The 144,179-nt window shown below is 39.8% G+C and overlaps 2 protein-coding genes and 2 non-coding genes across 17 annotated transcripts in view; 1 reads left to right on the top strand and 3 right to left on the bottom strand.

Annotated features, from left to right (window-relative positions):
* Positions 1-5,642, bottom strand: part of LOC148873143 (leucine-rich repeat receptor protein kinase MSP1-like) — a 17,091-nt gene extending 11,449 nt beyond the window's left edge. For 2 of the 14 annotated variants that reach the window (XM_088981050.1, XM_088981031.1), the window contains exons 1-3: positions 5,159-5,411; positions 3,996-4,088; positions 2,516-2,574 (exon numbers count right to left, since the gene is read on the bottom strand). In XM_088981050.1, coding sequence (XP_088837176.1) covers positions 2,516-2,574; positions 3,996-4,000 — 64 coding nt within the window. In that variant the 5' untranslated portion in view covers positions 4,001-4,088; positions 5,159-5,411. The other 12 variants (XM_088981005.1, XM_088981019.1, XM_088981014.1 and 9 more) reach the window with 12 other exon arrangements.
* A 52,128-nt stretch (positions 5,643-57,770) lies between these two features.
* Positions 57,771-99,424, top strand: LOC148873142 (aspartic proteinase 36-like). Its single transcript, XM_088963522.1, has 10 exons — positions 57,771-58,641; positions 59,062-59,191; positions 59,304-59,554; positions 65,710-65,934; positions 71,238-71,397; positions 71,472-71,545; positions 80,379-80,469; positions 85,501-85,576; positions 98,967-99,038; positions 99,171-99,424. The coding sequence occupies exons 1-10, from the start codon at positions 58,427-58,429 to the stop codon at positions 99,317-99,319; spliced, it is 1,443 nt and encodes a 480-aa protein (XP_088819648.1). The 5' UTR covers positions 57,771-58,426; the 3' UTR covers positions 99,320-99,424.
* A 17,054-nt stretch (positions 99,425-116,478) lies between these two features.
* LOC148873141 (small nucleolar RNA R71) lies at positions 116,479-116,585 on the bottom strand. Its single transcript, XR_016106207.1, has one exon. It is a non-coding gene; the product is annotated as a small nucleolar RNA R71 (small nucleolar RNA).
* Positions 116,586-134,355: 17,770 nt separating this feature from the next.
* Positions 134,356-134,462, bottom strand: LOC148873140 (small nucleolar RNA R71). The gene has a single exon (XR_016106286.1). It is a non-coding gene; the product is annotated as a small nucleolar RNA R71 (small nucleolar RNA).
* Between the last annotated feature and the right edge of the window lie 9,717 nt (positions 134,463-144,179).

Genomic DNA, 144,179 nt, shown 5'->3' with positions numbered 1-144,179 from the left:
GGGAGTTTATTGGGTCACATGTGTTGGTTTTGGATTCTAGCAGCAAGGTTCTCTGTTTAAGATCTGGGAAGGACTGAAGGAGAAGTTTGAGTTCTAAGGGTTATAAGAGGGTATTAGTGAGTGGGTTTTGAGTTTTCTTTCTTTCAAGTTTGTAATTTCTTTTTATTTCATAATAAAATTTTCTTTTTTCAGTATTACCAAAAAATGTCTTAGATTTGCAAAAACAGTGAAAGTCCATCAATAATTAACAAACATCTTTTGATTGCTGAGTTCACAAGCTGTTTTCTCTATCCATAAGTCTTTGAGGAAAAAGTAAGAGATGATAGATCCCCTCCAATTCAAAGTAACAAGGTATATGTAAAACCATAATATGTAAGAACTAAGAAGCTAATTTCCTCTCCCTACAATGGGCAGGATCTCCTCAACCTACTAGAAACCAAATCGAGATGTTTACATGGAACTCATAAGGTAATTTCAGTTTTCTTGAAACTGAAAAAATAAATCTTCACTCTAAGGCACATTGACAATTCTGTAGCAAAATAGAAATGCAAAACAAACAGGGAAATCATGCCAAAATGTTAGTCTACATAGCTTGACTTTTGATAGTATATTCCCTAATCGAAAAATCTAAAAGGTATATAGCCAAATTTCATATTAATAATGCAAAGATATCTAGTCCCTGATGGCATTCAGTAAATAAACAATAAGTGGGGAATATCATTTATTTAACATGATAAACAACCTAGTAATTCATTGTAGAAGACAAAAAATCACTTACTTAAAACAACAAATTTTCATATAACAATTAATTCCTGAAGAAGAACCCCGAGACATACCCAAGAAACCGAAAGGCTCCAACAAATGATAAATTAGGTGACACCACTTCACATGTTTGCCAGATTATCCTCCCGTTGAAATTTTCACCCTAATAGCCCCCACTATCTGGCAAAAGAGTTTTCCATTCTGGGTTTTCTTAATTTAAGTTGACCTTAAAAGTAGGTGGTACTTAGAAAGGACCAGTGCATGGTTTCTTTGTGGACCATCAATCAAATATCTAAACATGCTTTGATAGAGAGCCACCAGCATGACAGATGGTATGGATCGACCATATCATCCATTACAAATATTGAAAGAGTAAAAATGTAGTGAAGACATTAAATTGGCAGAGAAGCTTTCCATAATTATGATTATGATGGGAAATAGAAAAGGGAAAGAAATTTTAGGACAAAACTAAACAAAATTATATGGCCCAAATATCATTACAGATGTGAACCTACTGGTTTCAGACTTCATAGACCACTCAACTAAGAATTGAGATTCAATTAGAATTTGTAATTTAGCCCCCACAGATCTGTAGAATTTGTAATCAAGATTATTGCTCTCCCAGTCAGAAATCAAGAAGACATAATTTGGAGATTAAACCCAAAAGGAATTAGTACCATAAAATCGGCTTACCTGTTAGCTACAGGGGTCCAACAAGAGGCTATTAATACAGTAAGGGGTATAAAAGTATATGGAAGCTGGTGTGCCCACCTAAAATTAAAATGTCCTTGAGACTATTATTAAATAATAGACTCCCAACTAATGATTTCCTAAATAGGGTAATGATTCAAATGGATATAAATGGAGATTGTGCCTTGTGCGGTGAAGTAGAAGATGTAAATCATGTTTTCAAGAGCTGTGAAGTAGCAAAAGTTGTTTGGTCGATGGTGGACCCAGCTAATAGACAAGATTCAAACATGGGTATAAAGCATTGGTGGGGTGGGGGGGGGGGGGGGGGGGTTATTTGAGAGTAACAATCTTCATAGAAATTGCTTTGTTCTGGAGAACATTGCTGCAATCCTTTGGCAGTGGTGGAAGAGCAATAACAACAAGCTTTTTAAGGCTATGTTTGGTGATTAAGTGGTTGTTAAAATAAGTAATTGTTGCACAAGTACTTTTTAGAAGTGCTTATTTTAGCAACCACTTAAGGCTGTTTGGTGACCCACTTGCCAAATCACTTATTATGTTTTTTAAGCACTTATTGGGGTGGGGGTGTTTGGTGAGCTACTTTCCCCACAAGTGCTTATATTGACACAAATGACAATTTTAGCCCTCACTTCACTCATACATATAAACAATGTTTTTCACATATTATACTATCTATTTCAATGAAAAATCACCACACCATGACACCTAAGAGCCCATGTGGGCCCACACGTGGAGCGCCATGTGGACCCAATTAATAATAATAATAAGTAATAAATATTATAGATAAATAATAATAATAACAAATAATAAATAATGTTGATAAATAACGAATCCAGACAAATAATAAATAATATTGATAAATAACGCAAAAAAAAAAAATTCTATTCATGCATAGGAACCATCACATAGACAATGCAAAAAAAAAAAGAAATATTTTGAATTTCTCACTTGAAATTTTTGAAAAAATGAATCCAGACAAATATTCACCCAAAAAAAACAAGAAAATGACATCAAACATGGAGGGGAGGAGTTTGGGTGAACTCACCTTCATTCACCGGCAGATGGACGGTCGGGTGTCGCTGGTAAACTTGCCCAATTGCAGATCTGCGAGCAAAGAGAAGAACGCCTTTTCAGGCGTTAAAAAACTCTAAGAAAAATGCTTCAAATCGAATAAAATAAGCAAAAAAAATAGTCACAAAGGGTAAAACAGCAGGTCTGCCGGCCGTATTTTCGCACTGTCGATCGTCACCGGTGGACCTGCAACTGGAGTCGCTGCCCTCTGCTTGTTGTGTTCGAATACGAGGAGAGGGAAGAAAACCCTCACGCGGGGGCAAAACTGGAATTAAATAAATTATTTAGGGATTAAATCATCCCATTCATTTTGAAAAAGCACTTCATCAAGAAGTGCCGAAAAAAAGCCACTCTCAGGTCACTTTTTCTATAAATACTTTTCAAAAAAAAAAGTACTTGGTGACTTTTTTACCAAACACACAAGTACTTTTTTACCACTTAATGTGTGGTCCCAGCACTTAAAATAAGTTCTTGTTAAAAGAAGTACTTTTTAAAGAACTGTTCTGATTAACACTCTCGAATTATTGAAAAAGGCCAGGTCCTATTGTTTTGAATATTTTGTCCATAAAAGAGACATACAGTAAGGAATCAAATTGGACTTTGGTAGAGTGGAAGGCGCCTAAATTAATTTTGATGCTTCCAGGAACTTAGAAGGAAACTGTGCCATTGGGAGTTGCTAGTGATTCTATTGGGATGGTTCTTGCTGCTTTCTCAAAGTCTATTGGTCACACCAGAATCAATGTTGCTGAGGCGTGGGCTGCACTGGAGGCTGTTCAGTTGTCAAAGAATTTTGAGGGTCAAAGTGTCTATAGAGGGTGATTCTAAGCTGGTTGTGGATTGCTTAAATGGTCACACGGTTATCCCATGGAATTTGAAGTTTATTATTGATAGGTGTCTGGAGGTCCGTCCAAGTGAGGAGAGGAGAGTTCTGTTTAATCATGTGTTTATGGAAGCTAATGCTGCCACGGATTGGTTAGCCAATAGAGATCATGGTAATCCGGTGGTAGGAGGCCCTTCTTACTGGTCTTTTTCTTTTATCTGCTTTGCTGATTTTTGGGGACGGGCTACCCCAGTCTTGGGCTATCCTCTTTCTTTTCTACCAAAAATATAAAACTAAACAAAATTAGAAACAATATTCTAGAAAGTTTAAAGGTTCATTTGACCCGCACTTTAATTCATCAAAATATATTCTATATCTCACCCAAGTTAAAATCCCTACAAGAAAAGCCAAAAGAAACAAAAATGTAAATGAATGATAATCGACGAAGACGACAAAACAGAAGCTAAAACCACTAAAATCCAGGACAGCTATGGAAGCATATAAAAAGAAACAAAGGCGAAAAGATGTGAAGGTCCAGAACAAGCAAAAAAGAATGCGCGCACGCAAAAAAACAAAAGGAAAAGAAATAAATAAATGAATTATATATATAGGATAGAGAAAGACAGTGACTCACCTCATAACTCTCGAAGCAACTAGGGATACGCAATAAATGAGCTATTAATGGGGACCATCCTTGTTCATCTTCAGAGACCCAAAAGTCCAAAACCTGGTGAAGTCAAACACCAGAACATGTATAAGGATACAGCCATTAAACTGAAAAGAACTCGATAACGAAAATAGAAACAAAGTATTAAAAGCACGCGACCTCCACGCCTTACACAACACAGAAAAAAGCTAAAAACAGTAAACACGTTCAACAGCTGTGAAGCCTTAAGAACTCACAGAGAAGGTACTAAACTAGTAAACTGACGTTCTTGAATATGGAAAATGGAGAAACCCAATAGCTGAAACTCACAGTCTCAGCAACAAAAACATTGCAGAAAACATGGTGGTGGGTGGTGGACGAGTGACATGAAAACCGGGAAAGTAGAGATTAATGAAAGGCATTGGGCTCGAAAAAGATGAATAGACAAAGCAAGATAACTTGTGAAGATGGAATACTTTTTCCAGTTCGAATCAGCGCACTGAGTTGTGAGAAAGGAAGAAAAAATAATTTTTTAAAAGGCAGAGAATGTTAGATCTCCTGCAACATCAACCTTTTTACGTCTGCAGAGTAGCCTACTAGGATATCGGTAGATTGGTAGGGAAGTGATCCGAGAATCTCTCCACTTACGCCATTAAAATAAGGAACCGAAACGATTTCAGATAGATTAACAGAATAAAAATAAAGGAAGAAATTAAAACTAAAAATAAAATCAAATCAAATATATAAAAGAATAAAAGAATAAGAATGATAGTCTTACAGGAAGAAGGATAATATGAACAATTAGAAAAAGATGAATAAAAAATAAAATGAAACCCTAGAATTACTAAATATAGAAAAAAAATATTAAAATCTCTCCCCCTCTCTCACTCGCTCGCTGGATTCAAGTTTAGGAGCGACTGAAAAAGCTTCAAAACCCTAGAAATATCAAACGATACAGAGAAGAGCAGTCAGTAAAACTGGTTTCTTTTGTTTCCTTTTAATGGAGATCAATCCAAGCAGACAAAAATGCAAAACCATTCCGAAAGAAATTTCTTGTTATCGATTACTGTGAAGGAAATGCAGGATAAGAAATGCCGAATCGATAAAAATAGTGAAAGAAAATTAGCTCTAGAAACCTCTCTCCTACATACATTTTACATTCTCAGAAGCAAAGCAGTAATGGAGCCTGTTGGAGTCGCAGAAAGCGCAGAAAAGAACATTGTTCAAACTTCAAAGATAAACGAGAAGTAGAGGCACAGAGAAGATTCACTCACGCATCCCAACTGCAACCGACGTATCTTAACCAGGCTCAATAAACTTAAGCGACAAAAGAGAAATTTTTTAAGAAAGATCGAATAGAGTGAAGACGAAGAGGCCAAGAAGAAGATAACAAAGGCGGAGACCAGAGAGCATCTTACTTGCAGAGCTTTTGCAAAGCTTCAGTCTAGTTCCGTACGTTTAGGCCATGCTGTCTCTCTCTCTCTAAGCATGGGATTGTCGTCCTTTTCTAACTGGCCTTAAGGCATGAGCCCTCACATGCAGCAAAGGCAGAGACAGTTACATGCAGCTCTCCGCCTCTGTCTCTCTCTCTCTCCTCTGAAAAGACAAGCTAAGAGTTCTGCATGACCGTTGGATTGCCCGACCAACAGTCAGACAAGAATATGCGGGAAATTTGTCTCGGGTGATTGTTCGGTACGCGAATCAAATAAACCTTGCAGTACCTGATTTTCGGTTCTTCGCTCTGCCGCCTCTGCGAATTTCATGGGCCCCACCTTGTAAACGGAGTGAAGAAAATCCGTTTGTTTCTTTTCAACCTCACAACGCCTCCCAGCCGCTGGGATTAAGGCTGCAACTTGGGCCGGGTTACCCCGAACCCAATCCTTGGGTCGGGTCGATACTGGATTTAGGCTTGCGATTGAAATTTATGAACTCAAAGTTACTTTGGATTGGGTTAGGGTTAACCTCTCAGTCAACCCAAACTTGACTCTATAATATATATCATATATAAATATATGTTATATATATATGATATCATACATTGATTTATTTATATGCATGATAGTTGTATAGTCTTATTATATACAATAATTTATTTTTTTTAAGATAATAACTTCACTTAATCCTAATTAGAAATATAAAAACCTTAATAACATTTTTTATGTTTTTTAAATATTTTGTTCTTTATCTCCTCTTTGTTGTTTACCACCCATAGCTTACTGCCATAAAAGATCTATTATAAGCTATAACTCATAATGAACTATAATCATTTCATTTTTTTTTTCAATTTTGTACTTACAAGAACCAATAAAAACATCAATAAACAAATACTAATAAAATTAATATATGTAGTGAAAGTTGAGTTAAGATCTGAGATTAAGAAGTTCTACAAGATTTTAAGGGATGGGGAGAAGGTTAGGTTGGGCCCAACCTAAAGTTGACTTCGGGTTGGGTTGGGTTAGGGTTGAAGGAATTTAGTTATATTAGTGTTAGGGTTGGGTAGGTCATGTTGAAGGCCGGGTTGGGTTAGGTTTGGCCTCAACCCAACCTAACTCAGCCCAACTTATAGCCGTAGGTGGCATATGGAAGTGAGGTCAGGTGAGGTACGATCTGTGAGAGGAAGTCCTGATTATGTTTTTCCATCTAAAGATGAGTCTCGATCTATTCCTTATAGAGCACTCCTCACACCAACCTCATAGCATAAAGTTCCCAATACATGGTGGGATGTGGTTGTGAGGTTAGTGCGAGGAGCGCTCTTTGAGTAACATATCCCTAGAGGTGTAAATCGAGCCATGCTAGGCTAGCACGATGCAACCCATGCAAAGTGTAGATCGTGCCGTGCCAAACCACGAGTCAAGTCAAGTTGTGATTCCCTCCCCTGGGATACTTTGGGGGGTCGGCCAGACACGACCCACAGGCCGAGCCCATGAGGCCCATGTCATGTCATGCCATGCCACGGGCCAGGTTGGTCCATGGGCCAAGCTGTGCCACAAACCAAGCCAAGCCATGTTTTTTAAAAAAACTGAAAAAAAAATTAACATAAATTAAAAAATAGACAAAAATTTTAAAAATACCTTAAATTTTATTTTATATGAATTTTGATGTATACAATTGTTTATATATACAATAATAAAATGAAATAATATAATATAATTAAAAATAAAACTTTATATATATATTAATATATAATATAATATACATATTATATTATATATAATATATAAATATATGTGGGTTATGCCGACACATGGGCCACAGGTGGCACAACCCGCTCAGTTGTGTTGTTGTGAGGTTAGTACGAGGAGAGCTCTGTGAGTAATAGATCCCTAGAGGTGTAAATCGGGCCATGTTGGACTAACACGGTGCAACCCATGCAAAGTGTAGACCGTGTCGTGCCGACCCACGAGCTGAGTCGAGTTGTGCTTCCCTCCCTTGGGATACTTTGGGGGGTCAGCCCGACATGGCCCATAGCCCGAGCCCGTGCGGGCCCATGTCATGTCGTGCCATGCCGCGAGCTAGGTTGCTCCATGGGCCAAGCCGAGCCACGAACCAGGCCAAGCCATGTTTTTTTAACTTTTTGAAAAAAATAATGAAAAAATTAACATAAATTAAAAAATAGACAAAATTTTAAAAAGATCTTAAATTTTATTTTATATGAATTTTGATGTATACAATTGTTTATATATACAATAATAAAATAATATAATATAATATAATTGAAAATAGCTTTATATATATTAATATATTATATAATTATTATATATAATATAATATAATATATAATATACACATATTATATTATATATATAATATACATATTATATTAATATATATATATAATATAAATATATATGGGTTGTGCCAACACACGGGTCGTAGGTGGCACGGCCCACTCAATCATGTTGTGTTGTGTCGACCCATGGACCTTAAACCCCAGGCCCAACACAACCCATATGATTGTGCCATGGCCGACATTGCCTGTAGTCCATCATGCTAGGCCAGCCTAAAATCATGCTAGGTCGTGTCAAGCCGTGGATGGCACAACCTGACTTACACCTCTACAAATCCCAATTCTCTAAGAATCTCTCTTCTATTTCAAACTCTTAAATTTATGGTAAACTTGGCACGTGCTCCACTATTAGATGATTTAATAATATAATGAATCCATACTTGGGAGTTCACATTGGCACCCCACATGCACATCTCAGCATGCATAGGAACATCTCTCGAAGTTGTCATTGGAAAATGCTCCCAATACACGATTAGGATGTGTTATGGAGCACATTCCCATACTTGTCGTTGCAACACATTTCAATACATGTTGGTTTGCAAGTAGGGCCCATTTAATAGTGATTTTGACAATGGATGGGATCCCTTGTGTAGTGTAGCCCCATTTATTAATTACTTAAATTTATCCCAAGTTTTCTCTAAACTATTTAAATATACCCCTTCTCATATATATTTATACTATATTATATATAAAAGTGTAGATAGAGTGTGGAACTTTTTTTAGACTAAAACTATCCTCTATTTATTTGTTTGAGAAAGGGTATATATAAAAGTGTGGCTACTAAAATAGCCATATTTGTGTATTTAATACATCTCTAATAGTAAAGATTGAAAATGTAACTATAGCTGTTACTTTCCACCTCATATAATCATTTCTCGTTAAGTCTTATACTTGATGTATTAAATCCCATTTTCTCTTATTAAATCCTATATTTTTAAGTTATTTTTCACTAATAAATGCTACTAATTAGATCTATGTCAATATTTTTGACAATATAAACCCATATATTTTAAAGTTGACTAAAAAACAAAACCATTTTTTATCCAAGTGGTGACGAAACAATTCAACCATCCGAATCAAATTGATCAACCTATGAAGTCATGGTTAGGTAATAAAAATTTTAAAATAAAAATAAATATAAAAAACTACAAAAAATATAGTAAAAGTTAGACACATTTATGATATTTTTTATAATCAAATTAAAAAATAAGTGTAATAAAATGAATTATTTTCATTGATAATGAATATGAAATACATAATTTAGAATTGACCAAAAATAAAATATAAAAATTAATAATAAATAGTTCAACTTTTGGGTTAAATGTGTTAACCTTTAATGTCATATATAAATAATAAAATATAAAAATTACAAAAATGAAAAAAACACATAAGTTTTACAAAAAAAGAAAACATTTAGGCACATGTTTAATATCATATATTTATCATATTAAACAAAAAGTAAGTGTAACATATCAAAATTATTTTTACACACAAAAATACAAAATTGAACATATCTATAACTCTATATTTACACTACTATTAAAAATATAAATAAGATTTTGGAACTTTCTTTTAACTAAAATAAGGTTTTAAAAACCAACACGGAAACGGAACAGCTTTAATTTCCGGTTTTCAAGTCAGCGGTTCAACCATCTAGTTTGAGTGGGTCAACCCGGTAAGAAGAAAATATAATGTAACTTTTTATTTTGACTATTAGATTAGGATTAGGTTAAAGTCTACCATGTGTGTATACACACTCATTATTATGAGAGGGGAGTGTAAGACTTTGAAAAAGAGGCAGCTGGTTAAAGCGAAGAAATGAGAAAAAAGAAAAGAGAAGAAGAAGAAGAAGAAGCATTGTCGGATGTAGTCATAACCATGTTCATTGTTTGTTGTTGCAGCTCTAACTTGCTTTGCAAGCTTCTATTACAGCCCTAGCTTGTTCTACAAGCTTCTATTTAGGTGAACATCCAAATCCTTCTTCCCTCTCTTTCCATTTTCTTATTCTTCCCCATTCTTCATTTCTTCTCCTTCGGTTGATCCTTCGGTTGATTGAGTGTGGTGGAGGGGGTTAAAGGATGTTAGGATGGTGTGGCTAGTTCTACGTCTAATATGTGGTCGTTTGTGATCTAATTTGGTTGGGTTTTAGCATATGCTTTGGTGCTGTTAGGTAGGGGTGTCAATTGGACTGGATTTGGTCCAATCCGATCCAGTCCAATGTGAGTCCGTTATAAATGGACCAGGTCCAATCCAATCCAATAAATGTTTTGGACCAATTTGGACTGGTCCAATTCAATGCCTAGCTAATCTATTCAAATTTATTTTGATTTAAATTGGTTTCAACCCAAACCCAATCCATTGACACATATATTCTTATCTTATATCAATGGACTAGATATTGGCTTAATCCAACCCAAATCCAATATAAATTTGTTACGGAAAGACCAGTTTCAATTCAATCTAATTAATATTTTGGACCGGATTGATCCAATCCAATATGTCTTGTTGGCCTGTCCAATCCATCCAAATTGATTTTGGACTGGACAGTGTCCAATTCAAAATCGGTCCATTGACACCCTTACTGTTAGGTGAGAATTTACATTATTTATTTATTCTTTTATTTTTTTTGCTTGTTGTGGTTGGATTGAGGTAGTAAAACCTTCTTCTAAGCTTTCGTATCCTTTTTTTTTTCCAGGTAGCTATGGTCTTCATTATGTGGTGAACTTTCCCTTAGCTTCTTGTTCTCATGTTTGAGCAGTTCATCTTCGTCTTGTGCATTGTATTGGTCTTGGTTTCTTGGGCTTATTTATTTTTCCTTTCAAAACTCTCTCTCTCTCAAAATCTCTCTCCTTTATTTTTTATTTTTTAATTTTAAAATACTGTTATAGCCCTCATACCTTACAAGACAGAGTTGGGTCATTCCATTCTCACTACTCATACCTTACATCTATTTTTTTTTTTTTTTTTTAAAATACTGTAATAGCCCTCATATGTCCTTATATGTGATATGCGAAACAACAATATGATCAAAATTTCCACGTTGTTGCTTATTTTGTCCATGACAGAGTTGGGTTCTTGAATTTTTGGGGCCTTTTTTGTCTCCTCAAATTATAGGTTGTGTTATGTGAGCGGTATTTGTTGTTGATAGTTGGGTAAAGTTTTTAGAAGCATTATTCATATTTATAATGAATTATCCATTAAATGTATATAAGATATTTGTGAAATTTCTTTATAGAGTAGGTATTTTCATTCTTATAGTGCAAGATTATTTTTACATCATTTGGTTAAATTAGTTATCTATCCATGGTTCATTGGGCACTTGCTTCTTTTATTGGCCCTACCTATAGATGAGGCAAGAAGTGTATGCTTATTTTAATATAGCTCATATTTGACAATGGACATCTTAGATATTTGACTTCTTAATCTTCACTGTTGATGATATAAATTGTTACTTGTCTCCACTAGAAACAAAGTGGCACCTTAACAATGGCATTTAATCAAAGGTTGAAAGGAAGATGGGTCAACGGTTAGGTTAATAGATGAAACCTACTCGATAAAATCAAAGCAGCTGCTCCCATTAAAAAAGGTGAAGGTGATAAGTGATCATTTATGAGGTTTTTTTTTGGCAAAATCTGTATTTTTTAATTTTTATAAAATAAAAAATAAAAATAAGTTTCTTTCAAAAGCCAAGACCAACTAACATCTCAGAGGAGCCCTTTAAAGATTACCACTACATGTTCTACTTGCCAACTACCTCTTTATTCTCATTTTCCTATTTAAATTCCAACTCATGATTATTTATATGTTCCTACAAATATAATATATAGGGAAAATTCCTTATAGGTACCCTGTACTTTAGGTTGAGTGCCAATTTAGTACCCAAATTTTAAAATGCAACAATCTAGTACCAGAACTTTCATTTTACGATGATTTAGTACCTGGCGTTAATTCACCATTAAGTGTCATGGGAAAAGACACAAATGCCCTTTAAATGTCATCTAATTTTCTTTATCAACCTTGTGTTAATAAAGCACAACGATCCCAACTTCCCACTATCCAAACCAAACACAAAGCATAAGAAATCAAATATATGAAAGCAGAAGAACAAGATGAAGCAGAAGCGTTGTCGCTCTCTGATCTACCGATTATGGAAATCAAGAGAGAGAAGCAATAAGTGAGGAAATTAAAGTTCTTGAAGCCGAAGAGGACTTCGAGTTTAGTTCATGAGGTGCCTCTCTTTTGACAGAATTAGAAATGTGTGTAGTCGACGACGTGTTCTTTCAGGGCCAGATCCAACCTTTACAACTATGGGTTAGTTCTGATAGTGGGTTGGTCGGATTCCATTAAGATAGTTAGAATTTTAGTCGTTGTGGTTTGAGGTTAGAGTCCTTGGAGCATAGTTCTTGTGGTTCCACCAGCATAAGTAGCAGAAGCAGCAGTTGCAGAAGCCACAACTCGTCGAGTAGCAACTCCGTCAATGCCACCAGATACAAGCCAAGAGTGAAGAACTATTTTCATACCCACCCTAGTCCAAAACCCCAGTTGTGGAATTGAGTTGGACGACCTAAAGCGTCATAATAGAAACAAGAGTTATAACGACAGTAGCAGTCATAATACCAGGAATGGTACCTGTGGTGGAAGAAACAGTCTTGATGAGGCCAAAATAGAGAAGAAAAGCCTGCCCCTTGTAAATTCAAGGAATGGTACCTGTCACTCTACAATTTTTCCCTTTGATTTATAGAGGAAACTGTAGAATTTGGATTTATATACATTCTGCTGCTAGGAAACTTTGGCTTGTTGGCCTTGTTTGTAGTTCTTTTCGTGCTATAGTCAAGGATTTTTAATGGAGAAAGGATCATTCATTTTTTGTTATTGTTTGCTAAAATTCATCTCTGAACTCAAAGAGTAAAGATGGTTATACTTGAATTTTGGAATGGAAATTTGTTGTTGCGAGTTTGATAGACTATTTGGTCTCCTATTACCGTTTTAATCATATAACTAGAACTATCAAATTTCTGAAGATATTGATGAAAATGGAGGTCTCTAGTGAGCATTCTTGTAAAAGTTCGGGTAATTTTAGCATTTTCAAAAGTCTTAAATCGCACATGAGGTCACATGATTTACATAACTAACAATCCATTAACGGTAGATACTAGATTGTCGCATTTCAAAAGTTCGGGTACTATATTGTCACGTTTTAAAGTTCGGATACTAAATTGGCACTCAATCTAAAGTACAGGGTACCTATTGGGAATTTTCCCTAAAATATATGCCTAAAGCTATGTTTGGTTACTATGCCATGCGGTTCTCTTCTACTATTAATTTCTATGTTACTACAATCTATTCATTTATATTTTTTGACAATTACTATTGGAAAATTCATCTTTAGAGGCAGACAAAACTGTCTCTAAAAGTATAAGAAGTGTCTCTAAGGCTAATTGGAAGTGGCTATATGAATGCCTCTAAAAGCCCTGTTGTTAAATGTTTTAGAGGTGCTTGGTTGCGAATTAGAGGTGGATTATATGATTGCCTTTAAATTACACTTTTAGAGGCACATATGACTACCTCTATTGCATTGACGCTAAAAGTCCTATATAGAGGCAGTTAAAAGTGCTTTTGAAAGTTCAATTTAGAGTCACATTTAAATGCCTTTAAATGATTTTGCAGTGTTTTTATGTGGCTCTAAAAGAAATCTAAGAAGAGGAAAAATCTCAACTAAAATGTTTTAATGATGTTTTCAATGGCCTCTAAATATATATGATTTAATATTTAGAGGCACTTTTGGCTGCTTCTAAAGATGTTCCATTTTTTTTTAAAAAGTCTAATAAATCATGAATATTGCTCCATAAAAATTACAATTGATACACCTATATGAAAATATATTCTTCAACCAAAACATAAAACCTGTATCAAAATATATACTTCATCCAACAAGATACACCTTATCCATAAATTGTGAACATTGTTTTGTAAAAATTCTAATTAACTCCCATTATCATTTTAAGAACAAAAAGAAACAAAAAAACACAACATTCAGCCCTCATTATTTTCCTTCTTCCTTTTCAGTAGATGACTTCTTTTCTGACAACCTACAAATCAAATATAAAGTCTAAAAGAAATTCCTTTTAACATATAAAGAAAAAAAAGTGTTATTTGTAGTCTTCATCCAATTCTCTCTTCCTCTACAGTCTGTAAAGAAAAGCAACAAAAAGAAAACAAAAAAAAAAACTAAGTAAATAGGTATATTTTTGTTAATTAATAGTTTTTGACTATCTAATCACATATGGTAACAAATATCACATAAAAATAATTATGTGTAAGTTTGTAATATTACCAAAAACGAAGGAAAGGCTCTTCATGCATTATCAGTGCCTCAACATATACCTCCCAAAAATCTTGACCCAATTCAATATCTCCTACTTTTTTACATGGGTCTTTGCTTACGACAACTGCTTTAGCAACAATTTATTGCTTCCTTTAACTCTTCACAAAAGCCTTAATCATATTTTATAGTTAATTTTTTTTATCAAATCCAAGCCATCAAAATAACATAAGAAAATAAATATATTTCTCTCCAACTCAATTACTAGATAAGAAAACCTACTTAATTGTATAAATGCATAATAAAAGATAATGGTGTGTCTACTGAATCCAATCTCGCCCTAGCTTCTTTACTTAGGTGGCATTTGATAAATCTAAAATCTGAAATTTGAAAAGTTAAGAAGATATTAAATGTTTGAAATTTGAAAAGAGCTATGATGTTTTTATACTTTTTAGATGCTCTAAATATATAAGGTTATTGTTTGTGTTGGATCAACCTTTAAGCATCTAAAGTTCCTTGATTTTACTATTTTACCCCTAATTTTGAGTTCAATTTGCACTATTTCATATCAAATAATTTATGAAATTCAATATAATATTGAAATAATACAAATAAAAATAATAAATTAATAATTAAAAATATAGCATAATTAAAATTTAAAAATAATTAATGACAAAAATATTTACATAATTAATATATAAAAAAAGTTAAAATAATTATTAATTAATAAAATAATTAATAATTAAGCTTGTTTGAAAGCACAAAAACCTGAAGCCAAAACATTTTTGAGCCCCAGAACACAGCATAAAATTTGGACTTTGAAAGCACAAAACATGAAGCTTATCCAAATTCAACCTAATTTAAGCTAGTTTATGTAATTGATAACAATGTTTTAGCTTTCAGCATTACAATAAAGATCCAATTAGGAAGAAAAAATTATAATGAACTTGTAATTTGAAAAGAAAAAAAAAAAAGAAAAGAACTGTATGATCTACCATTCTACCTATCAGGTGGGGGCATGTTTTATGGGTACTTGTGTAACCCCATGGAGACTTAACAATGCAATGGAGTTGGTCCATAACCACACTACTGGATAGGGACAAGGGAAACAAGAAGAGGAGTCGAGAACTCTAGATTCAATAAACAAAGCATGGATATTTTCAGATTCAATAAACAAACAGGGCATCATACAAAACAGTGAAGAGATTCAATAGTTAAATGTAAACAAACCAAACAAATCAAACAACCGTAAAGGAAAGAAGAAGAAGAAGAAGAAGAAGAAGAAGAAGATGGTGATGATGATGATGATGAAGGAAGGAAGGAAGGTACCTTCAAAGAAGAAGATACCTTCACTAGGTGCCGAGCACAACTATAACCCCTAAAAAAATGAAGATTTTACGGTTAGAAATCTGATGTTTGACAAAGAAGAAGAAGCAAACATGAGAGAAAAGAAGGTCTTGTGGCCATATCTTCTGCAATCATCACGGGTGGAGAGTTCTTTCGCATTTGAAACAAAATGGTCTAGGTTTTTTTTGTTTGGGGGTAATCAGGGCATCTGCATGTCATTTTCAAAATATTGGGGGTGTAGTTTCAACTTTTTACTAGCTCTAAAACACGTTTGAGCGCGTTAAGAACTGGATTGTGCACTTTAAGTTTCAGATCTGAATTTTTAGTGCCTTAGAGGATATTGTTTTAGGATGGATGGATGACCTTTTTTTTCAGCATAAGAGTACCCTGAATCTTAGTTTTTTATCAAGCTCGAAGGCCCAAGTATACTCATTGTGGGCCTTCTAAGTAAATGTCACAAACTAATCATCCCATTATCAAAAGAGTTATGCAAGACTAATATTTATATGGTTTTAGGCAATTTATTGATAAATGAAGAAGAATAAATATATGTAACTCTCAAATTTATCTAAAATAAAACATATGTTACTCCTATAAGACTAATAATTCTGCTTTCTATAAGGGATGACAATTGACACCAGTTATTGAGGAAATTTGTAATGCTTGATTTTGTAGTAAAAGTTGTCTATCTATCACAAAGTTCATGGAACATCTCCCCTCCCAATTTAATGCATTGGTTTCTGTGCTCAATCTTTGAATCAACCATTGTCTAGAGTATTAGCTTCTGGTGCAAGCCTCCATTGCTAGGTGTTGAATAAATCAATGTTCTTAGAACCATATCTAGCAGCAACAAGATACAAAATCAGCCAAACTAATCCACACCCTAATCATTAAAGTAAACTCACACATTTTCTCCAATTAATCACTACTTAGCAGTCTCCTGCCTCTAATTTTTTTAACCATATAATGATGCTAATTCTAAGCCTTGTAATAAGGCTAATATACATGGCTCTGCTCTAGTTGAATAACCCACCTCAACAGGTTAAAAGAAACTGAGAAGATTCCCCCTATTTTTAGTTTTTTCTCAACTTATTGTTGACCCGGCCATAATTATGGTTGGTCAACCTTTAATCCACCATACTACAAAAATTGATAAATTGGCTAGTGATCCATGGCTACCTAATTGACTTTTAAATGACTTAGGAATCTTCAATTGGAAAATTAGATTGGAGCTTATAAGGAGTTTCCTTATTCCTCTTTTCACTTTCAAGGTGCCAACTAGCTGGTTGGTAAGATTTCTTGCTGGTTGTAATAGAGGCTTAGGATCAAATCCCACCTACACCAGGGTTGGAGGGATGGGCTACCACTACTGTGTAGCCCAACGAAGCAAAAAATTGAAAAAAAAATCCTCTTTTAACTTTTTCTAAAGTTGTCACTGGGTCAAGTCCAATCTGGGATAGAATGGACTAATCCCCACACAATTATTAATTCATTCAATAAGATAAACCCAGAAATGAACCAATTATTAATTAGGATAATTGGGTCTGACCTGGTTAGACCTAATTATACTTTGATATCTATCATTATAACAACTTAGAACTTCATTTTTTTTATAACATAACCTTAATAAAAAATGATAGTTAAACTGTGAACTGTGTTTATACGTTGATAGAGCAAGTGTTTTTAACCAAAATTATCTTTGTACTGTTTATGAAATTTTCCCTTTTAGACATAAAAATAACAAAAATTACAAGAAACCAGGAACCTCTATGTATTAACCATATAATTGGTTTGGGTTTTATTCGGTTTGGAACAACAAGAACCAGTCCCAATTCCCAATTATTAATAGGGAACACACACCCCAGAACCAGAACCAACATAATCGGTTTAGTCAGTTTAGTTCTCTTGGACAGAGCCGATCCATTGACATATTTTGGCACAAAAGACCTTGCTAACATGTGCAATATATATATGTCTTCCTTCATATGCAAGTTTTAACAAAAACCTTGAACAACTAACTAATATTAGTTGTAAAAACCACCATTACAATCAGCCATGTTTGCTTGAGATATTTCAAAGAAACTAGATGGGAAGAGGATTAATTTAATAATGTAGAAATTATACAACATAGCAAATTTATTGGCAATGCTGGTATTATTACTCCCTAACATTGGGAAAGGGCTACACAAAAATATCAGGTTTGAAGCTCAACAATCTTGACAACTAAGGAGTCCCCTATTTTCTGAAAGACAACAACCCGGTCATTAGGCTTTAGCAATCCCACCTATTTTCCATGATCAAATACAAGTTTCAACCCAGACTCTTCACTAGATATGCCAGAAGTAACCTGGAATGTGAGAACATTAACAATGGAACATTAAGTAATAGATAGCAAAATGAAAAGAAAGAGAACGATGAAAATTAAACAAAAGAGAAAAGATTAATAGTGATACAAGGAAAATCACTTCCCTTGCCCAGAAAAGAAAAGGGAGCCAAATTGAATAAGCTGAAATTGAAAGTTTTTAACATCTATTAATAAACTTCTCCCTTCATTGATGGATGAATCTTAGCATTTCTTGGGCCTGATCCAATGGAACTTCATTAGATACAAGCTTCAAAGACATTTGGAACATATCCCAGACTGACCCTCGCCCCCTGCCAATATCAACTATACTGTTGGTTCTGGACCATGAGATCATCTTTGGTTTGGTTCATCCCTTCAAGATCTGCTATGGGTTTGACTCTTTTAAGCCATCTATTACCTAGGGACGGTGCAAGCCAGGTTGCCTTAATTTAGAACTTCAACTACACCAGGCTTGAGTTAGCGTTCAGCCCATTCAGATTTAATAAATGCTCAATCTAACCCAAGCTGCACCCCTACTATTATCATAGGTAGGGATTTCCCAGCCCAACAAATATCCTATTAGTTTTAGTAGTCATAGATACAGCTTCGAGTTTTTTTTAAGAGGCTTCTTTCAGTTTCTCACTGTCCAAGCCCAGGGCAGGCATTTCTATGTTTTAATGTGAAGTTGATTGAAAAACTGAGAAGTATGGACTATGGGATTGGACACGTGGCTAATTCAGTAGGTCCCCGATTTGAGGCTTGGGTGGACAACAGGATTGCTCCACTTGCCAGAAATAGGTATGTTTGTGTAGGTATATAATTAATATTCCTACTTCAACTGATTAATAAGCCTCTTCCTCTCTCTTTCTCTCTCAAGAGTCCAGACTTACATACAAATAACACATAGACAACAGTTATGCTTTACTCTAACAATCCATTATAATTCATGATTTTCATTTCTAGTCAACACTGAAACAATCTCTAACAATTAAGGGAACAATGGGAAAACGAATTACATCATCACCATAAGCTAAGTGCCAAACACATCAGAAATACTCACCCATCTAAGGAAAGAAAAAAAGTAATTAATGAAAAAATAAGCCAGGTGATTTATTTATAACTCTGAATAAGTTGGACCATGTGTTTTATTTACTGTTTTATTTTTGCACATTTATCTGACAATCAGCTAAAGCTCGACTGGTGCACTGTAAGTATCATTAGAATCAACCTTACTTGAGCAATAAGAACATTCAACTGACCATAATTAAGCTTTCGGGTTCTACTAATTTAGAACAGAAAAGTTAATTTTTTATCACTCTTCAAGATTCCTTTTTCTTTTAATACACAAAAATCTGTCAACTAACAACTATCAAAGATGTTGTCATTCTAGGGGTCATTGCTTGTCACAATGATAAAATCTAAAATCTATGGTTGACAAGTGTGAGAGCATGTATTTGAGTCTAAGAGTAGCCAGTTTGTGCAAAAAAAAAATGCCAATGTTATTTAAGCCACTATATCTCCAAATTTGATGCAAAAAAAAAAAAAAAATCAGCACCCATGAACTAAATCCCTGTTTGTGCTAGAGGAAAATGATTTATATTCCCTCACAACAAGATCTTTGTTTATGTATTGTATTGTAATGTTTGTTCTATATCAGGAGCTAAACTTGACTCTGAAAATACTACTTTTTTGAAGTCTCACTTGATCCATATGAAAAGAAAAGAAAAATACTTCCAGCCCAAACTAGAGAAAAGCTATAAAAAATGCAGTTATGCACATGTTATATTATGTTGGTATCTACATTTTGTGTAGGTCTAATGGTTTATTTGTTTTTCTTTCATGTTTTATATATCCATAAATGTATAAACATACGCTGGAATAATGATTTCTCTAGTTGAATAGTTTAACATGTGCAACAAAAAGGAAATTCTGACTGACTCAATGATACCAACCATCTTAGTAGACCAAACTATTGCAAGCAGGGAGATTAGGGCAGTTATCAGACCATAATAGCTGGTGTAGAACCTGTCAAATGGTGGATAGGCGGGTTCCATATCTTGGCTCTACGGCCTAATACCCTCCAGACATTTAACAACTTAGTTTGGTCTTTGAATAAATATGGGCCCTATTTAGCTCTTCCTTATCCTTGTACAATGAACTAAATTGTGGATTTTCTTGGCTAACTTTATTTTCCCTATTTTTATTTTTTAGATTTTCTATATTGAATCATTTCCAGAGATGTAGATCTAACAAAGAAGCTAGACTACTTGGTCCTACTCACAAGCCTTATCCCATGTTTTAGCCATGATTTCTTATGTCCGTGACTAAAATACAATGGCTATAGTTGGGAAGGAGGGAAAGACTTGATAGCGAGAATTGGAGAAGAGGAATCGTGACAACGTTGGGAATTGTTGGAATCATCATCTCTCTCTCACGGGGAATGGGGATTGTAAGGTAACATTGAAAATATTCAGCCTTATAATGGGCCCAAGTGACTTGCTATCATCCTCTTCTTTTTGATGGCCTTGTCGCCATTGTTGAAGGGGGCTACGAAACTCTCTGAGAACCTTTTTGGATCATCAAAAGGAAACCAAATTCATTAAGATATGAAAAAAGTAAGAAATATATTGCGGTAAGAACTATTTCAAAGAATATGAGCAGTCTGATTCCTCCACATTCGATATTGCCACCACTAGGAACACCAGGAGAGTCCACGGGAATTGAATGTCGTATGTTAGAACAAAGGAGGACTACCATCCTGTTAGTTATTCTTGTTTTTATTATTAATAAATTTTTAGTTAATTAATGCAGTCTGTAAGAGATTTTGCTTTTGAATTTCTAGGTGTCTTCCAAGAATTAATAAATTTTTGTTCATTTGTTCCACTTTACTGGCAGAAATATGTAGAGGATCTCTAGCTCTCTAAAGGGGCAGAACTATAATAAATAGTACAAGAATGAATTCGGAAAAATTACAGATTTGAAGAAACCCCATTGCGGCTTATTATTATTTTTATTTTAAGAAATTACAGATTTGAAGAAACCCCATTATAGAATTTACGGATTTGAAAAATTACAGAATTTATTAATAGAGTAAATTACAAAGACCCCATGTACCATGCGGTTAGTGACAAAGACTCCCCCTGCACCTTGTTTTGCGATAAAGGCCCCTCTAAACTTTCGCCATTAGACAAATACCCCCTTAACCATTAAGTCAATATAACGGAATGTATTAAATCATCAAAATATCCATCAAAACTATTTGTATTTTCTTTTTATTACCCTCTTTCTCTTAAAAAAAAAGCCTCTCTTAAATTATCAACCCATTCAGTAACTCTTAAACTATTCACCGGTGGTCGTCTGGTTGCATTCAATCGATTATTTCTTCTCTGTCGTTTTTTTTTTCCTGACCTTTGGTTTTATAACCGTTAAGAAACTTCGTTGCACAAAATACAGTTGCTAAAGCACAAAGCGAAATTCTTAATTAATTGACAAATGCATTGAAGTAGTGGGTCCCTGGACTTTTCTACCTTGGTGGGCTTTGGGAGGAAGATTGATGGTACTTTTCTAATACTGGTAGCTGGACAGGTAAAGAGATTAACTTCAAATCTGTAGAGATTTGACATATGCAATGCAAGCGTCTTCTTCATAGGAAAAGCGCTCATTGTATAACTGTCTTCTTCTTTGAGGTAGATGCACTTGGGTTGCTGATCACAGAGTTAAATGAGGTTGTCACAAGTTGAATGCACTGGCCAAGTGCCAATGTGTTGAGCGAAAGCTGAGTCAAAGGTAAGCAAGATGAGAGACGACAGAAGTGCAAAACCATAGAAAGAGAATCCATGGTCTCTCTCTCTCTCTCTCTCTCTCTCTCTCTCTCTCTCTCTCTCATTACTGACTCCACTAAGCCTCTTGTTTCAATTCCATTTGTAGCATTCTTCTTTTAATGCAGACATATCACATAACTAGAAGTTTAAGATCCTCTCAAATATGTGAGGCGTGGCTGGTTGGTCACCCACTTGGGAAGGAGCCTTTCCTTCACTCCAGGAAGTAGGTAGAGTTCATTAACATAATTGAATTGTACGTCCTAGGAATGGAGAAAAGGTTTGAACTCCTCTGATATGGCACTGATCTTTTGGTTTTCTTATTAAACAGATAAATATCGGAAGAGAGGACTAAGTGATCGATCTGACTCTGTTTCTTTCTTTTATATTGAACTCCTCTGTTATGGCTTTATGGGCCCCGGTCTGCTAGTTGGTCCATTTTCTCTCCTGAAAGTTCAATTATCCACTTGATTATTAAAACAGGTTAAAGAAAGAATCATTCTATTCATTGGAACACCAGAAACATGCCACTGTGTGTTCAAATGCGACCTTAATTGTTGAAAACTACGGCTAAAAACATCAATGTTATGAAGCTAGTTAAAGAGGACAAGATTCCTTGACGCCGAAATCTAATCATCTGATGGGACTTGACCCTTTTAGCAATAGCGACTGTGCTAACAATGTGCAATGGATTTCTCAATTTATGATGCCTTTATCCAAATTGGCCTTGTACAATAGACTTGACCCCATAGTACATTGTGCTTCTTTTCCCACCATCGGGAGAAGGTCGGGGAGCTCTCTCTGTTTGCTGTCTCGATGTCCATGACGGTTAGACCAGTCTTAGTCGATCCCTGCAATCTTCATGCTCCTGTTTAAGTTGTATGTTGCCTTACTTCGAAAAGGGAATTCTTAAAATATCACTGGTAGTAGTAGCAAAACAAGCACCACAATTGACTGAATCTGAGTACAAAGCCTGACTTTTATGACCCTCAAAGCGAACAGATTGGAACGTTAAGAACATGAGTAACCCTGACGTTTGTAGAGTAGGATCTCTCTATTCCTCTGTGTTTGATTCTGGGTCCCCATTGAAGTTGCTTGGACAGCTTGAGTTGTGCTCCAAGCTTTGGAAAACGATTTTGCCTGAATCATTCATTCGTGGACTACCAACAGAGACCCCTCTAGTTGGGGTTGTAGTAGAATCTGGTGCTCGGCCGATTGGACTCCATCCAACCGGGGGACATTTCTCATCCTCTCTTTCTCTCTCCTTCGTTTCTTCTCCTCCTTCTAATGTGTCCCAATCCATTGTTCAAGATTTAGCCATCAACAGTGTTACCGGATTTTTACAGGTATGTTGGTGATTTCTTCTCACCGTTCATATAAATAAAGAAAAGGGTAATTTAGGAATTTAAAAAATTTAAACAGTTAATAGGAATCTTTTTTGGTTCAACTGACATAACATTAATGGAGGGGGCCTTCGTCTAACAGCCAAAGTTCAAGGGGCCTTTGTCACAAAAAAAAAGTGTGGGTGTCTGTAATTGACGGCATAGTATAAGAAGGTCTTTAGAATTTACTCTTATCTATACTATATATAAAAGTGTGAATGTAGTGTGGAAATTATTTTGGACTAAAATTATCCTCTATTTCTTTGTTTGAGAAAGTGTATAAAAGTCACTTTATTACATTTTTAATGTCAGCTTTAATAGCTACTACAATGCCCATATTTGTGTATTTAATCCATCTCTAATTGTAAGGGTTGAAAATGTAACTTCAATTATTACTTTCCACCTCACTCACTTAATTTCCTCTAATTATCTATCTATACTATATATAAAAGTGTGAATGCAATGTGAAACTTTTTTGGACTAAAATTATCATCTATTTCTTTGTTTGGGAAAGACTATAAAAGTCATTTTATTATAGTTGTAATGATAGCTTTAATGGCTACTATAATGACTATATTTGTATATTATATCCATCTCTAATTATTGCAAGGTTGAAAGTGTAACTTCAATTATTACAATCCATATCATTTAATCCCCTCTCATTAAGTCTTATAATTAAGGTATTAAATCTCATCTTCTCTTATTAAATCCTATATTTTAAGTTATTTTTCACTAACAAATGTTACTAATTATATCTATGTCAATATTTTTAACAATATAAACCCATATATTTTAAAATTGACTCAAAAATAAAATCATCATTTATCCAAGTGGTGGCTAAGCAATTCAACCATTTGAATCAAATTAATTAACCTATGAAATCATAGTTAGGTAGTAAAATTTTTTAAATAGAAATAAATATAGAAGTTTACAAAAATATGTAGAAAAAAATTAGTCACATTTATGATATTTTTATTAATCAAATTAAAAAATAAGTGTAATAAACAAGAATTATTTTTATAAAATAAAATAAAATGCATAATTTAGAACTAATAAAAAATGAAATAAAAAAAATAAATAGTTCAACTTTTGGCTTAAATGTGTTAACCCTTAATGTCATAAGTAAATAATAAAATTTAATAAAATATAAAAATACAAAAACAAAAAAAACACATAAATTTTGCAAAAGAAAAGCATTCAGGCACGTATATAATATCATGTATTTATCATGTTAAACAAAAAGTAAGTGTGACATATCAAAATTATTTTTACACACAAAAATACAAAAAAGAATTATAAAAAAATTGAACACATGTTTACGCTACTATAAAAAATATGCATAATATTGTGAAACTTTCTTTTGACTAAAATCAAGGTTTTAACGTCTGATCCAAAAATGGAACCCCTTTTGCTTCTTGTTTCCTAGTCAATGGTTCAACTGTCCAATTTGAGCAAGTCAAACAAATAAGATGTAAAATATAATGTAACTTTTTTTTTTATCGTTAGATTAAGATTAGGTTAAAAGTCAATTGTATATATACATTATTATGAGAGGGGAGTGTGAGACTTTGAGAAAGAAGTTTCTAGTTAAAGTTGAGAAGTGAAAGAAGAAGAAGAAGAAGAAGAATAAGAAGAATAAGAAGAAGAAAGAAAGAAAGAAAGAAAGAACTACCACCGACGGCTATCTCCATTGATCATCATCACCACCGTTACAATACCATTCGCCCTCTTCTTACATCTCTCTCATCTTTCTAAATCTCTCTCAAATCCTAGATCGTTTGCTTCTTTGGTTTATCTTAGATTTTCCTATAAGATCGGTGTTTAATCTCGCATCTCTTGCATCGATTTTTTGACTTATTTTATTGGAGTTGCATTTTTTTTTTTTGCTATTACAACTTAAAAGGAATCACATAAATGATAAAACTCAAAATCAAAATGGAAAAAACTAAAAACCCTAACTAATTTTGGCCATTGGGAATAATCGAATAAGTTTATGAGATATGAAAGTTTTTTTTTTCAGTTTTTTATTTTCTAATTTTTATTTTTAAATAAATAAAAAATTGGAAATAGTATGGAAGAAACCCAAGAGCGTTAATAGGGCCGAAAATTTTAACGGTTAAATCGTTTGAGTCAGCAGTTCTTTGATCATTTCAACGGGTTTTTTTAATAGCAGTTTAGGGCCAAACTGGAATTGGTGACCTAGCTAGTTCCTAGTCCAAACGGTTTAATCGTCCGGCCTGGTCCAGTATATAAATGGTGACTAAAATACTCATTTTTTAATTTATACCCTATTTAATTATAAGGTTTAAATTGTAAATTAAGCTACTAATTTCACCTCATTCAATTCCCTCTATTTAAATCTTACATTTTTTATAAATAAACAACAGAAAAAAGATACAAAAAGAAGAGTTTAGCCAAGTAGGTAGGCCTCTCAATGATACTTGAAACTTTACAATTTGATCCAATTATCACATATTTGGATGAGGTGTTTATGTAATCAGATTTGAATTTTGCAATTTGCATCTGATTACTAATAAAAAACAAAAAGTAACAACAAAAAATAAAAATACATAAAACTTATAAACAATTTTGGATATATTATTACTGAGGATGCACGATCCGGTCGGTCCTGGTTGCCGGTAACCTTGCCTCTGACGGAGCGGAGATGCCTGAAACAGGGAGGAAACAAGAGATTCCCGGGGGAGGAACATGATGGGAATGCTCTGACGCTCAAGTTAGCACTCTTGAGAAAGCAAGGAAGATGAGAGATTCTCTTAGACCAGAATGCGCAAAGTGTCACTTACCTTTACTATGGGGGAAGAGGGCCTTTTATAACCACCCTGGTGCACTCACTCCCAAGCCTCTGCCAGATCAGGTGTAACCGCCTCTGTGGGGGGCAGACATAACCGCCTCTGTTGGGTCCGTCTTTGCAACGACTGAGATGGCGGTAGCAGGTGGCCGTTGGAGTGCGGTTGTCATGTGTCAGATCCCTAATCAGTCGGGCACGCCGCCTCAGAGTACGGACTTCTTTGGTGTCAGGTACGGTTGTTCAGTCATGCGACCTGGAGCCGAGGTGCCGGAGTGGTGCGCGAGGTGAAGTCTTGAGTTCGGATAGGAGTGTAGCCCAGACTGACCCGAGCTCGGGCCTCTCCTTGGGATATGGCTATGTCGCTGTGCCGAGTTGACGCTCCTACCAGGTCATACCCGGTTGCTTCCACATGTCGCGAGGCCAAATGCTGATGTAGAACTCCCCTAGTCCAGCAATCCAAAACTCCCCTAGTCCAGAGCTGGAATTACAAAGCCCTGCACGAAAAAAAGGGTGAAATACTGATGTAGATTAAGACAACCGAGTACGTCAAGTGGCCACCGAGAATGAGAGGCAACCCGAACAAGTATTGTCACTTCCACTGTGACATAGGCTATGACACCAAAAGTTGCAGCTACCTAAAGCAATTCATTAAGCGTAGTGCCTGAAGCCGACTTGTTGACCAACCAAGAGAAGTGCCAGAGTCGAACAGGAACCAAGGTCGAGATCAACCACCTTGGGATCCACCACCACCACCAGAGAGGCCTATTCATGGGGTGATCAACATGATCACCAGAGGTTCCATAGTGGCAGGTTATACCACAGCAGCAGGGAGAAACTCAGTCTAGGAGCTCGAGCACGAAAACAAGAACCTGTCGAAGCACCCTGATGTGGAGGAAGTCATCTACTTCACAGAGAATGATGCTCGTGGGATCCAGTATCTGCATGAATGACTTCAAGGTAAAGCGGATTCTTGTGAACTCTGGGAGCTCGGACAACATAATTTTCCTAGAGGCCTTCGAGAAGATGCAGTTGGAGCGGAAGGATTTGTAGCCAGTAGATGTGCCCCTCGTCCACTTCAACGAGGATATGGTGAGGCCCTTACACCAGATCAAGGTGCTAGTTGAAGCAAGATCAGAGCCCAACACAGTCCCCCCTATAATGCAATTTTAGGTTGGCCCACCCAGCATGCACTCCACACGCTGGTGCCAACCTACTACCTCTCAATGAAATTTTTGAAGATGTACGGAGTAGGGGTCTTATGGGGTGAACTAGTTGGATTCGCAAAAGTGCTACATTGCGGCATTAAAGGGCAAAAGAATATTGGTGTATGATGTCAAGTTGGAACCACCCCCGGATAACATAGATAAGCGAGTTCAACCAGTGGAGGACACCGCTCTAGTCCTAGTCTCTGATACCGATCCCGAAAAGTAGAAATGCTCAGCATAGACCCATCAATAATCACTCACAAACTTAATGTCGACCCTTTAGTCAAGCCAATTAAGCAAAAAATAAATAAAAAACTCGCCCCAGAAAGGTGAAGGGTAGTAGACGAAGAGATCGGGAAGCTCCTTGTGACAAACTTTGTTAGAGAGGTCCAATACCCAAGCTGGGTAGCCAACCTAGTGCTCATGAAAAAATCCAATGGTAAGTGGCGCATGTGTGTCAACTACACAAACCTGAATAGAGCCTGCCCAAAGGACAATTTCCCGCTCCCCATAATAAACCGCCTCGTAGACGCAACCTTAGGGCATGAGTTGTTGAGCTTCATGGATGCCTACTCTAGCTACAACTAGTGTTAGACAGTGTACGCCCTTAGCTCCAATCAGAATGATGTACTTTATGACATTTAATGTAAATGAATAAAGTACATATTTGATTCATTTATTATGGCGTGTCTCTGTGTAATATCCTTAAACTGGACACATATGAGACTCGTGTTAGTTTAGAATCTTCAGTCATTGGATAGATCTTAGAGATTTATCTTACCAAGGCTGACACTAATGTGCCGCCAAGTTGGTTGGGGTAGCTTGTCTCAGCTGCCAGGGTGAGACCTGAGGTACATGCAGTGTGGGTTTTCTTGAAACCCTAAACTGGACCAGAATTCTAGTATTGCCCTAGACCTTGGAGATAAATGGGCAAAACTGGAATGTTACACCTGACCCCTAGACTCGATTATGATACTGCACTAAGTGTCGGACTGGGCTATCTTTGATATGCCAATCAGTGAGATCCTTAGAGGGGGTCAAAACCTGGGTATGTTGGGACAGTCCAAGAATTCATCTAAGTGGGTGATCATAGTGACATGATCGGCCCCTTTGTCGGAAAAAGTGAATGATCGGGGATGCACTCTCTTTGATGGAAACCAAAGTTGCTAGTATCCGATTTCAACAGTTGAAATTTGTTTTTACAAAATATATTTATATAGAGATATACATATATATTATGGTTTCAAAATGTTTGCTAAAAGGTTTTAATTCTCGAGATCCATGTGAGTAGAAAGTGCAGCACTGTACCTTGCAATCGAGGGAGAGGTCCTTCTTGTCGAGCAATGTTTGGTCATTATGGGCTGAGAGGTTAAGTGTAAGACCATTGAAGGTAATGCCTGATGGGCTAATGTAATAAATTGATATCCATTGGAAGGGTTAAATGGACCAATAGTCCTAACGCTTCCAATTAGATCGTTGCAAGTTTTGTCATTGATTGCCCCTTATTTTTACTTATTCTTTCTCTTCTATTCTTAATTTTCAGTAGTTGTTATTGTTAGATCTGAAATTCGGTTGTCCAAAAAATTAAGGAAGGCTATAGTTCTAATACTTATTTTGTTAAATTCTTGTGGGAACGATATTTTTATACTACTTGACAATGAGTGCACTTGCTAGGGTTATATAATTATAGCTATCAATCTTAGTGAAGATATCTACATTAAGCAACCGCAATGTTTCATAATTGCAGGTCAGGAACACATGGTATGTAAATTAAAAAAATCCATATATAGACTTAAGCAAGCTTCTAGGAGTTGAAACATCCGGTTTAACTCTACCATCAAAAGGTTTGACTTTGAGCAAAACCTGAATGTATTTATAGGAAATCCAGTGGGGATAAGGTTAAGTTCTTGGTTTTGTATGTAGATGACATTCTACTCATTGGGATTGATGTAGGAATGTTAACTACAGTAAAAGTGTGGCTTTCACAGCAATTCTCCATGAAAGATCTTGGAAAAGCCTCCTATATATTAGGTCTTCGGCTCTATAGAATAGATCGAAAAGGATAATAGGATTATCTCAATCTGCTTACATTGACAAGATAGTCAAGAGATGCAGCATGGAAACTCCAAGAAAGGAAACGTTCCTTTCAGGCATGGAGTCACTCTCTCCAAGGGTATGCCTCCCAAGACTCCTGAAGATATTGAGGGCATTAAGGATGTCCCCTATGCCTCAGCCGTAGGGAGTATCATGTATGCCATGCTGTGCACTCGTCCTAACATCGCTCAATCAGTGAGTGTGGTAAGCAGATTCCCATCAAACCCAGGGCAAGAGCATTGGACTGCTGTGAAAAACATACTCAACTAACTTGGAAGGACAAAAGAATTTTGTCTGGTTTCGATGGTAGTTCACTATAGATCCAGGGGTCCTGAGTAGTAAGAATATCTTCATGATAGGATTGTGTGTTGTTTGCAAGAAAAGCAACAAACAGGGGTCCTGAGTAATAAGAATAACAATCCACAACCCAAGCCGAACACATTGCCGTAAGTGAGGCTGCCTAATGAATGAAGGTGTTCATTCTTGAATTTGGAATTCAGCACATCATCCATTCCACTATTATGTAACAACACTGAATCTATGGGAGATTGATGTTAAGAGGTAGCATCAACGGAGAATGTGGGAGACCCGATGACTAAGCCACTGACACAGAAAGTGTTTGAGAAACACGTGGAAAGTCTGGGACTCCGGCTTGTACCAGATTAGACTTGAGTGCAAGTGGGAGCTGTTAGACAGTATATGCCCTTAGCTCCAATCAGAATGATGTACCTTATGACTTTTAATGTAAATGAATAAAGTACATATTTGATTTGTGTTATTATGGTGTGTTTCTGTGTAATACCCTTAAGCTAGACACATATAAGACTGGTGTTATTTTAGAATCCTCACAGCCGTTGGATAGATCTGCAGAGATTTATCCTGTCAAGGCTGACACTGATGTGCCGCCAAGTCGGTTGGGGTAGCTTGTCTCAGTTGCTAGGGCGAGACCTGAGGTACATGCAGTGTGAATTTTCTTGAAACCTTGAACCAGACCAGAATTCCAGTATTGCCCTGTACCTTGGAGATAGATTGGCAAAGATGAAATGTTACACATGACCCCCTAGACTCGATTATGATACTGCACTAGGTGTCGAATTGGGTTGTTTTTGATATGCCAATCAGTGAGATCCTTAAAGGGGGTCAAAACCTGGGTATGTTGGGACAGTCCGAGAATTCATCTAAGTGGGTGATCATAGTGATAAGATTGGCCCCTTTGTCGGACAAAGTGAATGATCAAGGATGCACTCTCTTTGATGGAAACCAAAGTTGCCGGCAACTGATTTCAACCGTTGAAATTTGTTATTACAAAATATATTTATATAGAGATATACATATATTTTATAGTTTCAAAATATTTGCAAAAATGTTTTAATTCCCGGGATCCATGTGAGTAGAGGGTGCAGCACTGTACCTTGCAGCTGAGGGAGAGGTCCTCTCTTGTCGGGCAATGTTTGATCATTATGGGTTGAGAGGTTAAGTGTAAGACCATCGAGGGTAATGCCTGATGGGCTAATGTTGCATCTGCCCACAGTCCTTGGGTTTTTATAAGGTGGCTTGACCCATGGACCATTTAGTGTAAATGTTGGGCCCATTAAGAGCCCATGGTGATGGACTCAGGGGTTCACTGTCTCCTACAGTGAATTCGGCCAAGCCTTGTAACAGAGGCCATGCTGAACCCATGTGGCTGATGTGTAGATCAATGTTTGGGGGCCAGGCCCGGTAACAGGGGTTCACTCTCACGGTACCTTGGCGTTCACGAATATGATGGGTGAACACTCACTGGACAGAAAGGTTGAACCTAAAATGACAATGAACTTTGTCTAGTCATAGCTTCCGTGTAAGTCACGAGATCCTCCTTACTGGTCATAACTTCCACCAGGTAACTATACTGGTCATAGCCAAAACGGACTGAAGGCCTGGATACCCGGGTAGATCTTCTAGGTTGGTCACTACCTGGAACTTGTGGGACATCTCCCACTGACCCTGAGCTCTCCTCATCAAGAACAACTTCCTGACGATGATTGTTCAGGATGTAATCATCCTCCAAGAAATGGACATCTCGGCTATAGAACACCTTCTGCTCTCCCGGATCATAGAATAGGTAACCCACAGAGCCCTTGGGGTAGCCTACGAATAGGCAACGACTGGCCTTGGACCGAATCTATGGATCAATGGGGGCTGTTCTTAGCCCAAAAATTTCCTTCATGGGCTAAGGGATTGATGGTTAATTGTAAGATGCAATTCGGCCCACATCTGTAAAACCCAATTTTAATCTATTAAAACTGCTTTAGCCCAATTCAATGTAAATGTTATATGGGTCGAACTGTCTTTTGCAGTCCAACCCATATACCTAGATAATATTAATTGTTAATATTATGGAATTAAATGGGCTTTATTTATGGGTTTTACAGTTATTTAATTGATTGGATCAATTATGGATTTCATGCATGTGATGTATGGATGAGTGATGTGCTACGTTCATGGGCCATAAGCACTTGGCCCATGCTGATTTGATAGTGACTCTTTCATACACCATGGCTGAATGCACATCATTGCCATGGTGTCCTTAAGATCATTAGATGATCTCCCTGCATGGTGGGCCCCACATCAGCTTTCTCCCTAAGAGGAACCGTGCGGTACCCTAGCCATTTAGGGCCCATCTAAATCTGTCTTTATGAAAGCCAATGATAACCACTTTGGTTTGACCTAAATAAATCTAGGGCGTAATTATTCGTTCCATCCTCAAAATATAAGTGCATATGATAGAGAAAGTCATATGATGAACTCTCTTTAGGCCTTCCATCATTAGCATGAAGATGGGTCCTTCAGTAATGAGGAGATGCACCATAAAATTGGCCTATCCATTTGCTATTGGATCTGTTGGGTTGTTTCATAAGATGATAGGGGCGTCATAGACCGATGTGGGAGGGGCCTATCCTAAAATGGAAGACTCTCTCATGGTTTCTTGGCATTCACAAATATGTTGGTTGAGCATGTACTACACAAAAAGGTTTAACATAAAATGGCAATAAAATTTGTCTGACAAAGGCCAAAGGGAAAGTTCATTAGATGAGTGGATATGATCCTTCACAAAAGGTGGTGCAGTTATGCAGCTGAAACAGTTGGCTCCATGCCTCATAAATGAATAAATGAAAATGGAACATAGATTAAAAGTCATATCTATGAGGTACACATGAATCAATTTAGGTCATGTACTAATAACTTGCCTTGCCTTTACCAGAAATGGCAAATGGAAACTTCACCAAATTGTTGGATGATAACAAACTCAAGGGCCTTAATTATGTTGACTGGTTTCAAAACCTTATGCTGCTTCTGACATCCGAGAAATTAGACAAAATTGCTAAGAACCCCGCTCCGGATTGTCCGGGTGATAGGGCTTTTAAGGCCCATGGAAGAGTGTATCAAGAATGGGAAGAGAAAAACTCTCTTGCCCGGTGTTATATTATAACTTCTTTAGACAATCCGATACAACGACAATTCAATAAGATCGAAGTGTCCAAATATATATTGGATAGTCTGAACACTATGTATGAAAAGTAGAACCGTTCTACTCGACAAAAGGTCTTACAATTGTTTATGACCGCACAAATGGCCGAGAACCAACAGGTTCATGACCATTGTCTAAAGATGATGAGTTATATCAATGAACTGGAGGCTCTCGGATCAGGGCTTGATCATGACACCAAAATTGATGCTGCCCTCAATTCCATAACTCCATCATTCAATCAGTCTATCATGAATTACAACATGAATAAGCTAAACATTAGCCTGTCACTTCTGCAAGCAAACCGACCACTGGAAGAGGAATTGTCATTAATATCTGGAGACTAAGAAGCAATGTAATTTCGAATATTTTATCATAGAGACCAATTTGTTGGTCATTTCTGCTTCTTAGTGTATTGACTTCGGGGCTTCAAATCATTTGTGTAACACATTGCAGGGGTTCAAGATAAGTAGAAGACTGAGTGAAAAAGAAGTTGCGCTCTACTTGGGGACTTTTGTAATAGTTGCAGCTACAGCCATAGGAACTGTAGAATTAGTTTTTAGAGAATGAACAATTGTACATAAAGATTGTCTTTTCGTACCTAATTTAAGAAGAAATTTGATCTTGCTGAAGAGCCATTTTGCTTATCCTGATTTACCTTACACTGTGTCATCTTCAGTGGAAGCGGGTTTTGGTTTTCTCCTTGGGCGTGAACACCTTCATTAGGAATTACTACTACTTCGTATCAGGTATATCCCTCCCTTTTGGTTTTAGATCTGGTTTGGTTTGGTTCAAAATTGATCCTTGAAAATGTAGCTTTCAAAAATAGGGAATGTGATTCCCAGATGGGAGAGAGAGAGAAATTTTTGAAATTTCGCCCAACCTTCCTGTAGGGTTTGACCATCCATATGACGGATCTCTCATCCCTTCATTTTGTGAAGGACAGACACCGAGGGGGAAGGGTGCTCACCCAAAAGGTGTTAAGGCAAGGCTACTACCGGCCTACGATGAAGGTGGACGCATTTGTGCTTGTCAACTGCCAGAGGCACGCCAACATACCCCACCAGCCCGTCGTCGACGTCAAGTACTTGACCAATCCATATTCTTTCACCTATTGGGGAATAAACATCCTTGGTCCATTCTGACCGACGACCGGGTAGAGAAGGTTTTTGGTCATGGCAGTTGAGTATTTTACAAAGTGGGTGGAGGCTGGACCATTGGTGACAATCATAGCCCAAAATGTACTGAATTTATTTTGGAGGAACATAATATGTAGATTTGGACTCCCGAAGGTGCTCATATCCAACAACGGGAAGCAGTTCGAGGACATAAACTTCCAAAATTGGTGTGTCAAAATGGGGATCCAGCAGAACTTCACTTCAGTAGCTCATCCATAAGCAAAGGGACAAGCCGGGAAGACAAACAGGGCAATCCTTCACAAACTCAAAGCTCAACATTCTCGAGCTAAGGGTTTGTAGGTAGACGAGCTACCTAGTGTCCTTTGGGCCTACCGGACTAATATAAGAATGGTGATTGGAAATATCCCATTCAAACTAACATACAGAATGGAGGTCATCATCCCTACCGAGATCGAAGTACCAACCTTGCGGTTAGAGGCGTACGATGAGGAGGCCAACGACGAGGAGTTGTGAACCAACCTCGACTTAGGGGAAGAAGTTCATGACTTGGCCTATATTCGGATTGCGGCCTACTAGCAACGAGAAGCTCAGTACTATAATACCCGAGTCAAGAGACTCCACTTTCGAGTTGGCGACCTTCTACTTTGGAAAGTTATGGAATCTAAGCTTGATGTAGGTAGCTAGGCATGAACTAGGAAGGTCCCTACGAAGTACTACGGGTGATCGGTGAAGGAACGTATGAGATCCAGGCATTGAAAGGGAGGCAGGTACCCCATGCATGGAATGTGGACAATCTAAGGAGGAACTAACTTTGAGCTCAGGAGTCCAACGTCTTTGACTTCAATTAAGTGCCAAAAATTTCAATAAGTATAAATGACCATCCGCCTCAGCAACCTGGTCAAGCCGCCCTGCGTAAAGTGCACGTTGGTTAAATTACACTTCAAAGGGGATGCCAAGTGGCTTTAAGCCTAAGGCCCCCTATGTAGACCTATCAATGACCTCAGTAGTTCGACATAGCCTAGTATCTTTGGCATATAGGCAGCCCGAGTTAATCTCACATTATGCCCAGTTGGCACATAGGCAATTTGGGTCATATCCAATACTATGCCTAGTTACTTCGGCATATAAACACTTCGGTTTAATCCCATACTATGCCTAGTCACTTCAAGAGCTAGGCACCTCGGGGTAATCCTACACTTAGAATATTTTTCAGGTTCAAGATAAGTGCTAAAAGAAAATGAACAAAAGGTGCGCAAAAAAAAAAAGATTTTCATTCATTGAAGTTGAAGATTGCTTACATCATCATCAAAAAAGAGGAAGAAAAGTTCTTTAGACCAGGCTTGGAGGCTCGACACTTTACATATATACAGGGGGTCCAAGAAAAGAGGCAAAGTTTCAAACATTTTAGGACTCCTCTTCCCCATCTCCAGTAACGGCGACAACATCCTACTCGGTGGCTTCCTCCTCAGCACCCTTGTCAACCCTGTCTTCCTCCTCCTCCTCAGAATCTGGTTCCATGTTGACCTATTCGAACATCTCCTTGGTGGAAGCCAAGGACTTGATGGGCATAAGGTCAAGCTCAGGGTACATCGACCTCACCAGTAGCCAATAGAGTTTGAAGCCCTGATGTAAGGCCATAGTGTCGAATTCTTGCTTCTCCTACAACTAGCTCGATGAGACCTTGAACTCCTCAATGGCATGAGCCTTGGCAGCCTGGACCTTGTCAAGAAATTAGATCTCACGTTCAGCGAAGTAAGCCTCCTTCTCTTAAAGATCCTTCTTGAGCTTCATGTTGTGAAGCTCTGGTTCCTCGACGTGGTTCCTCTTGTTCATCAGCTCATTTTTCAACTTGTCAATGATGCCAATAGCTCATTCCACTTGGGGCTAATATTCGTTTGTTGCCGACTCGGCATTGTCAACCCTTGCCAAATGACGCTTAGACTACTTTACAAGAGAATGGACTATGGAGTTTGATGATGCACAATTCACTCACTCCCTCGTGTCTAGTGAGGTGGCTCAAACTGAGTCCAGACCTATCAATGGTGAGCTGTGATGCCAAGCTGGGAGTCCATGTTGAGGGATTTTGTAAAGAGAGATAAGTTAGAGTGTCTGGTTATGTTTTACTGGTGTGTCCAGAAGCATGTCGTTAAACACCCCAGAACACCAATTTAAACATTTATAATTTTTACTGTTTCTCAAACAACTACTAATGTAGTAAATGGGTGAGAACGGGTCGTATCCACAGGGAAGCAAGTGAAAATTTAATATATACTTAGATCCAGACAAGAGAATGTAATCGGGAATGGCAGAAAATATGAAAATAAAATCTATTCTTGCCGAAATTAAATTATTCAAAATTAAACAAAACAATAACTAAAATTCAGAATTTAACAAAGGGCGGAAATCAACAAAAGAAATAAATGAAATGAACAAAGTTGATCCAGAATTCGGATCCATTGGCGGTAGCTGCAGATCGGCCGAACAACTTGCAGGAACCTCTCCTGACAAGAACTGGGCATCCTTCCTTTCTACAACCCTCGAATCCCTCGAGACACCTTAGCCTTGAAACAGACAAAATCAGATCTACAAAACAGAGAAACGAACAAGAATTAACTCTAATAAAATGTAGAAATAAAAATAACTGACAAGAGAATGAAGAAAATAAAAGAGTGGTTGATCAAATCCAATAGTGGTAGTTGCAGATTGGTTGAACAACTTACAAAAACCCCTCCTAACAAGAACTGGGCATCCTCCCCTTCTACAACCCTTAAACTCCTCAAAAACCTTAGCCTTGTAACTGGGTGATTTGACCAACCCTTTCTACAGGACCCTTGGGACCCTTTTTATAGAGAAGGGTGGACACAATTGGGAATAGGGAGAAAAATGGGGGCGGTAGTTGGGTTTTAGAAAAGTTAGGGATGCCCTAGGGTTTCTAATAGATGGTTATGATGGTTTTGAGGTGATCCTATGGGTGAAAATAAAAGGAGAAGGCGCCCAATATTATGTAGGGCTGAGATTTGGGCGCCCAGAAATGGAGGGTGTAGATTAGAACATCTAGGGTTGAAGGGTTAAGATTAAAAGAATAGGTGGCACCCTAGATTGAATGGTTGGGATATAGGATGGAGGGAGTGGCTGAGATTTAGAGGTGAGGGGCTGAATGGGGAAGATTAGTAGTTAGGTGGTGCCCTAGGGTTTAAAAACTACAAAAAGAATGCCCTAGAATGGATGGTGGAGATTAGAAGAAGTGAATGGTGGAGATTGCACAGCTGGGGGTGGCTAGGGTTTGCTAAGGAGGAAAATAATGGGTTGAAAAGGCTCCCTAGGGTTTGTTAATGAGAGGGGAGCATGACAATATAGTAGGATGGGCGCCAACTGGGTTTAGCAGATAGGAGGCGCCCTCCTGTTCTCAGTTCTTTACAAAATCACCCCCTCTCTCAGTTGGTCTAAACACCAGCTTCCCAAAAGCTGCACTTCAGCCTTGAAAACTTCCTATTTTTCTACATAATTTGCATCGAGATCCTCAGAGGTCACATAATTGATTTTAACTGGCAAAAGGGTATAATTCAACTACTCTAAGGCCAAAGTTACCCCTGAATCGATGCCCTTAAGGCATCAAAATGCAAGGTTATCACACCCCCAACTTAACCATTGCTAGTCCCTTAGCAATACAGCCTTAAAAATACGCTAACTATATAGATCTTTCCCATTACAAGGTCATCCCTATCAGAATTGATCAAACATCCTGATTCCAGCATTCTCAAACTCTGTATAGATCGGTATTGGGCTTTAGGGGTAAACATGGCTTAAAAATCTTATTACCCTTCCATTTACAGACTGTCTTGATAAAATGAGATTGATTTTAAAATCAGACAGGTATTCTTCTTATTATTTTTTACAGCGGATTTCTACCCCTGAACTTATTTTTGTTGTTACCTTTCACTGTTTTACGCGAATCCCGACACTTGCCTTAGGCGAAGAGACCGGTTACTAAGTGTTAGGTAAATGTCTTTGGCATTCCCTTTTCTGTTTGACGCGAATCTCAACACTTGACTTAGGTGAAGAGACTCGGTTACCAAGTCTAGGGTGTCCATTGACTTGTTATTCTCTTTTCTTTTCTTTTTGTTTTTTTTTTTTTGCTACACTATTCAGGGTAGTCCATTGTCTCTTAACAATTTGAAAATATTTCTTTAATTTCTCGATCTTTCTCTTACCATTTTGACAGGGGCAAACTTGGGAGTATTTTTCAACTTATAAATAGTTTCGACAATATTCAAACAAAACTAATCTTGACTCCTATCACTTGCTACCAATTTCTACAGAATTCAATATTCTTTTATTACTTTCCTTAACTTTTTCTGTTTGGGAATATCTTTTAAAAGCTTAGCTTCACAATTTTTTTTCAAATTTTCTCTCTCTTTCCTCACCCCCAACTTAAATGCCATTATCCCGAATGGCATGACTAGAATGATGCAAAGAAGATTTGGTCTTCTAAGAGGGTATGAACAACATAATAGATCAGCATAGGACGTTTAACCACCCTTTATCCCAAAACAGCTCCGTTGGCATAATCGAAGGCATCACACAATATTTCAAAGGGCAAGGACCAGTTAGGAGGTTGCAGATTGGAGCCTTGGTCAGTGCCCCTTTTAGGAACTCGAAGACTTTAAGACATGCTTCATCAAAACTGAATGGGACATCTTTTGCTAGAAAGTTGCACAATGGTCTAGAAATCTGGGAGAAGTCCTTAATAAATCGTCGGTAGAAGCCAGCATGTCCAAGAAAAGAAAGAATTTGCTTGACAGAAGTTGGGGGTGGAAGTTTAGAGATTAGGTTAATTTTTGCTTTATCCACCTCAATACCCCGTTTAGAAACTCTGTGACCTAAAACAATGCCTTCTTTGACCCTAAAATGGCTCTTCTCCCAACTAAGAACTAAGATTGTCTCGATACATCGTTGAAGAACTTTTCATAAGTGTTCGAGACATGTTTCGGAGGAATCCCCAAAGACAGAGAAATCTGATGCGTTTAGAAGACACTAGCAAGTGCACTAGCCGATCAAGTAATATAATGATGAGTAGAGTATCGTTCCCACGGGGATTGATCCAACAACTACTAGTACTGAATCAGCCTTTTGTTATCTGATAAATCGAAATATTAAACAAAAAAAAACCCTAACTCCTAATTAGCAAACTACCCTAAGCAGTTTTGGATCAGACCACCTTTAATGATAAGAAGAATTACTGCATACAAGAAACTAGCAGAACCGATTCAGTAATTAGATCTTTAAGCAGCCCAACCCAAGTGAATTCAGTCTTGGGTTGGCGAAACCCTAATTGTATGATCAGCCTCTCTCAAGCATAGCCCACTCTATCTATGGGCAATAATTCCTATATCTCTTTCAGAAATTTAATCGCCATAAATGCATTAAGAACAAGGAGTTCGACAGAAATTAATTATAGTTGAAAGAATGCCAAACGAATCATGCAAATTATCTCTAAGATGCATTCAATCCGTTTTCTTGATTAATTGATCTGATTACCTAAACTTTCTCAAGCAATTCAAACAATCCAAGAAACAAGAATAATTCGGCCAAGATTATTCTATTAATCGAAAACCCTAATCAAGAAATCCCAAAAATAAATCACAATCAATTGGATCTGTTAAAATATTAATTACATATCAGATTTGAAGTCCATCATGGTTCGCATAAAAGAAAAAAAAAGAAAGATTCAATAAAGAAAAATCATGAAACCCTAATCGAATCTAGATTACCAAATTGTAGAATCAAAGAAGAAGATAACCTAAGATTTCTGCATCAATCTTCGATCTCCTCTTCAATTCGCATTCAACAGCCCTCTCTCTTCCCTAGCAGTTCTTCTTCTTCTTCTTTGGTTTTGTCTTCAGGTGTCCGAACCGTAATTTCCCTTTTTTCTTTTCTTTTTATACTCTTCCTTTCAGCCTTTCTTCATTCTCTAAAGTTAGCCGCCTTTTTGGAGCCTCCCTTAGGGCTGCGGTTGGGCTGCTGTTGGGTTGTTCTCATTGATGGGCTGAACTACTATTCTCCCATAAGATTTCGGTTGGGCTACATTTGGGCCTCTCTCCTTGGTGGCTTTAGTGCTTCCCATGGGGTTTCAGCTGGGCTTTTCTTCTTGATGGGCCGGAGTGCTTCTCTTTTCGCCAAATCAGCATGTCTTCATGCTCTCTTCACCCTAGATTGTCCCAAACTCCTAGTTTCCTAAAACTCTGCTCAATTAGGGTAAAAATCATTGCAAACCATGTATACAGCAATAAAAAGGATGTGTAGCATGCGCACACATCAAAATCATCCATAAATATTTCTAGGAAATTACCCACCATTCATCTCTAAAAGGTTTCTGGTGCATTACATAATCAAAATGGCATTTGTCGGAAGGCGAATGTTCCATAAGGGCAGGTAAAAGTTGTTTTCTCTTGGTCTTTGGGGTAAATGGCCACTTGGTTATACCCAAAATACCCATCTAAGAAGAAAAAATATTTTTGCCCAACAAGTTTTCCAGAATTTGGTCAAAGAAGGGCAAAGGAAAGTTGTCTTTTTTTGTTACTACGTTGAGTTTCCTAAAGTCGATGCACACTCGCCATCCCAAGGTAAGTCGGGTAGGGATTACTTCACCTTGATCATTAGTGACCACAGTCAGTCCAGCTTTCTTAGGCACCACTTGCATAGGACTTACCCAATTGCTATCTGAGACCAGGTAAATAATACCTGCATCTAACCACTTAACTACTTCTTGCTTGACCACCTCTCTCGTATTTGGGTTCAACATTCTTTAAATCTCCCTACTAGGTTTGGAAACCTCCTCTGTGTAAATATGGTGCATACAAATGGATGGACTAATCCCCTTCAGATCAACTACTGACCAACCAATGGCACCCCTATACTCCTTTAATATCTCGATCAATTTCTCTTCCTGTCTAGGGGTTAGGTCCGCAACTGTGATCACCAGCAATGTTTGGTCGGGTCCTAAAAGCACATACTTAAGGAGTCCTGTAAGGGCTTTAGTTCCAGTTGCGGGGGAGATTCAAGAGAAGGCACAGGTGGTTCACTCTTTAGTTGTGGTAGAGGTTCAACAGTAGGCCAGGATTGAAATGGGTGAGGAGACTTTATTAAGGCACTAGCTTCTTTCGTCATGTCATCTACTGTGACCAGATTGGTTTCTCCCGAGTTTCTCTCTACATCTATCATACAACAATTCCTATTCTGTTCTGGGTAGGCAGAAGGACTTCCAGACTCATACAAGTCTTCACACTATCCCTCCCTTTGAAGATCTAAGATTTCTTCAGCATTTTCTAAGTATGGGACATTAAAGATTGTAAGATCTTGGTATTGGGGAAGACGTAAGGATTCATCTCTAGGGTCTACAACCAGTTGACTAAGCCTTGGATCATTTTCCCACTGCAGGTTAGCTTTCATTAGCTGAATTGCTTGGCTCTCTAATCTATTGATGGATTGTTATTGAGCTAAGATCAGCTGTTGGAGCTGCAGAAACCTATCATCAAGTGAAATGGTTTGATAAGGTTGAGGGGAGGTTTGACATGGCTGAGTCAGTTGAGTCCCAGGGTAATTATTGTCACAGTGAGTCTGTACTTTAGACCATTGAGAGTGCACATCTGGCAAGGTGGGTTCTTGGGCTTGGGCCCAATAAGCAAAATCGGGTTGATTTTCCCACCCAGGGTTATATGGACTAAAGGATGGGTTGATTTCACAGATGGAACATGTTGGTAAGATGACAAGGTTGGGAATGGGCTAAATTGTTGACGACATGCAAGGACTTGTTCAAGTCTTTGGGCCATCCCATTAATCTTGTCCAGTTGTCGAAACACATGGTTCCAATTTATCTGTGGCTTAGGTTGGAAGTAGTTTCTCACTATACAAACTTTGGCCATTAATTATTTTTTATTATTTTTATGAAATTTTAATTTTAATTTCAAATTTATGTTTTAAAATTTAAACTCAAATTTGATTTTTTTTTTTATTTTTTTAAATTTTTCTTCTTTTTTTTTTGAAATTTGAAATTTAAATTCAAATTCAAATTCAAATTTTGAAATTTAAATTCCTGAAATTTAAATTCAAATTTGAAATTTTAAGATTAAAAAGCAATGTAAGCGAACCAACCACATGACCTAGGGCTGACATAGGGTTTCCTAAACTAGTGGTTCAACCATTGTGAATCATCTTAGGTTCACTTGGAATTACACCACTTCCTTTGGTTAGCCATGTAAGATGTGGGGATGTGAGAGGCTCCCCTTGTTCTTGCAAAGACTTAATTAAGTAACCACAAAACCAACTTAGGCTTAGCCATTTAACCTCTTTCCTTAGACACCAACCACCGGTTATGGAAAATAATTTCAATCTCTCCCAAAATTCAACACACCTTTGATCCAAATGTGAGGCTTCCCTAAAGGATTTTTCTATCCAAATTTTAAATTAGGGTTAGGGTGAACCACATGTGAATGGTGACGATTTTTGGGCCAAGGAAGGGTGATAAACTCCCCACCTTATCTTATTTAGGTTGGATGCACTTAAATGGATTAACGGAAAGACAAAATAAACACAACAAAATGCAACTAGCTACAATGCAAGAACAATTATTTCTAAGATCCAATTCAGCAATTAAACCTAAAAGAATAAAGCAAACAACTAAGCAAAAGGAACAATTAAAATAATAAAAAGAGCACCTAACACATACACAACTAACAATAATAATTTCAGCAAATAAATAAACCTATATGATGCATGCTCTAGAATATCAAACTCTAAATAAGGGAATGAAAATGCAAGAGAAATATTCAAAACTTTTTTTTGAATTTTTTATATTTTTTAATTCAAATTTTAAAATTTTGGGAGTTCAAATTCAAATTCAGATTTTGAGATTTAAATTCCTAAAATTTAAATTTGAATTTCTTTTTAATATTAATTTTCTTTTCATTTCAATTTTCTTAAATTCGAAATTTTAAAATTTAAATTTCAAAATTTGAAATTCAAATTTAAATTTCAAAATTTGAAATTCAAATTCAAATTCAGATTCGAATTAAAATTTAAATTTAAATTCTTATTTGAAATTTAAACTCAAATTCAAAAAGTTCAACAAATTCCTATTTAGCAATTAACTAATCCATTAAACAACTAAAAGAAAAGAAATTAAATAAAGCAACAAATAATAATTGCAAATTGAAAACAAAACAACAATTAATTGTGCTAAACATAATTAACAACTACCAAAAATAAATTCTAACAAACTAATTGTTAATCTAAAATTAAATGATCAAAAAGAAAATTAGGCAAGAAATAGATAAAATAAAAGAAAAAATAAACCAAAAATAAAATAAACAAAAGAAAAAATATGCTGAGTTTTTTTATTATATTTTATCGTTTTTTAATAAAAGAAAAACACAAATCTAAAAATTAATACAAAAATAAAATTAACGAAAGAAAAATAGGCTGCAAAAATAAATAAAATAAAATAAATGAAAATTTTTTATTTCTTTTCATTTTTTTGTTTTTTATTGTTTTTTATCTGAAATAAAAGAATTAACAAATCTAAAATTTAAACCAAAAATAAAATAAAATAAAAAAAATAAAATTATGTGGCAAGATATAAAATAAAATTAAATAAAAGAAAAAAATATTTTAATTCTGAAATAAAAGAAAAACACAAACCTAATGAAGCAAAAAAATTGAACAGGAAATTAAAATAAAGAAAGAATAATAGATCTAGAAACAAAATGGAGCAAAATAATACTAAAAAAATAAATCGGATCTAAAAAAATTAAGTAAAAATTCGAAAATCACTATTCAACCAAAAAAGAGTTCAAAAATAAAAATTAAAAAATTAAAACAAAATGGAATGACTACACCTGAAACACAATCCAATTTCTCTTCTCTTCTCTTTAGTCCCGTAGTCCCGCAATGCTCTGATACCGCACCTTTCGCTATTTCATCCTGCAAAATCAAAGAAAAATAGGAATTAAACTGAGATAATAGATCAATTAATAAAATGAAAAAGAAAAAATAATGAAACAGATACAGATAAAGCAAATAAAAAATTTTCTCTGTTGCTTCCCCGGCAACAGTGCCAAAAACTTGTTGTGTCCGGAAGCGCGTCGTTAAACACCTCGGAACACCAGTTTAAACATTTAGAATTTTTACCATTTTTCAAACAACTATTAATGTAATAAATGGGTGACTACGGGTCGTATCCAAAGGGAAGCAAGTAAAAAATTAATATACTTAGATCCAAACAAGATAATGCAATCGGGAATGGCAGAAAATACAAAAATAAAATCTAATATTGTTGAAATTAAATGATTCGGAATTAAACAAAACAATAACTAAAATTCATAATTTGACAAAGGGTGGAAATCGACAAAACAAATAAAAGAAATAAACAAAGTTGATCCAGAATTTGGATCCAATGGTGGTAGCTGCAAATCGGCCGAACAACTTGCAAAAACCCCTCTTGACAAAAACTGGGCGTCCTTCCTTTCTACAACCCTCGAACCCCTCGAGACACCTTAGCCTTGAATCGGACAAAATTAGATATGCAAAACAAAGAAACAAACAAGAATTAAATCTAATAGAATGCAGAAATAAAAATAACAGATAGGAAAATGAAGAAAATAAAAGAGTGTTTGATTAGATCCAGTGGTGGAGTTGCAGATTGGTTGAACAATTTGCAGGAACCCCTCCTAACAAGAACTGGGCATCCTCCCTTTCTACAATCCTTGAACTCCTCAAGAAACCTTAGCCTTGTAACTGGGTGAATTGACCAACCCTTCTACAGGGCCCTTGGGACCCTTTTTCTGGAGAATGGTGGACACAATTGGGAATTGAGAGAGAGATGGGGCGACAATTGAGTTTTAGCAAAGTTAGGGATGCCCTAGGGTTTCTAATAGATGGTTAGGATGGTTTTGAGGTGATCCTATGGCTGAAAATAAAAGGAGAGGGCGCCCAATATTATGTAGGGCTGAGATTTTGGGGGTGTAGATTAGAACATCTAGGGTTGAAGGGTTAAGATTAAAAGAATAGGTGGCACCCTAGATTGAATGATTGGGATATAGGATGGAGGGAGTGGCTGAGTGGTGTGTCCGGAAACGCATCGTTAAACACTTCGGATCACCAATTTAATATAGTAAATGGGTGAGAATGGGTCATATCCACAGGGAAGCAGGAGAAAAATAATTACATACTTAGATCCGGGAGAAGAGAATGCAAGTGGGAGTTGCAAAAATAAAAAATTAATAAATTAAAAAAATGGAATTCATTAAAACCAAATCTGAACAGTATTGAGAATAACAAGTGCATAAAAATAAATAAATAACATAAACAACTAAATAAAAGAAACAAAATAAAAATGTCTGAGAATCCGGTTAGAGGTAGCAATTTCTGGATCTCTCCTTCCACCCTCGAACTCGAGATAGGCCTTCCGTCTTACCTGGCTGAATTTCAGATATGCAAAAAAAGAAATAAAACACAAATTAAATCTAATAAAAATAAATTTGTAGGAAGGAAAAATTAAACTGGAAATTAAAGAACATAAAATAATTCTAAAACTGAAGAAAATATGATAGGGATTCAAATCCAAAGGTAGCAGTAGTGGTGTTGGCGAACTACAAGTAGGAACCCCTCCTCTTGTTTGGGCGTCCTCCTATTACTCTACCCTTGAACTTCTCAAGATCAGCCTTCCTTCTTATCAGGGTAAATTGACAACCCCTTCTATAGGCCCTTGGGACCCTTTTTATAGAGAAGGGTGGACACAATTGGAAATAGAGAGAAAGATGGGGGTGGCAGCTAGGATTTTGCAAAGTTAAGGATGCCCTAGGGTTTCTAATGGATAATAAATGTATTAAACTATTGGGTTAAATGTATTAAACTTTAATGCCATAAATAAATAATAAAACTTAATAAAATATAAAAATACAAAGATAAAAAAAATACATAGGTTATTTATTTATTTATAAATATATTATTTATATTGCATTTTTGTAAATTTGTCATATTATTTATTTTTTACAAAAATGATATATATATATGCTGAAAATAGTTGAAAAGATACTTGTATTTTTTGTTTTCTTTATTTAAATTGTTATATTTTAATTTTATTTTAATATTTTATTATTTTTAAAATTAAATTAGAATGGATCAAATCCAAATATCTGACTTCCTCATTAGATGTGTATTCAAATCCATGTTTATGAGATGCGATCAGATCTACTATTAATAGTATTGGATCATATTTGGATATACTGATTCGAATCCGATCTAATCTATTTGCTTCCCTACGAAGCAAGTAACCTTGTCAATGATACTTGAAACTTCACAACTTAATTCGATTATCACATATTTGGATGAGGTGTTTATGTAATTAGTTTGGATTTTGCAATCTACATTTAATTAATAATAAAAAATACAAAATATAAAAACAAAAAAATACATAAAAGTTTATAGAAAATTTTGGATATATTACTGGTATCATTATCGTCATCTTGAATTGTCACGTGCAAAGCATGTGACTGTTTACTAAGGCAAGGTTATCCCCATCCCTGTCCCCACGAAGATCCCCCCTTTGATTTTTTATAATGTCATCCATTTTGTTTTTATTTTGTATTTTATTTAAAAAATTGAAAGAAAATAGTTAAAATTTATAATCCTTTTAAAAAAGATTCAAATATATAAAAACATGTTCAACAGTATTTTTAAAAATATTAATATACATACATACATAAAAATATACATACATACATACAAATATACATACATACATACAAACATACGTACATACATACATAGATACATACATACATACATACATATACATTAGCATGGATCCCCACACATCAAGATCAGGGTCCATAGGGTGGGGAGTACTCTCCCTGTCCCCGTCCTCATAGGGGAAGCTCATCCCCATCCTTGCCTCATTTGGGGTGGGTCCCCACTAGGGATGCAAACGGACCGGATCGGATTCGAATCAGGGTATATTTGAATTCGATCCGACATCGTCATGTAGGATCCGATCTGATCGGATCTGATAGGACTCGATCTAATCTTTGGATTTGATTTGATCCGACTTGTTTTCTTTAAAAATTAATAAATTATTAAAAGAAAAAATAAAATATACCAAAGAACCCTGACAACACGTTTGTCAGCATTCGTAAGCAGGTAGGCGTGTCTCCCGCCTTTTTGAGCGCTCGGGAAACCCAAAGAACCCTGACAACACATCTCGCGCTATCAAGATCCGAACTACGGACAAATCCACCTACCACCTCGCGAACTCCCCGCGCCAGGGCAAGACCCTTAGCACGAGGAGTGGGGGGCAATTGATGAAGGAAGATTTGGCTCGGCCTCATAATCATGCAACACGTGGCAAAGGCAACAACTCGGCACAACAGCACGCCTAAGGCGTGAGCACCAAAGGGAGGAACCATCGGTCCAAACTCCCTACCTGTAATCCGAACTCCCTTATGGAGCCCAAACTCTCAATTAGGAGCCCAAACTCTCCCTTGGGCCCCGAGCCAAACTCGAAGGGCAGTAGCCCAAACTGTCCTGCCCTATGGCAGTTCGGGACACACCTCCAAACTCAAGACTTCACCTCGCTCACCACTCTAGCACTACGCCTCCAGGACGCCAAACTGAACAACCGTACCATGCCTGACAGTGAGAAAGTTCGTATCCAGGGGCAGCGCACTTGACTGACTTGGGATATGACGCTTGACAGCCGCACTTTAAACGGCCACCTACCACCGCCACCTGCCACCACCATCTCCAGTTACAGAGACAGCTCCGACAAGGAGCAGTGGCAGTTCTGTCCCAGTAGAAGGGATGACACCCAAATTGGCAGAAGCACAGAAGTGATCATATCCGACCTAATAGAAGCCTCGGAGTGAGTGCGCGAAGTGGTTATAAAAGGCCCCCTACCCCCAACAATAAGGTACGCAAAACTTTGCGCCATCTGGTTTTATCTTGCGTTTGAGAAGAATACTAACTTGAGCTTTGGAGCAATCTCACCTGGTTCCCCCCGGAGTTCCCTCATCTTCTCCGTTTCAGGCTCTTCGTTGCTCCAGTCAGAGGCAAGGTCATTGACAGCGAGGACCGGCCTGATTTCTCACCATCAATTGGTGTCGTCTGTGGGAACACTTCTAAAAGCCTCCCTCTAAAACTCTCTTAACCTCATCTTCTTCCAAAAACTCCAACACCCATGGCTTCTTCCAATAATGTCGGATGTGGCATAGAAACAAACACCACCGGGGAACAACTCCAAGTTCCCGTGGTGTGCATTGGGCAATTCACCATCCCTCTTTCAGTGGATGGAATCCCCAGCTTGAATGTGGCACAAGTAGTGGCGCCCCTGAACCTTCCTGCCTTGAACGTCCCACTCCCACTCCCTATCGAAGCAACCTTCGCTGAACCAACTGTTGTCCCACTAGCGACCCACCAGAACCAGCTGGACGACGTAATGCAATGCATGCGGGCAATGCAAGCCCAAATGCAACAATTCCAGTAGCACTAGGTACTACACCACCTCTCCCAACACCATTATCACCAGCAGTTCCCTCAGCTACCCCTGAACCAGTCACTGCTTCCACCTCAGCACCCTGTTTCGAAGTCGGTTAAGACCTCCCCTCAAGGTGGACGCCCTCACCAAGGAGAAGCTTCCCAACTTCAGAACCCCCCTAATAGCTAGGCCTCATCCCCAGGCCGAAAGCAAAGAAAAATTACCCCCACCTCGCAGCTCGCAGGTGGGTCGGAAACCTCGCCCACAAAGTCATCACCTCGACGCTCCAAGCCTGAGTTCCCACTCACGGAGAACCGGTTCAGTGCCCTAGCAGCAGACCAACATTCCGGGCCCATCGAGCTCGGCAACACGGAAGCCAGCAGCGCCAGTACTAGGCCCACTCAATGAAGGCACCGACGAAGTCGCCGAACTGCCACCCGTGTCCTGCTCGAGCTCAGAGGAAAGGAAGAGACGAGCTCGGATGAGGTAAAAGCTGCCCCGATTCTCTCAGTTCCTTCCCCCCTCGCATCAGAACTCCTGGCAGTCCCCATGCCCAGAGACTTCAAGCTTCCATCTTTGGACAAGTATGATGGGTCCTTTGACCCCAACGACCACGTCGATGCTTTCCAATCGCAAATGCACCTCGCTAGGGCCAGTGAGTCATGCATGTGCGTGGCCTTCACCACCACGTTTAGGGGGGTGGCCCGCACCTGGTACCGGAACCTAGCCCCCGAGTCAGTAAGAAGCTGGGCCCAGTTCGTGCAGATCTTCACTGCACACTTCGTTACCAGCAAGCGGTGCCCCAGAACCAAGGAAAGCATCTTTGGGGTAGTCCAGAGGGAAGGAGAATCCATCCAGGGCTACATCAAGCGGTTCAATGAAGCATGCTTGCAGATACCGCAATTATACCCCGCAGTACAACTCGCCGCAGCCAAGAGAGGGGTAACGCACAAGGAGTTCAAATGGCACATGGTGGCCAGCCAGCCCGTAACCGTGGCCGATTTCCTCAAGTTCGCGGACAAGTTCATTAGAACGGAGGAAGAAATCAACCAAAGAACCGAAGGTGGGGTCAAGAAAAGAAAAAGGGACAAGAAAAGAAAAAGAGAAGGTGAGCCCTCCAACCTAGGCGATAGAAGAAACCTGGCCCGAGAGGCGAAGCCAAGCCAACCGTCTCGAGCTCCCTTAGCAGTTCGAACGGATTACATGCCGCTAAATACAAGGCGGACTGAAATCTTGATGACGATCAAAGATGCCCCCTACGTAAAGTGGCCACCTCGCCTAAAAAGTAATGCAAACGAGAGAAATAAAAATCTATTATTGTAGTTTTCATAGAGATCACAGTCATAGTACCGAACATTGTAATAAGTTTCGAGACGAGATAGAGGGACTCATCCATCGCGGATACTTGAGAAATTTTGTACAACATAATGATAATAATAATAAGGCAGGTCGGCAAAGGGAGCACGGAAAGGATGCCCCCGAATCCAGCAACAGACCGACCGAAGCGTTGCAGTGACCTCCTCCAGAAGAGAGGCTAGTTCGGGGAACCATCTATGTGATAGTGGGTGTTTCGGTGGTAGCAGGGTGCACTTCTGCAGCGGCACGGACGTCAGTTCGCGAGGCAGCCCGAGAAGAACAGAACCCTCCAAAGAGGCCGAAGACGGAAGAACCGATCTTTTTCACGAAAGACGACACGCGAGGTGTCCACTATCCCCGCGATGATGCGTTCGTCATAAAACTAAGGATCAACGACTTAGAAGTCCGACGCGTACTTGTGGACTCAGGTAGTTCGGCGGACGTCCTCTTCAAGTCGACGTTTGACTAGCTACAGTTACAGAGAAATGAGTTGAAGCCCACAAACACTCCCCCGGTGGGCTTCAGCGGAGAGGAAGTCAGGCCCCTCGGGAAAATAACAGTACCTGTGGAAGTCGGCACATGGCCTTGCGCAGTCAGGCTCAACCACGATTTCCTGGTGGTCGCAACCCCCTCCCCATACAATGCCATAGTAGGGCAGCCAATTACGCATATTCTGTGGGTAGTGGTCTCCACCTACTATCTGGCAATGAAATTCCCCACGGACTTTGGTGTGGGGGTAGCGCGGGGCGACCATCTTGAGTCCCACAAGTGTTATGTTGCCGCCCTGAAGGGAAAAACCAAGGCAGCCGACGACCTCGAACTGGAGCGGCCTACGGAGCAGGGCGAGGAATGAGCTTCGCCTATAGAGGAGATGGTCACGATCCCGACCTCGGCTACAGATCCGGCTCGAACGCTACATATTGATGCTTCCGTCAAAGAGCCTCTACGAACTGAATTGGTGAGTTTTTACTTCAAATTTTAGATATTTTTGCAGGGTCCGCGGCCCATATGCCCGGTATTGACCCTGGCCTTATAACTCACAAACTTAACACTGACCCTGTAGTCAGACCCATTAGATAGAAGAAACACAACTTAGCCCCGGAGCGCTAAGGGTGGTCGACGAGGAGGTCAAAAAGCTCATCGCAACGGACTTCATAAGGGAAGTTCATTACTCGAGCTGGGTAGCCAACCCAGTGCTGGTGAAAAAAGCAAACGGCAAGTGGCGCATGTGCGTTGACTACACCGACCTGAACCGAGCTTGCTTAAAAGACCTCTTCCCCCTCCCCTGAATTGACCACCTAGTGGACACGACCTCGAGACATGAGCTGCTAAGTTTCTTGGAAGCCTACTCAGGCTACAACTAAATCAAGATGGACCAGTCCGATGAGGAAAAAACCAACTTCATAACCGAGTTTGGCCTATACTGTTACAAGGTCATGCCCTTTGGACTAAAGAATGCTGGGGTGACCTTCCAAAGTCTTGTAAATAAGTTTTTTCGGCCCTTAATTGGCATGAAAATAGAATGTTATGTAGAAGAATACAAGACTTAGATTCTGTCTTCCAAATTCTATGACAATTTAGCATGAAATTGAACCCCAACAAATGTGTCTTCGGTGTCACCTCGGGTAAGTTTCTAGGGTACATTGTCAACTGGCATGGTATTGCAGGCTAAACGACTGCATAGCCGCTCTAAGCCGCTTCATGTTCAAATCGGCAGAGCGCTGTCTGCCTTTCTTTAAGGCAATCAAAGGCAAAGTGTTCGAATGGACCCAAGACTGCCAGCTCGCGTTCGACGAGCTGAAGAGCTACCTCGCCACTATGCCGACCTTAGCCAGGCCCGAGTAGGGCGAGGTCTTAGAACTGTACCTCTCGGCGACTGATGAGGTGGTTAGTTTGGTACTAATAAAAGAAGTAGATCGGGTCCAGCGGCCCGTCTATTATGTTAGTAAAATTCTGTAGGGAGCAGAGACGAGATACTCGCAGATAGAAACGCTAGCATACGCACTGGTAATTGTAGCTCGGAAACTTCGCCCATATTTCCAAGCTCACATCGCCGCCATCTTGACTGACAAACCCCTGAGACAAGTCTTACTCAAGCCCGAGGTTTCCGGTCGACTGACGAAGTGGGCCATCGAGTTCAGCGAGTACGACCTCCAGTACAAGCCACGGACTGCCATTAAGGCCCAAGCCTTAGTAGATTTTATCGCCGAGTGCACATTCAGCCTCAAAGCCCCTGGGCCGGTTGAGCCCGAGATCCCCAGTTCGGGTGAACCCAGAGCTCCCAAGCCAATAGAGTCTGAACCCCATGAAGTAGCAGCCAGTGTGTTATCTCTCCTGGTTAGACCAAGCGCGAACTGGGATGAGGAACCATGGATCCTTCACGTAGATGGCTCCTCGAACCAACAGGGCAGCGGGGCTGGAATAGTCCTATGCGGCCCGGGTGGCACAATATTGGAATACACACTATGCTTTGAGTTCGCGGCATCCAACAATGAGGCAGAGTACGAGGCAATGATAGCCGGTCTGAATCTAGTGCAAAAGGTAAGAGCAAAGCACATAGTCATCTATAGTGATTCCCAGCTCATGGTCAACCAGGTTATGGGTGAGTACGAAGCACGCGAGCTCTCCATGATCACATATTCGGCGAAAGTAAAAGAGGCTCTGCTCAACTTCCAGTCACACTTTATCAGGAAAATCCCAAGGTCAGAGAACACTGAGACCGACGCCCTGTCCCGGTTAGCCAGCACGAGTCACAACACCATGAGAACCATGTACATAAAGGACTTACCTCGGCCCAACATTCTCGATGGGGCAGAGGAGGTCGCTCCTGTCCTTGAAGCAGAGCCGAGCTGGATCGACCCACTTGCGAGCTTCTTGCTAGATGGAACCCTCCCTGCGGACCGCAATGCAGCAAAGAGGGTGCAGCGCCAAGCAGCCAAATACGTCATAATAGACGAACAGTTATCGACGGTCCTACACGCTCCCCTACTTGCGTTGCCTGCGACCTGCCAAAGCCGAGCTCGTACTCCGCAACACTCATGAAGGTCTGTACGGCGAACACCTGGAGGGCAGAGCCCTCGACCAAAAGGCACTTCGACAAGGATACTACTAGCCAACGATGAAGATAGAAGCTGTCGAGCTCGTCAGAAAATGCGACAGGTGTCAGAAGCATGCCAACATCCACCATCAGCCTGCTTCCGACCTCAAATACCTCACCAACCCATGGCCCTTTGCGCAATGGGGCATCGACCTCCTGGGGCCATTCCCGCCAGCACAGGTGGGAGAAAGTTCCTAGTGGTGGCAGTATATTACTTCACAAAATGGATAGAAGCTGAACCTCTGGCAACAGTTACAACCCGAAACATACAGAACTTCTTTTGGAAGAGCATAGTATGTCGCTTCGGGCTACCTCGGATACTGATCTCCGATCACAGCAAACAGTTCGAGGATATCAAGTTCCAAAAATGGTGCCAGAATATGGGAATTCGTCAGAACTTCACATCAGTCGCACACCCACAAGCAAACGGTCAGACAGAAGTAATGAACAGAGCCATCCTGCGCGGATTGAAAGCACGACTAGACCGAGCTAAAGGGTTGTGGGTGGACGAGCTACCAAGTGTTTTATGGGCTCACCGGACTACAGAAAAAACCACCACAGGGGAGACCCCCTTTAACCTCACCTACGACACTGAAGCGGTAATCCCAGCGGAAATCAAAATACCTACACTACGACTAGAAGCATATGGCGATCAGACGAACGAAGACGAGTTGCGTACCAACCTCGACCTACTGGACAAGGTAAGAGACCTCGCGCACATCCGGACAGGGGCCTACCGGTAGCAAGTAGCTCGGTACTACAACGCCAGAGTAAAGAAGCGAAGCTTCCGAGTCGGCGACCTGGTTCTCCGTAAGATTATGGTGCTCGAACCCGCAGTGGGCAAACTTGGACCAAATTGGGAAGGGCCCTACAGAGTAAAAAGAGCACTTGAGGGGGCATACGAGCTCGAAACCTTGGAGGGAAAACAAGTACCCCGAGTGTGGAACATCGCTAAATTAAGGCGATACTACCTATAGACTGCCAAGCGAAGTGGACGAAATCGCCACGAGCCTAAGGGCCAGGATGCTGAGCTAATGGAGAAACCTCGGCATAGGCAAACAAAGAAAAGTCAGCCAAAAGACAAGCGAAGCAAAGACTTATAAACACCGAAACAGGTCGTGCGAGTGCAATAACCCGGGCGAGAAACAGATCGGACATATTATCAGTCCATTCCATTGCAAGATAAGGAAGAGTACATTTGATAAAAAAAAAATACAAGCCCGGAGCTACTTCTTCCTCATCAGAAGGCACTTCAACGACACTCGAAGGTCCTGCCTCGCCCTCGGAATCTGGCTCGCCATCAGCAGCGTTGGCCATCTCCTGAGTTATACGCGAAGTGGATATGACACTAATATCGAGCTCGGGGTACGTGTTTCGGATCATCCACCGGCTCAGTTTAAATCCCCTTCTGTACGAGTCCACCATCAGGTCGTCAAAGCGCGGCGAGGCGATGTACTCATCAACGACCTTCTTCTTGGCATCTTTGATGCATTGGGAAAAGATCCGCGTCCTCTCCCTAATGTGCTCCTGAAGGTATTCAACCTGATGCTATAGATCCAGCCTCAGGTCCGCCATGTGCTTCACAATAACCCCCATCGCCTCGGCATCCCTCTGAGACCTCGCCTGCCTGGCCATAGCAACGCGAGTAGCCTCCTCAGCAGCACGAGTAGCCGCCTCAGCAGCTCGGGTGGTCGCCTCAACGGTGCAGAAAGCATCTTCGGCAGCTCGCGCCTGCCTCGAGCTCCTTTCCACCTGGGCTACCAAGACATGAATAGAAGAGTTCACCTACCAAAAGGAAAGAACAAGTGATTAAGAGAACCGACAACAAGAGGGATAAAAAACAAAGAAGCCCGACAAGAAATCTAACTCACCACCATAGCATGAGTAGCAACACGACAGGCGATCTGGTTCAAAGGAAGATCGGTCTAGGCCGTGATCTCCTCGGGGAAGGTTGCCTCCCTACTCTTCTAAAGAGCGTAGTTCGGCGATAGCACGCTCCTGAATTCCCCTTGAGCTCCTGAGCCTAAGGGCCCAGTTCGCGTGTGTGCAGACCCAGAGTAAGCGGGAGCACTAGAGTAGGCGAGAGCCCCCGTGTGAGTAGTCTTGACATAAGGGGCCCCTGCCGCTTCTTACATTAAAGGAGCCACCTCGGGCTCCCTGGGTGGATCCTCTGACGTGTATTCTAGTACATGAGGCTCCACATCCTGGGGCAGCTCGGCACGAGTTCGCTTGGCGACCCGCTTCCTCCTCTTCATACCTTGGAACAGGTGCCCACCGCGAGTCCTCTCTGAGTCCATCACACCTGCAAGGAACCTACTCGAACTCAGTCCGGCCGCAATGAGCTTGGCCTCCGTTAGGTATTGATGGCATTTTATCCCTAGCCGTGCCCATTGCCGGAGGCCCTTCACCGTCTCCTTATCAAGAGTGACATCGGAGTCAGGGGCGGTCGTCCCCCACCCGGTCTGAAAAGGCCACCCTTGTGAACTTCGCACCCTGAAGTAGTCCCGCTTCCACGCCGGGACCTTGTTGGGAAGTTCGTGCAAGAGCTTAAAACCCGAGCGAGGAGACAGGTAATACGCCCGCCTACTCCCGAGAAGAGGACCCGCTTGTTTCTTGAGCATCAAAATAGAGGAGAATATCTCCAAGTCTAAAGGAAAGCCCTATTCACAAAAAAGGGAGATTGTCCCCACCAAGTTACAAAGAGAGTTCGGGTGAAGCTGGCCGACGGTAACGCCGAAGTGGTTTATGACCTCGACAAGAAGGGGTGGAAAGGCAGTCTCAGCCCCGCAGCGAGCTCCTCTTGAAATATCACGATCTCATCAGGACCGTGTTCCCAAGGAAAGCTACTCAAAGGAATGAAATAGATGTACTCCCCAGGAAAATTGTAAGAGGTAATGAGGGGTTGGAGCCCCTCGAGCGTCATGGTCGAAGGACCAAACCTGTTTGGCATCCAAACTCGATGAGAGGTAGACGCCAAACTGCCCGAAGTGGCTCGAACTACAGGTTCGAGCTCGTCCTCAAGTTCTACCTTAGGTTCTTTAAGGCCATCGGGGGATGCAACTCGGTTCGTAGAACCTACATCAGACCCACTAGAAGAACCGTCTGAGCTATCCAAGCTAGACATTAAGGAGAAAAGGTAGATTCCAGGAAAGTACTCACCCAAAAAAGAGGTTTGAACAGACTCCGAAAAATGGAACAAGCAAAAAACTTTGAAGGCGAGCTAAAAGACCAAGAGGCGAGCTGAAATTTGAACACGAGCTCAAGAAGCGAAGCGCAGAAGTGACAAAGCGACTGGGGTCCCCTACTATTTATACCCACAGTAACCGAGAACCAACAATGAAGATCAGAGCCAATCTGACGGATCGCATTCGCGCTGACCGCACGTCCCCTAAGACCGAGATGTGATTAGCGCACGTCTTTCTGAAACTAACGAAATGTTGGTGCACGTCTTTCTGAAACTGACAAAACGCCGCGCATGTCTTTCTGAAACTGACAAAGCGACCAGCGCACATCTCCTCGCCTTTCGAACGGCAGTGGCGCGTCTTTTCAAAATCGAAAAGACCCACTATCACGTCTCCCAGTGGTGCGCTTTTTTGAAATTTGAAATAAGTGCGCGCCACCACGTCTATCAGCATTCGTAAGTAGGTAGGCTCGTCTCCTGCCTTTTTGGGTGGTCGAGAAACCCAAAGAACCTTGACAACACATCTCGCGCTATCAAGATTCGAAGTACGGGACAAATCCACCTACCACCTCGCGAACTCCCCGCGCCAGGGCAAGACCCTTAGCACGAGGAGTGGGGGGCAATTGATGAAGGAAGATTTGGCCTGGCCTCGTAATCACGCAACACGTGGTAAAGGCAATAGCTCGGCACAACAGCACGCCTAAGGCGCGAGCACCAAAGGGAGGAACCAGCGGTCCGAACTCCCTACCAGCAGTCCGAACTCCCTACTAGGAGCCCGAACTCTCAATTAGGAGCCCAAACTCTCCCTTGGGCTCCGAGCCAAACCCGAAGGGCAGTAGCCCGAACTGGCTTGCCCTATGGCAGTTCGGGACACACCTCCGAACTGGCCTACCCTATGGCAGTTTGGGACACACCTCCGAACTCAAGACTTCACCTCGCTCACCACTCCAGCACTTCGCCTCCAGGATGCCAAACTGAACAACCGTACCATGCCTGACACCGAGAAAGTTTGTATCCAGGGGCAGCGCACCTGACTGACTTGGGATCTGATGCTTGACAGCCGCACTTCAAACGGCCACCTGCCACCGTCATCTCTAGTTACAGAGACGGCTCTGACAAGGAGCAGTGGCGGTTCTGTCCCAGCAGAAGGGATGACACCCGAACTGGCAGAAGCACGGAAGTGATCATATCCGACTTGACAGAAGCCTCGGAGTGAGTGCGCAAAGTGGTTATAAAAGGCCCCCTACCCCCAACAACAAGGTATGCAAAACTTTGCGCCATCTGGTTTTTTCTTGCCTTTGAGAAGAATACTAACTTGAGCTTCGGAGCAATCTCACCGGGTTCCCCCCAGAGTTTTCTCATCTTCTCCGTTTCAGGCTCCCCATTGCTCCAGTCAGAGGAAAGGTCGTTGATAGCTAGAACCGGCCGGATTGTGCACCATCGAAAATAGAATAAAAGTTTAAACTAACTAAAAAAGAAAACTATTTTTCAACTAATTGGTGGTGGTGGTTTAGTGACTCATAGGGATACAAATTGGGTGGGCTCAATTTGAACCTAGACCAACACACCTTGCAATTTTAGACAAATTGACTTCAATTTTTGGTCCTCAAGCTCAGCCTACGCCTAGGACCAAAAGTTGCTCTTCTATTTTTTCCAACAGAGTGAAAATGGATTGGATCATGATATAATTCAAATTTGAATTCGGTCATATTTTCTCGGATTTAGACATCCCCCTATTGAAATTTTCATCATAAGTGTTATTTGAAAATTTAAAAATAATGGTGGGCAAATTGTGAAACTACATTCTTAATAATTTTTTATTTTTAGTAGCTAACGAGAAGACAACCTTTGGAAACCTGAGATCCGTATTACACGAGTTCGGATCTAGTCCCAGGTCCCAACTACCACTCCCAACCACCACTGCAGCCGTGTATGGGAACATCTTACTTGTCCAGTGAGATGTTCCCGATGTACAGCTGCAATATCAGTTGGGACCTGTGTTGGACCAAATCTGCACTCGTATTACAAGCAACCCACGTAAATAGATACACAATTCAAATGGGTTAGTCCAACAAGCCCCTATTTCGTAGCAAAAAAAAAAAAAAAGGCCCCTAAATCGATTGGGTTTTGTATTCAACCGTCCAAACGAATTCCTTTGGTCCAAATAGAACTCTCAGATCAGTCAAACTGCAGCCATTATAGAGCGAGAAAGAAGGGAAGGAAGAGAAAATAAAGGAAAATAATTTGTTTTTGATGGATAAAGAAGGAAAATAATTAGTCTGTTTGCCGTTGAAGCCGTGTTTCTTTCTATATATATATTTTGTCTCCTTGTATTGAGTTCCTTTCCGCCCACCGACCTCTGGCAGGGATACCCTGAATCTCTTCTCCAAATTTTCTTTTTTCTCTTTTCCTTTTCCCCTCCGTTGTTAGGTAGGAATAAGAAGATTGATTTTTTATTTCGAAAATAAGAACAGAGGGGAAAAGTTTGCAAGATTTGCTGTTTGTGATGGATCTCAAGAGGTCGATCTGTATTCTTTGTATTGTACTTGTGGTTCTTCTTTCAAATGTATCTGCCAATGGAGTATTCAGGGTTCAGCACAAATTTGCGGGTCGGAAGCGGTCGTTAACTGACATAAAAACTCATGATGGGCGGCGTCACCGTCGGTTGCTTGCCAATGTTGATCTTCCTTTGGGTGGAGATGGCCATCCTGCTAGTACTGGGTCAGTTCTCCATTGACCTCGAATTTATTTTATTTATTGATGAAATTCATCCTTTTTTTCATGGGTTTCGTTTATAATTTGATATCTTGCCTTCGTAATTGAGAATGCATTCTCCATTGACCCGTTCACTTTTATCATATTTTATTTGATTTCTTGATGAAATTCTTTCCTTTTTTTCATGAGTTTGGTTTATAATATGATATCTTGCCCTCGTAACTGAGAATTGCTATTGTTTCTCACTGTGAAAATTATTTTGGCTTATTAGTGGGTAGATCCAATTTGGTGGTTTTATTTTCATTTCTTCTTTGATTTGGTTTGGTATTTTTTATTGATCTGGCAATTGGTAAGTTGCTGTGTTTAGCTCAGTTTGCGTTTTCTTTGCTAAATGAGATGCATTTTTGTTTTGATTGTTTGTTTAAGGCTTTATTTTGCAAAAATTGGAATTGGAACTCCTCCAAAGGATTACTATGTACAAGTTGATACTGGAAGCGACATTCTATGGGTGAATTGTATCCAATGCACCCGGTGTCCAAAGAAAAGCGACCTTGGTGTATGCTTCTTATTTTGATTTATGCCTTTATTTTGGTTTCTTCATTTCTTTAATTGTAGGTCAGCATCATTTTAGTATCATCATTCATTCTGGAATGTTTACTTCTGTACAGGTAGAACTTACTTTATATGATATAAAAGATTCTCAGACGGGAAAGGAGATAACTTGTGATCAAGATTTTTGTACTTCCATGTATAATGGTGAAAATCTTCCTGGCTGCTATGTTGGTGGACCTTGTGCATATAGTGTGGTGTATGGAGATGGGAGCACAACAACTGGATACTATATAAGAGATTTTGTGGAATATGCCCAAGTGTCTGGAAACTTCCAAACTAAACCAGCAAATGGAAGTGTTGTATTTGGGTAAGTCAGTTTCTGTTATTTTCACCTTAACATTATTCATATCGTTAACTTTCTAGATGGCAATATGTAATATACTGACTTGGAATATTTACAACCATGGTTTTTATTCTTCCTTCTTTACCCAAATAGAAACGTGTGAGTAAGTATTTAAGCATATAAAGTACTATTGGTCTTCACATGCTTATATGGATATCCTGTTGAACCAATGAAATATACAGATCTTCAGGAAATTAATGTCTTGCTGGAATTGGAAAACCAACTTTGATAATATGTGCTTTCTTATATAATGCATTTGAACCACACTTCTTTGGATGAAATAATGTTCTTATTTTCAATTTCAAGTGTGAAAATAATAAATATGTTAAATGTGCTGGAGAACCAGCTAGGAAAACTTAGGCATGCCTAGCACATGACTTCCTTAATAACAACATTGTTAACCTGGATGCATTTAACATCTCCTGAAATGAGTACAAGTTAGCCTTTCTTTTTTTTAAATATTGGGGCACAAAGAGAAATGTGGAGTTGAGTTCTTTCTGAGTGCTAGCAAGGCATGTAAAGGCATGCTTTTGGTGCTTTTTGCATTGGTAGTCTTGCACATGACTTGACCTGCCACACAACAAATGCATGAATAAAAGTCTTTGACAATTAAGATCGAGTACAAAAAAATATACATTTGTAGTCAAACAATTGTGAATACTTAAGATCAGGCCTGCCATACAAATAATATAGAAGTGCCTAAAATTTCAACCATAATGCATTCCTTCTCAAGCTCTTCAAATCCAGTCACCTATACAGACATGGTGGTCAATAAGGTAATCATTGGGTTGTGCATGACTGGTGCCTTGTTCCCAATGCTTGGAAGGTGCTTGGGAACAGAAGGGATTACCTATTGGTAGGTGCCTAATTTTTTTATTTCGATTTTTGAATGACCACATAGAACTTAAGACTGCAGGTGGGAACATCTCTGCTTGCTTGACATTTCTCATAACTTAAGATCCCACTTATTCCAATATAGATCATCTTGAAAGTTGGTTTTCTACCTTGATGATTCTTCAACATCTGATACAGCTTTGCATTTTTGAGTCCAATGAATGTCTGTAATAATCTAGCCCTTCCCATGACAACTAGGGTTTGTAGGGTGTCTTATGTCTCACACACCCAAACAAGATATGTTATATAATAATGAAATATACAGTGATATGGTACATATGATACACGATAAAAGATACTCCCAAATATGAAAAACAAAAGATCAGCCCTTCTCACAACACCCCCCTCAAATTGATGCCGAGAAAGAAGCATCAGTTTGTCAATGGCAGCAGTGTATGGTGTTGAAAAAGCCAAAGGAATGGGGATTAACAGGCTGATTATTGAAGATGACTCAAAGATTGTTGTAAACTGGCTGAAAAAGGGGGAAGGAATAATATGGAAGCTAAGAAATGAACTCAGGCGCTTCAAGCAGATATCCAAAGACATGTTGGTCCAAGTTAGATGGGTTAGGAGATCAGTTAACAGTATGTCTGATGGGCTAGCTAAACAAGGGATTCAAAGACAATCTATATTCTGGGCTGGTTTGTAATTAGTGGTTTGCTTCTCTTGGGCTTATCCTTCTGCCCACAACTTCTTGTTGTATATGCTTTTTCTTTTTATTCTAATCAATAAATACATTCTGTGTTGCTGATAAAAAAGTTTGTGTCAAGGACGAGTCGTAGCTTTGGTGAAGATGTTTGCAAGTTGAAATCCATAAGAGATATGACGAAGGGAAATGTGGCTAACAAGAAACAAATCTCGAATAAAATGGCAATCAACCTCAATGTGCTTCGTGTGTTCATGGAACACAGAGTTTGAGGCAGTCTTGATTGTACTAACATTATCGACATGGATAGGAACCGAATGAGAGGCTGGAATACGTAGTTTTTGAAAAAGAACTTTCAACCATACACTCTCACTGCATAGAAATGACAATGCGATATTTTGCTTCAGTAGAGGATTTAGATACCGTTGGTTGTTTCTTGCACTTAAAAAATATAAAAGATTTTTATTAAAAATAAAGAAAAATGAGATCCTCCTTCTCCCCCCTCATCTTAAGTAGGCTTACGCCTCTTACGTTCTGAACTATTTCTCACACGTCTAGGTAGTGGAATGCCTCGCGTCACACCTCTGCGTATTTAGTAAAAGGGTGGTCAAGACGTCTATGCCATAAATTCCACTCATTATTTCTACAAATAATTTATGAGCTCAGAGTCTCGGAGTAGTAGAGAGTAGGCAAATTGAGTTGGGTGATGCAAGTGTCTTCTCAAACTCTAAGGTGAACAACCGTCTAAGTCTACGCCCCTTCTCCTTCACTGTCTTATTGCATTGGTCCTGAATAAGACATCCATCACGAGAAAAAGGAAACAATTGTTACCATTCTCAACAAGTTGTCCAACCGAAATTAAGTGAGTAGTAAGTTTAGGGAAAAGAAGTGTCTTATGAAGATGAAACTGAGAGGAAGCAAAAGCAAGTGGAGTCAACCATCATCTGCCGACGCTGATATTTTTGTGAGGCTGCCTATAGAGGCTCAAGTAATGAAACTGGAGGTGCAGGTGCTGGTTGAACTGATGGAGGTGCTGGCTGAACTGATGGAGGAACCAAAGGAACAGGAAGAGGAACAGATTGTGAGTTCTCCTCCCCAAAACTCTCTCCATGAGAAGAACCACTCGAGAAGAAGAAGGTGGATTCAAAGAAGGTAACATCCATAGTGACAAATCTGCTCCTCGACACTAGGTCATAACAGCAATGCCCCTTTTGGTTCTGAGCATACCCAAGAAAAACACATTTCTTAGCCTTAGGATCCAATTTCTTGCGATGAGGGCCAAGAATGTGAACAAAGGAAACATAACAAAAAACCCTCAGAGGTATATGAAATATCTCCCCATCTGGAAAAAGAAGACTAAATGGCACCTTAAACCCCAAAGCCTGTGAATGAACATGGTTAATCAAATGCACAGCTGTAAAAACTACATATCCCCAAAATTGCATAGGAACTGAAACACACCATAAGACTCCTTGTCACCTCCATAATGTGTCTGTTTTTCCTCTCAATAATTCCATTCTGTTGCGGTGTATATGCACAACTGCTCTGATGAACTACACCATGTTCTAAGAGATACGTTGTCAAGTCCTTCTCAAAGTACACTCTAGCATTATCTGATCTAAAAGCCTTAGTTCTCACTCCAAATTGTGTGAGAACCATCTGGTGGTACTATCGTACCAAGTTAGGAACCTCATCACGTGATCTCATCAAATATATCCAAGAATATCGTGTATAGTCATCCATAAACAAGAGAAAGTAACGGAATCCTCCCATGGAAGGGATATTATATGGCCCCTATACATTAGTGTGAACAATATTAAAAGTAGAAGTACTTTTATTACTTGGTTTAAAAGATTGTCTACAATGCTTTTCTAACTGACAACTCTCACACTCCAAAGTAGATAACTGAACAGACTCAAACAACTTTGGGAAAAGACATTTCAAAGAACTAAAAGAAAGATGTCCCAAGCGATTGTATCAAAGCATAATCTGGTTCACTAACTCTGACCCACTACTACTGCTGCTGCTAACATGATGGCCCTGATGTCTCGGAATCTCATTCAGAAGGTAGACTCCATTCACCTCACGACCACTTCCAATCATCTTCTTTGACTCTAGATCCTGCAAAACACAATTACCAAGAAGAAAGGTCACAGAACAATTCATTTTTTTTGTCAAAGAACTAACAAACAGTAGGTTGGTATGAAGTCTAGGGACATGTAAAATAGAAGACAGAGTTATATCATTGGTCACTCTAACTGTTCCCTTCCCAGCAATGGGCATATGTGAACCATCTGCTGTAGAGACTCTGTCTCTACTAGAGCACAATTGATAGGAACTGAAAAGGGTAGGGGCATTAGTCATGTGCTCAGATGCTCCTGAGTCTATAATCTAGGGAGGTCCCTCCTTACCTGAAGTGGATGCAAGATTTGCAGTTGCATATGAACTACCTGTATGTGCAAAGGAAGTGGTGTAGTTGGATCCTGCATTCTGCTGTCCATCTGGAAGGCTAGAGCTAGGTGAATCTTTCTTTTCAGCATTACATTCCTCCTACTCTCCTCTCCAGAGACAAATGCATATGCCTGAGAGAGTGTCGCACCCTCCCTAGAAAGAATATGCTGCCTAGCAATGTCAAATTCAGGGTTCAGCCCTGCCAAGAACTCAAAAACCCTATTCCTCTCTACCAATCTGTGATAAGTTGCTGCATCATTTACACTTTCCCAAACCATAGTTTCTAATTGATTTATTTCCTGCCATAGGGTTTTTAGCATGGAGAAATACACAACAAGAGGTTTTTCTCCCTGTTTCATATTTATCCCCTGATTTCTTAACTGATAGGCTCTGGCTTCATTTTGCTTATGAGAGTAGGTTTCGGTCACTCCATCCCAAATCTCCATAGCAGTATTAGCCCATAGGAAATTTTTTGCAATATGAGGTAACATAGAATTACATAGCCAGGACATTACCATGTAATTCTCCTGCACCCATTAGGAAGAGTTTGTATCAGGTTTCTTCTCCTCCCCAGTCAGATACCCTAATTTTCCATGGGCACCAATACCATCTTAGTTGATTGTGCCCACTCCAAATAATTTGTACCATCAAGTTTTACTTTAGTAATGATCCCAGACCAAAAAATATCACTACTACCTCCAACATTCAGTCCCACAGTACCAGTAGATTTCATCTCGGTATTCCAACTCTCCATCTTACTTCAAATAGTTCAACAGTAAGAAAAAATAGATTGGAGACCTTCAAAAAATAAATTAATATCACACACACATAAACCAACCCTTTCGGAAGAAGAAAGCCCTAGCTGGAGAGAAATCTCTCTCCTCCCCATGCCTCCCAACAGAAAGAAGAGTGAATCGATCACTCCAGGAGGCTTAGAAAATTCTTGAAACCAAACCACCCTCTTCAGAAAATCAAAAGAAAACTAACAATACCTAGGTGCCCAAGATCAGATCAAAAACAAAGAGTCCAACTTTTTTGGGACTCTTCCCTATACTCCAGTTCTTCCTGATTTTGATGCCGGACAGTAGATCACTTTCCTGATGACTAGATCCCACCAAAAAATCCAAGAACTGGGCAATCTATAGCAGATCGATCAGCCCTTTACTACTTCATGCAGTCGGCTGATCTAGGGCTGCATGAGAATGCTTCAAGAAACCCTAGCCGATGCTCTGATACCAAGTAGAAATCTGCTGAATTAAAAAATATGAAAGAAAAGTGGTTTCTTGAAGAGAGAAGGAAGAGAGTAGGAGAAGAAGAGAGAAGTTGAAAAGAAAAGAGAGCAATAACCTGGCTGCCCCTTTCACTTATTATTTATACTAAAAATAATAGAACAGTACAAAGACAACTATGCCCTTATAGGGCGGCAAAACATAAAACAGCATATATAATACTCAAAAACATAAAAAAATTTGGACTCACATAACTACTGTGGCCCCCCTCCTATCTAACAACTAACATAAAACATCTACTCAGAAAAACATCAGAAAACTGATTAATCTTCAACACTTGTAATTATAATATTGCCATTGGTATACCCCCCATATAAAAAGCATACAATGCCTCACCCAAGACATACATGATGACACTTGGATGGTGTGCTGATGGCGCTGTTGGTGAGATGGACCGTCATAAAGTGGTAATTTCTTTAATCATTTATGCTTCTTCACTAGACAAACCAACTAGGAAACTTCCCTGGTTTGAAGATGCTAAAATTACAGAGAAAATAGGTAAAGCAACAAGCTTCATGTGCTGAAGCAGCAAGCTTCTTATCTTCTTTTCTCATTGTATAGAGAACATAGGTATAATAAGTTGGTCCAATCCCAGCTGAAAGGGGAAGGTGGTAGAACCTATCTGAAATGGTTGAATTTTTCAAATATTTTTTTACAGCGAAACTTAAAATTATAGTGGGTTCTACATCATCTTAAAAAAAATCCTTGTTTTCTGAGCAACCAAATGATGCTTATTATGAATTACCTTTATTTTCTGCCATTTTCTTTGTAGCCAATGCTGCTAAAATGTCTTTTTACATTACTTCCTAATTTATTTATTTGCTTACATTTTTTGATAGGTGTGGTGCTAAACAATCTGGTGATCTAGGTTCGTCAAGTGCAGCACTGGATGGAATACTTGGTTTTGGACAATCAAATGCATCCATGATTTCTCAGCTTGCTTCAGCTGGAAAAATGAGAAAGATGTTTGCTCACTGCTTAGATAATGTAAATGGAGGTGGGATCTTTGCAATCGGACATGTTGTGCAGCCAAAAGTTAAAACAACTCCAATGGTACCCAATCGGTAAGTAATGATGTTTTAATGTGTGAACTAAATTAAAGTTTCATGTTAAAAGATCCTTATTTGCATTTTAGATAGCTATGTTTCAAGTTCTTCAAAAGGATATGGTTTATTCTCATTGACATCATAATTTTTCTTGAAATCAATAACGTTTGGGTGGAAATGCCTGATGTCATTTAGAAACGATTGTGATTGATTTAACTAAATAGACAATGCCAAACATTTTTATCCAATAAAGGTATATTAGTAGATGATGGGAAATGTGTTAGCAATTCAATTACTCTTGCCATTAATTCAAGATCTAATGATAAGCAGCAGATATCAGCATAGACCAAAAAGAGTGGTGGATCCAAGTTTGGTTGGTTGTCTGCTAGAAAAAGGAAAATACTTGACCATGCATCACACAAATGACTGCTGGTATGTATCTTACTTTACTAGGATTTGTTTGTGTCTTAGGTTGCTTCTTATATAGGATGTGGGTTATATTTCTTTGTTTGAGTCGTGTTTCTTCTTTGTATTGTTGGATTTTTCCCATTTGAAGTCTTTTTTCTGTCTGTGTTAAGGGTGAGAGAGAAGGCTAGAATTTAGGGTTCTCATATGTTCATCTATTTTCACAATTAGTGGAATTATAGGGTTCTCTTCCTTGTGGATGCAGGCTATCAAGTCAACTCACGTTTAAGTCTCTTTTCTTTTGTGTTCTTAGAAAATTATAACTTGGTCATTGCGATTGGTATATGGAGCATTGTGAATTCTGAGATGTTCAGTGCACAAGTTTCTTTGTAATCTGGATTTTTTTTTGGGATAGTTGTTTTTATGTTCTGTGGTACTTGGTCATTGTTTTCTGGTTAATAGGTCATTGCCCTCTTAAGTCATTATATTATTTTGAAACTCTTCTACATTATTTTCTTTTTTGTTACCAATACCTTGCACAAAGCTAAAGACACTGTCACATCCAAATAGTTTATCACATATTTTGTGACATTGAGAGGAATACCTTTCTTGTTTTTTCTTTTGATAATCAACCACCAGTATAATGATACTGGCTTTAAAAATTTCAAAATGCAATATCAGAGTGGAAGTGTGGAATTTTGTCATCCTTAAGCAATGGAGAGACTGGAAACTGAATATAAGGAATTGGGATGTTTATTTTGAAATGTTCCTGAAGATCCTGAATAGTGGAACATTGACTTTTCCAGATGCTGAATATGACTATGTCAGTCCATCTGGTGATCTCTTTCTAAGAGTGTGTAAGAAGTCCTCTAATTATGTTGATAGTTTTGGTTCATGTTTCAAATATAAAATTTAGTGTGGGTTCAGCGGTCCAACTACATTCTATCTGCAACATCTAGATAGAATGTAGCAGATTATTGCTACTGTCCAAATTTAAGTGTTTGGTAATTTATCAAAAAAAAGTGTTTGGTAACAAACTAGAGAGGATAGAAGTCTGAGAATGTTTAATTGGTGAAGAAAAACTCTCTCGACCTAGTTGTCTACTGCTATATACTTCTAATTACAAGAGACTAAAATTTCTTTCCTGCCCTGTTTAAGTTACATTACATTATAGCCAACTCTACTCATAAGTACATATAAAGACTAAAATACTCTGCTTTCCTGATGTTTCTCATTAAATAAAAAACTTCAACACTCCTCAAGCTTGTTACAAATTGTTGACAGTCTTAGTTTTTTTAGTTTTATTATTATTTTCTGGTTTTTTCATTGTTTGTGTTGGCAGGGGTGTTTCTATAATTTTCTCTGTACTCTTTCTTGATTGGATTGACTTCAACTTGATTCTATTTTTGTTTTTTTTGGAGATTCTTTTAGATATTTTAAAGAAGATTAGATTATTCTTAGGCAAGAAAGTGCAATCTAGAGTTAATATTCCCCCCAATGTTCTTCCCAATCGATCCTCCCTTCGTCTACCCTGCAATCGATCCTCCCTTCGTCTTCTACCTCCCTATCTTCCAGTGGGCCCCTCGTATACCGTGGGTTTGGACGACCCGCAGACTTTTGCTTCGCACTATTTTCCTTTAAGTCTTTTTGAGTAACCCATTGAAATGAACTCCCTTGGCTTTCTCTACCTGATTCCCACTGCTACACCCCATTATCATCACTTCTTTGTTGCTCCGACCCATGTGACTCTTTAAGTTATCACGTGGGCTGAGTTGGTTCTTATCCGGTTCACCCAACCCTTTAAACCCAATCCCTTTTGGCTCAGACTAAGTAGCTTGGCAGTTCTTAACCGGGCTTCCACTTCTTCTCGCCACCTCAGCATAAGAGACCCGACCCATCCTACTTCTTAATTAAAAAAGTTTTGAATCAATTTCCTTAATGGGGTTACTTGTCGTTTGGGTTTTCGCTTGTGACGGTCTCAATTCCCTCTTGATTTTGTCATGCGCAAAACCCCTCTCTACCATTCCTCTAGTGCCACGTGTACTCCAACCCGCCATGTCACCATCATCTTCAACCTCAGGAAGTCTCCCCAAAGTGATGCTTCATCTCATGAAGCCAGCTATACTTGATACCAGATTGTGATGTTGAGTAATGAGAGGGAAGAAAACGCACTTGGAGTTCCAGTCATGTGATCGGAGGCTCCAGAGTCAATAATCCAAGGATTGGGTGTGGATGCCAAACAAGCCATACCTGAGTGTGCGAAAGTAGCTGTGTTTTGCTGAGACGTGGATTGGACAAGCCTCTCATACTCATCACGGGGAACACTCACCATCTCCTTCCTGGGACCATCTGTAGGAGGCATCTGATCAGCTGAACGATTCTCCTGTCTAAAACTGGAACTGGTGTCACTAGTCATGGCATGATTGGCCCAGGTTGAGGGTGGACCATGCAAGTCATAGCAATAATTAATGGTATGTCCATCCATACCACAATGAGTACACCTCCTCGGACCCGAGCCACGTCCTCTACCACGGACTCCCCCTGAATCTCTACCTCTAGTACGACGACCACCACGGTTATATGTAGGTCCACTGGCCATATATCGGACCACTGCTACTACCACGGCCAGACTGAGCTCCTCTAGCTCCACCTCTAACACCACAACCTCTCGACACTACAAATGCTGATCTATCTAAGGCATTAGAGTTCTTAGTAGATCCAATAGAAGTCCTCCGAAGTCGAGCAAACACCTCTTCTAAAGAAGGAAGAGCTGATCCTCCTAGTATCTGAGCCCGTACTGGTTCATACTTTGATTTCAGCCACACCAAAAATCGAGTCACATCAAGTTGTTCTCTCTGTTGTTGCTGAATCTTGACATCAGAAGTAAGGGGGTGATAAACATTCAACTCATTACGGATGTTTCTCATATTGGCATAGTACTCCTCAAGACTCTGATTGCCCTGTTGCAGATTAAAGTATTCCTGATACAGCTGATATACCCTGGTTGTATTGTCTTGACCAGAATACAATTTCTTAGCATGGTCCCACACATCTTTGGCAATGTCAAGAAACATGAAATTTACACTAATCTTGGGTTCCATACTATTCCATAACCAAGTGATAATTTGTGCATCCTATTGTTCACAGTCTTCGTACTCATGAGAATCAGTGGAGGGTTTCTCCTCTCTTGTGTGTTTCACCTTCTTCTTTGCCTTCAGAAAAACTTCTACAGATTTAGCCGAAGGGACATAATTCTCACCATTCAGTTTAATGAAGGTCATTTGAACATTTAGGTAGTCAGTAGGTATCATCACATTAGATTTGCTATCACTATTATCTCCCATTGCTGAATTCTGTTATCATTGAATTCTGCGCACTTGCTGAATTCTACTATCACTGAATTCCGCACACTGCACACGACTTGATCACACTGATCACACTGGTTTTCAGCACTGATTATTGCTGAAAGTTGCACTCATGACACCACAAACCCTACCCTACGGCTACCTGAAATCTCACCACTATATGAGCACCACTTCTCCTTCGAATCACACAAAAAACAGCATAAACCCTAGCATACTACAGTCTGAAATTCCACCATACGATCTGAAACATACTTCCTATTTGATTCATAACAGAAAATATGCATAGAAATCTCTTACCTCATCACCGGAAGGACAACCACACGAGAAGAAAATCTGTCAACACAAGACACTCACTACACCACACGAATCAGCCCTACATTGATTAGGGGAGGGCTTAGAAACCACAGCAACCGACCACACAACACACAACTGGAGGCATAGAAACCCCCAAGGGAAGAGGGTGATCACTCATTTTTAGCCATTTCCCTGATCTCCAATCGATGGCAGAGAATTCAAGGGAAAACCCTAGATTGAGTGCGTAGAGAACAGAAATCTAGGCAGATCTGATTTGCTTAGCTCTGATACCATGTTATAATTTGGCCTGCCTTTGAATTCTGTTTGTCTGTTAGCAGTCAAGAAGAAAGAGAAAGAAAGAAGGAAGAAAGAGAGAGAGAGAGAAAGGAGGAGAAAAGGTCTGGTTCGAATTAGGGAAAAACATAACCCTACCATTCGGCCAGACATGTTTTTATATTATTAATATAATGGAAAAGGCACAAGTGCCCTTATTTAAGTAAGAGGCACTAGTTCTAACATAATACTACAGATCAACAACCTCAATATAAGTATAAAGACAGAAATACCCCTACTCTAACAACTAGAATCAACATATTCTCCAGTGAAGTATTATAACATAAGTTGGTGACAATATTGTAGATGTGTGGAGTGGTAATGTTATTGCCTGCCTAATGTACACGATTACCACTTTGAGCCAGCTCGATATTTCATTTCAAACATGAAGTTAGATATTAGTTTCTGTTTGTATAATAGATTATTTGGTTGATCTATTATAACCATTTGCATTTTCTATGGGTTTAAATTTTTCTTAAACTCTTACTATTATGTAGTTTTGAATCTTAAGGTTTATAGGACAATTTCAGAACGTATTATTTTGTCTATAACCTTAGTTTCTTAGCTTTGTTTAATGATCTGAAACAACATAATAATTTAAAAGGTGTGCCTATACTTCTTTTATCATTTCATAAAATATCATTCTATATCTTTGCATTATTTTACAATGTTTCCGCCATATCTTTAATTTTCACAAATATTTCCATATGATATTTCCAACATTTTTGACATGTTTCCTATATTTGGGTGACCAACATGCCCACCAACACCAACATTTTAAACCTTGGTTAAGATTCATGATTTTACCTGTTTTGCCTTCTACACCAACATGTTCTCCTCATGGACTTAGTTTCTTCTTTATCTCAATCAGGTTACATCCTGGTTTATTAAGTTCCATTCATTTATAGGTTTGTATTATTTTAGGCCACATTATAATGTCAATCTGAAGGCAATTGAGGTTGGTGGTGCTGTTCTACAACTCCCAACAGATGTATTTAATTCCGAGGAGGCAGGGACGATAATTGATAGTGGGACAACTTTGGCTTATCTTCCAGATACGGTTTACTCCGCATTGATGAGTCAGGTATTAAATGTTCTTTGAGACTTTTGCAGTAATATGTAAAATTTCTCACTACATGTAATTCAATTTTTTATTAGGTAATGTCTCAACAGCCCAATCTGCAAACTCATATTGTTGAAGATCAGTTTCAATGTTTTCAGTACATAGGAAGGTATGGTATTTCAGCCTATCAAATTGCTTTATTGTGAATTTGTGTAATTTCTTTATAGAAAATGGATGGAATATTGTTTTTAAGCTATAGAATTAAATGAATTTTTTTAATATATTAACGTGTAAGACAATTTAAAAAGGAAGAACATTTGCATCTACTGCTTTTTTTTTTCCTTTTTTCTTTGAAACCCAGAATGCACACATTTTATGACTGCATACATTTCTTGGATGCTATGAATTAGAACAGTCAAGCTTTTAAATGTTTTACTTTGTTATTCTGAACGGGAAATATTAACAGAGAAAAATAGAAGAAATAGGGAAGAAGAGAGGAGAGAGAGAAGAGAGAAGGGAGAAGAGAAGAAAAAAAGGTTTGGAGGGAGAATCAGTTCGGGCGGCTTCAATGTAAAGTTTAATTCCCCTAGACCATTCAAGGTTATTTAGTCCATCAAAGGGAATTACAACCATAGGGAAATTCATATCCAGCCCCCATTCATTTTGTTTTGACTTCCAAAATCCCCAAAAGTTGCAGAATTTTCAGAGGACATGATTCAGTTCAGTATTCAACTTCAACATACACCCTAAGATCCCTTGACCAAAACAGTTCTAGAAACACACTAGAGATGCAGCCCACATGCACACGCTCCAGTCTGGACACAATCTGAACACAGACCAGCTCCAATTTTCCAAAAAAAAAAAAAATCAGGTTGATTTCAGTTCTGTACAGACTTAACGGTCACAGTCCACCACTCTTCCAGATCATCTAAACTCACCAACTACCAGGAGAAACCATAGACAGTGTCGTCACACCAAAAAAAGGACAAAAGCAGGTCATCTGTGACCTACAGATGTTCCATTCTCAGGTACAAGGATCACGCGATCCATAGAAAAAGGGTTTGAACCTCAACCCCTCTTACTGTCCAGTTTCCCTTTTATAAAGTGTCGGTCAATTTCGATGTGCTTCGTCCTGTCATGTTGAACAGGATTGTGAGCAATATTAATGGCTGACTTGTTGTCACAATATAGTTTCATAGGCTGCCTTGTTTAGAATGTGCAACTTCAATTCTGAGAAAATACTTTAGTCTCTCCAAGTCTTTTATCTCAAATTCTCTGGCAAGACAGTTTTTCAATGCTTCTTTCTCCTTTTTATCATTCCCAGTAACGATTATATCGTCCACATAGACTAATAGTGCAGTAACTCCCCCTGAGGCTGTGTGTTTGATAAACAATGTGTGGTCACCTTGACTTTGCTTGTAACTTGTACTAAGCATCACCTTTGTAAACCTTCCGAACCATGCTCTTGGAGATTGTTTGAGGCCGTATAGTGCTTTCTTCAACCTACAAATTTTGTTCCCCTTAATGCCTTCTCCAAAACCCGGTGGAATGTCCATGTATATCACCTCTTCTAGATCGTCATGGAGAAATGCATTCTTTACATCAAACTGTTGCAAATCCCAATTATAGTTAGCAACCAAAGACAGCAACACCCTTACTGTATTCATTTTAGCTACTGGGGCAAAAGTTTCCTGATAATCTACCCCATAAGTCTGTGTATATCCCTTGGCTACCAGTCGTGCTTTGTACCTTTCTAACGACCCATCAGATTTGTACTTAATTGTGAACACCCATTTACAACCTACAGTTTTCTTGTTTCTTGGTAGATCCACAACTTCCCATGTGTTGTTCTTTTCTAGTGCCTCCATTTCCACTCTCATGGCTTTTCTCCACTCCTTAATAGAAAGTGCCTCGGCTAGAGTATTAGGAATTGGAATGGTGTTAAGGCTGGCTAGAAAACTTTTATGGGATTTAGAGAATCTTTGGAACGACACAGATTTGGCTAAAGGGTACAATGGGCGTTCGGTACATTCTCTGGTTTCTTTTCTTAGTGCAATAGGTAGGTCATACTCAGACTGTGAAGGTGCAGGTTCAGGTTCTGCATATCCCTCAGTTCCATGATTAGGAGTTGAATCTTAGACTTGCACAAGTTGAGGATCTGGATTTCTTCTCCTAGAGTGAACCTGCATATATCTCACATCATCATGCACATCATTGGTGGGGTTAACAGTGTTTGAATTTGGTTCAATGGTCGGGTTGTTTGACTCTTGTTGAGACTCGGGAATGTGTGGCTCAGAGGATTGTGACTCAGAGGGATGTGATTCTTGACGGTTGGATGACTGTGAGGAAGGTAATACATCTAAGGCCTTATCTTCCATTAATGAGTTCTCCCCTTGAAGATAAGGTTGAGTGAAAAAGGATTGTCCCTCTTCAAATGTGACATCAATTGAGGTGTAGAATTTTCTGGTGGCTGGATGATAACATTTATAACCTTTCTGAGTTGGGGAATATCCCAAGAAGACACACTTAATTGCTCGTGGATCCAATTTTCCCTTATTATGGACATGAATAAAGGCAGTGCAGCCAAAAATTCTTGGTGTGAGATTATTTGAGGTTTGAATATCGGGGTAGAATTGAGAAAGGACTTGTATTGGGCTTCGGTTGTCAGGAACTTTAGATGGTAGTCTATTTATGGTGTATGCAACAGTAAGGACAGCTTCCCCCCAATATTGTTTTGGCACCTGGTTTTGAAAGAGAAAGGCTCGGGTGGTTTGCAGAAGATGGCCATTTTTCCTCTCAGTTATCCCATTCTGTTGGGGAGTGTTAACACAGGAAGATTCATTTCACAATGCCTTCGTTCTGAAAAAATGGGGACAAATTTTGATTAAAATAATCTGTAGCATTATCAGATCGAAACCTTTTAATTCTCACACCAAACTAAGTCTGCACCATGTTATGAAAGTTGGAAAGAATGGTACCCACATCAGATTTAGACTTGAGAAGAAAGATCCATGTGACCCTAGTGCAATCGTCAATAAAGGTGACAAACCATCTAGAACCAGTAATGTTGGGAATTTGAGAAGGGCCCCATATATCCGAATGAATCAAATAAAAAAGGAGTTGAAAATCTTTTATTGCTGATTGGGAAAGAAACCCTTTTGTGCTTAGCAAGTTCACAAACATCACAATGAAAGGTTTCAACATCAATTCCTTTAAACAAGGAAGGAAGCATTGTTTTTAAATCAGGAAATGAAGGATGACCGAAACGGAAGTGATGACGCCAAATTAAATCTTTATTGGAGGTAGATAAGAATGACTCGTGTGTGACATGCATAACAGTGTGAGATGGTTTGCTGGTTGCTTCAAGGTAGTAGAGTCCATCCCTTTCCTTAGCAAGTCCAATCTTCTTCCCCGAAACCTGGTCCTAAAATACACAGTAAGAAGGAAAGAACACAACATTGCAGTTCACATCTTGGGTGAGTTTATGTATAGAGATAAGGCTAGTGGATAACTTAGGAGCATGAAGCACATTTTTAAGCAATAGGGATGGAGTAATTTGAATATTCCCAATCCCTGCCACTGTGGTGAAAGAACCATCAGCAACAGAAAATTTTCTATTACTAGGACAGGGTGTATAGGTGAGAAAATGTAGTGAAGAGGGTGTCATGTGGTCAGTAGCTCCAGAATCAAGAATCCATGGAAAAACACTAGCCGAGGCATGTAATCCTAGAGATAAAGACTCGCCTGAGAGAGCAAGAGAGGTAGAACCACTTCCTGGTTTCAAGGATTTCAGGAAGCTCCTTAGCCTTTCAATTTCTTCATCATTAAATGGTCCCTAACTTGAGTGTTCTTGATGCGGGGTTGTGGAGACATTATGGGCCTGTTGAACTCCTTTTGAAACTCCTCGATTTCCCCATTCCTTGTTGGATGTGGGAGGTTTCCCCTGAAGTTTCCAGCAACGATCTTTTGTGTGTCTGGGCTTCTTGCAATAGGTGCACCAGAGGTTATCGTTAGAGTCACAGGTAGTTGTGTCACGAGCCAAGTTATGATTGTTCTCACCCTTTTAACCACTGTAACTTCCTCCCCTTGCCACCATGGCTGAGCCTTCGGGATCTTTAGGCTCAAGCATGATTCCACGGCGGCTTTCCTCAGCTCTGACAAGGGCTATGACTTCATTCAATGGAGGCACTTATTCTTTGCCAAGAATTTGTATTCGGACCTGATCAAATTCAGCATTCAGTCCGACCAAAAAATCTTACACCCTATCTCTTTCAATAAAATTCTTCAAGATCACAGCATCATTAGGGCACTTTGTCTCAAGAACCCGATAATGATCAAGCTCATGCCATAAATTTTGTAGCAGATTTGCATACTCTGTAACACTTCTGCTCCCTTGTTTGGCCGCCACTGTCTTCACTTTGACCTCATAGACACGAGCAGCGTCATGGTCTTTGGAATAGGTTTGTCGGACAACACCCCAAATAGCCTTTGCAGAGGGAAGAAACATACAAGTATCACTGATCTCGGGTGTCATTGAACTCCATAATCATGGAGTCCTCTTCATCCCAAGCATCAAAATTGGGCTTGCCCAACTTTGGCCCTGTTGCAAGAAGGTGACTAATTTTTCCTTTTCCCTTGAAATAGGTATGCAGTAGTTGTGACCACTTCAAGTAGTTTTGGCCATTCAGTCTATATGTTGTCTGAATATTCTGCAAATCACCAGTGTGAGGATGAGAATTTGTTGCTCCTTCACCGGTTTGGACGGGAGCACTTGTTGCAGTCATGTCGGACATTGTTAATGGAGGAAAAATAAGGCCTATAAGGAAAGGAGAATAAAGGAGGGAAGAATTGGCTGGAATAAAGGAGAATAAAGGAGAATAAAGGAACACTTCTGATTGCAGATCAACACTGAAGGCCAGAAGCGAAAGACACGAAAAACTGGCAATGAAGGCTGAAAAAAATCTCAAGGTTGACAAACCTAGAGCTTTGATACCATGTGTTGGAATGGTAGAATACTGATGTGTTTAATTCTATTGCCAATTGGCATATTTATACAGTAAGCTACTGCAATAAATAGCAAGAAGAAAAAAATAGAAAGTACAAGAATAGAAAGAAAAACTTTCTAAATCAATCCTTCCACAATCCTAGGAATATATACAATTCTATTTTTACACAACTACCAAATATAGATCTGCACCAGTAACCCCACGTTTTCCAACAATTAGGTCATCTTTCTTTCAATTCATTAAGATGTTTATTTCCAAAATTGTTTAAGTTTGTTGAGTTATCTAGTCAGGAGTGTGAAAATTTCCAGTTGGGAAAGCATTGTAGACATTCTTTTAAACCAAGTAATAAAAGGAGTTTTGCTTTTTGATATTGTTCACACTGTTGTATGGGGACCTTATCATATTTCTTTAATGGGTGGTCATCGGTATTTTCTTTTGTTTGTGGATGATTTCACTTAGTATTCTTGGATATATTTGATGAGATCACATGATGAGGTCCCTATTTTGGTGCGAGAATTCTACCAGATGGTTCTCACATAGTTTGGAGTGAGGACTAAGATTTTCAAATCAAACAGTGCCAGAGAATATTTTGAGAAGGATTTGGCCACATATTTTTTGGAGCATCGGGTGATTCATTAGAGTAGTTGTGCTTATACACCACAATAGAATGGGGTAGAAAAGAAGAAAAATACACATTGTGGAGGTGGCAAAAGTCTTATGGTGGGTTCTTCAGTTTTTGTTCGGTTTTGGGGATATGCAATTCTCACAGTTGTGTACTTGATCAACCTTGTACCTTTACATATCCTGAGGTTTAAGGTGCCATTCAGTCTTTTATTTCCAAATGGGGAGATATTTAATAAACCTTTGAGAGTTTCAGGGTGTATTTGGTTTGTTTGCATTCTTGGTCTTCATCATAGGAAATTGGATCCTAAGGCTAAGAAATGTGTTTTTCTTGGGTATGCTCAAAACCAGAAGGGGTATTGTTGTTATGATCTAGTGTTGAGGAGCAGGTTTGTCACTATAGATGTTACCTTTTTTGAGTCTACATTATTTTTCTCTGGTGGTTCTCCTCAGGGGGAGGGTTTTGGGGAGAACTCACAACTTGTTCCTCTTCATGTCCCTTCATCTGGTCCATTAGCTCCACTATCAGTTCCACATGTTGCTCCTCTAGTCCCACTGCCTGATCCACTATGACCTGCCTCACAATTCTTTCAGTGCTAGTGCAAGAGGGTTGACTCCATATATGCTCCAGTAGAAGAACCTACACCACTCTTCGTTGGTTCATCCAAGGTTCCATGTTTGGTTGACATAGTTCTAGGTATTTCCCTTGAGCCTGTTATTACCTCTAATTCAATTGATGATGTTTTTGTACCTAACACTGATGTTGCAACTGATCTTGATCTTCCCATTACACTTTATAAGGGAAAGAGTACAACCCATTGCATTTCACACCATCTCTCCTACAATGCCCTATCACCTTCCTACCGTGCTTTCCTTTCTTCATTAGATTCTATGTCTATATCCAAGAATGTTAGTGAGGCTCTCTCCAAGCCTGAGTGGAGAACAACCATGATAGAAGAAACTCAGGCTCTCTCCAAGCCCGAGTGGAGGTTCTCTCCAAGCCTGAGTGGAGATGGTTGATCTTCTTGCATAAAAGGAAATAGTTGGGCGTAGATGGGTTGTTCATTGTGAAGTATAGGGTCAATGCCAGCATAGAGAGGAAAAGGCAATGTTGGTTGCAAAAGGGTATACACAGACCTATGGTATAGATTATATGGAGACCTTTGCACCGGTAGCTAAGATGAGTTCAGTTTGGATCTTCTTGTCTCTAGCAACTATTTACTCATGGCCTATCTTCTAGCTTGATGTTAAAAATGTATTCCTTAATGGTGATTTGCAGGAGGAGGTATATATGGACATTCCAGCTGGTTTCTATGAGAATGTTGGTGAGGGAAAAGCTTGCAGGCTGAGGAAGTTTTTATATGGTTTGGAACAGTCACCTAGGGCATGGTTTGATTGATTTAGGGGCCATTGATCCGTTTGGATACACACAGACCCAATTAGATCACACTTCTTTGTGAAGAGGAAAGAATCACTTGTGATAATACTGATTGTGTATGTCGATGATATAGTTGTTACAGGGAATGATATGAGGGAGATGATACACTCAAGATATCACTAAGCAAGAATTTAAGATTAAGGATCTAGGTGAACTAAAATATTTCCTGGGGATTGAGGTTGCAAGATCCAAGCATGGGATATTCATCTCTCCGAGGAAGTATGTATTGGAGGTATTGTAGGAAAATGGGAAGCTAGGAGTTAAACCAACTGATATTGCTATTGATCTAAACAACAACATTAATGCTCAAAGTCGGTATATGCCCAGACATTTCCTATGCACTGAGTGTTGTGAGTCGGTATATGCATGCTGCTCGGGTTTAGCATTGGGAAGCCATTGATAGGATACTTGCATGCCTAAAGAAAAATCCTAGCAGAGGAAGTTTATTCACAAATCATGGAAATTTGAAACTGGAGTCATATACAGATGCAGACTAGGCAGGTTGCCTAGATGATAGGAGATCTACATCAGGGGTGTGTACCTTTGTGGAGGGAAATATGGTTGTGGAAAAGTAAAAAATAGTCAATAGTGGCAAGGTTAAGTGTAGAATTTGAATATAGATTTATGGCTCATGGTGTCTCAGAATTACTTTGGATTAGATCTTTGCTGAGTGAGATTGGGATAGATATGGAAGGGCAAATGATGTTATATTGTGACAACCAAGCTGCAATAAATATTTCCCATAATCTACTTAAGCATGATAGGACAAAACACATTTAAGTTGATAAACACTTTTGATGAGGGGCAATTTGGTCCTCCCAATCATATAGTGACACGTGGCCTTCGGATGACACCTCGATGCTGAGTAAGCAAACCAACTCGGCAAGTTAGCTTGGAGCACCTCGCCCGAGCTGACCTCCACCTCGACAAGGCCGAACTAGTAGACCCCGTAAGATTACGACGATCTGTCCTAAGAACTGGCCGAGCTGTAGGAATCCAAGGCGAACTGCGAGGAAGAGCCCGCTAACCATTTCCGGTAGTACGCTACCAAGCCGAGATCCCTAGAGCACTGATATCTCGATCGTTAGAATGGCCTACCACATCGCACGCCTCAGAGTTACTCGGGTAGATCGTAACCCCCGCACGGATCTCGCAACCAACGCATTAACGCGCCCAACAAAGCGTTAGTAGTAAGAAATGATTTAAGCACGTTGGTGGTCTTCTATGCACGTGACTATTCTTGATCCTATGACCATTCTTGGTCATATGCACGTGCAACCACCAACAACAACCACGTGCATATGACCATCAAAAAGGGCATGGGTAGAAGTAGTAAGAAATGATTTAAGCACTAATAATTTAACATTGAATATGGCTTTAAATAGAATGGATTTATGAAACAAAATTCATGTAGCCGACCCCATATAGTCGGGATAAGGCTTGGATGATGAATTGATGATGATGATGCAAGTTGCTTTAAGCAATTTGAAGGCACATAATTGGTTGATGATATATTAATATAAATTAAGGCAAATAGCAAAAGAATTGATGATGATGATGAGTTATCTTAAGTTTGCTTCCAATCAATGGAGTGTTGGCATGTAGTCACAAAAAAAGGGGCACACTAAATGGTCAAGGTTGTACTCTTTCTCTGTAAAACAAAGGCTGCAACTTCTATTTTGGGCTATTTAGCATTTTCTATATTTTCCAAAATAAAGTTTGTAAACTGAATGTTCTATATCATTCTTTTCATCGCACATTTGCAGTCTATATTAACTTGTATATGTGATTTCTCTTTTCTTATCCACATTATAGTCCTGATTATTTCATTGGATAATTTGTTGCAATGATTTCAGTGGACTTTCTTTGCTTTTTAATGGATCATTGAAGATTACACCTGTCCTATTGAAATTTCATTTTTCTCTTGTTTACTGCAGTGTGGATGATGGATTTCCAGTTGTTACTCTTCGTTTTGAAAACTCACTTCCACTGGTGGTTTACCCTCATGACTATCTGTTCCAAATCCGTGTAAGTAAACTTGGTTATAATGCTTTTCGGTGTGTTTTATTTGTTCTGTTGTATATTTGTTAGGTGTATTAATTTCCATGTTTCTTTTTTCTTCATGGGGCTTTGGGAGTAGCCCATTACCCAAAGCCATAACCCCCTTAGCGCTGGTGAAGGTGGGATTTGATCCCTAGTCTCTGCTACAACCAGATAGAGACCTTTCCAACTGAGCCAGCTGGTACCTTCATATTATTTTCCATGCAATACACCCTTATGCTTCAATGAGGAAGAAAAATAGACATACATTCTGGGAGATGAGACAACAAAGATGAGAATTACATCCCAACCAACTAACCACATAAAAGGCTACACCCTAGGTGAGATGAGAAAAGCCTAAATGCTTCCTAATCCTGAAGGGTATAGGGAAATGCCTTTAGTCACCTTCCAAAATAAGGTGACTCCTCATAACATTCATAGAATGAGTTAGTGCACAAGCACAACATTCATTGGAATCCTACATCCACTCATGTTCATTATTCTTTAATCCAAGCACAGCATATTGCATCTCAAAGATTTGCAATAGAGTCAAACACTCATCAATTTCCTCTTGTAAGCAGGAATATGATGGAAGACCAATTTATAAACTGAAAAATATGGTAAATCAATATACAACTCACAAGGACACTTGAATACATATTTTTTGATGAGGGTAAACTATTTGATTGTATTGTTGATGATCAAAATATACTAAGGTTTAACATAAGAAGTACGTCAAAATTATCAGAAACTTCATGTAGATTTATTGTGGTAATTTATAGGAAATATCTATGGGAATTAAGATGAAGGATGAAATCTAGCTGGCTAGGCTGTATAATGAAGTTTCTGAATTAATATTTCAGCAATAAGAAATTAGAAGAAAACCAGACAAATATGGTAGCAGAAATAGTTTCTATGCTAGATAGAAAAACAAACTTTTGGAGAAAGAGAATTATTAGAGAAGATTGAATTTACATATATGCATATACATGTATCTTTGGGCAAGTTCCCACATGTAAGGTTTAAAATGTTGAATATTGGTGGAAATGTCAGTCATTGAAATATAAGGAATGTTGGAAGTATAATATGAAAATAAGTAAAAATTTAGAGATGGATGAAACTTTATGAAATATGCAGAAATTTATAATGATATTTTGTGAGATGATAAAAGAAGCTGACATGCACTCTTCTACATTATTATCTTGTTCCAAACCATCAAATGAAACCAAGTAATATGTTGCAAAGTTGTCCTGTAGACTTTATTCATTAAAACTACATAATATATTATGTTCAAGAAATATTTGTCCTGTAGGGGTATGGCAAAAAGGTGGCTCGTAGAATTAGGAATGTAATATGTCACATTAGCTACTTGATGCAATTGAGAAAAAAAAGAGATTGTGGGTTTTATATGCTTGAAAATGCTTTTAATGTTTGATTTCATTTTTAAATTCTCATTTGAATATGCTTTACATATTATATTTATGTATTTTAATTTTAGATAATAGGTTTTTTAAAACATTTATTTTAAAACTTAAGTTTACATTTTTATTAATATTATGTTTTTTATTTTATTTTATTTTATTTTGAATTTTTTGCATTTTTTTTGAATTTTTAACTTTTTCTTTTTAAATTGTGCGCCTTGCCTCAGAAAGGCGTGTGCCTCGCCTTGCTCCTTAGGCGCAAAATGGCCCTTGCGCCTTTTTTGCACTTTGCGCTTGTAAAACACTAGGTGCAAGTGGGTTTACACTGTTAAGCACAAGGCAAATGGCTCAACTGAGAGGTACAAAGCTCAACTTGTAGCAAAAGGATACACTCAAACTTATGGCATTGATTATCTAGAAACCTTTGCTCCAATTGCTAAAATGAACTCTATTTGTGTGGTCATGTCTCTTGCTGCCCATTACTCTTGGCCTTTATATCAAATGGATATAAAGAATGCCTTCTTTAATGGGGATTTATAAGAGGAAGTGTATATAGGCTTTTACCACCTGGGGTGAGCTTTCCTAATAGTGATGGAAAATTCTGCCGCTTGAGAAAGTCCTTGTATGGGCTCAAACAGTCCCTAAGAACTTGGTTTAACAGGTTCAAAAATACTATCTTAAAGATTGGGTTTGCTCAATCTCAAGCTGACCATACCTTAATTCATTAGAAGAATTGATGGTAGAGTAACAATGTTGATAGTATATGTTGATGACATTGTTGTGACGGGTGATGATAATCACAAGTATCTCTCAGTTTAAAGTCCTTCCTTGCTTTCGTATTTGAAATTAAGGACCTTGTGATCTCTGATGCTTTCTTGGCATTGAAGTTGCAAGATCCAGTGAGGGAATTTTTTCTGTCACAAAGGAAGTATGTACTTAATTTGCTTCATGAAGTTGGGAAATTAGGGTGTAAGCCTATAGAAACTCCAATTGATCATAACTACAAGTTGAGTTCCACTGAATAAGTTCTTCAAGATAGGGAGATGTATCAGAGATTGGTGGGCCGCCTTCTGAGATATCCTGACTAAACCTGACATATCCTATTCTACTGGAGTGGTTAGCTAATATATGCATAAACCCAAGACATCTCATGCGCAGGCAATTAACAAAATTTTAACCTATCTGAAAGGATGCCCTGGTAATGTTGCATTCCAATCACGGTCATCTAAAGATTGAGGCTTATACAAATGCTGATTGGGCAGGGTTTATTGATGATAGAAGATCTTCATTTGGTTATTGTGCCTTAGTTAGAGGCAATGTGGTTTCATGGAGAAGTAAGAATTAATCTGTTGTTGCTCGTTCTAGTGCTGAGGTAGAGTACAGGGCAATTGCTAATAGTGTCTGAACTACTCTTGTTGAAGATTTTATTGACTGAGATGGGCATCCAAACAGATGTCCCAATGAGACTATATTGTGACAATCAAGCAGCCATAAATATTGCCCACAATCCTGTCCAACATGATCGTACAAAGCATATTGAGGTGGATAGACACTTTATTAGAAAAAGTTGCTAGCGGAGAGATTTGCCTTCCTTTTGTAAGGTTGGAAGACCAATTAGCTGATTGTCTCACTAAAGGTATTCACCATCTAAAGTTTGCTAAGAACCTTGACAAGCTGGGCATGATTGACATATATGCTCAGTTTGAGGGGGAGTGTTGAGAATGCTTAGACAAGGGTGTTTTTGGACTTTTTCTCTTCCCTTGTACTCTTTTTGTATTTGGGTGCCCAAGTAGGGACTTCCTTGTAATTTTCTCCTTTCAAAATATAAAGATATTTTAAGGGTGTGAATAGTAACTATCACACACCTCTCGACTCATCTCTTCTTCTTCTCTCTTATAAACCCTATTTTTCTCTCTTGGTTTGCAATTGTCCAAATTACCACCTAAAAATGTGTAATAACTAGTACTAGACCTCTATTATCAACTGATCCAACCCTATCTACATTAGTAATGCCTCTATTCCAACATGGCCATGTTTAGCAAAGAGAAGTCACTTTCCAGGACACTTTGTAAAGTATCATAATAGTCAATACCCATTCTACTGCTGGAAGGTTTGAGGCTTTAGGTGAATGCATGTGTTAACTACATGCTCCTACTACACATGCAATGTTAGGTCACATCATGGATAAGTGCAACAACCTCCCAAGTCTAACCAGCCATTGGAACTGTATTAAACCATCATTTGTCTTCCCTAAGTTTATTGTTTGGATCCTAACTTTCTTGTATCCTTGAGAAGGTGCACTACATATGTCTTCTATGAGATAAAGATTCCCTTGTGTGATCTGGCCACTTCAATGTAAAGTATTTAATAGTATCCAATTCTTTGACTTCAAACTGTGAGGCCAAAACTTCAATCTAACAATCTTGGTTCCAATTGTCTATCATAGCAATACCATCCATGTAGACTATCAAGGCTGCAATATAGTCATGATGTCTCTTAAAAAACAATGTTTGATCAACCTAACACTACTTAAAACCCACTTGTTGAACCACCTTTTTAAATATGTCAAATCAAGCTTTTGGGGATTGTTTTAATTAATAGAGAGGCATCTTCAATCAGCATATTTTCTCTTTACCTTCCAGTCTAAAATTGGAGGAGCAAGAAGCAAGAAATCATTTATTTCTAGATCTAATACTGAGGCAGAGAACATGTCTGTTACTTTATCGTGATAATAAGGTTGCTATTTACATAATTGCCAACAAAGTCCAGCTTGATCTGTAAATATCAAGCTGAAAATGTTAAGAAAAGGGAGTATAAACCATTCAACATGAACGATTTGCAATTGTTTTTGTATTGTGCATGTTGATATTTTAAACCTTGATGCAGGGAGGGGCATTTATGCCCTTTTATCTCTATTTATTTTACCTTAATGAATTAAGAGTCAGTGCCACAAGGCCCATTAAGATTCTCTCCCAAACAGTCTTCTTGTCTCCTTAAAGTATTATCTCTACTTTCTTAATCTACACTAGACTATGGTTAAGAATTTATTATTGTTAACTATTATGAATGAGAAACCGAGATTACTTTAATTTACTAACTCAGAATGGGTATGTGGATTGGAAATGTTCATTACTTCATTTTTAGTTAAATATACAACTTATTAGATTGATTATTCCATTTTTAAAGTTTCCTATGATTTTTTCTGCAATTTCCAAAGGCAATATCTTTAATATTTCGAATTGAATCTTATAATTTATGATCCAATCTAACTCATTAGGATTTTAAGATTCAATTTGATTTTGACACTATTTCCCAAGATTGAATGAGTTGTATTTTTTTTCAATCCTCTTCATAGAGATATTTGTGTTTTAGTTGTTCATACTTGAGTTCCACACATCGAGGTTTAAGAGTTATTCATAACAATGCAAAACATGATTTTTTTATGAGCAAAGGAAAATTTTATTCAATTAAATCATAAATAATGCAAGAAATATGATATTCTTTGTGATCTTCCTCAATATTGGCTTAATTTATTTGTAATCTTGATATATGTTTTTTTTGTAGTTTATTTAGTTCTTTTGTTTTTGCATCTTTATAGGAAGACGCATGGTGTGTTGGCTGGCAAAATAGTGGTTTACAATCAAAGGATGGAAAGGACATGACCCTTTTGGGAGGTAAATGCATAAAATTCATATACCCCAATACTTATTTGAAGTTCACATTTTCTTGAGCAACTTCTTAGTGTTCTAATTCTGAAATTTCTATAATATTGGAAAGGTATATCATCACCATTCATGCCTTATCCCAGCTATATGTGGTCGAATACATAAATCCTGTTTTTCCAATCCATTCTATTCAATGCCATATCCACTGTTAAATTATTAGTGCTTAAATCATTTTTTACTACATCTGCCCATGTTCTTTTGGGTCTACCCCCAGCCCTTCTAGCCCCTTCAATGTGTAACAAATCACTTCTTCTAACTAGTGCAATTGGTGGTCTTCTATGCATGTGCCAAAACCATTTTAGTTTCTCTCTCTCATTTTATTACCTATTGGAGATAACAAATTGCAATTGGTGGTCTTCTGTCTAGACTTTTCACAACATCAAAAACTTCTGTCATATCAAGGATATGGAGGAGATTTATATTCATTCATAAAAAAAAAGGATATGGAGGAGATTTTCATTTCTCCATTTGTTATCAAAAAGGCTACTACCCAATGTTGGTCTCAGCTATCTTGGATCTTGGGAGGGGTGGAGGCTGCCCTCAGAAAGCTTCATTTGTTATCGCCAGGTCAAAAAGAGAATTAACCATATTTAGATGCAAGCTTATAAAGTGGTTAACAAATTCCATGGGAACCTTGTCATGGGATTTTAGCCAAGTACTATCAGATGATTTCAGCCAAACGATTTGATTCATTGTCCTTCTAGTCATGGTGGCCATATTGAAAGAGTAATATTTTCTTATCACTCTCAAACACCTAATTTTGCTTGATTTTTTATGTTAAAATTTCATCAATCCCGAACCAATGCCTCCTTTTTGAGAGTAATCTGATACAGCACCAAGAAAGTGCCCGTCAAAGGTCTTGTACCACACCAAGTATCTTTCTAGGATAGCACCCTTTTAGCATTACCGACCTTAAAGAATTATGCCTCTAAGGAACAAATCTCTACCATAATGCCTCTCCATATACTAGAACTATATAGATCTAGCCAAGGTGTTGTTTCCCAGTCCATGGCTGCATGATAATATTCCTCCATGCCCATCCCTTTTAGTCCCACATCTCTCTGACTTCCCAAGTAATAAGTAAGGCACAAGTATTGATAATTTCCTTGACTGGCAATTTGGGCCCTTCAGCATGAGTAAAACAGAACAAAAGTCGATTCCGAATCGTCTGAAAGTGAATATAAGAAACATCAAGTTGTCTACTGAAATGCTTCTAGACTTTAGTCGCAAGAACACCATAGCTAAGGATGTGATCAACTGTCTCTGTTTTCCTCTCTTTACAACAATTACAAGCCGATGCTAGGGGGATCCCAAGGTCCTTTAGATTGTCAACTGTCAACAGTTTCCCAACTAGAACTTTCCAGCCATGAAAAGAAATTTTGGTGGGAATGTGTTTACCCCAAACCTTCTTACTCCATGATACCTTGGTGTGCCAGTCACTGATCACCTCCCAAGTACTTTTACAAGTGAACACACTGCTAGGATTCGGCTCCCAAATACTTTTAACATGTGTCGGACAACCCCAAATCTTCAAGTGTCTTACACTTGGTTTCTTATCGGTCCAAAGCTCATAGGGAGTCTTCGGAACTGATTTGATTGGAACCTGGTTCAGCACGTAGATCGCAGTTTCTAATGCATAATCCCAAAAGGATGTGGTTAATTCTGAGTGTACGAGAAGTGATCGGACCATATCCAATAAAGTCCGGTTCCTCTCTGACACACCATTTAGCTGTGGTGTAGCAGGAGGAGCTAGTTGTGATACTATCCCATTGACCTTTTAGTAGTCCCTAAATTCGTCAGAGAGATACTCGCCACCTCGATCTGATCGAAGGATCTTAATTTCTCCCTAACTGTTTCTCGACCTCTTGTCTGAATTCTTTGAATTTTTCAAAATATTCAGACTTATGTCTCATTAGGTACACATAACCATACCGTGAGTAATCATCGGTAAATGTTATGAAGTAAACATGCTGGTTACGTGTCCTAACATTCATGGGACCACATACATCAATATGTATAAGGTTAAGTGTGCTTGTCAATTTTTCAGACTTACCGTTAAATGGTCGTTTCGTCATCTTACCCTGAAGGCAAGGTTCACATGTTGGAAGATCTTTTATAGTTAGAAAATCCAAAAGACCATCCTTTACCAACATTGTGATACAATCTATGTTAATATGGCTAAGTCGGTAATGCCACAGGCACGTGGGATTCACTGTATCACGGGTTCTTTTCTTGGGGTTATTATCCGATGTAGTTTCAGTTATGTTTGTTTCCAGAGAAGGATGGAGAACATAGAGACCTTTCTCAAGTTCTCCGTATGCGAGGAATTTGTTATTTCTTTTGATAGTAATCGTATTACTAAAGAGAACAGAATATCCATTCGCAATGTTTTGAAATAGAAATCAAATTTCTTCTCAAAGTGGGTACATAAAGACAATCTTTTAATGTAATTAATCATTCTCTGAAATACAATTCTACAATCCCTATGGCTACAACTGCAACACTTGTAGAAGTCCCCAAGTAAATAGTCACCTCTCCGTCACTCAATCTTCTGCTTGTCTTGAACCCCTGCAGTGAGTTACATGCATGACTTGAAGCCTCAAAGTCAATACACCAGGAGGCAGAAGTTACTAACAAATTGGTTTCTATGACAAAGGATTCGAAATTACCTTGTTTCTTGGTCTCCAGATATTGATGACAATTCCTCTTCTAGTGGCTGGCCTGCTTGCAGAAGTGACAAACATCTAATGCTTTGTCCTTCCTCTGCCTTTTGGTCTTGCTAACTCTCTTTTGAGGCTTCTTCTTTGCCATTCTCTTCTTCTTGCCCGATTTGCCAGATTCAACAAGCATGGCAATGGGCTCATCCTTCTTTATCAGTTCCTCGACCCTTTGTAGCATATTGTTGAGTTCCTAGATGCTAACATTTAGTTTATTCATGTTATAGTTCATGATGAACTGATTGAAGGAAGGAGGCAAAGAATTTAGGATGGCATCAACCTTGGTGACATGATCAAGCCCGGATCCAAGAGCCTCAAATTCATTGATGTATCACATCATCTTAAAACAATGGTCATGAACTTTCTGGTTCTAAGGAGGCTATGATGTAGTACCGGGCAATTGAATTTTTCTCTTTCCATTCTTGATAGTCTCTCCTATGGGCCTTAGAAGCCCTATCACCCAGACATTCCGGGGCATGGTTTTTAGCTACCTTGTCCAATTTCTCGGACGTTAGGACCAGTATAAGGTTACAATACCAATTAGCGTAATTGGGGCCCTTAAGCTTGTTGTCGTCCAACAATTTAGCGAATTGTCCGTTTGCCATTTCTGATAAAGGGCAAAGCAAATATTAGTCCACAGGCTTATTTGATTCATGTTATTTACATAGATATGGCTTTTAATCTATGTTCCATTTCCATTTATTCATCTCTGAGATTTCCCTCCCATCTCAATGACGGAGACTACGAATTGTCTCTATAAATGTGGGAAATCACATAGGGTGCATGGAGCCAACTGTTTCAGCTGCATAATCCCACCACCTTTCTATGAAGGATCATATCCACTCATCTTATGAGCTTTTCCTTTGGCCTCTGTTAGACAAGGTTCATTGCCATTTTAGGTTAAACCTTTCTGTCCAGTGAGTGTTCACCCATCATATTCGTGAACGCCAAGGTACCATGAGAGAGTATTCTATTTTAGGATAGGCCCCTCCCACATCGGTCTATGACACCCCTATCATCTTATGAAACAATTCAACAGATCCAACATCAAATGGATAGTCCAATTTTATGGTGTGTTTCCTCATTGCTGAATGACCCATCTTCATGTTAATGATGGAAGGCCTTTAGAGAGTTCATCATATGAATCTCCCTATCACATGCACTCATGTTTTAGTGGAGAGAACGAAATATTACGCCATAGTTTAATTTAGGTCAAACCAAAGTGACTCCAACTGACTTTCATAAAGCCAGATTTAGATGGGCCCTAAACGACTAGTGTTCCACACAGTTCCTCTTGGGGAGGAAGCTGGTGTGGGGCCCGCCACAAAGGGAGATCATCCACTGATCTTTAGGACACCATGGCAATGATGTGCATTCAGCCATGGTGTGCGCAAGAGCCACTATAGAATCAGCATGGGCTAAGTACTTATGGCTAGACCTGTTCATGGGTCGGGTGGACCGACGGGCCGGCCCGGCCCCCTGATGGGCTTGAACAGGTATATAGGCCCGCGGACTTAACCTCGGGCCAAAAAGCCCGACTCGCAATAAATTCGAGCCAGGTTCGGGATTTGCCAAAATAGCCCGGCCCGACATATAACTAAACCTAAATACCCTAGTTGAATACCCCTCTTTTTTTCACCTCCTTCCCTTCTTTTTCCAACCGAATTCTTCTTCTCCACATCCTCTTTCCCTTCTTTATATTCTTTTTTTAATATAAATAAAATTTTAATTTATATACATTTTAATGTAAATAAATTCTGATTTATATTGATTATTGAATAGGGAAAATTCTAATTTTTTTATTAGGTCGGGCTTCGGGCTTTTTATTAGGGCCGGGCTCGGGCTCGGGCCTAACATATTTCTGTTAATGAAGAGTAAAAGCCCGGCCCGAGCCTGACCTGGGCCATGAACAGGTCTACTTATGGCCCATGAACGTTGCACATCACACATCCATACATCACATGCAGGAAAAACATAATTGATCCAATCAATTAAATAACTATAAAACCCATGATTAAAGCCCATAAATTTTCATAATATTACTAATTAATATTATCCAGGTATATGGGTTGAATTGTAAATAGCAATTCGGCCAATATAGCTTTTATGCGGAAATGGGCTAAAGTAGTTTTAACATATTAAAACTGGGTTTTACAAATATGGGCTGAATTGCATATTGCAATTAGCCATAAACTCCTGAACCCATGAGTGAAATTAGGGCTGAGAACAACCCCCATCGAACCACAGATTCAGTCCAACCAGTTTGATCCAATCTGGTTTGAATGGGTCTAGGGTTTGAGTTTTAATTCAAGATGTAATTCAAGAACATGATCTGAAATTAAATTACTGATACAAGACATTCAAGAATCAGTAGGAGGGTTGTTCGTAGGACTGCTACCCTGCAAAACAAAAGTTAGATCACAACATGCACTTTCCAAAACTGCAAATCGCAAATGGTTGAACCCTAATCTACGAAATTCTCCTTGCACTTTCTGCTTCAACTATTTATGGAATAAAATAGAAAACCAATTTTTTATTAATATTATATCAAAACTGAATTCTTATACATTTTGTCTAAAAAAAAAATAATTACAGACCAAGAATGAAAAAGAACAGCAAGTGCGCGAATTTCTTGCACCATTAAAGATTTCGGTCTCCACCATACGAACAACCCAAAAATCAAGAAAAATATGTAGAACAATTCTAAATATAATTCATATCTATAAATATTTAATTTCAGATCAATCGCCCAAAATCTAGGAACAAATTTCCCAGAAAACGCTAATCTGCACAAATCGGGTAGAACGCCTTGTACCCATTTGCGCAGTTTCAAAAAATTTCTCCTATGTGGGAATCACATTCCCTATTTTAGAAAATTGTATTTTCAAGGATCAATCTTGAAACCAAATCAGACCATATCTGAGACCAAAAGAGAGTGAAGGGATATGCCTGATACGAAGTAGTAATAACTTCCAATGAAGGTGTTCACGCCCAAGGAAAGATCCAAAGACTACTTCCACCGAAGCATAATCAACAGGATGGTTCTTCAGCAAGAATTGAATTCTTCAGCAAGAATTTGATGGAGGGGTAGTGAGCATGACTTTAGATTACATTTTCTACCAAAAGGTAATATCAAGAACTCTTCTTGATCGCTCCCACAGGTGGAGATCGAACTGGTATGGCGGCAAGAGCAAGAGAGAAAGAGACAGTGCAGTCAAACTGTGTTGTCTTTCTCTGGAAATCACCAATCACTCAGATGATTTTTGTTGAGGTACTGAGGGTTCGCTCTGCTCTCCTATTTATAGCCTTAAAGATGTTCTCCTAATCCCATTAGGAGTTTCCTAATCTAAATCTTGTATTTGGATCTAGACTCTCTTTAAGAGATAAGGATAATCTCTTATCTTATCTGCAGATAAAGATCAGCCCTCCTAATGTAATTAGGAGTTTCTTGATCCAAATCTTTATTTGGATATGGACTCTCTGAGTGGATATGGATAATCCCTTATCCTATCTACTGATCTAAATCCCAGAACCATCATCTTTTTAATTAATCTCATTAAGTCAGTTCAAATTGGGCTTTAAGCCCATTAAGTCCATCTGCTCACTTACACTCCAAACTGTTGCCTAGTTGGATGATATCCTTGTATGGCATGAGACCCAAAGATTGATTTACACATCAACTACATGGGTTCAGCCCCAACATCTATTTTAAGGCTTGGCCGAATTCACTGTAGGAGAGAGTGAACCCTTGAGTCCATCACCATGGGCTCTTAATGGGCCCAACATTTACACTAAATGGTCATTGGGTCAAGACACCTTATAAAAACCTAAGGACTGTGAGCAGATGCAAGATTAATCCATCAGGTATTACCCTCAATGGTCTTACACTTAACATCTCAATCCATAATGATCAAACACTATCCGACAAGGGAGGACCTCTCCCTCGGCTGCAAAGTACAATGCTGCACTCTCTACTCACATGGATCCCGAGAATTAAAACATTTTGTAAACATTTTGAAACCATAATATATACGTATATCTCTATGTATATATTTTGCAAAACAAATTTCAACTATTAAAATTGACTGTCGGTAGTTTTGGTTTTCTTTAGAGAGTACATCTCCGATCATTCACTTTGTCTGACAAAGGGGCTAATTCTGTCACTATGATCACCCACTCGGATGAATTCTTGGACTGTCCCAACATACCAAGGTTTTGACCCCTTCTAATGATCTTATTGATTGACATATCAAAGACAACCCAATCCGACATCTAGCACAGTATCATAATCGAGTCTAGGGGTCAAGTGTAACATTTCAGTTTTGCCCATCTTTCTTTAAGGTTTAGGGCAATATTGGAATTTTGGTCTGGTTCAGGGTTTCAAGAAAACCCACACTGCATGTACCTCAGGTCTCACCTTGGCAGCTGAGACAAGCCACCCCAACCAACTTGGCAACACATCAGTGTCAGCCTTGGCAGGATAAATCTCCCTAGATCTATCCAATGACTGCGAAGATTCTAAACTAGCACGAGTTTCATATGTGTCAAGTTTAAAGGTATTACACAGAAACACACCATAATAACATGAATCAAATATGTACTTTATTCATTTACATTAAATGTCATAATGTATATCATTCTGATTGGAGCTAAGGGCATACACTGTCTAACAGATTTGGCTTCCAGATTTTCACATCAGGACCCATAGAAATGTATATATTGCAATCCTCAATCTTTTTGCATAAATCCGGGTCCAGGGAGATAGATAATCAGTCCCAATGCCAAATGCCACCAGTATCAAGTATATCAACAATGTCAATAGGAACATCTACTTGATCTGGATGAGGAAGAGTGCTAATGAGAGGGTAAGAAAAAAACCAATTCTCATACCAAAAATTTACCTTATCTTCCCTTATATGCCAAGAAAAGTGCTCGAACATGATGGATAAGTAGCTGTAATTTTTCTTCCATGTAGAAGAACCATGGAACATAGTTCCCTTCTTCATAGCTGAAAGAAACTTAGTGTAGAAGAAGTCAACCACAGATTTCCACCATACAAAGCTCTCCATAAGGATTTTAGCTGGAATTTGACCAAAGAAAGTGCTGACCTTCACCTGAATTTGTACAACAAACCTTATTCCAAGAAACCCAGTTGTGTTGACCTTCACCTGAATTTGACCAAAGAAAGTGCTTAAAAAGCTGAACTCTGGTGCTTTTCGGAAGATCAAAGGACATTAAGAGATGCAAGGGAATTGAAGAGAGGACATGCTTTAAAAGAATAAGTCTGCCTCCTGTAGAGAGAAATTTACTCTTCCACGATTCAAATCTTGCTGTAATCTTCGAAATCAGCTCATCAAACATATAACTACCAGCCTTTCCTCTACGGATGGGAACTTCCAGATACTTACACGGTTGAGACTGTTTGTCAAAGCCAACAGTATTCTTGGTGTTAGTAATTCTGGCGCCAACAACTTGTTAGAGGAATAGAAAGAACTCTTTCTTCTATTGATCCTCTGCTCGGAAGCTTCCTCATAATATGCAAGAAAATCGATGACCTTTTTCAAAGAGGATCGAGAACCATTCACAAAGATAATAGTGTAATCAGCATAAAGGTAGTGGAAAACAGGACAACCTCTAGGAGTTTTGTATAGAATGGAAGGGTTCTCATGAAAGACCCTATCCAGCCCTCTACTAAGAGCCTCTTCTGCAATAATGAACAAGTACGGTGAAAGAGGATCACCCTGCCATAGGCCTCTCGAGGATTTGAAGAAGCCATGCGTACAACCATCAAGTTTAATATTAAACTAGCAATTACAGACAACCTTCCTCATCAAAGAGATCCACTCATCGGAAAAACTGAACATAGAGAGGACAACAAATAAGAAAGACCACTCCATCCAGTCATAAGCCTTCAGCATGTCAATTAAAACCACATTAATAGGCCTACCAATTTCCTAAAACAACTCTTGGACAAGGTCATTATTATCCAAAATATTCCTGTTTTTAACAACAGCTACCTGCTGTGGAGATGTTAACTTAGGGAGAATGGCAGCAAATCTATCCACTAAGATCTTATTAATTATCTTGTAAGAAAAATTGCAAACACTAATAGGCCTAAAACCTGAAAAGGGGGGAGGGTTCTTACATTTTGGGATAAGTGAGATGTAGGATGAGGTGAAACTCTTGGGAAGCTCGCCACCTCTGAAAATGTGCTGAACCACGCCTACTACATCATGCTGAATAATATTCCAACAGCTAGTAAAGAAACGCCCTGTGAAGCCATCAGGACCCAGAGAGCTATCTTTAGAGAGAGAGAAAACAGCTAGCCAAATTTCTTTTGGATCTGGGATTGTCAACAAGGCTATGTTCTCCCCATGGATAATACAGTTTGGTATCAGCTCTAGTAATAACTCATGTAGAAAACAATCTTTCGAAGTGAGAATATCACTGTAATATCTAATAGCTTCCCGAAGAATGTCTTGAGGATCACTGAGAACCATTCCATCATCTAGAGTAACACTCTGGATTTTTTAAGCCAGCCGATTTTCTTTAACAGAGGCATGAAAGAATTTTGTATTTCCATCACTCGCCTCCAACCAAGAAATCCGGGGTTTCTCTCTCCAGAAAATTTCTTCCTGAAGAAGCCAGTGATGGAGAGATCTTTTGGCATCTCTTAGTTGATTTAAAGAAGCAGAATCCCTAAGTTGGGTGTGAAGATGTTCAAAACTTAGAACCTCATCCTCGGCTGTCCAAATATTTTGAAAAAGATTACGAAAGTCTACCTTATTCCAAACCCGAAGTACGCCACATAAGCGACGCAGCTTGAAAAGCAACATCTGTGGAGGGGAGGCATGAGCAAATTCCATCCAACTAGCAGCAATAGTATCAGTAAAAATAGGATGATTAATCCACATATGTTGAAAAACAAAGAGAGAAGGGCCAATGCGATGCTCATGAAATAAATTTACCAGGAAAGGTGCATGATCTGAATACTGCCTATTCAAATGGGTTACCGGGGTAGTGGATTGATCTGTAAACCAGTCAGCATTACAGATAACCCTATGCAAACGAGCCCAAACACAGCTATTCCCCTCCTGGTTGTTACAACACGTGAACTTATAGCCAGAGAAACCCAAATCACGGAGGCCAGCAGAAAATATAAAATCCTGGAAATCCCTCATCGCAGTAGGATTAGGAGGTAGGCCCCCCAAGTTCTCGAAGGGTCAGTAACCGCATTAAAACAAGGTAGATGTAAAGAGATCACAAAGGAACCAACCGTAGCCCACATGATTTTCCTTTCAGAGATACTACACTTAGCATGTATAGAAATCAACACAAAAGGAGAAACCCCCGGAACCTCAACCAAACAAGATATAGCATACTTGGTTTTATCAATAACAAAGTAATAACAAGTACGCCAAAAGATAACTAGCCGAGGATTTAAATATCATTTGTTATCATGGAGTTCAAATTTAATCTCACCGCAATGCGGGAAAGATCCGCCATGGTAATTTTGGGTTCAGAAACAGAGAAAATCCCAAGATGTAAATTTTTTAATTTCTCAAATCTCCGAACAGCGGGTTCATTACCCAATCCTCGAGCATGGGGTACTAGACTTTTTCTTTTTTCCCCGTTTGGTTCTTTCAACCTCACCTTCAGAAAGAGTGGCTGTCAAATGCAATTTGAGATCTCAGAGTTCTCATTGTGACCTTCAGCCACAGTTGTGTTGATTAAAGCCTAAATCCGAGGAGTAATGGAAACTTGGAAATCACGTAACTTATTAACTATGACTTCTCTGAAGATAGCCTTATGTTCTGAACAAACAAAAAAACTGTGATTCTTTGTGCCAAGAAGCATGCAATCTTCAGCCGAAATACCCAGTTTAGGGGTCGGTAAAAGTAGATAGAGTTCATCTGAATTCGGGGGACCAGTTGTGTCAACATTCTCTGTAACCGTGACTGTCAGTCTCTTGCTTGGTGTCAGAGGGTATCACCTGTTCTTCAATCATCAGCGGAACACCCACAACAGTTGTCGTATCTGTACTAGGGCCTTTGCCTTTTTTCGGATCATGCACAGGAACCCAATCTTGGGTATTGTCAGCTTTTTGAGCATCAGATCTTTTGGGAGGCAATGGAGCATCAGTCTTTTTGTTCTTTTTATTGTGTTATTCAGAAGATGAATGCCCGATTTTAAAACAAGAATCGCAGTAGGACTGATGATTTTCATATTCAACCGGCTGCCGAAAACCCTCACATCCAGAGCCGATCCAAACTCTCTTAGGTTGAGACTTCTGAAGGTCTAACTTGACACAAACCCTAGTCGCCATCGTCCTAGAGAGGGTGATAGTGGCTGGGTCAAACTTTAAAATTGGACCGATTGTTTGAGCAATGGATCGAAGCATCCCTCGATGTAAAAATTCACAGGAAGGTAAGGGAAATTACCGGCACAACACTTGGCTCCCAGCTGGGCTCAAAATTAGGCATCCATTTGAAAAGGCGAAAGTGAAAGATTTGATTCCAAAGGCTTCTCTCAACCACATCTTCAGATAATCTTCTTCAGCCGCAAATCTGATAAGGATATGTTTCGAACCCAGGGCAGTGACCCAGATTTCATTCTTCAGCAAAAACGATTTGCAGATGAAGTTTTTAAGAGTTGGTAAGGCTGGACGTCCATGCATACATCTTCCGATCAACGCCCATTTGAACAAGCTACGGGAGTGCTGAAGGATCTCTTCTGGGAAAGGTACAGCCGGCTCTCCTTGCTTCAGCGTCGAAGAACCAACAGGCACTTCTAGAGAGGGAGATTCAAGAGGCGACATTTTAGAGAGGACTGCCGCAAAGGACTGTTTCTGAGGGAGATTCATTGGGAACCGCCAGGAGAGAGGAGAGAGAAAACAGCGCCTAGGGTTTCACGCGATGGCTTCCTATGAAAATTCACACATAGGCTGGGTATCGGTCAGTTGAGTTAAATTTTACAAAGCACTAATAAAATACAACAATGTATACAACACGCATTGTGGTATTTGCCTTGAAGGCAATGATGTGAAGGCCCTATCTAAAAAATGCCTTATTGGTGTAACCCTTTTTTTTGGCAAAAACTGAAAGAGGATTCATTAAGAAGGTTTTAAAATACATCTCCATGCTAAGCTAGGGCTGGAGAAGTGCTCCCCTAGCCAGCTTGGTGGAGTTTCAAGATATTCCATATCGCCTTGCTGCCTAGATATTCCTCATATTGTGTGGGCCATTACAGCTTCTTTCAATATAGGTTATTTTACAACTAACTAGTTGATTTACAGCACACTCAATTTCTTCAATCAATGCCTATTCCAGCCATCTTGTGCTCTTGTTTTTGTTGGATACTTGAGAGACTAGGGTAGCTGAATCTGTGAAAACTTGCACCTGTTTCAGACCAAAATTGAGAGCCCAATGTAATGCAATTAACATGGCCCATTGTTCTGCCTGTTCTAGGTTTAGAACTTTTACATTTTTCCCAATTGCTGCAACAAAGTTTTTGGTTGGGGAGAGCACTACAATGCCAATACCGGCCTGCAAGTTTGAGACAAATGATCCATCAACATAGATATAGTATGTACCACCTTCAGAGGGTAAAACATTCTGATTAGATGCAGCCTCCTGGTAGATCATGGTAGCAGAACTTGCAGAGGGCTCTTGTATATTTAAATAGTTCAGCTTATGTATGAGGGTCATAGGATTCGCTTTGTTGCCTTGAAAAAACTGGCCATTTCTTTCTTCCCATATTAACCTCATTAGAGCAACCCATTTTCCAAATAACCTTTGTTGCATGTCTCTTTCTATGTGAAGATTTTGAATCCATTTAATTGCAACTTGACGCATGGTCTGCACCTCAAAAAAAATCTGGATTGAAACCAATGTTGGCCTGAATCCATACAGCTCTTGCGAAAGGACATTCAACCATTAAATGGAAGTCAGTTTCATCATGTTGTCCACAAAAGATGCAAGTCTTTTCGTTTATTATGCAAAGAGTTTATTACGCTGAGGTATTTTTGCTTTCCAAATCCATGTGTGTAGTGGATCTCTTAATGAGCAGCCTTCTTGCTTGGATAGAAAGGACCTATAGATAATTTCCATCATTGGATGGTTTCCAAAGCAATCTGTCATATGTTTCTCTCCTACTAAATACCACCTTTAGGATTGATTATTTTTCTTCTTGGTCAAACATCTCATTTAGATTTTCTAGATTCCATCCCCCATTAGGCGTGCAGAGGTTTTTAACTTTCAACCTTTGATATATCTCTTTGATACCTGATTTTCCATTTAGCAGACCATTAGGAATTGTTGAAACCGAAAGGTCTTGAAAAACATAGATGTCCTCCCCAGTTTTTACCTTCCAAAAAAAATCATTTTTAACCTCTTCTTTCACCTTCATTAGCTGTTTCCACCGTGAAGAGTGAGATTGATGAACTTTTTCTGTATAGAAGCTTTTATTTTTCAGATATTTTGCCTTGATCACTTCAGCCCATATACTATTCTTGGCATTTAATAATCTCCACAAATGTTTCAACAGAAGCGCTTTACTCACGAGTCTATCATTTCTAATCGCCTCCTTCATCTTTTGGTTTAATTCTTGTGTTTCCCTTGCAGATATAGTTTTATCAAATAAGCTAATTGTATATGACCTTGAAAATCAGACAATTGGGTGGACTGAGTATAATTGTAAGTCTCATGTAATTTGCACTATTTGTTATTTACTTAATTGCGAAGGAGGAAAAAATAAACAGACCTCTAATTTCATTTTTCTTGAGGCTGGCTTGAAATCAAAATTTACGTTTCTATTGTTGATTCCAGGTTCTTCAAGCATTAAAGTTCAGGATGAACAGTCTGGAGCAGAGTATTATATAGGTGCACATGATGTTTCTTCTGCATGGAGTCGGAATGTGGGATGGGTTATAATGTTGTTGTTATTAACCGCCATGCTGCATAACTTAATTTATTGAATTAGTGAAAGCAATAATCATGCATCCTCCATTAATTTCCATGTATTATAATCATTTCCTTCTAAATGAAAATGTCAGAAAAAAAAAGAAAGTTTCAGCTTGATAGATTTTTTTTCATGCCTCAGCAGTTTTCGCAGTACCATTAAGCATGGATCATAGCTATGCTTACCCGTATAAAGGACCTGTTTTCTCTCAAACTTTTTTCAGGTCCTTATATTGTTTCAATTGTGGTTTCAAGGTGCAGTAGCTGCAGATATTCAGCAATAGCAAACGAAATGTATCCTAGACAATGGCTGCCCTATAACTGTCTTATAAGGTTCGAAACTGCAATTTTTCTGGATATTTCAATCCTATAGGAAAAGGGAAATATCGTGGTTATATCATTAGGTTGCATTGAATCATAGTTCACATTCTTCTCGATACATTGCAAAATTTCCCCCTTCGACAAGGGACACACAAAAGCTTCTAGGAATAAAAAAGTTGCCAATGTCTTAATACCTGTTTAATATGGCGATATCTCAATTTTTCTTTTTCTTTTTACTTTTCTTGAGAAAGTTATCTCCAATGTTTATTATATGTAGGGCAAATTTCTTAAACTATCCCTAAGGTTTAGGAAAGTGACTAACTATACTCTTATTGTTTTTGATAATTGATTAAATCTTTCTTATCGTCAGTGTCAACAAAATGGTTAAAAATATTATTTTGTCATCATTCTTTTTTAAACTTTTAACCACAAGATCCGAGTAGACGATGGACTGCTCTGCAACAGCTGCAGGTTCTCAATTAAGACAAAGTGAGTTCGAGCAATGAAGACGACGAAATAGGTGGTGGGTCTAAAGGAGAATAAGAGCATTGTCGGGTGCCATCGAGTGCTAGCATAGCCAAGGTGTTTTGTTGGTTTTGTTTTACTTTTTGCTCCCTTACGGATTTGATTATTGCTTTATTTTTTCTTATTTGAATCTGAATGGCTCCACGTAAGAGAGAGAGAGAGTTTGGTTAAAGAAAGAAGGAAAAAAAAAAGGGATTATAGCAAATAATGGCAACTTTTGGGCCCTAATATCCATAAAAGTGATATTTTTAATAAAATTTCAAAAACAAGTTCATCTTTTTAAAAATAATATCAAATAAGGACAAAAATATTGTTCATCTTCTTCCTCTTCCAGATTATTGATCAACACTGTCGCCCATCGCCGCCCACTGCCGCTTCCGGCAACCTCCGACAATGCCTTCGCCCAAAAAGAGCGTTATGGGCTCCTAATGCTATCGATAGTTTGGGCTTCGTTGAAGAGGAACGTTCACGAATCTCGATCCCTTTGAGACTCCAGACAAGAGCCCAGTAAGATCAAAGCCACCATCTAATTGGATGCTTCATCATAGTCTGCAGTCAAGCTCGAATGCGAGTGAGCCCTCACCGCTCTTTGGCGAGGAAACCACACCAAGGCTTTGAGACTGATGAAAGAGTTTTGTCTCCACCATGGGAACTCTATTCTCCTTCACCGCAACCAGGGGACTTTTTGTGTCAAGGTTGCTTCCGTAATTGAGGAACCCAATGCCAAGCAACGACACCTCAAGAACACAATATAGTCTGTTCCATGCATCATTTTGCTCTCCCCCAACTCAATTGAGTTTGCCCACTTCTATGCCAATCTGTTGTACGAGGCATCCAATGAGAGCAAGGGCCATGAGGAGGTTGTGCAGGAGTGTGAGCGGGCGCTTTCGATTCTGAACCCTGTTGATCCTACCAAAGAGGGCTTCCAGGATGAGAGCCAGCAGAAGCTGTCCACACTCGAGGTTCAGATCGCCCCTGTGCAGCAGGAACTTTGTTCGCTCATTCAGAAGTCAAACATTGCTTCTATATCTATGTGGATGAAGAATCTTGACAATGGGACTAGGGAAGAGAAGTTTCGTTTGATTCTGATGAGACGGGCTATCGAAAGACCCCATGGAGGTCAGGCTGGTTAGACTAGGCGGCCCGATGAGATCAAGAAGGCCACTAAGACACTTGAAGAAAGAAGGAAAGAGATTGAGGTGCGTGTTGCTGTTGCGAGGTTATTGCAACAGAAATATGCTCTTCCCAATCCCAGAATGACGAGGAGAAGCCTTCGGAATCGCCTTCTAGGTTGTCCCATCGAGTTGGAGAGCGCCGCAAGTATGCAAATCTACGAAAGGTTTCTTCTTCGGTGGACAAAATGGACCAAGTTCGATCTATTGGAATTCTATGAGTCTTGATAAGAAACAAAGCTTGCTTGAGATAAGTGTTCATGATCTCAAGGCTCATTTATTTCATCCAAGGATGGTTTGGCGTATGAGGTCTTATCAGAAGCTCTATTTTTTGTTTGAGTCCCATAAGACATGGAAGTTTTGGTCGTGTTGTCCTGAAGAACAATATTTTTTCCCTTAGTTGATATTATTTTTAAAAAGTTAACCTATTTTTGAACTTTTATTAAAAGTATTACTTTTATTGATATTAGGGCCCAAAAGTTGCCATTATCTACTATAATCCCAAAAAAGAACTTGGGTTATTTGTTTTTGAAGGGATGAGAGATCCATCATATGGATGGTCGAACCTTGCAAGAAGGTTGGGCAAAATTTCAAAAATTTATCTCTCTCTCATGTGGGAATCACATTCCCTATTTTAGAAATCTACATTTTCAAGGATTAATCTTGAAACCAAACCAGACTATATTTGAAACCAAAAGGGAGTAGAGGGATATACCTGATACGAAGTAATAGTAAACCACCAATGAAGGTGTTCATGCCCAAGGAGAAGACCAAAGATTGCTTCCAGTAGACGGAATCCCCAACTTGAACGTGCCTCTCACAATGGCACCCGTCATCGCCCAACTCCTTGCTACGGTCAGAACGACGTTCACCGAACCTTCGGTCATCCCCCCAGTAGCCAGCCCGAACCAGCTGGAGGACCTGATGCAGTGCATGAGAGCCATGCAGGCCCAAATGCAACAGTTCCAATGGCTTCAGCTCTACCAACAGCATGAGCTGCACCAGGTCTCCCAGTACCAGTATCAACAACAGTTCCCCCAGCTGCCCCAACCTCAGCTTTAACAGCCTTAGCTCCAGCCTTAGCACCTGGCCTCGCAGCAAGCCAAGTCTCGCCGCTAGAGTGAACACTCTGGCCGAGGAGAGGCCCCCCAAAATCTCCCAAAAAACCAAGCCTCCCCCCACGCCAGATGGGAGAGATCGGCTATCCCGATCTCGCCGTAGGCGGACAGGTCGGGAGGACCTCGACTTGGCAGGTCAGCATCGCCTCGATAGTCAAAGTTTGGAACCCCGATTCTTGAGAACCGGTTCAAGATCCTGGCAACAGACACCAAGCAGGCCCCTTCTGCCCGTAGCCATCACCAGTAGATCGGGCTACCCCTGGTGCAAACCGTCCTGGATAGCGCGGAGGTGAGCAGCACGAACGCCGAGCTCGTCAGGAAGCAGAGGTGCCGACGCCGAACTCGCCGATCTGTCACCCACGATTTTCCCGAGCTCATGGGCAAAGAAGAGGTAGGCCCGATCAAAGCCAAAGCTCCCCTCCTCTCAGTTCCGTCCCCCCTGTCTTCTGAACTCCTGGCGGTCCCGATGCCCAAGGATTTCAAGCTCCCCCCTCTTGACAAGTATGACGGGTCATTCGACCCGAGTGATCATGTAGATGCCTTTCAGTCATAGATGCATCGGCGGGAGCTAGTGAGTCGTGCATGTGTGTGGCCTTCTCCACTACGTTTAGGGGAGCAGCCTGCACATGGTACCGGAACTTGGCACCCGGGTCGATAAGAAGCTGGATGCAGTTCGCACAAACCTTCACGTCCCACTTTGTCACTAGCAAGCGGTGCCCGCGAATTGAAGAAAGCATCTTCAACGTAGCACAAAGGGAGGGAGAGTCCATCAGGAGCTATATCAAGCGGTTCAACGACGCTTGTATGCAGATACTGCACCTGGATCCCGCTGTACGCCTTGCAGCAGCCAAGAAGGGTGTGAAGCACAAAGAATTCAAGTGGCAGATGGTTTTCAACCAACCTACGACCATAACCGAGTTTCTGAAACTCGTGGATAAATTCATAGCCACCGAAGAGGAGATCAACCAGAAGGATGAGGGTGCACCCGAAAAAAAAAATAGAGAAGGAGAACCTTCCAGTCAAGAGGACACCTGAAGAGAAAAGGAAACATCTCGGGGTGCAAAGCCGGGTCAGTCGTTCTGAGCTCCTGCTCCAGACTGAGCTGATTACACTCCACTGAACGCGAAGTGGGCTGAAATTCTGATGGTGATCAAGGACGCCCCGTACGTGAAGTGGCCACCCCGTCTGAGGGGGAATCCCAATGAGAGAAATAAGAGTCTGTATTGTAGCTTTCACAAAGACCACGGTCACAATACCGAGAGTTGTAAAAACCTCCGCGATGAGATAGAGGAGCTCATCCGTCGCGGATATTTGAGAAACTGTACAAAATAATAATAACAATAATATTAGTAATAGAACAGGTCGGCAAGGGGAGCACGGTAAAGATGCTCCCGAGTCCAGCAGTAGGCCGGCCGAACAACCGTAGAGGCAGCCTCCAGAGGAGAGGCCAGTTTGGGGGACCATCCACATGATAATGGGAGGTTCAATCGTTGTAGGTTGCACTTCAGCGGCAGCTCGGACGTCGGTTCATGAGGTCACCCAGGAGGAGCAGAACCCCCCGAAGCGGCCAAGAACGGAAGAGCCAATCTTCTTCACAGAAGACGATGCACGAGGGGTCCATTACCCCCACGACGACGCACTCGTAATAAAGTTGAGAATCAACGACTTCGAGGTCAGGCGCATACTCGTCGACTCAGGCAGCTCGGACGACATACTCTTCAAAGCCGCATTTGACCAGCTCCAGTTGCAGAGAAGTGACCTAAAGCCCGTAGACACCCCTTTGGTAGGCTTTAGCAGAGAAGAAGTCCGACCCCTTGGAAAAATAACAGTACCTGTAGAGATTGACATGTGGTCTTGTGTGGTCAGATTCGAATACAACTTCCTGGTGGTAGCGACCCCCTCTCCCTACAATGCCATAGTAGGTCGACCGATCACCCATGTCCTACGGGCGGTGGTCTCCACTTACCACTTGGCTATGAAGTTCCCAACAGACTTTGGTGTGGGAGTAGCGCGGGGCGACCAGCTCGAGTCCCGCAAGTGCTACGTTGCCGCCCTAAAGGGAAAAACCAAGGTGGCCGATGACTTTGAACTGAAACGATCCACGGAGCAAGGCGAAGAGCGAGCCACACCCTCGAAAGAAACGGTCGTGGTCCCGACCTCGACAGTAGACCCAGTTCAGACGCTCCAGATCGGCGCTTCCGTCCAAGAACCCCTACGATCCAAACTGGTAAGTTTTTTACTTCAAAATTTAGATATTTTTGCATGGTCCATGGTAGAAATGCCCGGTATAGACCTCAAACTCATAACTCACAAGCTGGACACTGATCCTGTAGTTAGGCCCGTTAGATAGAAGAAATGCAACCTAGCTCTAGAATGGTGGAAAGCGGTCGACGAGGAAGTCGAGAAGCTCCTCGCAGCGGAATTCATAAGAGAAGTCCAATACCTAAGCTGGGTAGCCAACCCCATCCTGGTAAAGAAGGCCAACGACAAGTGGCACATGTGCGTCGACTACACCGACCTGAACCAAGCTTGCCCGAAAGACTGCTTCCTTCTCCCCCGAATCGACCGTCTGGTGGACGCGACCTCGGGGCATGAGTTGCTAAGTTTCTTGGACGCCTATTCGGGCTATAACCAGATCAAGATGGACCCGACAGACGAAGAAAAGACTGCCTTCATCACGGAGTTCGGCCTATACTGTTACAAGGTTAAGCCCTTCGGGTTGAAAAATGTAGGGCCAACCTTTCAGAGGCTTGTAAATAAATTATTTGCGTTGTTAATCAGCAGAAAAGTAGAATGCTATGTTGACAACATGGTCGTCAAAACTCAATTCTCACATGAATTAGTACAAGATTTGCGTTATGTTTTTGAAATTTTGCGTAAGTTTAATATGAGATTGAATCCAAACAAGTGTGTGTTCGGTGTAACCTCGGGTAAGTTCTCGGGATACATCATTAACCGGCGCGGCATTGAAGCCAACCCAGATAAGGTTAAGGCCATCTTGGACATGAAACTGCCTCGGAAGTTGAAGGAGGTTTAGAGGTTGAATGGCCGCATAGCCGCCCTAAGCCATTTCATGTCTAAATCGACAAACCGCTGTCTGCTGTTCTTTAAGGCAATAAAGAGCAAAGGGTTTGAATGGACCCAAGATTGCCAGCTCGCATTCGACGAGCTCAAAGAATACTTTACCAGTGTGCCGACCTTGACCTGGGCCGATGAGGGCGATGTTTTAGAACTCTACCTCTCGGCGAGCGACGGGGTGGTCAGTTCGGTACTAATAAAGGAAGTAAATCGGGTCCAATGACCCATCTATTATGTTAGTAAAGTATTGTAGGGAGCAGAAACGAGATACCCGGAGATGGAAAAGCTAGCATACACATTGATAAGTGCAGCTCGGAAGCTTCACCCGTACTTCCAAGCTCATACTGTTATCATCCTTACTGACAAACCTCTGAGGCAAGTATTGCTTAAGCCCAAGATCTTCGGTCGGTTGGCAAAGTGGGCCATTGAGCTCAGCGAGTACGACCTCCAGTACAAGCCGCGAACTGCCATTAAGGCCCAAGCCTTAGCAGATTTCATAGCTGAGTTCACATTCAACTCCGAAGTTCCTAGTCTGGTTGAGCGTGAGGCTCCCACCCCGGGTAAGCCCGAAGCTCCCGGATCGGTCAAGTCCGAACCCCGTGAAGTAGTAGCCAGTGTGGCACCTCTCCTAGCTCGGCCAACCGCGAGCTGGGATGAGGAGCCCTAGATCCTTCACGTAGATGGTTCCTCAAGCCAACAGGGCAGCGGTGCTGGAATAGTTCTACACGGCCCAAGCGGCATGAAACTGGAGTACGCACTACGCTTTGAGTTCAAGGCATCTAACAATGAAGCAGAATACGAGGCATTGATAGCCAGACTAGCCTTAGCCAGAGAAGTAAAAGCCAAGCACATCGTTATTTGTAGTGACTCCCAGCTCGTGGTCAACCAGGTTACGGGCGAATATGAAGCTTGCGAGCTGACCATGGTCGCCTACTTAGCCAAAGTTAGAAAGGCCCTGCTCAACTTCCAGTCACACTTCATCAGACAGATCCCTAGGTCGGAGAACGCCGAGGCCGATGCCCTATCCAAGTTAGCCAGCACTAGCGACATCACCATGAGAACCGTGTACATAGAGGACCTGTCTTGGCCTAGCATCCTCGGGGGGCTAGAGGAGGTTGCTCCCATCATTCGAGTAGAGCCAAGCTGGATTGACCCGCTCATGAGCTTCTTGTTACACGGGACCCTCCCTGCAGATTGCAATGCAGGTAGAAAGGTGCAACGCCAGGCAACTAAATACGTTATGATGGATGAGCGGCTATACAAGAGATCCTACACGCTCCCCTACCTGCGTTGCTGGCAACCTACCGAAGCCGAGCTCGTACTCCGTGACACTCATGAGGGTCTATGCGGCGGACACTTGGGGGGCAGGGCCCTTTCCCAGAAAGCACTTCGGCAAGGGTATTATTGGCCAACAATGAAGGTAGATGCCATTGAACTTGTCAGAAAATGTGATAAATGCCAAAGACATGCCAATATTTACCACCAACCCGCTTCCGAGCTCAAGTATCTCACCAGCCCGTGGCCCTTTTGAAAGAATGGTAGGATCCATCTAATGGACGCCATGAAGGGTGCGGAATGTGTGGGCGAATTTCAAAAATTTTCCTACATTCTCCCAATTGGGAATCATATTTCCTAAATTTAGAATACAATGTTCAAGGATTCTACTTGAACCATAATCGAACCAGATCTGAACCAAAAGAAATAGGAAGGACTATACCTGATCTAGAGAAACAGTATCTCCCAAAGTTGGTGTTCACGCCCAAAGAAGACACCAAGATCCGCTCCTGCTGAAGATGACACAGTTGTGGATGGAACGGAACCAGTAGGGTGCGTCCTACAATTTGGATCCTTCGCAAGAACCCACTGGAAACTCTGAACACCAAATCATTTTCAGTCTTTTCTGCAAGACTGATGTCAAGAACTGATTTATTGACTTCTTTCTTCTGCAAAGATCGAATCTTGCAAGAAGGGAAGGCAGCGGCTGGAGGAGAACTCCTAGGACGAAGATGGATGAATAGCTTTTCTTCTCTCTGGAGTTTTGTGAGATCTAATCTCTGTACGCAGAAGGCTTTCTTCCTTACTGTAAAACCCTTGGTTCGAAATCTGATATTTTTGAATTTGTTGTTTCTCCTCCTTTCTTCTTGTTTAAGAAAACCTCCTGATTAGGATTTATCCCAATCCAAATCAGTATTTGGATAGGGGATTATCTTAATCCTATCTGCAGATTAAGTTAGTTTATTCCTGATCTTATCAGGAGGTTATCAGATTCAAATCTGATTTGAATTTGGTCTCCCAGAGTGAATAAGGTCAGAAGCCCAATCCTTTTACTAACATTAATCTTAGATTCGCCCCATAGATGGGTGATCATATCAGCCCAGCTCGTAATGGGCTTTTGGCCCATTTACGTGTTCAGTGTTTAACTAGTTTCCAATCTGTTGTCCAGTTGGGCTTCTTTGTATGGCATGGGACCCAAGCATTGATCTACACACCACCCATATGGGTTCGGCCTAGCCTTTATTACAAGGCCCAACCAAATTCACTGAAAAACTCAGTGATCCCTTGAGCCCATCACATGAACCCTATGGGCCCAACACTTACATTAAGTGGTTTCTGGACCAAGCCATCTTATAAAAACCCAAGGACTGTGGGTAGGTGCAAGATTAGCCCATCAGGTATTATCCTAAATGGTCTTACACTTAACCTCTCAGCCCTTAATGATCAAGCACTGCCCGACAAAAGAGGACCTCTCCCTCGACTGCAAGGAACAATGCCACACTCTCTACTCACATGGATCCTGGGAATTAAAACCATTTGCAAACATTTTGAAACCGTACATATATATATATATATATATATATATATATGTATATATATATATTAATTTTGCAAAACAAAATTCCAACGATTGAAATCAACTGCCGGCAGTTTGGTTTCCATCAGAGAGAGTGCATTCCCGATCATTACCATTGTCCGACAAAGGGGCTGATTCTGTCACTATGATCACTCACTCAGATGAATTCTTAGACTGCCCCAACATGCCCAGGTTTTGACCCCAGCCAAGGATCTCACTGATTGACATATCAAAGACAATCCGATTCGACACCTAGTGAAGTGTCATAATCGAGTCTAGGGGTCAGGTGCAACTTTCTAGTTTTGCCCATCTATCTCCAAGGTCCAGGGCAATACTAAAAATCTGGTCCGGTTCAAGGATTCAAGTAATCCCATACTGCATGTGCCTTGGGTCTTACCCTGGTGGCCTAGACAAGCCATCCCAACACTTAGTGGCACACCAGTATCAACCTTGGCAGAATAAATCTCCCCAGATTTATCCAATGGCTGTGAACATTTAAAACTAACACGAGTCTCTATAAGTGTCCAGTTTTAGGGTCTTACACAGAAATATGCCAAACAACATGAATCAAACATGCACTTTATTTATTTACACTAAATGTCAAAAGTACATCAAATTGGATTGAAGCTAAGGGCATACAAAATTGTCTAACACCTTTGCGCAGTGGGGCATCGATCTTCTTGGGCCTTTCCCACCAGTAACGGGTGGAAGGAAGTTCTTAGTAGTAGTAGTGGATTATTTTACCAAGTGGATAGAAGCCAAACCCCTCATGACGATCACGACCTGAAATGTTCAAAACTTCTTTTGGAAGAACATCGTTCGCCGCTTCGGATTACCTCGGGTATTGATCTCAGACAACGGCAAGCAGTTTGAGGACATCAAATTCCAAGATTGGTGCTGAGACATGGGGATCCAACAGAATTTTACTTCATTTGCACACCCTCAAGCAAACGGTGAGGCAGAAATCATGAACAGAGCCATCCTCCGTAGACTAAAGGCACGACTGGACTGAGCTAAAGGATTGTGGGCAGACGAACTACCCAGTGTCCTATGGGCTTACCAAACCACGGAGAAGACTGCCACGGGAGAAACACCCTTCAATCTTGCCTATGGCACCGAAGCATTGATCCCCGCAGAGATCGAAGTACCTATGTTGCGCCTCGAAGCATACAGTGATCAAACAAATGAAGATGAGCTATGTACCAACCTCGACCTACTCGACGAAGTATGGGACCTCGCGTACATTAGGACCGCAACCTACTAGCAGAGAGTAGCTCGGTACTATAACGCCAGGGTCAAGAGGTGAAACCTTCGCGTTGGTGACCTAGCCCTTCGTAAAGTTATGGTGCCTAAGCCCGGCACTTGCAAGCTCGGGTCCAACTGGGAAGGTCCTTACCGAGTGAAACGAGTGCTCGGGGAAGGAACATATGAGCTTGAGACTCTCAAAGGGAAACAAGTACCTCGAGCATGGAATATTGTCAACATGAGGCAATATTATCTGTAAAAATCAAGCGAACTACGGGTCCCTTCCAAAGCCTAAGGACCAGAAGACCGAGCTAACATGATCTCGGCACAAGAAGACCCCTGTTGCCACTTCAGCCTGGGAGAAATCCAAGAGTGGACTACGGGTCCCTCCCAAAGCCTAAGGGCTAGAATACCAGGCTAATATGACCTTGGCACAACAGGACCCAACCGCCTCTATGGCATGGGCAAACTCCGTGAGTGGGCCACGAGCCACTCCTGCAGCCCAAGGGCCAAAACACCGAGCTAACAAAGACCTCAGCGTGAAGAAAGACACTGTAGTGGCAAAGGTATGAAATATCAAAAGCGTAAGCAGCTCGGGTTCAAACCCTGCGAAGCATAGCTCATCCCGATACGTTGGTTGAACTGAGGAATAACCAACCAATGCTTAGCTCGGACATGCATTGTAATCAATCCGTGATATACCACAGGGGCCTTGAACGTGACAAATCGGTATAAGGCCTACCAAAGAGCCCTACTTCGAGTATGTAACTTTAACAACTCAAATTATGAGATTGCTTTAGTAAAAGTAAAGGGAGTTCATCATACTTAGAAGAAGGAAGAAACTTTCATTGTCAAAAAAAAAAAACAATAAAGAAAATAACAAGTGTAGTAACCGAGCTAAATAGCTTGGGAAGGTCTGATCATCATAGGGCACAACTGCCCAACCAAAAACTTGTGAAAGACTAGGTTTACGGCGCCCAGAAGCCACAGAAGCCCAGAGAAACGCCACCTCAAGTATCCACCTCCTCATCCTCTAGAGTGTCAGGCTCCTCTTCGTCCGCTTGGTCTGTTGTCTCAGGGGACAGGCCCTTCATAGTAATGCCGTCGAGGTCGAGTCCAGAGAACTTCTTCCAAATCAGCCACCGGCAGAGCATAAACCCTGAGCGGTACGAACCCGAACCATACTCCACCTGTAGGTCATGAAATTCCTAGGAGTCTTTAAAATCCCAGATCGCTTTCTCTCGCTCAGCCTCCACCATCTGATCAAAGTTTCAGGTCTGATTAAGAAGAGTGGACTCCAAGTCCCGCACCTACTGCCTGAGAAGCTCCCTCTCCCCCGCCATCCTCGATGATTCCTCCCTATAGTGTGCGCTCTCTTCAGTAAGCCGAGCAATTTGAGCCTCCTGGTCGTGGACGAGCAGCTCCTGAGACTCGCTCCCCTTGTGGGTGTGATGAAGCTCACCCCGGATCCAGTCGAGCTTGACCTGGAGCTTCTGGTTGGTAGCACGCTGGTCGGGGGCATCGACGCGATGGATGCACGTCTGGAGAGCCATGGCATGGATGGCAGAATTTACCTATCGGCGAAAAGGAAGGATAAGAAGACAACAGAAAAGGGCAAAACAAGAGAGAAAGAGGGAAAAAGGTCACTTACCACCATGCAGTGGACAGATGCTAACGCGGAGAGATCCCCAGGCTCCATGTTTCCCCACTAAGCGATCTCGTCATTATTGATTGCTTTCCGGCTCCTCCGATGAGTTTCCAGATAATCGTTTACCCCTTTCCAGTTTCCCATTGGAAATCGGGGGTAAGGACGAGGCTGGAGGGGGTTAAAGTGGACCTCCCCCGGCTGAGGGAGCTCGCTTCCCCCAGGGATAGTCCCACTAGTCCCCTTAGAAGGGGGCATCGGAACCTCAGTCGGAGGAGAGGGCAGGTCCGACTTGGCAGGCCCGAGCTCAATGCTTCCTGAAGGCAGGGTTTGGTCGGGGTGCATCCTCTTCACCTGGCGTCTCTGGCTACCCAAGTGAAGGCGGCGCGAATCGGCACTAGACATGATGGCTGCTACAAGACCACAATGTATTAGTCCAACAAGAAACAAAATGCATGTGTACACAACGGAGTAGACTGATAGGTATGGCGTGGGTACCTAGACATCATCATCCTGGCTATTGCCCCTGTGATAGGTATGGCGTGGGTACCTAGACATGGCTGACAGCGATTGGGACTCACCAGAGTAGACAGAACGGAGTAGACGGAACGGAGTAGACTGAGGAACCCAAGTAGGCTAGGCGAAGTACGCGACCTCAGAATCCAAAAGACGGCATGGAAGAAGATAGGGCCCGAGGGGGGCCCCCTATTTATAGCCCCCGTCCTTTCAAACTGACGGCCTGGATCAAAGTAGATCCAATGGCCCACAGACATCCCGACCGCACGCCTTCTGAAAATCGAAGGCGATTGGCGGCACATCTTCCACAATTAAGATAGTCGCAGCCGCACGACGTTCGGAATTAAAGGCCACCTTAGCACATTTTTGGAATCCGAAAAGTTAGGGAAGTCAAAAGATCTCTTGATTCCTGCAAATGCATTTAATGGGGGTAGTCAATCAAGTTTGAATTTTGGTCAAATCAGTCCATCACGCTTCATAAACTCCCCGTGCTAAGGCGATACTCTTAGTCCGAGGAGTAGGGGGCAATTGATTAAGGATGATTTGACGATCTATGAAACGGCAACACATGGACATTGACTCGACGTAAGCGACAGCTTAGCGTTGCGGCCCAGTACAGCTAAGTAACGGGCCCATAAAGCAGCTCACTACATCATATCACGCAAAAGGAGGAGCTCGCCACGATGCAAGCTTTGGGTTCCCCGAGCTACCCCCAAAGGGATATTCCGAGGAAACTTTAGCTCGCAAGCTAAGAAAACCAGCTTGCCCGAGCTCCCAAGCAGACAAGTCATCCCAAGAACAAATTCTACTAAGGGTACTCTTGAAGTATTCCGAGCTCGCTGCAAGTAGCTCGCGAGTGGGCCGCACGAGAATTCCACATGAAGCTTCTATCTGACAGGTCATACCAATAAGACTGCGCCATATCCCTTACTGACAGCGCAGTCCCTGTCTCTTCGACAGTTTGCGCCCACGCCTCTCAATAGGCAGAGGCGTGCCTATCACATTGGGGACGTGTCACTCGCCCAGGTAAGGAGTATGTCACAACGGCCACCCGCGCGGCCCTGGCAGGTAACGACTGTGGCAGGGAGCCCAGTGGCGGTTATGCCCGATCTCACAAGGGCGCCCCTATAAAAGCCCTCACAGCAGAGGAGAAACTTCTTCTTGAGACCCCTAATCTCTTGAGTATAGTGATAAAGTGCGACCTCCACTCTTAACCTTCGTTTTTCTCTTTACTTCCCATACACAGTACTAACTTAAGCATCAGAGTATTCCCACCAGGCAAATCCCTGGGAATCCTTCCCTTCATCTTCTCAGGTTCCGTTCGTTGCCAACAAGGAGCCAGTCAGTAGTCAGATAGGAGTGCCCGGATTGCGCTACATCAATAACCTTAACAGAGTAGTAGTTTTTCCATACAATCACAGTAATATATATTTTTGTAGTATCAGACCTAATTTTAGCATTTTTTTTTAATTTTTATTCATCAACATTATTATTATATATATAATAAATAGTTGGTATTATTACTATTATTCATTATTATAATAATTTTTATTCATTATTATTATTATCATTATTATAAAAAATAGTTATTATTATACAAATAAAACAAAAATATTATATGTATGTATATATGTAAAAGCTTGATTAGGCTCAAGAGTTGAGCTTTATTAGTTTTGTTACTGCCAAATATGAAGCCGAGGGCAACAACATACTTTTTGGTGTCCGAGGCTGACAGGTCCAACCTACTGAGACAAAAATGACGTCAGAGGCCCCGGGAGTTATCCTAGGGGCAAAGACTCCGACGGTCAAATTAGCCGAGGGTTGTGAGGAGTCAGACCAAGCAAGTGAGGAAACTTAGAGCTTAAGTCTATGTGTACTTACTTCAATGTGGGAACCTCTTTTATAGCTGGAGTTACCTTTGAAGAAGAGCAGTTGGGAGAGGTTGATAGTAGTTGATGATAAACGACCACCGGCTGATGCCACATGTCAAGATCTACAGATCGACTAGATATTCTTACATCACTTGCCCCCCACTCTCAAGGCCGTAGTGGACGAGGTTGGTTGCCGAGTTGTGTGGAGGCCTCAGCTTCGACCAAAGAGAGTATGGTGGGTTCGCTTGAGGTGTTCGTGATGAGAATGAAAATTATCATATTTTTATCTCTTAATATATAGTCTTTTATACTTATTTAGTGCCTAAGTGGACTCATTATTCTTATATTTCGATTTAGGACACGAAAGGAGGCGTTAAGTGGAAAAGAAGGCAAATCGGGTAATTCTGGGTAGTTTCGGCACCGCGTGGTAATTTGAGCATAACTCTCCCATCCGGATTCCGATTGAAATGTTTCAAGATGCCTTGGAAAGATAAGGAAATTTTCTACAACTTTTGTGTTTTGACTTTTGATAAATACGGACTAAATCGAGGTTAAAATCGGGCCCGAATTATCTGCAACCTGATTGCTGACGTGCTGGAGCAATTCCTTAGCCTGCAAATTTTCATCCGGGAATTCACCACTCTCCCACTTACACGAGAATAGGGTTTTATCTGAAGAGAAGGATATAAAAAGAGGAGAAAAAGAGGAGATAAGGATTCAAACCCCTGAAAGAAAATTGAAGAAGAAGGCTGCTAGAGAGAGGAGAAGACTGCTGAATGCGAATTGGAGAAAGATCACAGCAAGGAGATCGAAGATTGATGCAAAGATTCATAAGTTGTCTTCCTCTTTGGTTCTGCAGTTTGGTAACCTAGATTCTATTAGGGTTTCTTAAGGTTTCTCTATTGAATCTTTCTTCTTTCTTTCTTTATACAAACCATGATGAGTTTTAATTCTGATTTGTAATTAAACTTAGGCAGATCCAATTGAGTATGACTTGTTCTTGGGATTCTTGATTGGGGTTTTAATTTATAAAACAATCTTGGCTGAATTGTTCTAGAATCTGTGATTACTTTAATTGTTTGAGAAAGAGTTAGGTAATTAGATCATTTAATCAAGAAACAGACTGAATGCATTTTAGAGATAAATTGCATGCTTCGGTTGGCAATCATTCATACCTGAATTGATGACCTACGAATTCTTGTTCTTAATGCATCTTTGGTGAGTAAAATTCTGATAGAGATACAGGATTTGTCATTCAGAGATAGGGTGGGTTGCGCTTGAGAGAGGCTGCTCATAGATTACGGTTTCGCCAACCAAAGATTGGCTTCACCTCAGTCGGATAGCTTAAAGATTTGATGGCTGAATCGGTTCTGTCAATTCTTGTATGCAGTGATTCTTCTTATCATTAAGAGTGGTTTGATTCGAAAGAAATTAGGGTAGTTTGCTTGTTCTTGATTATATCATGAGGGGCTAGGTTTTTATTGTTAGGGACTAATGCTTGATCATGCATTGAATTTCATTCATTAATAAAACCGATGAGGTTCTTATTATATTGTGTTATTTGTGCTGATTACGTGTCATTGGCTGATCTCCAATGAATCGTTCTTTGATCAAGATTATTCTTTGAGAGATGATAATAGAAGTAGAACTAATAACACTTATTCGGCCAATAATTAGGTAGAGATATCAATTGTTGGTAGGATTTCCATAAAGGTGTATTGATAGCTTGTGTTTATGCAAAGAGGATTTCTATTGAAAGAATGAGAATTCATTGATTGTAGTTCCCTTTAATTGAACACAGATTTAGCTAATCGAGTCTTGAGAAAGATCGATTAGTGCTTTTTGGAAACACCTTGGAATATAACAGCCCTCGTGAGATTTTATTGATGTGGAATCTTAATGATTGTGATAGGATTATTCCCTGGCAACATTGTTATTGACTTTGTTCAAGGTACTTGTTTTTGTCATTTAATTTTCTTAATCAGTAGCGCTAGTTTGAATTCCTAAATCACAAACCAAGTCAATTATTGCTTTAAACAAGTTGAGAAAAATTAATTGGTGGTTAAGTAATTCATTCCTTGTGGGAACGATTCTGTACTCCTTACTATATTACTTGCACGACTCCGTACTCTTGCGGATAGTTGACAAGATTGTGGCATCGTTGCCGGGGAATGAATTTTATTTAACACCTTAGTTAATTTAGTCTCTCTTGATTTAAAGCACAGTTCTTTATTAGTTTTTGTTAACTTTTGTTCGTTTGTTTGTTTGTTTGTTTGTTTGTTTGCTTGTTTGCTTCTTTCTTTAGGTACTGTTTCAGTGTATGCAAAGAACTCAAAGTTCACAACCCAAGATTCTCCCTTTCAGACCTAAAATTGAGAAGTTTGTTAGAGAAAGCAAGAAAGCTTAGCAAGTAAGGGTTCCAGAGATGGCGGTGGATAATGGAGGCAACCATGCAATTCGACATGATAATGAGAGAACTCTTAGAGATTTTGCTATGCCTGGGCTGCATGGTGCACAACAGAGTATTGCAAGGCCGAACATCAATGCTAATAACTTTGAAATTAAGCCAGCTCTACTCCAAATGATCCAATTAAGTGTGCAATTTTCTGGCATGGAATGAAGATCCTAATGCTAACATTGCAAATTTCTTGGAAATCTATGATGCCTTCAAATACAATGGAGTGTCAGATTCTATTAGGCTTAGGCTTTTCCCTTTCACCATGAAGGATAAAGCTAAAGCATGGCTAAACTCTCTACCACCAAATTCCATAACCACATGGGCACAGCTGGCATAGGCTTTCTTAGCTAAGTTTTTTCCCCCAGCTAAAGCCACAATGATCATTAAAGACATCATTACCTTTCAGCAATTTGAGAATGAATCATTGTATGGGGCCTGGGAAAGATTTAAGGATTTGTAGAGAAGCTGCCCTCACCATGGCTTACCTAAGGGACTTCTGATTCAGACTTTCTACAATGGAGCCTCTCGCACTACTAGAGATACTATAAATGCTGTTGCAGGAGGTTCCTTGATGAGGAAACCTATAGATGTTGCTTTTGATCTCATAGAGGAAATGGCAGATAACAATTGGTTGTGGCCAGCCAAGTGGCTAAATCCACCTAGATAGGGAGGAAAATCAGAAGCGGACTCCATAGCATCCTCGCAGGTTCAGATTTCAACCTTAATCAAGCAATTGGGCACCATGAACGTGCAAGCCAACGCCATCAACAATTCTATGCAACCAACCTATGAGTATTGTAATGGTATTGGTCATGTTAGTTCTGATTGTTGTGTTGGAAATTTTAATTTTGCAGGTGGAAATTTTATGGAGTAATGCAATTTTGTGGGGAATCAATTCCAAGGAAGGCAGATTTGCAACCCGTACTCCAACACATATAATCCAGGGTGGAGAAATCGCCCCAATTTTTCATGGAGTAACAATAACAACAATGCTAGTAGCTCTAGCCTCCAAAACAACAACATGCCTAGACAGCAATGAACACAAGGATTCCAGCCACACCCTCAGCAGGATAGATCAGCTTCTTTTGAAGCCAAGCTTGATAAGTTCATGGAAATGATGAGTAGTAAGATGAGCAGCCAGGATGAGGCCCAGAGAAGGATGGAAGCTAAATTTGATCAAATTGCAAAGAACCATTCACCCTCAATTCACAACTTGGAGGTGCAAATAGGCCAACTAGCCAATGTTGTTTCGACTAGGAACCAAGGCAATTTACCAAGCAACACTGAGACTTATCCAAGGGAGCAGCTCAAAGCAATTTCACTAAGGAGTGGGAAAGTGCTGGAGCCAAAGCAGGATGTGCAAAGTAAGAGGACAGGTATAGATGTTGAGAGTTCTTCATTAACCAATGCTGAAATCTATGATGAAGAAACCAATGATAAGTTAGAGGGGAACCAAGGTGACAAGGAGAATCACTCTAATGCCCAACCTCCACCCTATGTCACATGAATCCCTTTTCCTCAAATATTGAAGAAGCAACAGACTGAATAGCAATTTTCCAAATTTTTGGATATTTTTAAGAAGCTGCAAATCAATATTCCTTTTGCTGTGGCTCTTGTTCAAATGCCTCAATATGCTAAATTTTTGAAGGAGATCATCAATAATAAGTGGAGATGGGAGGATGACCAAACTGTCCCATTGATTGAAAAGTGCAGTTCAATCATCACCAACAAGATGCTTACCAAATTGAAAGGCCCAGGGAGTTTTACAATTCCATGTGTTGTTGGTAGCATTGAGTTTACTAAGTGTTTGTGTGATTTAGGTGCTAGCATTAACTTGATGTCCTTGTCTATTTTCAGGAAACTTGGCTTGGGAGAAGTGAAACCTACCTTGATGACTTTGCAGCTGGCGGATCATTCCATCAAGAAACCTCATGGCATGGTTGAGGATGTACTTATGAAAGTGGACAAGTTTATATTCCCTATGGACTTTGTTGTGCTCGATTTTGAGGAGGATCGTGATTGCACCTTGATCCTTGGCAAACCGTTTCTAAACATAGGGAAAGCCTTGGTTGATGTGTATGAAGAAAAGCTGACCCTTTAAATTGGGGATGACAAAGTGGAGTTTAACATGTCCAAGGCTATGAAGCATCCTATGGAGGAAGAACTTTGTATGAGAATTGATGTGATCGATTCATGTGTGAAAGAAGTATGTCAAGTTAGTGAGGTAGAACAAGATTTTGAAGAAGATGTCAATGGTCTGCACCTCAAACCATATGTAGTGGATGGAGCATTGCCTCCCCCACCAACTGTGTGCTTAGATGTTCATTGATTCCACTACAACGTCAAGCTTTAGACGGAAAACAAGCACTTATTGGGAGGCAACCCAATGCTGATAAGTAGTTCTTATTTTTATTTGTTTTCTACTTTTCTTTTTCGTATCATTCGAGTTTCTTTTCTAGGATGTTAATTTTGTAGATTGTTGATCTCTTTGAGTGTTTATCATTCTCTACTCCAAGTTTCTTTTGGTTCTTAGCAGCTAGAGGGTCCAAACGGAAGGAGCCACTCCAGATTTCAGAATGCTCTTCAGGGAAGCTCTCTAAACCCCTTCAATTACTTGAAGTCTCACTGCCCTCATTACTGAATTCATCTTTACATTCTATCTCTATGAACATTGAGGGCAGTGTCCATGCATAAGTGTGTGGGGGGGGGGGATTAGGTATGATGTTTTATTAATAGCAACAACTTTTCTTTATTAATTGCAGTAGTCTTTTCTTTTGAATTTCTCTATTCTAGGCAAAGCAAAATTTTTGTAGAAATTGTGTGAACTATGCTCGGTACTAATAGTGTTAATCTTTTTTAGAGTCAATGAAAGAATGCTACTCATGCTATTTTTAGGACGTATCAAGTTAAAAGAGTTTAGGGTGAATTTACTAAGTTGTAATGTACAGGGCATAAATTTAGGAAGTCAATTTGGTGTGTATGATACTTTTGGGATGCGGATTAATGGGTAGTTTAGCAAGGTAGCTGATGAATGAAGTTACATTTACTCCTTTGGATGCTATTGATTGTAACTGTAATGGAAGTCAAATTATTTACTTCAGAGATATGAGTTAAGGTCAATTAAATTAAAATGTGTCTACTCCAATGTTTTTGGCTTCTTAGTAAACGGGAATCTTCATCACAAATGTTGATTTTTGCGTAAAATGACAACTGATAATAACAGTATGCAAAGCATTCTAAGTATATTATATGTTGAGTAACCAGGTGCATTCATCACCCACATTTGTATTTGCGTCAAAATACATATTAATAACTTAGGAAAGAATAAAATGCCACACAAGTGGTGTGTTGAAAAGCTTAAGTGTGGGGGTTCTTACGGAAAAAAAAAGAAGAAGAGAAAAAGGCTGACCTTCAAGATCTCATGTGTTTGTTGGTGACTCTATGCTATTTAGTGGTTAAATCCATGGCATTTGAATTTGCATTTGTAATTTCTTTTGTTGACAATCTAGCTGAGTTGCTTATTATGAAGTGTTTATAAAGTGTTCATATACTTATATTGATGTCTCTTGATTTTTTTTTGAATTTACATTGTGAATTGGAGATTCATCCTGGATTTAGTTGACTTGTGTGCTCTTAAATAAAATATGGGTAGTGCATTAGTGAGACTCTTGTGATTAACATAGTGAACCGAACATAGTTGTATTTAATTTGATTTTTGCAAAGATTTTGCTTGACTTGTGTCCTTGTTAGTTGGGGACAAGTAACAGTTCAAGTGTGGGGGGATTTGATGAGAATGAAAATTATCCTATTTTAATCCCTTAATATGTAGTCTTTTATACTTATTTAGTGCCTAAATGGACTCATTATTCTTATATTTTGATTTATGACACGAAAGGAGGCGTTAAGTGGAAAAGAAGGCTAATCGGGTAATTTTGGATGTTTCGGCACCGCGTGGTAGTTTGGGCATAACTCTCCCATCTGGACTCCGATTGAAATGTTTCAAGATGCATTGGAAAGATAAAGAAGATTTCTACAAATTTCATGTTTTGAGTTTTGATAGGTACGGAATTCATCGAGGTAAAATTCGGGACCTAGTTATCTACAATCTAATTGCTGATGTGCTGGAGCAATTCCTTAGCCTGCAAGTTTTCATCCGGGAATTCACTACTCTCCCACTTACATGAGAACAGGGTTTTATCTTAAGAGAAGGATATAAAAAGAGGAGATAAGGGTTCGAACCCCTGAAAGAAAATTGAAGAAGAAGCTGCTAGGGAGAGGAGAAGGCTGCTGAATGCGAATTGGAGAAGGATCACAGCAAGGAGATCGAAGATTGATGCAAAGATTCATAAGTTGTCTTCCTCTTTGGTTCTGCAGTTTGGTAACCTAGATTCAATTAGGATTTCTTGAGGTTTCTCTATTGAATCTTTCTTCTTTCTTTCTTTATGCGAACCATGATGAGTTTCAATTTTGATTTGTAATTAAACTTAGGCAGATCCAATTGAGTATGACTTGTTCTTGGGATTCTTGATTGGGGTTTTAATTTATAAAACAATCTTGGCTGAATTGTTCTAGCATCTGTGATTACTTTAATTGTTTGAGAAAGAGTTAGGTAATTAGATCATCTAATCAAGAAAAGGACTGAATGCATTTTAGAGATAAATTGCATGCTTCGGTTGGCAATCATTCATACCTGAATTGATGACCTACGAATTCTTGTTCTTAATGCATCTTTGGTGAGTAAAATTCTGATAGAGATACAGGATTTGTCATTCAGAGATAGGGTGGGCTGCGCTTGAGAGAGGCTGCACATAGATTACGGTTTCGCCAACCCAAGACTGGCTTCACCTCAGTCGGATAGCTTAAAGATTTGATGGCTGAATCGGTTCTGTCAATTCTTGTATGCAGTGACTCTTCTTATCATTAAGAGTGGTTTGATCTGAAAGTAATTAGGGTAGTTTGCTTGTTCTTAATTATATCATGAGGGGCTAGGTTTTTATTGTTAGGGACTAATGCTTGATCATGCATTGAATTTCATTCATTAATAAAACCAATGAGGTTCTTGTTATATTGTATTATTTGTGCTGATTATGTGTCATTGGCTGATCTCCAATGAATCGTTCTTTGATCAAGATTATTCATCGAGAGATGATAATAGAGGTGGAACTAATAACACTTATTCAGCCAATAATTAGGTAGAGATATCCATTGTTGGTAGGATTTCCATAGAGGTGTATTGATAGCTTGTGTTTATGCAAAGAGGATTTCGATTGAAAGAATGAGAATTCATTGATTGTAGTTCCCTTTAATTGAACATAGGTTTAGCTAATCGATTCTTGAGAAAGATTGATTAGTGCTTTTAGGAAACACCTTGGAATATAACAACCCTCATGAGATTTTATTGATGTTGAATCTTGATGATTGTGATAGGATTATTCCCTAGCAACTTTGTTGTTGAGTTTGTTCAAGGTACTTGTTTTTGTCATTTAATTTCCTTAATTAGTAGCACTAGTTTGAATTCCTAAATCGCAAACCAAATCAATTATTGCTTTAAACAAGTTGAGAAGAAATTAATAGGTGGTTAAGTAATTCATTCCTCGTGGGAATGATTTTGTACTCCTTACTATATTACTTGCACGACTTCGTACTCTTGCGGATAGTTGACAATTAGCCTCGGCTATGGAGCTCTTCCTAGTAGCTGCTCTGAACGTAGGACAAGCATCGTATGGGTGTAGGCTTTCCGTGTGCATTGCCTGTGCCCTATAATGGCGCTAACATCATCCATCGTAGGTTTGTACATAGGGCGAGCATCGAGGTTGGTTGATTAAGGCCGTGCACATGATTGTACAAGGGGTCCGGTTTGGCATGTCCTTGAGCCGGAGTCGACGGGCGAACCAGCCCCATCTCTTGGCATCATTTCATCTCATGAGATCGATGCCACGTGGAGCTTGTCGGTTCGAGCTATTAAGTCATCTGATCCATGGTCATTGGATCAATTGAATCTAGGCCATACATTTTCCTTTAAATAGGGAAGGTAGTTGAGCGAGACTTCACCATTTGCTCGAAACCTTTAGTCTTGGAGCTATTGAGGACACCTCAACCTTCTACAACTATTTCCTTAAACTTCCTTTCACTAACATTCTTAAGTAAAGAAATTCTATCTTCGACATGTCGACCTCGGATTCTGGTTGTGAAGCTTACAACCTTCCTAACTGGAGTACTCTCAACAACATTCCTAGTAGTGATGGGAGTGACAGTAATGACTTCGAGAGCTCCTCTCGGACATCTAGCGTCCAGGTGTCAAGGGAGAGGGTCATGTCTCGCGGGGCTGAGCATGACCAACAAAGTGCGGACTCTGCCAATGAAAGTGCTGGTTCCATGCAGCCGAGGGCCGACGCCACAAGAAATGTTTTTGTGTTTCCTAAAGTGGTAGATGTGGAAGAGGTCGAGGAACTTATGGTCAATGAGCGAGCCAAGGCTGAGCGTTGAGGCGTGATGTTGGGGCATTATCCCTGCTCTGAACTAGATGGCATTCTCGGCAAGGAGAAAGTTAGGGCTTTGGTTGCAAGTATTACATAAGGGGTACTATAGGGTTAGAGTCCCCTGCATTGGTGATAGGTCGTGGCTTGCTACTGAAGGGGAGGCGTGCGTCCATGAGCATTACCTTCACTTTGGATTGTAGTTTCCCCTGTACCCCCTAATTCTTGAGATTCTGAACCACTATAAGCTCATCCTTAGCCAATTCACTCCCAATGTTGTTAGGACGATTGTGGTTGTGTTGGTGATGTCCCATCTACGAGATGTGTTTGTGACTATGAACACATTTCAGAGTTTTTTTGCATTGAGGAAGCATCTCGACAAGGAAGGCTTGTGGTATTTCCAAGGCTGATAGGGAAAGGTGGTGGCTAGTTTCCCCAAGGTTGGTCCTTTCGGTTTGGTTGAGAGGATACAGATACATTGGCCAAGAGGATCACACCATGCAGCAGCAACGAGGAGAAGGCCGTGATGAATCGGCTTTGGCTGGGCGGGACGATTCATGCTAGACCCCTAGTTAAGGAAGAGGCCTTGGTGATGGCTAGACTTAGTCCTACCCATGGGGTACGGACGCTCCTATCGCTTCTAATTGTTGCTAGTTTCTTTCTTGTAGAGATGGACAACAAGAAGAAGGCTCTTCGACCGTCCGACCCGAGGGGAACGAGCCACTCAACACTCATCGGATCTACCGGACGCAATGGAGCATCCAAGAGGGGGACTCCTTGTCCATGGCTAGAGTCGGATGGCAACTCGTGGTCAGCATGGTTCTCCCTTGCGACCTCCAGTATTAGACGCAACACACCGTAAATTCGGTCCGGGACACTTTCTTGGACAAGAACGCCACGGTATTCTCATACTTCTCTAAGTGTGTTATGTCACTGACATCTTCTTGGTGGAATGTGACTGATAAGTTTTCCTTTTTGTGTGCAGATGGTCTCCTGCACACAAGGTGGAGGTGCTGATCTAGCAACTTCAATAGGCCAAGAGGAGATCGAGCACCTAAGGCAATAAACTTCCGATGCGCAGTCCGGTCGGGAGGCGGTTGAAGGACAGGTCCATGATGAGTACGAACATCGCAAAAAGGTCGAGGCTGAGGTGGCCACCAAATGGGAGCTCATGAAGGAGCTAAAGTCTTCCTTAGCATCGATGGAGCAGAAGTTGGAGGAGTCGGTCGCAAAGGCGGTCGAAAAGTACAAGACCTTGAGGGAGCATGATGTGGACCTGACTTCCTTTACTTGGAGGGCTTTGACGATTGAGTTAATGGAACTTGAGTTTCTTGTCAAAAGATCATCTTCTCTTCTTCTTTTTCTTCTTTTGTGCGAGGGGTCGATGCCTTCCCCTAAAGAGGCATTTTTGTAAAGAAACTTGCAATTCTTAATAAAATATCTCTTTTTTGCAAAAATGACTTTTACTTAGCCCTTTGTGAGGATGTTCTACCTTAGAATCTTTTAGGTCGAGGCCAACATCATAAGTCGCTCGACAACAATTGTTGAGGTCTAGAAACTTCTTACCTTAGCGAAGGAGGAAGGTGATTACCTTAGCTAGAAACATGCCCTTTCGCTTAATGCGCAATTTCGTAGGGGCTTTGTTGTTGAGAGCATGAGCGGTTGCCTTAGTGGAGAAGTGGTGTTTACTTAGTGTGTCATTCATCGTGTTTTTATTAAGTATGCAATTGGCATTGACTCTTTGGCCTTCAAAAAGACTCTCTTCTCTTAGGGTCTTTAAGGCTGAGGTCGGGGTCATGAGCCACTTATCAACAATTGTCGAGGTCTCAAGGGTGTGGCCTTCGCTAAAAAGGTCAAAAGGCAACTAGGCATGTGACTCACAAAGTATCATATGCCTTGGGCCGACATCTGGTCTGGGCATGTAACCTTAATACGGCCAGTCAGCCGAGGGGGCTACATCTGGTCTGAGCATGTAACCTTAAGGAAGGTTGTATACTATAGTCAGTTGGGACGAGAATGTATAACCTGGCTAGAGAATGTTTACGCAAACAAAGATTCGATCAAAATGAGAGGAACTTGCACTTTTCATTCACAAATTTCCACTAAGTTATTTACATTTCTACTGATAGTACATCTAGAGATTTTTAGAGTTCCAGGTATGAGGCATAGGTCTTCCACCCATATATCTCAGTTGAAAGGTGTCGGGTCCTACTACTTACTTGATTCTGTGGGGCCCTTCCCAATTTGGGCCAAGCTTTTCGATGTTGAGCTTAGGAACCATAAACTTTTTGAGAATGAGGTTACTTTCATTGAAGTGATGCTCCCTAACTTGAGATTTATATTATCTTGCAACTCTTTACTAGTAGCTCGTGACCCAGATTTGGTCTTGCTCATGGACACATTCCAACAGGTTAGGGTTGCTCCTTAACTCTTCATTGCTCTCAGGTTCCTACTATACATTTGTTCTTAGGTTCGTAGGTTTGGAAACTTAGAGGCACTAAAAAGAATTAATTGGACCTTCTGCTCCTCAAATGAAATGTCCATTTCTCCCGATTTATAATTAATGCTTGCATTGGTCATTGCTAGAAACGACTATCCTACGATTATCGGGTTATGGTTCAGTTCCATGATTGGGGTCATGGCTAGGACAACAAAGTTTACAGGGAAATAACAATTCTCTATCCTAACAATGACGGCCTCGATAACACCTCGAGGAACCAACCAATCAGCGAGTTACAGAATTACCAGGGTAGTTTTAACTCGCCGATCCTGAACCTTTCATAGATAATGGACAAAAGTAGATTTACATTGGCCCCAAAATCCAATAGGGCCCAATCAAAAGTGATTCAAGAGACGACACAACATATGAAAGGAGCACCCGGGTCTTTCATCTTCTGGGGTAGTTAGTTTAGGGCGACCGCACTAACGTCTGCCAAGAGCATCACTTTTTGTGGGGCCGCTCATGGCTCCCTCTTTTGAGCGCACAACTCTTTCAGGAACTTGGCATAGGCTGTGAGGCACGGTACATGTTGAATCGCATCAAGGAGAGGGATGTTAATATGGACTTGTTTGAAGAGCTCCCTGATCTCCTTGTACCGAATCTCTTTCTTCTTTCGCAAAGGCCCGACTATGAGTACGGTTGGAAAGGGGACCACAGGTTGGTTCACTAAAGATTCTTCTTCTAAAGTCTTCCTACTCCTTTTCTTCTTCTTCAATTTTCTTTTCCTCATACGGGTCTTCTAAAATTCTCCCACTCCTTAAGGTTGTAACAACTTTGGCATTTTCAAACTGAGGGTTCTTAGGAGGTGGTTGAATTTGTTGTGTAGGAAGACCCAGTAGCTGATTCCTAGGGTTTGCAACCGGTTGACTCAGTAATTGCCCTACTTCTCTCCTTGCGTTGGCTTCGACTAGCAATCCAATTGGGCTTTCTAATATGGCAATGGACTGCTGCTGATTTAGGATTAGTTGCTGAAGCTGCATGAATTGGTCATCTACTGTACGGGTTTGAGGAGGTTGTGGGTAAGCTTGATACAGTTGGGCCGGTTGGCTCCTAGTATACACCTACTAGAACTGATTCCGCACTTGTGGCCCTTGAAATTGCTGGGCCATGGAGTTAAATGGAAGGTACTGTTGTTGGGACTGTGTGTAGGTTTGACATGGTTGAGCCGGTTGGGTCCCAGGGTAATCATTGTACTCCTAGTGAGTCCGGGCTTCGGACCATTGAGAGTGCACATCTAGTAGGTGGTTTCTTGGGCTTGGGCCCTATAAGTGAAATTGGGATGATTTTCCCACCTAGGATTATATGGGCAAAAAAAATGATAATTTCAGCAATTAAATAAAACTATATGATTTCTCTAGAATTTAAATTTTGAAATTTGAATTCAAATTCAAATTCAATTTTGAATTTAAATTTAAATTTAAATTCAAATTTGTAATTTAAACTCAAATTAAAAAATTTGAATAATTTCCTATTTAACAATTAATTATTCAATTAAATAACTAAAAAAGGAAATTAAATAAAGTAATAAATAATTATTACAAACAAAAAATAAAAAATTAATTATGATAAAAAGAATTAACAACTACCAAAAATAAATTCTAACAAGAGAGAAAAAAATAGCTACTAAAATAAAAAATGATTATGCGGCAATAAAAAACTAAAATAAAAATTTTTTATCTGAAAATAAAAAAAAAACAAACCTACTAAAACAGAGATTCGAACAAGAAATTAAAATAAAGAAGAAAATAGATCTAGAAACAAAATGAAAGAAAAATAATACTAAAAAAATAAATCGGATATGGAAAAAATTAATTAGAAATTCAAAAATCACTGTTCTACCAAAAATAAGAGTTCGGAAAACTTGGTGTGTTGAGAAGCATGTTGTTAACCACTTCGGGACACTAGTTTTAATATTTATAAATTTTTTTTCCGATTCTCAAACAATTACAAATTCAGTAAATGGTGAGAACGGGTCGTATCCACAAGGAAGCGAGTGAAAAATTGTTACGAACTTTAATCCAGATAAAAGAACACGAAGGGAAGTTGCAGAATCACAAAACTTTAATTAATTAAATTGGAATTCATTAAAAATAAGATTTGAAAACTGTTGAAAGTGAAAAGTTCATAAAAATAAGTAAATAAATAAAAGAAATTAAATAAAAAATGTTTGTAATTCGATCAGAGGTAGCACTCTCTAGATGTCTCCTTTGACCCTCGAACTTCTTGAGCTAGGCCTTCTGTCTTACCTGGCCGAATTTCAAATCTGCAGAATAGAAACAAAGCAAAAATTAAACTTTATAAAAGTAAATTTGCAGGAAGGAAAAATTAGACTAGAAATTAAAGAACAAAAGTTAAATCTAAAACTAAATTAAAATGGTTGGGATCGATTCTAGAGGTGGTAGTAATGACTTTGGCGAACTGCAAGCTGGAACCCCTCCTCTTGCCTGGGCGTTCTCCTCTTCCTCTACCCTTGAACTTCTCAAGAACAACCTTCCGTCTTACCTGGGGGCAGAATCCAACCCCATCTCAGGAGCCCTTGGGTCCTTTTTATAGAGAAGGATGGACACAACTGGGATTAGAGAGAAAGAGGGGGCGACAGCTAGGTTTTAGCGAAAATGACACAACTAATGAGAGAAGCACCCAGATCTTTCATCTTCTGGGGTAGTTAGTTTAGGAGGACCACACTAGCGTTTGCTGAGAGCATCACTTTTTGTCGGGCCGCTTGTGGCTCCCTATTTTGAGTGCACACCTCTTTCAGGAACTTGGGATAGGCATGGACATGTTGAATCGCATTGACGAGAGGGATGTTAATATGGACTTGTTTGAAGAGGTCCCAGATCTCCTCATTGCGAATCTCTTTCTTCTTTCGTAACGGCCCGGCTGTGAGTGCGGTTGGCAAGGGGACAACAGGTTGGTTTACAAAAGGTTCTTCCTCTAAAGTTTCATTTCCTTCTTCTCCCCCCAACTTAGGGTTTTCCTGCTCCTTTTCTTCTTCAATTTTCTTTTCCTCACACGGGTCTTCTAAAATTCTCCCACTCTTTAAGGTTGTAATAGCTTTGGCATTTCCGAACTGAGGGTTCTTAAGAGGTGGTTGAATTTGTTGTGGAGGATGACCCGGTGACTAATTCCTAGGGTTTGCAACCGATTGATTCGGTAATTGCCCTAATTCTCTCTTCGCCTTGGCTTCAGCAAGCTGTCTTATTTGGCTTGCTAGTCTAGCAACGAACTGCTGTTGATTTAGGATTAGCTACTGAAGCTACATGAATTGGAAATCTATTGTACGGGTTTGAGGAGGTTGTGGGTAAGCTTGATACGGTTGGGCTGGTTGGTTCGTAGGATACATCTACAAGAACTGACTCTGCACTTGTGGCCTCTGAAATTGCTAGGCTATGGTGTTAGATTGATGGAACTATAGTTGGGACTGTGTGTAGGTTTCACATGGTTGAATTGGTTGAGTCCCAGGGTAGTCATTGTACTCCCAATGAGTCTGGGCTTCAGACCATTGAGAGTGCACATTTGGCAGGCGGTTTCTTGGGCTTGGGCCCCATAGGTGAAGTTGGGCTGATTTTCTCACCCATGGTTATATGGGCAAAAGAATGGGTTAGCATTGGGTTGGAAAAATCTGTTGGCCGCATGTATTTGGCCTGGAATGACTGGTTGACATGGGCCCACCGTAGGGCACTAGCTAACAAGATGGTCCGGCCTTGCATAAATGGGACATGTTGGATAGAATGACAAGGTTGGGTATGGGCCACTTTGTTGACGAAATGCAAGGACTTGATCATGTCTTTGGGCAATCCCATTAATCCTTTCCAGTTGTTGAGACACATGGTTCTATTCTATCTATGGCTCAAGTTGGAAATAGTTTCCCATTCCACAAACTCCAGCCATTGCATTCATTTTATTTTGTTTTAACCCCCCTTTTCTTCTTTTTAGGAAATTTGAAATTTACATTTTAAATTTTAATATAAAATTTAGATTTTGAAATTTAAATTCTGTAATTTAAACTAAAATTTGAATTTTTAATTTTTTTTGAAATTTGAAATTTAAATTCAAATTTAGATTTTGAAATTTAAATTCAAATTCAAATTTTTAAAATTTTAAAATAAAATGCAAGCAAATCAACAACACGACCAAGGGCTGACCTTGGGTTTCCTAAACTAGTGGTCCAACCAATGTGAATCCTCTTAAGTTCACTTGGAGTTGCACCACTTCCTTTGGTTGGTCAGGTAAGAGATGGGGATGTGGGAGGCTCCCCTTGCTCTCGCAACGACCTAATTAAGTAACCACAAAACCCACTTAGGTTTAGTAGTTTAACCTTATTCCTTATACACCAACCGCCGGTTTTGGAAACTAATCACAATCTTCCCTAAAATTCAGCACACTTTTGAACCAACTATGAGTCTCCATAAAGGATCTTGCTATGCAAACTGTAAATTAGGGTTTAGAGTGAACCGCACGTGAAGGGTGGTGACTTTTGGACCAAGGGTCGTGATGAAATCCCCACTTGGGGGCAGAATTCAACCCCTTCTCAGGAGCCCTTGGGTTCTTTTTATAGAGAAGGATGGACACATCTGGGATTAAAGAGAAAGAGAGGGGTGGTAGCTGGGTTTTAGCAAAGATTGTTAGACAGTTGTATGCCCTTAGCTCCAATCAGAATGATGTACATTATGAATTTATTGTAAATGAATAAAGTACATATTTGATTCATGTTCCTGTGGTGTGTTTCTGTGTAATACCCTTAAACTGAACACTTATGAGATTCATGTTAGTTTAGAATTCTCACGGCCGTTGGACAAGTCTGGGGAGATTTATCCTGCCAAGGCTGACACTGGTGTGCTGCAAAATGTTGGGTTGGCCTGTCTCAGCGGCCAAGGTGAGACCCAAGGCACATGCAGTGTAGGATTAATTGAATCTTTGAACCGGACCAGATTTCTAGTATTGCCCTAGACCTTGGAGATTGATGGGCAAAATTAGAAAGTTACACCTGATCCCTAGACTCAATTATGATACTGCACTAGGTGTCAGATTGGGCTGTCTTTGTTATGCCAATCAGTGAGATCCTTAGCGGGGGTCAAAACCTGGGTATGTTGGGACAGTTTGAGAATTCATCTGAGTGGGTGATCATAGTGACAGGATCAGCCCCTTTGTCAGACAAAGGTAATGATCGGGGATGCACTCTCTGATGGAAACCAAGACTGTCGGCAGCCGATTTCAATCGTTGAGATTTGTTTTGCAAAATATATTTTATATGAGATATAAAAGTATATATATTTCGATTTCTAAACATTTGCAAAAGGTTTTAATTCCCGGTATCCATGTGAGCAGAGAGTGCAACACTGTTCCTTGTAGCCAAGGGAGAGATCCTCTCTTGTCGGGCAGTGTTTGATCATTATGGGATGAGAGGTTAAGTTTAAGACCATTGACGGTAATACTTGATGAGCTAATCTTGCATCTGCCCATAGTCCCTGGGTGTTACAAGGTGGCTTGGCCCAGGGACCACTTAGGGTAAGTGTTGGGCCCATAGAGCCCATGCGATGGGTTTCAGGGGGTGCACTGTCCATAACTGTGTATTCGGCCAGGCCTTGTAACAAAGGCTGGGCTGAACCCATGCGGCTGATGTGTAGATCAATGTTTGGGTCCCATGCCATACAAGGAAGCCCAACTAGGCAGCAGTTTGGAAGGCTAAGTGAGTACGTAACCTTATTGGGCCTAAAGCCCATTTCGAACTGCACTGATTTGATCAGTTAAATAAGTGGCGAATTCTGAGATTAGATTAGCAGATAGGATTGGGTCTTACCATCCACTCAGAGAGTCTAGATCTAAATGTGATTTAGATCTGGAAACCTCCTAATGGGATTAGGAGAAGGCTGATCTAATCTATAAATAAGATAAGGGCTTACCCTTACGGGTGCTGTGGGAACACAAGATAGCTCTGGATTGGAAGATAGCAGATATCAAGGGCATCAACCCGTCCATATGCACTCACAAAATTCTAATGGAAGATGGAAGCAAGCCCTCGGTTCAGCCTCAGAGAAGCCTGGACCTGAACATGAAGGATGTGGTGAAGGCAGAAGTCATCAAGCTGTTAGACGCATGTATCATTTATCCGATCTTTGATAGCTCATGGGTGAGCCCCGTACAAGTAGTGCCGAAGAAAGGTGGCATGACTGTGGTACCGAATGTGAAGAATGAACTCATACCAACTAGGACAGTTACCGGGTGGCGAGTGTGCATTGATTACCAAAAATTAAACAAAGCCACATGCGAGGATCATTTCCCTCTACCCTTCATCGATCAAATGCTAGAGAGGCTAGCCGGACATGAGTTCTATTGTTTCTTAGATGGGTACTCAGGCTATAATCAGATTCCGATTTCACTGGAAGATCAGTAGAAGACCACCTTCACATGTCCCTACGGTACCTTTGCTTACAGGAGGATGCCATTCGGTTTATGCAATGTTCCAGCAACATTCCAGAGGTGCATGATGGCGATGTTTTTTGATATGGTTGAGAAGTTTATGGAGATTTTCATGGATGAATTTTCAGTCTTTGGTTGTTTCTTCGATGCATGTTTACATAACTCAGAAAAGGTACTCAAGCGTTGCAAGGAAACCCATCTAGTGCTGAACTGGGAGAAATGTCACTTCACGGTGCAAGAAGTATTGTGCTTGGGCATAAAGTTTCGTAGAGAGGGATTGAGGTTGACAGAGCCAAGGTGGAGACAATTGAGAAGTTGCCGCCACCAACATCCGTCCGGTCTGTGATAAGCTTCTTGGGACATGTAGGATTCTACAAAAGGTTCATCAAGGATTTCTCCAAGATAGCTGAGCCATTTTCTAATTTGCTGCAAGAGGATGTGTGATAAGCTTAAGTTATTCATAAGAATTTGGGTGTTTTTAGGCTTAATTGTTGAGATTCTATGGTTAATTTGGGTATTTATGAGTCAATTTAATGCATTCGGATGTTTTGTCACTTTTCAGGTAACTAATTGTCAAAGATGAAAGTTCTGGGTCAATTTGGGACAAGCTGATAAAGATCAGGGACTAAAGTGCAAAGCTCCACACCCAATTGTAGCCCAACCAAAACCTTATGGGAGAACAACCCAACTGCAGTTCGGCCCACTAAGAACAGCAGCCCAGTCCGTAGCCTAGGGGAGGCTCCAAAGGCGGCTAGCTTTAGAGAAGGAAGGGAGGCTGAAGAGAAAAGGTATAAAATGAAAAGAAAAAGAAAGAATTAGGGTTGGGACCCTTGAAGAAAAAAACAGGAGGAGAAGAGAGGAGGAGAAGATCTTCTTGGACGAAACACACTTGATAGCTATGATTATAACCCTAGCAAGTGCACTAGTTATCAAGTAATATAAAAATATCATTCCCACGAGGATTTAACAAAATAAGTATTAGAACTACAACCTTCTCTAATTATTTGGACAATCGAATTTCAGATTTAAGAGTAAAAGCTAATGAAAAGCAGAAATGGAAAACAAGAGCAGAAGTAACCAGTGCTGAAGTATGTAATGGTTGATTGAATTCGCTAGGATTTTTGGTCCACCTAACCATTCCAATGAATATTAATGTCTGAGATTACCCAAGATAATTTGTCATTCCCATAAGCTGAAGTCTTTCCAATTTTATTTAATATTCTCTCTCGACTAGAGATCTCAAGATAAAAGTGCATTAAGTTCAAGGAAAAACTATTATATTCAGATAATTTATCCAAGATCATGATTCAGATGAATCATGTGTATATACCCCTATATACCATTCAATTCACACCATGAATTATGTGGTCAGCTATATGAATTCCTCTCTCGATTTATTCACATACGCCTAATCAATTAAGAGATGGTCACTCCTAATAGCAATAATCAAGATAACTCATAGACTATATGGAAATCATGATCTTGGATAAATTAGAATAAGAATATTGTTATGATTAGGCTTTTCATAGTCCTAGCTACAAGTAAATCAGTTCATACTAGAGGAAATAAAATAAACAAGAGGAAAGAAAGAACTCATGGTGTCGCCCTTAGAGGTGAGGTCTCCTCTTCTCCTTCCCGCCACTTCTTCTTGCAGTCTTCTTGCTTTCTTGATTGATTGCTCCTCTGCTTCTTGATGATCTCTCTAGTCCGCCCCCTACCCCTTTATATAGTTTAAGGGGAGGGGGTGGTCTCCTACTCTTTCTTGAAATTAATCTCTCAAAAATAGAAAGCCCTAGTCTAATCCTACTCTTATCTCTTCATCTAATGAACTCAATCTCTTTATCTTTATGGGATTACATCATAAATATAGATTGAAAGAATGAGAATTCATTGATTGTAATTCCATTTAATTGAACATAGGTTTAGCTAATCAACTCTTGAATAAGATTGACTAGTGCTTTTAGGAAACACCTTGAAACATAACAACCCTCTTGAGATTTTAGTGATATTGAATTTGGATGATCGTGATAGGATTAATCCCTAGCAACTTTGTTATTGATTTTGTTCAAATTACTAGTTTTTGTCATTTAATTTCCTTAATCAGTAGCAATAGTTTAAATTCCTTAAATCACAAACCCAAATTGATTATTGCTTTAAACAAGTTGAGAATAAATTAATAGGTGGCTAAATAATTCATTCCTCATGGGAACGATTCTATATTCCATACTATATTACTTGCACGATTCCATACTCTTGCGGATAGCGATCAAGTTTTGGCATCGCTGCTGGGGAAAGAATTTTATTTAACACCATATTCTCATGATTTAAAGTGCAGTTCTTTATTAGTTTTTGCTAACTTTGTTTTTTTTCCGTTCTTTCTATAGGTAGTGTTTCGGCGTATGCAAAAAACTCGAAGTTCACAACCTGAGCTTCTTCCTTTCAGACCTGAAATCGAGAAGTTTGTTAGAGAACTCTTAGAGATGATAATGAGAGAACTCTTAGAGATTTTGCTATGCCTGGGCTGCATGGCGCACAACAGAGTATTGCAAGGCCAAACATTAATGCCAATAACTTTGAGATTAAGCCAGCTCTACTCCAAATGATCCAATCAAGTGTGAAATTATATGGCATGGGCAATGAAAATCCTAATGCTCACATTGCAAATTTCTTGGAAATTTGTGATACCTTCAAATACAATTGAGTTTCTGATGATGCTATAAGGCTTAGTTTTTTCTCCTTAACCTTGAAAGATAAAGCTAAAGAGTGGTTAAATTCTCTACCATCAAATTCCATAACCACATGGGCACAGTTGGCATACGCTTTTTTAGCTAAGTATTTTCCCCTAGCTAAAACTGCAAAGATCATCAAAGACATCACTACTTTGTAGCAATTTGAGAATCAATCATTGTACAAGGCTTGGGAAAGATTTAAGGATTTGCAAAGAAGCTGCCCTCACCATGGCTTACCTAAGGGACTTTTGATTCAGACTTTCTATAATGGAGCCACTCGCACTACTAGAGATACTATTGATGCTGCTGCAGGAGGTTCCTTGATGAGGAAAGCTGTAGATGCTGCTTTTGATCTTTTAGAGGAAATGGCAGCTAAATTGTTTGTGGCCAGCCGAGGAGATAAATCCACCTAGACAGAGAGGCAAATTAGAAGTGGACTCCACAGCATCCTTGCAGGCTCAAATTTCAACTTGAATCAAGCAATTGGGCACCATGAACGTGCAAGCCAACGCCACCAACATTTCTATGCAACCAATCTGTGAGTATTGTAATGGTATAGGTCATGTTAGTTCTGACCGTTGTGTTAGAATTTTAATTTTGCAGGTGGAAATTTTCTGGAGCAAGGCAATTTTGTGGGGAATCAATTCCAAGGAAGGTAGGTCAACAACCCTTACTCCAACACATATAACCCAGGGTGGAGAAATCACCCCAATTTTTCATGGAGTAGCAATAACAACAATGCTAGTAGTTCTAGTTTCCAAAACAACAACATGCCTAGATAGCAAGGACCACCAGGATTCCAGCCACATCCTTAGCAGGATAGATCAGCTCCTTTTAAAGCCAAGTTGGATAAATTTATGGACATGATGAATAGCAAGATAAGCAGCCAGGATGAGGCCCAGAGAAATGGAAGCTAAATTTGATCAAATTGCAAAGAACCATTCGTCTTCAATTCACAACTTGGAGGTGCAGATAGCCAACTATCCAATGCTGTTTTGGCTAGGAACCAAGGTAGTTTACCAAGCAACACTAAGACTAATCCAAGGGAGTGGCTCCAAGCAATTTCACTAAGGAGTGGGAAGGTGCTAGAGCCAAAGCAAGATGTGCAAAGTAAGAGGATAGGTACAGATGTTGAGAGTCCTTCATCAACCAATGCTGAAATCTATGATGAAGAAACCAGTGATAAGTCAGAGGAGAACCAGGGTGATAGGAGGAATCACTCTAACGCCCAACCTTCACCCCATGTCACATGAATCCATTTTCCTCAAAGACTGAAGAACCAGTAGACTGTATAGAAAATTTCCAAATTTTTGGATATTTTTAAGAAGCTGCGGATCAATATTCCTTTTGCTGAGGCTCTTGCCCAAATGCCTCAATATGCTAAATTTTTGAAGGAGATCATCACTAATAAGAGGTGATGGGAAGATGACCAAACTGTATCATTGATTGATAAGTGTAGTTCAATCATTAACAGCAAGATGCTTGAAAAATTGAAAGACCTAGGGACTTTTACAATTCCATGTTTGTTGGTAGCATTGAGTTTCCTAAGTGTTTGCGTGATTTAGGTGCTAGCATTAATTTGATGCCTTTATCTATTTTTAGGAAACTTGGTCTTGGAGAAGTGAAACCTACCTTCATGACTTTGCAGCTGGCGCATCATTCCATCATTAAACCTCATGGCGTGGTTAAGGATGTTCTTGTGAAAGTGGACAAGTTCATATTTCCTGTGGACTTTGTTGTGCTAAATTTTGAGGAGGATCGTGATTGCACCTTGATCCTTGGCAGACCGTTTCTAAACACAGGGAAGGTTTTGGTTGATGTGTATGAAGGGAAACTGACCCTTCAAATTGGTGATGAAAAAGTGGAGTTTAATATGTCCAAGGCTATTTAGCATCCTATGGAGGAAGAACTTTGTATGAGAATTGATGTGATCGTTTCATGTGTGAAAGAAGTATGTCAAGTTAGTGAGGTAGAACAAGACTTTGAAGATGATGTAGCAGATGGAAATGCTTGTGGCACTGAACCTTTTGCTAAACTTGAATTACTAGTAAGAAGTGATAACCCCACTCCTCCTTCTATTCAGCAGCCACCTAAGCTTGAGTTGAAACTTTTACCATCGCATTTGAGGTATGCATTTTTGGGAGATGATAATACCTTGCCAATTATTATCTCAAACAAACTATCGAATAAGCAGGAACAAAAAGTGTTAAATGTGGTAAGGCATATGATTAAGTCTTTAGGTTGGCAAATTTCTGACATAAAGGGTATTAGCCCGTCTATTGTGATGCACAAGATTCACATGGAGGATGGATTTCATGCCACAACTGAGAGGCAAAGAAGATTGAACCTGCACATGAAGAAGTGGTGAAGAAAGAGATTGTTAAGCTTCTTGATGCAGGTATTATCTATGCTATTTCTGATAGTTCTTGGGTCAGTCCTGTTTAGTGTGTACCCAAGAAAAGTGGTATGACTGTTGTGGAAAATGAAGATGGTGAGTTTTTTTTTCTAAGCGGGTAGTTGATGGATGGCATGTGTGTATTGACTACCGTAAGTTGAATGCTGCAACCAGGAAGGATCATTTTCCTCTTCCTTTTATTGGCCAGATGTTGGAAAGAATTGCAGGTCATGCCTATTATTGCTTTATGGATGGCTATTATGGATATAACCAGATTTTCATTTTTCCAGAGGATCAAGAGAAAACCACTTTTACATGCCCATATGGCACTTTTGCTTATAGGCGAATGCCTTTTGGGTTGTGTAGCGCACTAGCTACCTTTCATAGGTGTATGAAGGCCATTTTCTCTGACATGATTGAAGACATAATGAAGGTATTCATGGATGACTTTTCTGTTTTTGGTGATTCATTTGATCTGTGTTTGGCTAACCTTGACAGGGTTCTTAAGAGATGTGAGGAGACCAACCTTGTTCTAAACTGGGAGAAGTGCCACTTTATGGTGGAGGAAGGCAAAGTTTTGGGTCACAAAATTTCTAGCAAAGGTATCGAGGTTGACAGAGCTAAAACAAAGATCATTAAAAAGTTGCCACCTCCTACATCGGTAAAGGGAGTAAGAGGTTTTCTTGGCCATGCTGGCTTTTATAGGCGACTTATTAAGGATTTCTCATCTATTGCTAAACCTCTTACTAATTTGCTGATTAAGATGTCCCTTTTGAGTTTGGGGATGCATGTTTGAGTGCTTTTCATAGGTTAAAATAAGCTTTAGTATCTGTACCAATCATCTCACCACCAGACTGGTCTTTGCCTTTTGAGATTATGTGTGATGCTAGTGATCAAGCTATTGGAGTTGTGCTAGGGAAAAGGAAGGATAAGAAGATGCATGTTGTGTACTATTCAAGCAGAACTTTGAAGGATACCCAGCTCAATTACACAACCACTGAGAAGGAGATGTTAGCAGTGGTGTTTGCAGTGGACAAATTCAGATCATATCTGCTTGGCTCAAAGGTAATAATTTATACTGACCATTCTGCTCTCAGGTACCTTTTTGCTAAGAAGAATGCAAAGCCACGACTCATTCACTGGATTTTACTCATTCAAGAATTTGATATTGAGATCAAAGATAAGAAAGGATCAGGAAATGTAGTAGCTGATCATTTGTCTAGGTTGGAGGGTGTTGAGAAGAGAGATGATGAGCCCGAGATCAATGAGAACTTCCCAGATGAACTCCTTCTAGCTATTCAACATTTGAGTGCACCCTGGGACGCAGATTTGGCAAATTAATTAGCTTGTGATATTTTTCCACCAGATTTTTTCTTATCAACAGAAAAAACGGATTTTGTCGAAAGTTAATCCTTACCTTTACAAGATTTGTGGTGATAATATCATTAGGAGATGTGTGCCTGAGGAGGAGATGCTTGACATTCTTACTCATTGTCACGACTCAGCATATGGTGGTCATTTTGGTGCAACAAAGACTGCTGCTAAGGTTCTAGAGAGTGTTTTTTTTTGGCCAACATTATTTCAAGACTCTAGAGGGTTTTTTGCTAGATGTGATCGCTGCCAGCGAGTAGGAAATATTTCCAAGAGATATGAGATGCCATTGACTTCTATTCAGGAGATAGAACTTTTTGATGTGTGGGGAGTTGACTTCATGGGCCCTTTCCAATCCTCATATGGGAACCATTACATTTTGGTGGGAGTGGATTATGTCTCCAAGTGGGTTGAAGCGATTGCATCCCCCACCAATGATGCTAAGGTAGTGATTAAGTTCTTGAAGAAGCTTTTCTTGAGGTTTGGAGTTCCTAGAGCTATCATTAGTGATAGGAGATCCCACTTTTGCAACAAACAGTTTGATTTTCTTCTCAAGAAATATAATGTCTATCGTAGGGTTGCTACACCCTATCACCCCCAGACTAGTGGGCAAGTCGAGGTATCTAATAGGAAACTTAAGAAGATTCTGGAGAAGACTATCAATGGGTCAAGGAAAGACTAGGCTGTAAAACTTTATGATGCTTTATGGGCGTATAGATTGCTTACAAAACCCCTATTGGTATGTTCCTTTATAGGTTGATTTATGGCAAGGCGTGTCACCTTCCTGTCGAGTAGGAACACCAGGCCTTTAGGGCAATTAAGGCACTAAACTTCAATATGAAGACTGCAGGTGAAAAGAGAATATTACAGCTTAATGAGTTAGATGAGATTAGACTACAAGCATATGGGTCAAGGAAAGACTAGGCTGTAAAACTTTATGATGCTTTATGGGCGTATAGATTGCTTACAAAACCCCTATTGGTATGTTCCTTTATAGGTTGATTTATGGCAAGGCGTGTCACCTTCCTGTCGAGTAGGAACACCAGGCCTTTAGGGCAATTAAGGCACTAAACTTCAATATGAAGACTGCAGGTGAAAAGAGAATATTACAGCTTAATGAGTTAGATGAGATTAGACTACAAGCATATGAGAATGCCAAGCTATACAAGGAGAAGACAAAGAGATGGCATGATGCGCATATTGTTTGGAAGGACTTCCAGGTAGGTAATTTGGTTTTGTTGTTTAACTCTCGTTTGAAATTGTTTCCATGAAAGCTGAAGTCGAGATGGAGTGGACCATTCACAGTGACTCATACGTTTTCTCATGGTGCTCTTGAATTGGAAAACTTGAAAGGAGAGTGTTTTAAGGTGAATGGTCACCGTTGCAAGCCATACTTTTAGGGGGAAGTGCTTATAGAAAGGGAGATAGTGTCCCTTATTGAGCTTATTTGATACTGCCTTGTAGGGGAGTTTCCATTTCTGTTATTTATTTGTCATTAGGGACAATGCCATGCATAAGTGTGGGGGGGATTAGGTGTGATGTTTAATTAATTGCAGCAGTCTTTTCTTTTGAATTTCTTTGTTCTAGGCAAAATTTTTGCAGAAATTATGTGAACTATGCTCGGTATTAGTGGTGTTAATCTTTTAGAGAGTTAATGAAAGAATGCTACTCATGCTATTTCTATGACGTATCAAGTTAAAAGAATTTAGGGTGAATTTACTAAGTTGTAATGTAAAGTGCATAAATTTAGGAAGTCAATTTGGTGTGTATGATACTTTTGAGATGCGGATTAATGGGTAGTTTGGAAGGGTAGCTGATGAATGAAATTACATTTACTCCTTTGGATGCTATTCATTGTAACTGTAATGAAGTCAAATTATTTAATTCTGAGACATGAGTTAAGGTCAATTAAATTAAAATGTGTCTACTCCAATGTTTTTGGTTGCTTAGTAACTGGGAATCTTCATCACAAATGTCAATTTTCATGTAAAATGGTGACTGAGAATAAGAGTATGCAAAGCATTCTAAGCATATGATATGTTGAGTAACCAGGTGCATTTGTTAACCACGTTTGTATTTGTGTCAAAAGGCATATTAATAACTTAGGAAAGAATAAAATGCCCCACAAGCGGTGTATTGAAAAGCTTAAGTGTGGGGGCGTCTTGATAAAAAAAAAGGGTTGACCTTCATGATCTCATGTGTTTGTTGGTGACTCTTTGCTATTAAGTTGGTAAAATCCATGGAATTTGAATTTGCATTTATAATTTCATTTGTTGACAATCAAGTTAAGGTGCTCATTAGGAAGTGTTTATAAAGTGTTCATATACTCATATTGATGTCTCTTGAATTTTTTGAATTTACATTGTGAGTTGGTGATTTGTGCTGGATTTAGTTGACTTGTGTGCACTTAATTAAAACATGGGTAGTGCATTAGTGAGGCTCTTGTGATTAACATAGTGAACCAAGCATAGTTGTGTTTAATTTGAATTTTTTTGCAAAGATTTTGCTTGATTTGTGTCTTTGTTACTTGGGGACAAGTAACAATCCAAGTGTGGGGGAATTTGATAAGCTTAAGTTATTCATAAGAATTTGGGGTGTTTTTAGGTTTAATTGTTGAGATTCTATGGTTAATTTGGGTATTTATGAGTCAATTTAATGCATTCGGATGTTTTGTCACTTTTCAGGTAACTAATCATCAAAGATGAAAGTTCTGGGCCAATTTGGGACAAGCTGATAAAGATTAGGAACTAAAGTGCAAAGCTTCACACCCAACTGCAGCCCAACCAAAACCTTATGGGAGAATAGCCCAACTGTAGTTCGGCCCACGGAGAACAGTAGCCCAGTCCGTAGCCTAGGGGAGGCTCCAAAGGTGGGTAGCTTTAGAGAAGGAAGGGAGGCTGAAGAGAAAAGGTATAAAAAGAAAAGAAAAAGAAAGAATTAGAGTTAGGACCCTTGAAGAAAAAAACATGAGAAGAAGAGAGGAGGAGAAGATCTTTTTGGATGAAGCACACTCAATTCGAAGAGAAGGAAAAAAAAGGAAAACACAAGAAAACAAGGGTGGAGACAAGATTGAAGATTTTTGAGCCAAGATTGAGAGATCGGTTGCAAGATACTTTCTTTTCCTCTTGTAACATCATGTTTTCTCTTGATATTGGGATGTTGCCTGTTCTTAATTACATCATGCGGGGCTAAGTTTCTATTGTTAGGGATTAATACTTGATCATGCATTGATTTTCATTCATTAATAAAATCAATGAGGTTCTTGTTATATTGTGTTATTTGTGCTTATTACTTATCATTGATTGTTCACCAATGACTCATTCTTTAATCAAGATTATTCATTGAGAGATGATAATTGTGGTGGAACTAATAACCCTTATTCAACCATTAATTAGGTAGATAAATCATTTGTTGATACGATTTCCTTGTAGGTGTATTAACAGCTTATGTTTATGCAAAGAAGATTTTGATTGAAAGAATGAGAATTCATTGATTGTAATTCCATTTAATTGAACATAGGTTTAGCTAACCGACTCTTGAGAAAGATCGACTAGTGCTTTTAGGAAACACCCTAGAACATAACAACCCTCATGAGATTTTATTGATATTGAATATTGATGATTGTGATAGGATTAATCCCGAGCAACTTTGTTATTGATTTTGTTCAAACTTCTGGTTTTTGTCATTTAATTTCCTTAATCAGTAGTGCTAGTTTAAATTCCTTAAATCACAAATCCAAAATGATTATTGCTTTAAACAAGTTGAGAAGAAATTAATAGGTGGCTAAATAATTCATTCCTCATGGGAACGATTCTGTATTCCTTACTTTATTACTTGCATGACTCCATACTCTTGCGGATAGTGGTCAATGTTCCTTTCAAGTTCACAAAGGAATGCCTTTTAGTGTTCACCATCTTGAAGGACAAGCTAATTAATGCCCCGATCATAATAGCACCGGATTGGACACTCCCTTTTGAGTTGATGTGCGATGCGAGTGACTCGGCAGTTGGAGCTGTTCTAGGACAAAGAGTGAACAAACATTTTTAGCCAATTTACAATGCTAGCAGGACCTTGAATGAAGCTCAACAGAATTACAACATGATGGAAAAGGAACAACTAGCGGTAATTTTTTCTTTTGATAAATTTTGTTCATATCTGATTTTGTCCAAGGTTATAGTGTATACAGATCATTTGACACTCAGACATCTACTTGCAAAAAAGGATGCAAAGCCAAGGCTGATCAGGTGGATCCTATTGTTGCAAGAGTTTGATGTTGAAATCCATGACAAAAAGAGTATTGAGAACCTAGCAGCAGATAATCTTTCCCGGTTAGAGAATGCAGATCGGGAAGGGAAGATAACTAGCACCCTTTGAGATGAGCTTTCGGATGAGCAGCTCTATTCCATTCAGGTAGATACATCCCCTTGGTACGCTGATTTTGCCATTTATCTTGCTAGAAACGTTCTCCCTCTTAATCTTTCATATCAGTAGAGGAAGAAATTCTTCTTTGATGTGAAACACTATTTGTGGGAGGACCTCTTTCTGTAAAAACTTTTTGCAGATCAGATCATTCGGAGGTGTGTCCCCGATGAGGAGATGGAGTCGGTACTCCGATATTGCCATGATCGAGAAGCATGAGGCCATTTTGGATTCAACCGCACTGCAGCCAAGGTGTTACAATCAGATTTCTATTGACCCACCTTGTTCAAGGATGCTCACAGGTCTGTGTCCGCATGTGACCAATGCCAAAGGATAGGTAACATCTCTCGACAGAATGAAATGCCTCTCATTTATATTAATCTATGAAATCTTTGATGTATGGGGTATTGACTTAATGGGACCCTTCCCAAATTCTTTTGGAAATAAATACATCCTAGTTGTTGTTGACTATGTGTCCAAATGGGTGGAAGCCATGGCTTTACCCACAAATGACTCTAGGAGAGTAGTGCACTTCCTCAAAAAGCTATTCACTCGATTCGACACACCTTACACCATAATTAGTGATAGGGGAACTCATTTCTACAACACTCAATTTGAGCGGCTGATGGAAAAATATGATGTCGCACATAAATTAGCAACCCCATATCACCCTTAAACTAGTGGCCAAGTCAAATTAGCTAATAGGGAACTAAAAAGAATTTTGGAGAAGACAGTAGACTCATCTAGGAAGGACTGGTCTGTTAAGCTAGATGATGCATTGTGGGCATATAGGACTGCATACAAAACACCCATCAACATGTACCCATATAGGTTGGTCTTTGGAAAACCATGTCATTTACTTGTTGAACTTGAGCATAAGGCATATTGGGCCCTAAAGCTATTAAATTTTGACTTGCAGGCCGTAGGTGAACAGAGACGAATGCAGGTAAATGAGATGGATGAATTCAGACTTGCAGCGTATGAGAATGCCAAGATCTACAACTAAAAAACCAAACGGTGGCATGACAAGAATTTATTGAGGCATGACTTTCGGGTGGGACAACAAGTATTATTGTATAATTCATGCCTCTGGTTGTTCCCAGGCAAGCTAAAATCAAGGTGGTTTGGACCTTTCACCATATCACAAGTTTTCCCTCATGGAGCTGTAGAGGTGACGCATCCGACACAGGGCACATTTAATGTCAATGGTCAGCACCTCAAACCATATATAGTGGATGGAACGATGCCTACCCCATCAACTATATACCTAGACGATCGTTGATGCCACTGGAATGTTGAGCTTCAGACAAAAAACAAGCGCTTATTGGGAGGCAACCCAATGCTGATGAGTAGTAGTTTTTTCTTATTTATTTGTTTATTTGTTTTTCTTTTTTTTCGTATCATTCGAGTTTTTAGGGTGCTAATTTTGTAGATTGCTGATCCCTCCTAGTATTTCTCATTCTCTCCTTCTAATTTCTTTTGATCTTAGCAACTAGAGGGTTCAAACGAAGGAACCATTCCAGATTTTAGAATGCTCTTCAGGGAAGTTCTCTAAATCCCTTCAAATGCTTGAAGTCCCACTGCTCACATTGCTGAATTCATCTTCACACTCTATCTATACGGACATTGAGGACAATGTTCATGATAAGTGTGGGGGAGGCTATAGCTATGCACCTCAATCACTCCAATACATAAATACATTGATAGACCGCATCAATTGGAAATTGCCTCAAAATTATTGCTGTCTATAAGGTGAAATCTAAGAGG

The sequence above is a fragment of the Nelumbo lutea genome, chromosome 1, assembly GCF_056320005.1.
Source record: "Nelumbo lutea isolate HS-2025 chromosome 1, American lotus-T2T, whole genome shotgun sequence".
Lineage (NCBI taxonomy): Eukaryota > Viridiplantae > Streptophyta > Magnoliopsida > Proteales > Nelumbonaceae > Nelumbo > Nelumbo lutea.
The sequence above is the reverse complement of the archived record's forward strand: the minus strand, read 5'-3'. Positions and strand labels throughout refer to the sequence as shown.

What these genes read in the sequence shown, in the direction of transcription:
- LOC148873142 (XM_088963522.1), top strand. Translation starts at nt 58,427, where the DNA reads ATGGATCTCAAGAGGTCGATCTGTATTCTTTGTATTGTACTTGTGGTT. An exon ending in AATGGAAGTGTTGTATTTGG is followed by an intron (nt 59,555 to 65,709) that starts GTAAGTCAGTTT and finishes ATTTTTTGATAG; the next exon opens with GTGTGGTGCTAAACAATCTG. An exon ending in ACTATCTGTTCCAAATCCGT is followed by an intron (nt 80,470 to 85,500) that starts GTAAGTAAACTT and finishes GCATCTTTATAG; the next exon opens with GAAGACGCATGGTGTGTTGG.